The sequence below is a fragment of the Suncus etruscus genome, chromosome 4 (assembly GCF_024139225.1).
Source record: "Suncus etruscus isolate mSunEtr1 chromosome 4, mSunEtr1.pri.cur, whole genome shotgun sequence".
Lineage (NCBI taxonomy): Eukaryota > Metazoa > Chordata > Mammalia > Eulipotyphla > Soricidae > Suncus > Suncus etruscus.
Genome location: NC_064851.1, coordinates 154,922,222 through 155,050,029, shown reverse-complemented (window position 1 = coordinate 155,050,029; position 127,808 = coordinate 154,922,222). Strand labels below are relative to the sequence as shown.

The following is a 127,808-nucleotide window of genomic DNA, read 5'->3' as shown; positions in this document are numbered from 1 at the left end:
TCATGTTCCGTAAAGTGGGCTGCAGCATAATGCTCCTCAAAGCTCAAGCCTGGCCCTGAGTGTATTCCCTGAGCACCAACTATGTACCTGGTGCATCTTTTAGAAGGAATCTAAGTAGTTTTTTTGTTTCTTTCCTTCCTCTTCTCATAATACTTACAAAATGGGGGTTGGAAGAGTGACTTTCAAACAGTGTTAAGAGGATCTGAGACCATTTCTGATGATTCCTGAGCAACCGTTCCAGTGGTTCGACACAAGGATCCAATAATATGTTGCTGCAAAGTCCTGTGGAAGCTGTGTACCATCGAGGTCCCAAAGTCATGATGGCTTTATTATGGGCTCCACACAGCAAAACCCAGCAAGCCAGGGAGGGAATGCCAGGAGTAGAACCAGGGTTGGGCACAGGCAAGCCATGCATGCCAATTCCTAGACTATCTCACTAGCTCTAAAGACATTTCCTATTATCACTGAGGCCACATGGTTACAATTATGTTCACATTTTTTATTGTTGATGTGTAAAGTTCTTGAACCTTCACCAGGATTTTTCACAGGTTTCTTCTAGTATCCCCATCCCCTTGGCAATCTGAGTTATCTGCAATGTCTAAGGGGTTAGCAATAGATATTGTTCCCTTGCCTGGTTTTTTTACATGAGTGAAACCATGAGCATCTTTCTTCCCCCTCTGATGGCACTGCAGGTGTCTCCCGTTGCTCCATCTAAAGACCAAATGTCATTTACAGCAGAGTAAACACTACTTCTGTTCTCATTGATTAAATCATCTGCATTCCTTTAAGTGGGTGCTGATCACATAATCCTCCCAGCTTCAGGGTGCTACCAACCTGACCTGCTTATAAGGAGAACCCTCATTTTGAGATGAGGGGTAATATCGAATTATTGGAATGTTACAGTTAGTCACATCAGAGAACGTGTATTTGGGCCCATGCAGTGCGATTCCAAGCGTGAATATTTGAAGAAGGATTTCAGTAACCCCCCCCCCCCACCCCCTGAAGATTCCAATTCTGGTTAACAGCTGAGGAGCATCTGGTGGGTGAGAGAAAGGGGCTGGGGGAAAGGGAGATCATGAAAATGAATACGGGTACAACAGTATTCTTTCTTTCCAGGTTTGGGAAACTAAGTTCAATGCTGTCACTTATTCTCGAGAGCTGGAGAAATCACGGAAAATTCCTAGTGTCTCCTTGTCCAATAGCACATAGTATTGCCTTGATTTTGACCTCCCAATAGGAGATGAGTTCTGCAAAGCACAGGTCGGTTTTAGAAGGACACGCGCCTTCTTTTAGAAGAGAGATTGCTCCTTTACAAAATGGGAAACACTGAAAGAGGCATCCGGAGAGAGAGAGGGCATAATGGGGACCTGGTGGTCTTTCTGCTTATAAGCATCACCAGGAACTAGAGATGCCCAGGAACAGTTATTGGACCCAGGTGAAGGGCATTTTGGAAGAAAGTAGCCAGCCAATGAGACATAAGCCCAACACCAACAACCAATGGGCACTGAGGATCAACAGCCAATGGGCAATGAGCTCAGCACCCAGAGAGGATTCAAAAAGGCCCCTTCTGGGCTTTAGTTTGCTCCTCTCTCGGGACTCTGTCCTTTTGCTGGAAGGGTGTGGGGAGATTCTTTCTGGGAGAGATTGGGGGCGGGCTTTTATTTTGGAAGGGTTGGGGATACTAGGCTTTCAAGCTCTCTTGTAACTTTCTGGATTTTAGACAGACATAGTGTACCCTGACTCTGGAAAGAAGAACTTGGAGCTGTAAAGTGACTCTGAGCCAGAGATAAGAAAGAGGGTCGCCTGGTTCCATCCTGAAGATGAGAGGGGGAAAAGAACAGGAGGCGAGGGCTGGAGAAAGCTGCTAAGAGTCTTCATCTTCTAAGATTCTTTTCTGCCTCTCCTTTCTGCTCTAGTAAAAGTCCTTTGCCACTGTAAGACCCCCAAATCCTGATTTATAAGGAGGGGCTTCCTATGAAGGTATACCAGCCAAGGCCATGGAAAGGGAATTGGTGAGCAGTAATGACTGGCTGGTCTATCACCCCAGAGGTACCTTTACTTTCCCTAACTTTTTAAATGTGAAGGGCCTCTCCATCCTGAAGATCCAGTACTGCCTCAGCTACCAAACCCTTGGGAGGCTGAGGAATATGCTCAGGGAGAGGTTCAAAGCACTTGAGCTGTTTTCTCTGGCAATTGGTTTCTGGCAGTTGCAAACTCCAGGTTCCTTGTGTGCAAGCATGTCTCATAACCTCACTAAGAGGCACACTCTCAAGCTGGGAAAATATCAGGGACAGGCTGACACCACCACCCCCAGGCCCCTGCCAGATTGTAGTTGTGGGAACTTGCCTGATATATTTGGTTTTTGGCTCATCTGTGCCCGTTTCCGAATTGAGAAGTGGTGTCACATGGGCTAAGAAGTGTGCTGTGTGCTATGAGTAGGTTGCCTCGTGTTTGATTTGGGGTGAGGGGCAGGCCTATAACCTCAGAAAAGGAATCTCCACTGAAAGCAAGAAGGGAGTTTATCTCCCCAGCCCATCTGTGAGCGGAGCTGTCAGTCACGCAACTTCCTCCCACCCCCAATCTCCAAGACAGGCCCCAACTACTCCCTTGGAGGGCTTCTCTATCTCTCTTGAGACTTCCTTCCCATGGGAAGGAGGCATTCCTAGCTCAGCTCCCCTCATGCCTATTCTTCCTGAGCTCAGGATACAGGGCAAACACTTTCCAGAGTCATCCCCTCCTTAGCACTGTGTAGGGGAAGGTAGCACCCCCCCCCCCACAAGCTCAGCTCTCCTCCCTTGACCCCTTCATGTTGCCCCTTCCCTGAGATTCAAGACTCTGAACTACATTTTCTCGGGGAGCAGCTTTTAATGAGCTCCAATATAATCCTCAGGGAAGCGAACCAATAGTACTCTTTCAACCCAGTTTGGGAAGCTAAGTTCAAGGCTATCATTTATTCTAGAGAGCTGGAGAAATCACGGAAAATTCCTGGTGTCTCCTTGTCCAATACCACACAGACTTGATTCTGACCTTCCAGTAGGAGACAAATTCTGCAAAGTCAGGTCAGGTTTAGGACATATGCCTTCTTTTAGAAGACAGATTGCTCCTTTACAAAATGGGAAACACTGAAAAGAGGCATCTGGAGAGAGCAGGCATAATGGGGACCTGATGGTCTTTCTGTTTATAAGCAGCACCTGGAATTAGGTAAAGGGCGTTTTGGAAGAAAGCAGCAGATGAGAGCCCTACGCCAACAACCAATGTGCAACGAGCTCAGCACCCAAAGAGGATTCGAAAAGGCCCTTTCTAGGCTTTAGTTTGCTCCTCTCTTGGGTCTCTGTCCTTTTGCAGAAGGGTGTGGGGAGATCCCTTCTGGAAGAGATTGGGGGGAGGGGGCTTTCATGTTTGATGTCCAAACAACAGCACCTGAATGCAAGGAGTTTCACATAATTTCTCTAGGACTAATTCGGGTATCCACATGAAAAAAGGAAACAGCAGCACAGGCATGAGGAAGCCACCCAGCACCTTTCCAGTGCTTGGTCCTAACAATAGGGTACCCAAGTGAGTTACTGAGCCGCCCCTGCCTGTCCCCCTTCCCAAATGCTATACCTTGCACCACCTCTGTCACCTCTACTGCAAAGTAGCTGTAAGCGAGCACCCTGGGGAATGTGGACCCCAGCTTGGCCCCCTCTTAGGCACCTAAGTAGATCAGTGGGGGTGAGGAAATGGCCCCTGCATGAGGACATGACCTCAAGGGTACCCAAGAGTCAGCATCAACAGGCAAACTCCACATGCTCAGTCCCTGTTATCTGAGGCAGAGTTAAAGATACTGGTTCTGCAGATTAGTGAGATTCAGCTCAGAAGGGTTTTCAGTTTTACCTCACCACACTATTAGAGAACAGCTGTTTTCTAACCACATCTTAATAAACCTGCAACTCCCTGCTCTACAGCAATGAATATAGCCAACGTGATGCGTAGGGAGTTAAAACAGCTTTAATTCCCTCACTCAGGGTTAGAATACAGCACTAAAAAAAGCCACCCTCTACTCCCATCCCATAAAAGAAAACCAAACCAAAAAAAAAAAAAAAAAGCCATGACAATCTCATCTTGGCCTGCACGTTAGGATCTAGAAAGAAAGTGTGTAAAGCGAAGTCTCTTATCCTGGGAGGAGCCTGGAATCAGACTTGGACCACTGCGCTGTTCTCTCCATGGGCTTTTCCCCAATCACTGAACCCTTATTCTTGGGCTCAAACCCAGGCTATTTGGGGTTCACAAAGATAGAAGTTGCTCCTTGCTCAAAATTAAGCAGAAACACACTAGAGTTGGGAGAGGGCCAAGGCTGCAAGGCTGTAGCCTCAGAAGTAAAGATGCAGTAGCTAAATGTTTCTCTCCCAGGATTCAGACAGGGATATGGATTCTAGTCAGGTCCTTGGTGGAAAACCTAGGGAATTGGAATTACGTTTTGAGCATGTCTTACCATTTTGGGGGGACATAAAGAGTCAGGAGTCTCTGCTTGGTGTCTCTTGCCTAGCTAGTAAAGTTCAAGTGGCACCATGGTGCTGCTTCCCTTCCCCATTAACAGGGCTCCCAGAATTAGAGGTTGCCTGGGACTAAGGCTTTCTGAGGTGACCCTACTTGACCTGGGCTTCCTTTAAAACCAAATCTTGAACCTGCACATGGCTGTGTGAAGAGAGGGCCACAAGTAGATTAGAATTGTTGTCTTAATATAAATTAATTAGTCCTAGAGTTGATGTGGGATGGTGAGGCCTTTCTGGGCTCAACCCGGCTCCCGCAGCCCCTATGGTCTGGCCAGTCTGAAGGTTGCAGGGTGAGGGCGGAGACATTCACAAAGCAGCCACATAAAGTCCCAGGAGTCAGCAGCTTTAGTTCACAATCCCTACCCTCATGTGCACCTCCTCACATGGCCTCGCATACAAAGCCTTTCTTAGCAGTTACTTCTCTACTCCTACTGGGCTCTCTCGGCCTCTGTCTCCCTTTCAGCTGCTTTTACCAGACTTCCTAGCTGGCTTCCAGGCTGACTAACTCCCTACCCAGAAATGGTTCTTTTTCTAATCATGGAAATCATGAATCAGACTGGGTTGCTGCTGGGCACCTGAGTCATCACTGCTTTTCTAAAACCTCCACTTATGAGGATGCCTGGGCTAGTTACACTAACTAATTTAAAGTGCATTGGCCACTTTGTGTTCTAGGAAGTCTCAGGAATTTAAGTCTGAGAGCTGGAAGGGACAAGCCAGAAGATCCTTAAGATAGCTGCTGGGAATGTATGAGGAAACTGAGGCCCGGTCCTTATTTTTGGAAAAGGCACAGGATGAGCTAAGACTATACTCTGCCTTCACCTTCTCTCCCACTTGACCTGTTTCTACTGATCTTCTGAGAAGGGAGAGATCCCACAAAGGGACAAAGGCATTAATGACTAATTGTCACTGTACTTCCATTAGGGACCACAATGGTACCTGCATGACTTGGGATTTCACCATAGAATTGTCTGGTAATGGAGAAAGATGGAGCTAGCTGGGTCAGCACATGTAAAGCATGGGAGAGGGGGGAGGCGAATCTGTGATTCTCCAAGAGATCAATACATGCTCCCAGATTTTTAGCTAAAATGGCTCTGCAGCTCCTCGGAGATGCATAAGCCAGCTGGTTGAACTCCACTTCAGGCCCTCTGAGTCTTACTGAACCACTGCAGATACCGAAAAAGCAGACTGTACTTCCAGAATGTGATCTTGATGCTGTAGGCCAGTTTCTGAGGAACACTAATGAATGCTACAACTGCAATGCACTTGAAGAAAGTACAATAGTACTTGAAGGAAGGAGCACCCTACTACTACCTCGTAAGCACCAGTAGGGGTCTCCCCCACCTATTGGAGACCTTCCTAGCTGTAGTCCACTGTAGCCAGATGTGTTTGGGAAACTACCATGATCCAAGCAAAAGACCCTGGTTTCTTCAAGTGGGAACTCATATGGATGTCTTTGTACTATATAGCTTTTGAACCAGCAGTGATCTGGGAGCTGGGCTGCTGCTAGAATGGAGATTCTCAAAAGGTATATGAGGCATGAAGGTGGGAAACTATTTGGGGAAGATCCTACAGCCCTGCATATTCTATGGTCCAATTTCTGCTCAACAAGCTCAAGGCCTAGTACACATGATTGGCCGTTGCCAGTCACTAAGCCCAAGTGGGCATCCTTGGATGCCAAGAAACCACAAAAGGCCTTCACTTGACAAGGACTTGGTCCTGGTGGTAGGGAGTGGACATTTTGGAGACTCTCTGCTCGATGCTGGTTTTACACAATGGTTTATTTCTTCCCTCAGTCACCTTCAGGATCTTCTCATCTACAACACAAGCAAAAGGTATGACAATGCATAAAGATTAAATGCTATTCAGTCATCAGAAGGAAGGATAATCTTTCCTCAGAGCCCCCTGGCACTCAGTAAATGCTAAAATCCAAGATGTTTGCTCTTTGGGGTGGCAGAGGTTCAGGTTCTTGTCAAAGGATCACTACAGTAAACAGAGCTCAGTCTAAGGGTGGCTGTCATGAGCATCTTTCCCCCAAAAAAGCCTAAATGCACTTCAAGGAACACCTTGATTCAATGGGATAAGGACAAAAGGACAGTGTGGCTGGCCCGGGTCTTCTGTATGCTTCAGCCACTCCTAATTTCAGTGGGACAAACTAGCGCAACTCCCTGCTGTACCGACCACTGTCACTCCAATGAAACCTTTGGAAGTGGCTTGAACAATGAATTGGCAGGCAGAGATTGTATGTAGCATCCAGGATCTATACTGTTGCTTCCTAGTGGCTGTTGTCTGCTACCAATTGGCACAGATTCAGTCCTGTCTAAAGAATTCCCCAGCTCACAATACTAGGGGAATTTGCTCTTTGTTCTCCTGTTTAAGGAGATAATCCACTGGTCCACAGAGCTGTGTCCTGGGCTGCATGTTCAGAGTTAGCCAGGCAGTTTCTCAGCAGTTGAGTCCCTAATGCTAACCAAAGCTGTCTCTGGAAGTTGAGGCATGAAGGCATCTGGCTACAGACCCCAGGCCTGGTCTCCTGCAGTATTGCCTTCTTGGTCCTCCCCATCAACTCCCTGGCAACATGCAGTTGGGTTTCAAGTTTCTGGGTTTACTATTGCCTTTAGACCCAAACCTATCCAGCTTGTGCCCCTCAACCAACCTCTACCGATCAGTGGCAAAATAGTCATGCTAGGATAGGGGGCATTGTAATGGCTTCTGGGGAGCCATGTTAGAATGCTGTATCGGGGTGCTCACTCTGAAACCATACAAAGATAAGTATGATCTCTGTGTAAGGATGACATGCAAATTTGTGAAGCATTCCATGTTCTGAAGAAAAAATGCTTCATCGGTGCTGGTCAAGCTGACTCGAAAACTTGATTTGCATACTGGCTTCTCTGACTTTAATAACGAGGACAGATTTAGAGAAACTGCAGCTATTGAATTTTTTTTGTCCCCCCATTCACAATACAAACCAGGCAAAGGGTCTGGTTTGAGGTGTATATGGGAAGCATTTACTGCACCTCCTCTTTCTATATAGTCAGTGTAAAGAACACAGCCTGTGATAAGCATTGGGAGGCCTTTTCTCTTTTTTATTTTTGATATTTTTATAAATGTATATATAAAAAAATCCTTCACCAGTGCAATATTCCCATCACCAATATCCCAAGTGTCCTTCCTCCCCACACTGGACTGTACTCTAGACAGGCTTTCTACTTCCCTCATTCAGTCACATTTTGTTATGACAGCACTCAGAGTAATTATTTCTGTGACTGAACTAAACAATCCCTGTGGTGAGCTCATGTCGGGAGCTGGACTCTACAGTCCTTTATTTTGTCTGAGAATCATTACACAAATGTTTTTCATTTTTCTCAAAATGAGAAATGAGTGAAATAAGTCAGAGGAAGAGAGAAACACAGAATGTACTCACTCATCTCTGGGTTTTGAGAAAAATTGCAGCTATTGAATTTTAAATACCGAGTCCTGGAGCTGAGATGGGAATAAGCTCAAAGTTCTTAACTTATTCTGCCTGATACTTCAGACACTTGGTCCCAGCTCTGCTTAGGAAACTAACCTCTGAGCCTAAATTGTTAGAATTTAAATTTGCCTTCAAATCACCCTGGTGGAATCTTTCCCTTTCGTTCCTGGAGCAAAGAAAAAGCTGCTCAGGACAGAAATGCCTAAATTGGGTTATTGCTGCCCCCTCCAGGTTAGAGCGAATATTGCTCCTATTGGTCTTATGCACACAGGCAAGTGTGGGACAGGAAAGCCCAGCCAGCATCCTGACTCCTCTCCTATCCCTGAGACAGATCCTGGATGTGCTGCTTGATCTTCTGCCCTTATGACCTTAGATTTTGAAGATCTGGAGCCTGAAGGTCTCAAATGCCAAAATTTAGAAACCAACTGACAGAGGTGACCTGATAATGATCAGATGTCCACACTTTGTGCATCCAACTAGAACCAACTTTTCCTAAGACTTTCTGCTCCTCTATCTCCCCCACTTGGAAGCAGGGGGAGCAGTCGGAGAGCACCTGAACCCCCCCCACACACACACACACTCATGCCTATTGAACTCCTCAGGAAAAAAAATCCCTGTGGAAATCTGTAGAATGCCCTAGCAGTGCCCTCCATAGTCTGGGGCAAGAGTCTTCCATAGAAGCTCAGGACTGAGGCTCGTGACTTGTCACCCTCGCCTCCTGGGGGACAGCAGACATTTTCCACCTTGTGGGAGCTCAGCCATGGCCCAGTGAAGGACATTGGGGTGGGGACGTACCTATGCTAAATGGTCTGCACCCTCAAATCAAGCATGGGCCTTACCCCATTCCTCCTCTTCCCAGCTCTCACTTTCACTGAAGGGCAGATTTGGGAAGGTGTGTGGATACGCCTACCACCTCCACAGAGTGGACACGGAGCCCCTTTCCTGGGGGCTCATTCCTATTAAGGGGGCCCTGATGTTTACACATTCACTGTGTGGGAATGCAGAGTGGGTTTGGGGGGACCAGGAGATTTGAAACCCCTTTGCTGTTCAGAGAAGACTCCATCCCTACTCTTGCTAAGTCTCACTCCTTGCTAAGTCTCACACATACAGTTCTCAGGTCTCTGGCATGACTGTTTTCTGCTCAGACCCAAGAAGAGCCTCTCAACACGGTTGGTAGTGGTCACCAGAATCCTTGAGGATTAAATTGTGTATCATGGAGGTTCTGGTTGCACTCTTTACATACTCGCACCCCTCAACTTAGCTGGTTTGATAATGGCAGTTCTAAATGGACTGAATAAACTTTTCTAGCCAGCAAAAAGTTCTACTGTTTTGATGGGAACAGATTCAGACCAATCTTCTGTCGAGATGTGAACACAAGCTCTTAAAGTTACTTAAAGCAGTTGGAAGGATACATGACAGTGATAGTGTCTTCAATAGTTTGGGGATATAGCAGGAGTCCACTGTCTCTGTAAACCTTTGTGGATGTGTTCGAGAGTGCGTGCCTCTTAATCTTATTTAAAAAGCCCTTTGCATAGGACAACCAGAGTAAGTCGAGAAGTTGTACAGAAAATACAAAACATTTTCTGTCTTCTGGATGAATGGGAATATGAAAAAAAGTCTTTTAAATCGATTATCAAGGGCCAATCTTTTGGAATGATTACTGGTGAAGAGAGGCCAGTCTGCTGCCTACTCAGAGCATGGATAAATTCACAGCTCTAAGGTCCATTAAAAGTCACCATTTCTCTAATTTCTTTTGAATCACAAATATGACAGAGCTTTAATTGTTCGTTTACTTTTTTTTCAGCACCTCTAACTTATTTGCTTTTAGGGGCCACTGACCTGTACATACTGGATCATTAGATCTCCATTCAATCTTTATTGATACCATATCTTTAATGGTAGTGGTCCCTAGTAAAAATTGAGTCTCTGAATCCGTGGATTTCTGGAGCAGGAGGTGTTGCCCCATTTGTTGGGTCCCGTTTTCACCTTTGTTGATTGAGTATCCGCAAAGAGCTCCCAGAATGAGAAAGATTCCCATCCCTTGTCTCCCTTTGGGGGGAGATCTTGGTAATATTTATCCGCAGCAAATAAGCCACACAGACAAGAGAGTTAAGGAGTAAATGGTTGGGTGAAGAGAGTCCTTTGTCAGCCTGCTGCTAGCTCCAAAACACCTAGACCCAGCCAGCCAACTCTGGCAACCAACGCTGAATGCCTGGCACCCAAGCTATTTATTTGGCTCTCAGCAGCGCCCCCATCTGGAAGGTCAAGGTGGGCAACAAGCAAAGGATAATCTTATGGAAATATTTTCATATACAACAGGAGGAATATGAAATTGTGCACTCCACTGTTAATGCAAGTCCTACCCCCACAAGGTCAAAGGAATTAGGCCCACATGTGTTCTTGATCATGGCCTTCTGTTCCTTAGGGCCTTTGCATACCATGAACCTGGCACTTTGCTCTGAAGGTTTTAAAACTTCACTTACTCCATCCAAAGAATGAGATTTCTTTTTTTTGTTGTTGTTTTTTGTTTTTTGTTTTTGGGCCACACCTGGTGATGCTCAGGGGTTACTCCTGGCTATGCGCTCAGAAGTCGCTCCTGGCTTGGGGGACCATATGGGACGCCGGGGGATTGAACCGCAGTCCGTCCAAGGCTAGCGCAGATAAGGCAGGCACCTTACCTCTAGCGCCACCGCCCGGCCCCAGAATGAGATTTCTTGAAGAAGCCAGTCTTGGGGTCAATCTTTAAGAGATATCACAGTAACTTATGCTCCATCCTACCCTTAATTTCAAGTGTTAGCATAGGATTTTCTTCCCTTAGTTTGGTAATTAGTGCTATTGGGGGATTAGTAGATTCTCCAGGGTTAGTACTGTCAAAAGTGCCTGCCTAAAATGATCCAGAGAAAGGTGCCAGGATTCTGAGTGTTTCCCCTGCAGAATGTCTGGGGATAGGTAAGGCTTCTTTCCCCTGCAAACCTCCATATTCCTGTAGTAGACATCCTTTGCAGATGCGGCAGCTGCTAAGTTGTTGGCTTCCACTGTGGCCTGAATCATGAACTTGGGGTGTGGCAGGTCTTCTCCTTGGAGCCGTTGGTCTCCTGTTTTATGATGTTGGCCAGGTTCGATATGAATGGTATCAGCGTCTGCAACTGAAGTTGCTGGATTCTGAGTGTTTCCTCTCCAGAATGTCTGGTGATAGATAGGTTAGGCTTCTCTCCCCCACAAACCTCCATTGCTGCAGGCGTCCTGCGTAATAAAAATTCTAGAGGGGTGGAGTCCTTCATGAGAAGAAAGTGGGAGCACAAGTGGCCAAACACTCTGAACAAAGAGCCAGGAGGAACCCCTGAGCGCCGCTGGGTGTTGCCCAAAAGAATAGTCACTCTTTGGCAAGGTGGGTGACTCAGACATTAGCCCCTTGTATTTTGCCCTTTCTTTGGCAGTCCTTAAGTGCTCCCAGGGGTGCCTGAAGGCCCTAGGACTCTTGACGCCACATGCAGGGCCACTACCACCACCTTTCCTGTCACCGGTGAATTCATGGCCACTGATGCCCGGCCACCTGGCCGCCTTTGCCGCCACCTCCTTCAGGTCCATGGCCACCACCGGCCAACTTCATTGAGGCCATGGCCACTGCCGCCATCTCCTTTGGCATTGCCTCATCTTCACTTACCCCTTCGGGTTGGTCTTCAATCTCTTCCATCATCTCGTTTACCTCTAGTCATTGTGGTGCAGGCAGAAGTTGAGGTGCTTGGGGAAGACGGCCAGGCCCGCTGCCTCAGCCTGCAGCACTGCCTTCTGCTCAAACACTGCAGCCAAATTTCTGAATATGTGTGACGTTCATTTGCTTCAACATATTAGGTCTTAATCCCCTAGGATTTACTCCCATTTGGGGTAAGGGGGACACATTAGGCAGCTTTGGCATTCTCTAACTACTTGCCTAGCTTGCTCCCTAGTAATGCCAAACATTCTTTTTAAGGCTTAAGCATTTTGATGATTTTCCTCCAGCCTTTGATTTTTGAGTATATTTGTTCTGACTATTCAGGCCTGTTTCTTGTAGGCAGCAGCAAGTTGGATTCATGTTTTGATCCATTTCGCCACTCTGTGTCTCTTAATTGGTCCATTTAGTCCATTGACATTGAGAGAGATGATTGTCATGTGATTTAATGCATATTTATTTATAGGTTTGTTGTGTCTGTTGGTCTATCTTGTCTTAAAGTAGGCCTTTCCGTTTCCCGTGTAAGGTTGGTTTTGCATCTGTGAAGTTTCTGAGCTGTTGCTTATCTGTGAAGCTATGTATCCTTCCTTCAAATCTGAATGTGAGTCGGGCTGGGTGAAGTATTCTAGGTGAAGCCTCCATTGCATCCAGTCTTGTCACAATCTCCCACCACTGTCTTCTGGCCTTGAGAGTTTCTTGTGCCATGTCTTTTGTAAATCTTTTTTTTTTTTTTAAAAAAAAGAACATTTTTGTTAAGATTAAAATTAAATAAAGACTAATACCCAAAGGGGAGAACACATTTAAACTGGAAATCTTCGTCCCATAGAAATGTTATGTCCTCCCCCTTTTGCTCCTCTGGGGGCCCTCGGGCGTCAGCTGTGGCCTTTCCCAAAGAGCTCTTCAGTTAGCCAGGGCAGGGGAAGATCTGGGGTTGTCGGGGCCTGGGGTGTCTGAAGTCGCCGCTAACCCTCCCATCTGTGGCCCTTGACAGTGCTGCCATGACCAGTCTGTTGAGGGAACAGCGGCCTGTTCCTTCTAGGTCTTTGTGGGCTGGGGCAGAGCTGCTGAGGGCACTAGGACTGCCTCCGCTGCTGCCACGGCCATGCCCCCTGCTTCCGGTGCCGCCTTGACCACGCCCCCTGTCACCGAGGCCACGCCCCCATGGCCCTGGACACTGCCATATTTCTTTTTCATAGAATTAAAAACATCTTTATTAAAATTCAATAAAAATAATAAAATTCAAGGAGAACTTCGGAATTATCCTCCTCCCCATTTTGTTCCCGTGGCGGGCTCATCTCCTTGGCATCCCGATGCCTTCTGCGCCCGGGGCTGGGGCAGAGCTGCCACCGTGGCCTCCCTCCCTGCCTCCACAGCCCCTTTTGCCCCTCTGCGGGGCCTCGGGCATTGGCTGCGAAGGCAAAGGCGAACGAGCTCTTTGGTGCTCCTTGGTGCTCCAGGGCAGGGGCACCTGAAGGCGCTGGGATTTCCGCAGCCGCCTGTAAGGCATCATTTTCAGTCTTTTGTTCTAAGTTTATATGAGGCTTCCCCCCCCCACCCGTCCCCAACAAAAAGGTTTCTTCTCAAAAAGAGAAAGGTATAAAATAAAAGAAGGGAGAATCTGCACCCCCCAAAAAGGATCTTGAGTGCGGCTCTCCATCTCCCCATCATGTGTGCAAAACACCTGAATTCAACCTTCCAAGGCACCAAGTGGTGGGTAAAGGACTGAAAACTGCTCAGTCTCCATTCTCTCCTCTAGCTTTCCCCCTCCTAAAGTGCACAAAGCAGAGCCATAAGACACAAGCTCGGGGCTGGGGCCACAAGGAAAAGGAGATTCCAAGAGACGCCCTGAAGCCCGAAGTACGCGGGAGAGGCAGGGTCCTCGAGGAGAGCCGGTTCCGCTCCTCCAGAATGGCCCGAGAGCTGTGCTCCCCTGCCCCAGACCTGTGGCTGTGGCAGACAGCCAGGAATCAATAGGGGGAAGTAGAGTTCCTGATGGGTCCTCTTTTGTAGAGATGCTACTGAGCTTTTTTATCCTCCCTCACTGTGGCCTGGAGTTGCTGATATGAGAAGCGGCCTACTCTAAAATGTAGTAGGCTCCAGAATCAAAGGCACAGCCCAGCTCCCAGTACTGGCCAGAGTAGTGCACGTAGCCCCAGGAGAGCAGCGCGATCAGCAGCAAACCCACCAGGCACTTGAAGAGCTGCGCCAGGAACCTCCAGCCCAAAAGAAGCCCATGATCCCTGAAAGGATGTACGAGGCCAGGATGCCCGAGAAGAGCAGGGCGGGGTTGTGGAAGGCGCTGAAGATGTTCTTGCTGTTGTACTTGCAGAAGCTTTTGTAGACTTCCCTGATCTCCTTCTCCAGCTCCTCCTGGTAAGGAAGGCTGAAACACCCCCCCCCCCCCCCATCTTGGTCTTCTTAAAAGGATCCAGAGCAATCTGCCGGGATTCTGAGTGTTTCCCCTGCAGAATTTTTGGGGATAGGTAAGGCTTCTCTTCCCTGCAAACCTCCATATTCCTGTAGTAGTAGACATCATTGGCAGACATGGCAGCTGCTAAGTTGTTGGCTTCCACTGTGGCCTGAATTATGGACTTGGGGTGCGGCAGGTCTTTTCCTTGGTAAATTTTAATATATGCCTTCAAATACTCTAAAAGGCCCCGGCGGGTGACTTTGGAGCCGTTGATCTCCTTTTCTATGATGTTGGCTGGGTTCAATATGAATAGTCTATTTGAAGTCGCTGGATTCTGAGTGTGTTCCCTCCAGAATGTCTGGTGATAGGTAAGGCTTCTCTCCCCCGCAAACCTCCTTCACTGCTGCAGGCATCCTGAATCTCAGCAATTCTAGTGGGGTGCAGTCCTTTATGAGAAGTGGGAGCAGTAGTGGCTGAACGCTCTGAGCAGAGAGCCAGGAAGAACCTGATCGCAGCCAGGTGTGGCCCAAAAGAAAAAGTCACTCTTTGGCTAGGGGGGTGACTCAGGCATTGGCCCCTTGTGTTCTCTGCCCTTTCTTGGGCGGTCCTTGGTACTCCCAGGGTTCCTGAAGGCCCTAGGACTGCTGACACCACACGCAGGGCCGCCACCTCCTTTCCTGCCGCTGGTGCATTCACGGCCACCTGGCCGCCTCTGCTGCCACCTCCTTCAGGTCCATGGCCACCACTGCCAACTTCATTGAGGCCATGGCCACTGCTGCCGCCACCTCCTTTGGCATCGCCTCGTCTTCACTGACCACCTCGGGTTGGTCTTCAATCTCTTCCATCATCTCGTTTACCTCTCATCATTGTGGTGCAGGCAGAAATCGAGGCACTTGGGGAAGACGGCCAGGCCTGCCGCCTCAGCCTGTAGCGCAGCCTTCTGCTCGCACACCACGGCCAACTTTCTTAATATGTGTGATGTCCATTTGCCACTGTTGTGTATTTGTTGTAAGATTGTTTTTGCCTGTCGCCCCACCTGGATCTTCCAGGTGGGGGTGATTAAGGAAAGAAATAAATAGCTTGTTGGGGAGGCATAAGGGGCTCTTTTGCCAGAACTGACGGCTTGTTCGGTTTGCTTTTTGGAGCTGGCTGCAACTGACAAGACTCTTTGCCGAACCTTTGGTTCCCTAATCTTTTGCATTTGTTGATTATTTACTCCGGATATTATTACCAAGGTCTCCCCCAAAAGGGGGGATGGAAGAATGGGATTTAATTTCTTTCTGGGAGTTATTTTTGGACTCGCAGACCATCAGCAAGGGGTTGACTCCCCTCACAGGTGCGTTCAGGGCCACTGACGCCACGACCACGGCTCCAGTCACCTCGCCGCCTCCACCTTTCTGGGGGCTGCAGGCGCCAGCTCCGCCAACATCCCCTCCGCCAACATGGCCGCCACCACCGTCGCCTGAGTCATGTCTTATTCCTGACGGTTCCTCTCTCTGCTGCGGCCTCCTTTCTCACGGGGAAGGAGCCTCGGGCATCGGCCTGTTCCTTGTAGGTCTTCTGCAGGCCGGGCTGGGGCAGAGCTGCTGAGGAGGCTGGGACTGCCTCCGCTGCTGCCATGCCATGGCCCCTGCCTCTGCGATCATGCCCTTGGCTTCTGGTGCCGCTGCGCCACGCCCACAGCCTCCTCTGAGGCCAAGGCCACGCCCCCTGCCGCCTCTGAGGCCAAGGCCACGCCCCCTGTCTCCACGGCACCCACTGCCTCTTCTGATGCCATGGCCACGCCCCCTGCATCCGGGACCACGTCCCCGTCTCCTCTGATGCCATGGACACCCCTGCCCGTGGCACACCTCCTGCCTCACCTGCCTCCGCAACCACGCCTCCCGTTGGCCATGGACACCGCCATATTTTTTTTTGAGAATTGATAATACCTTTATTAAAATGATTAAAATACAATACAATAAAATTCAAGGAGAACTTCAGAATTATCCTCCTCCCGCTTTTGTTCTCATGGCGGGCTCATCTCCTTGGCATCCTGAGGCCTTTGCGCTGTTGTTGGGGCAGAGCTGCTGAGGGTGCTAGGACTGCTTCCGTGGCCACGCCCCCGCTGCCGCTGAGGCCACGCCCCCACCCTCACGGCCACGCCCCTGTCGCCATTGCCGCCATGGCCACGCCCCTCACCGCGACCACGCCTCCCAGTGGCTCTGAACACTGCCATCGCCTGGGCTGCGAACATGGCCCTGGCCACCGCTGCCATGGATTCGGCCACTGCCGTCCTCGCCACCGGCCACCGTGGCCTCCACCACCGCATTCACCACCTCCTCTTTGATCGCCTGTCCTCCCGTTTTGCTCCTCTGGGGGGCCTCGGGCATTGGCTGCGACCTTTCCCATTGAGCTCTTGGGTTAGCCAGGGCAGGGGAAGATCTGCTGTCAGGGCCCGGGGTGTCTGAAGGCGCTGGGACTTCTGCCGCTGCCCCCTCCCTCGCGACTCTGATACTGATGATAAATTATATTTTTCAATCTTGTTATTATTTTCTTGAGTGAATTCTGCTAAATTGAGGTCTTCCAAAGGAAAATCCACATATGTGTATAATTTTTTAATCTGTTTTACATCAAAAGCAAAACATTTCAAATGAATTATCAATATGGGAATTATTTTCCATAAATGTTTTCTTTGAAAAATCCCTTTTAGTGTTGCAGTTATTACAGTGAATTCTATTATCTCTCAAATCTTCTTTAAAAATTCAACAAGGCATTCCTGTAAAGTACATTTATCTGCAGACTTGACAGCCAGGGACAACTGAACAAATGTTTCATAAACCTCAGACTTTTGGTAACAGGTAAGACACTGTAGTATAGATTTAAGCTGTCCTTGAAAGGTATCATAGATAATATATTTGCAAGCTCTAAATTGTTCATATTTATCATTGTCTATAAAGTGTACAGTTTCATCTGTTATGAAATTTTTAAGCAAATCTTGATGTGGTCCTTCTATAAGAAACATTAATAATTCGTGAGGATCCTGTTGGTTGTGTCCAGCAAATTGGTCATTGAGTAAACTTATTGTTGCTTTGATGCTTTCAGGATTGAAATACTTATAGCATCCATTTCCCATGATTTTGATAAGATGACCAAATTCATCTGCTAATTTACCTTTATGTCCCTTTGGAATTTCTCTGTTAATATCTTATAATGATCTTGATAAAAATACTGAGTCAAATCTGTAATATTATACAAGCATTGCAATATTGAATTCATGTAACATGAGTTACCCAAATTTTGTAATCCAGTGAAAACAGGTTTTTGTTTTTCTATTTGTAGTCCAGACTGTATGGATTTTTCATTTTTATCAGATTCACTGAGAATATAAGGTGTGAAATTTAATCCCTCACTTTCCCAGTCACCTCAGCAGCACCACAACTGTCAATATCTTGAGCACTTTGTACTTGATGGGGGGGGGGGGAATCTATAGTCCCAGCAACCTGACCTTGATCCAGCAATCCATTGTTTATCCTCTTTTATCCAAATCCTCTTTTATCCAAATTGGAATATTTGTTGTTTCTTGTCTCTGATTATCTTCTTTAAAATGTTTTTCCCCTGCTGTGTAGCTCTCTCCCTGAGGTAAATTTAGATAATTTAGTGTAATGAGAGTCAAAGATAACAGCTCCGTTGGCATTAAACCTCTTTTTCTATTCTTTTGCAATTGAGTTTTCAGAGTTCTATGGGCTCTTTCCACAATTGCCTGTCCTTGACAATTGTGGGGAATTCCTGTAAGATGTTTTATCTGCCATTCATTACAAAAAAATTCAAAAATTACAAAAGTTTTCTTACATAAGAGGGTCCATTATCAGTCTTAATAGAATATGGAATACCCATAACAGAAAAACATTGTAAAAGAAAACTGCAAACTGCCTTAGATTTTTGGGAAGACATTGGAATTGCCCAAATAAATCGAGAATATGTATCCACTACCACATGAAGGTATGGTTTTTTGGGAAATAAGTCTGTTTGAGTTACATCCATTTGCCACAATTCGTTAGACTGCAAGCCTCTTGGATTTGCTCCTGCTATATGAGTCTTTTGTGCTAGCGGGGCACATATGTTACATCTTTCTATAATTTCTCTCACTTGCCTCCATGAAATTTGATAATTTACATGTAAACGATGAGCATTTGTGTGTAAGGCTGAATGTTCCTCTACAGGTGATTTAAATATAGGCATTGCCAACAAATCAGTTTTATTTCCTTGAGCCATTGGCCCTGGAAGGCCTGAATGAGCTCTAATATGTGTGATGAAGAGAAGTTCAGTTCTTTTTTGAATAATGTGTTGTAACTTTTTAAAATAAAGTCTGTATAATAGGACTATGAGAATTGAGGGAGGCAGTGGCTATCACCGAGCATAAATTTACAACATATAAAGAATCAGAAACGACATTCATGGCTTCAGATACATTTTCTTTTTTTTTTCCCCCCCACCCTGCCGCCCCCCTCAGATACATTTTCTAATAGACAAATTAACGTTGCTAATTCAACTTTCTGTGCAGAGTTATATTTGGTTTCTGTCGTTATATTCATATTTCCCTCCGGTTATTCTGCCCCGTCCCCCACTTGATCCATCTACATAAAAAAACTTTTCAATTGGGAATAGAACCCCTCACAATTGAAGAGATAACAAACTGAGTCTTTTTCAAAAAGTCCCAGGTCTTTCCTTTTGGATAATGAGAAGAAATCTCTCCTGTAAAATCTGAGAGAGTCCTTTGTAGAGATTCATTAAGAGGCAATATTAACTCAATTTCCTTTTTTGGTATTGGCAATACTATTATATCTGGATCAAAACCTAACAAAGATATTGATCTGAGTCTTGCTTTAATAATCAATTCTGAGATTAGTTGCAGGTAAGATATCACAGACTGAGGCTGTTAGTTTTGTAAATACACCCATTCCAAAGGACCAGCCTGTTGCATTAAAGCCGCAGTAGGTGTTTCTTTTGTAGGAAAAATTAATAAAAATAACTTCTCTCCAGGGATAAATCTTAAGAGAAGTGATTTTTGCAGTCTGTTCAAGAAAATGTCCAATTCATTTTTAGCAGCTTGTGTTAAATTTCTGGGACTATCCAATGCAGAATTACCTTCCAAAGTTTTAAACAGATTAAATAGCTCTGCATTTGAGATTCCTAGTGCTGGGCGGAGCTAATTTACATCACCCAAAAGTTTCTGAAAGTCATTAAGCATTTTAAGGTTCTCTTTTCTTTATGGAAATTTTTTGTGGACGTATTGATGTTCTGTCCAAAATAAAGCCCAAGTATTGATATGGTGGCATGGTCTGTATTTTTTCTAAAGCTATTTTAGTCCTGCCATTTGCAAACAATTAATCCCATAAGCATACAATTTCTGTAAATTTGTTTCATTATTCATTGTAATTAGAATATCTTCGGTGTAATGATAAATTATAGCTAGGGGAAATCTTTCACGAGCAGGGCTCAAAATTTTGTCCACAAAATATTGACACATAGTCGGTGAATTTAGCATGCCCTGAGGGAGAACAGTCCATTGAAAACGCCTGCAAGGGTATTATTAATAGAAGGAACTGAGCATGCAAAACGGTGTTTATCATCTGAGTGAACAGGAATATGATAGAAGCAGTCTTTTAAATCAATTATAATTAGTGGACATTCCTTAAGGATTACTACAGGTGATGGTAAACCTGTCTGTAATTTTCCCATAGGTACCATAGATAAATTCACAGCTCTCAGATCCATTAACAATCTCCATTTAGCAGATTTTTTATGGTAAATATAGGTGAATTCCATTGAGAAAACGAAGGCTCAATATGTCCTAATTTTAGCTGTTCTTCCACTAATTCTGTCAGCACCTTTAATTTATTAGTTTTAAGGGGCCACTAGCCTATCCAAATGGTTCATCAGATTTCCATTTTATTTTTATTGGTGCTGGGGTTTTTCTGGCAGTGGCCCCTACCAAAAATTTTGGGTTTTTAATTCAGGAGAAAGTTCAGGCTCACCTTGAGCTAATGGAATATGGAATTCTGCCTTCCATTGTTTATGCAAATCATGGTCCCACAGGGATGGTGAGAATGGGCCCACATGAGGTCTGATTATAGCCTTTTGGTTTTCTGGGCCATAAAATACCATGGTTCTTGTGCTTAACAAACAAGAATTCAGGCCTCCTATTCCTTTTAATGAACATGGAATTTCTTGCAGAGACCAGTTTTTTGGCCATTCTTTATCAGAAATTACAGTAACCTGAGCACCTGTGTCTATCATGCCATTGAAGAATTGCCCTTCTATACTAAGTTTAATCATTGGATTTTCATCTTTACATTTAGTAATCAGAGCCACTAATGGGTTTTTGGCAGCCCCTGAATCTGTGCTTCCAAAACCTCCAGTTCTTATCTTATCTGAAGTCCCAAATTTAACATAAGGTATTACTACTATTTGGGCAATAGTCTCCCCTTTTTTTGAAAGTCCAAGTAACTGGCACATTGATAACTAGAATAATTTCTTCCTTTGAATCTGAATCAATAACACCTGTACTTACTGATATACCTTTTACATTAAGGGAACTTCTGCCCAGAATCAAACCCATTGTATCTGGGGGGTGGGGGGTGGTCCCACTATGCCTGTGTGTAACATATAAGGGCATTCTCCTGGGTAAATTGTAATGCCCTCTGGGCAAGTTATATCAAGCCCAGCACTGCCCACTGTGGCATGTGTTAATTCATTAATTGAGATTAATCTTCTTGGGCTGGGCTGGGAAGAATTATGGTTTGATGACTTTGCCCCTGATTTGTAAGGGCCTGGGGATTGGCCCTGTAGGTGTTTCCCTGTTTTTTAATTGTAGATCCTGGAGGAACTAAATTTAACAAAAGACAGCAATTCCTTTTAATATGCCCTTGTTTTCCACAATGGTAACAGGCAAATTGTCTCCTAGGGTTTGTATTAAAACCTCTTCCTATGTTATTATTAAGGGGATTTCCAGATCTACAGTCTTTCACCCAGTGATAACCTTTATTGCATTTTGGGCAGAGACCTGGTTTTCGGGCAACTTTTTGTCCCCTTTGGTAAAGAGGTATATTTCCTTTAGTAATTGCAAAGGTTTGCACCTGATCTGAATTTGCTAATGAATGGGGCATATCATAAACATTCCTACATGCATATAAAAATTCATTTAAATCAGCTTTTTTTCTGCAATGGAGCCAATACCAATTTGCAAGCTGAATTAGCATTATGATAAGCCAAACATTTTTCTAGAAATTTCCTCACCTTATCATTTTTAACTTGTATTTTTAAAGCATCTTTGAGTTTAGCCACAAATTCTACATAAGGCTCTTGGGGACCTTGGATGATTCTTAAAAGGTTCCCTCACTGGTACTGTTAGTATCAATTCTTTCCCATGCAGATAATGCAATGTCTTTAATTATTTTTGAGATTTCCTTTGGTAAAGCCGCTTGTGTCTATATATCTGAATATTGATTTTCTCCCATTAATAATTCATATGAGAGTTTAACCCCTGCCACTCAATTTTTGGTTCCATCTGAACTATATAGTTTGGATTTCACACCCTCTCCATATAACATTTCCCATTCAGTTCGCTGTTTAGATGGCAGGCATATTTCAGCAAGTTTTTTAAAGTCATGCAGAGTCCAAATTGATTTTCGACACCATATGCTTAGTACCTCCTGACAATATGGAGAGGTAGCCCCAAATTCTTTACATGCTTTCTTAAACTGTACCACATCCTCCATTTCAAGAGGTTCATAATTTGAAACATATACTATTTGCAATGGAGTTGAGGCCAGATTAGCCAAAGTACCTTGCACAGGACTCCGATGCCTGAGGTGTGGAATACTAGAATGTGGTTCATTGTCTGAGTTGGCACTAACATGTGAGTCCATACTGTGAACAGAATCAGGTCTCCCTTCTGGACTTAGCACTGAAGGCTGATTATCAGTGTCAAGATCTTGATTTGGATTATGAGTATCTAAATTACGTGTCTGGGATGATTTTTTGTTGTTCGTTTTTTGTTTTTGGGCCACACCCGTTTTGATACTCAGGGGTTACTCCTGGCTATGCACTCAGAAATCGCCCCTGGCTTGGGGGGGGGACTGCGTTGATTTTTTTTTACCAGCAAAAATGCCTATACTTTGATGCCAGTGTTAGATTTATCAGCCTGTATCTTAGTCTGAATTTTCATAGGATTAATTTTTTTATTATCCATACTGGTCATCACTTTGCCATTTCCACATTGTCTATTTCCTAACCACCAGCCAATGCCTATGCCTATGATAGTTATATTAGCCAACACAGAAATTTCAGAAATCATGACTAATGGAGACCACTCAAGCAATGCAGATATTGGAGTAGAAATTTTCGATTGAATTTTAAGCAGCAACCATCCAATGACAATGATATTTACTAGTATCAAACCAAGTGGTATATATCCAAGCAGAGTAATGCACTTGAGTAATGCCGAAGTGATGTATCTAATAACAGATGGCATAGTGAGCGTGAGTATCCATAGCAACCAGCCAAGGACCTCCAAAAGTAATTTCCAATCAGACATGTCACTTAGAGTTCCAGAGGGTTCAGATTCACCTGTTCAGGCACCAAATGTGGGGGGACGTCAAACCCCTTGCTGGTGGTGTTAAATTCCTCTGTCCTCCTCTTAGAGGAGACCCCAGCAACAAACCCCCCACAAATAAACCACTCCAATCAGAGAATTTAAGGGACCAAAGGTTCGGCAACAAAAGCTTTCTTTCAGTCTCCAGACCATTCAATTCGTCTCCTACTCCAGCCGAGAGTTCTCAAAAAAAAGCCCTTCTAGCCTCCCCCTCAAGCTTTTTATTCTTTCTTAATCACCCCCACCTGGAAGATCCAGGTGGGGCAACAGGCAAAAATTACACAACATCAAAGGAAAAGGAGTCCACAAAAATTTGGAAAGTGGCTCTTTTTGAAGTCTGCTAATCTGTGATCAAATTCCTTCTCTAGCTTAAAAATAGCATCAACATATTTCTCACCACTGAATGGTATGCCTGCATCCACAAGTTCCTTGCATGCTGGGAAATGGCAAAGGTTTGTCTGACAGAGCTGGGATTTCCATAACACAAGTTTTGTGAAGAATGCTCTCTCGTTGTCATAGGCAGCACTGATAAGCTGCCCCAGGCCTTGTAACATCTTGTTTAGTATGTTCAGCTTATGTGTGATGTCACAACAAAAGCTAAGTCCATGAGCCATTTTGTGATCACTCAACTCAAACAGCATTCCCATCCTTCTCCATGAAGGCTTTCACTTCTCTGGACTCAAAAAATCTTTTCAGGACATTTCCCCTGTTGAGCCAATGTACCTCGGTGAAATAGAGCACATCTCCATATTCTGACTTCATTTCCTCTAAAAAAGCATGGAACCTCCTGTGCTTTAAGCCCCTGGATCTGATTTGGTTGATGCATTCCACAACAACAGACATCACATTGTCACACGGCAGGCATTTACTGCAAAGGGCCTGCTGATGGATAACGTAGTGAAGAGCAATGGCCTTCTCTACACCTCCTCTTCAAGTTTTTTTTTTTGAACAAGTGCCACCAGTCTATTTTTCCTCCCTGTCATCTATGGCGCTCCATCTGTTATTATTCCAACAAACCTCTTCCATGGCAAACCTGCATTCTCAATGGCATCACACAGATGCCGAAATATCTCATTAACGGTGACCTAATCTAGGTCTTTGGTGGGCCAGGCTGGGACAGAGGTGCTGAGGGCACTAGGACTGCCTCCTCTGCCACTGCGGCCATGCTTCCTCATGGCCCTGATACTGCCTTGAGAGACTCTAAAAGGCCCCAGCAGCTGACTTTGGAGCCATCGGTCTCCTTTTCTTTGATGTTGGCTGGGTTCGATATGAATAGTATCAGCGTCTGCAACTGGTCTTAGAAGTCTCTGGACACTGCGTGTTTCCCCTCCAGAAAGTCTGGGGATAGGTAAGGCTTCTCTCCCCTGCAAAACTCCTCTTTATTCCTGTAATAGAAGCTGCCGCGTCTGCCAAGGATGTCTAAGTTGTTGGCTTCCACGGTGGCCTGCAGCACGATTTGGGATGCTGCAGCCTCGTCTGCTGCAGCGGCACGCCCCCACCGCAAGCCCCTGCCTCCGCTGCCTCCACGGCCACGCCCTCTGTTGCCGTGGCCACGCCCCTTGCCTCCTCTGACGCCACGGCCAGGCCCCGTCTCCACTGTATGGGTTTTTGGCAGCCCCTGAATCTGTGCTTCCAAAACCTCCAGTTCTTATCTTATCTGAAGTCCCAAATTTAACATAAGGTATTATTACTACTTGGGCAATCGTCTCCCCTTTTTTGAAAGTCCAAGAAACTGGCACATTGATAACTACAATAATTTCTCCCTTTGAATCTGAATCAATTAAGTTACTGATATACCTTTTACGTTAAGGGAACTTCTGCCCAGAATCAAACCCATTGTATCTGAGGGGTGGGAGGTGGTCCCACTATGCCTGTGTGTAACATATAAGGGCATTCTCCTGGGTAAATTATAATGTCCTCTGGGCAAGTTATATCAAGCCCAGCACTGCCCACTGTGGCATGTGTTAATTCATTAATTGAGATTAATCTTCTTGGGCTGGGCTGGGAAGAATTATGGTTTGATGACTTTGATTTGTAAGGGCCTGGGGATTGGCCCTATAGGCGTTTCCCTGTTTTTTAATTGTAGATCCTGGAGGAACCAAATTTAACAAAAGACAGCAATTTCTTTTAATATGCCCTTGTTTTCCACAATGGTAACAGGCAAACTGGCTTCTCTCCCCTGCAAAACTTCTCCATATTCCTGTAATAGAAGCTGCCGTGTCTGCCAAGGATGTCTAAGTTGTTGGCTTCCACTGTGGCCTGCAGCATGGATTTGGGATGCTGCAGCCTCCTCTGACGCAATGGCACGCCCCTGCCTCCGCTGCCTCCACGGCCAGCCCTCTGTTGCCGTGGCCATGCCCCTTGCCTCCTCTGATGCCACGGCCAGGCCCCGCCTCCACTGTACATCTCTTGCTTCCTCTGACACCAGGGACACCCACTATCTTCACTGCCGCCAAGGCCACGCCCCTGCCTCAGAGGCCACGCCCCACCACGGCACACCCCCTGCCACCGCTACCTTCCACGGCCACGCCCTTTGTTGCCGTGGGCATGCCCCCTGCCGCAGCACACCCTTGCCTCCTCTGACGCCAGGGCCAGGCCCTGCCTCCACTGCACATCCCTTGCCTCCTCTGACACCAGGGAAAGGGACACCCACTGCCTTCACTGCTGCCAAGGCCACGCCCCTGCCTCCGAGGCCACGCCCCTGCCTCCGAGGCCACGCCCCCACCACGGCACACCCACTGCCTCCACTGCTGCCACGGCTACGCCACCCCGTGGCCCTGGACACTGCCATCGCCTGGGCTGCGAACATGGCCCTGGCCACCTCTGCCATGGACTCGGCCACCGCCGTCCTTGCCACCTTCTTTGGAGCTGCAGGTGCACCTTCGCCACCTGCTATTTGGTTTCTGCATCCCTCTGCGGCTGCCTCCATTCTGGGGGGGGGAGCTTAAGGGGAGGAGAGACCCACATTTTCCACCTTTTTTTGTATTATTACAGTGGCATTATTGATAACTCTAGAACAGGGATATGACAGAGATATAGGTATCAAATTATTATGTATGATACACCATATAACATAGCAATTGGGAAACATGCACCAGGATAGCTGAGAATTTCAAAACTCTAAAATACATTTCCCCAGACTTATGCAAACCAATATTAAAAATAGATACAGTACAAAATTTTCTGTTTGCAGTAAGGCATAAAACAAAACAATGATACATAGAGATAAGACACAATTTAAGTAATAAGACAATGACCGATGTCATTGTGCCTAGTCTGGTGCCTAGTCTTCCTTGACCTTCTTTTTCTCCTTGCAAACAAACCTCTCTCCAACTAAACAGGGCTCCTGAAGGAGTGGGAATACCTGTGTGCTGGGAAGTAGCGTGGTCCCTATGGCAAGCACTTGACAGCTCTGTGACCCCTAGAGAAGAGCTCAAAGGATGCTTATTCGCCCAGAGTCCCAAGTTTCAGGACTCAGATTGTTGACCATCCCCAGAAGTGGCATATGGTTCAAGGGGCACAAGACAAAGGATCCTGGGTTCTGCTCCCTCTCTTCTTCCCACAGCTGGAAGGGGCTACAAACTTTTCCCCCACCCTGGGGACTGGAGCTGTGCTCTGTGAGTTCAGTGCATTTCTATGCAGGAGGCTCAAGTTCAATTCCCAGCACCACCTGGTCCCCCAATGAAGCTTCATTCCCCACCCTTTCTCCCTAGGTAACTTGACCTTACCTGCAAGACCCTGCCCATTCCTGGGTGGGGTCTTGGAAAAGGTAGATAAAGCCTTTAACCCAAGGGATTAGGGTTTTTGCCCTTTTGGTCTTTGAGCAGCATGGAGGTCAAAGGGAAGATGGCTGAAAGGAGTTAAGATGCAGGGCTAGCTAAGAATGGCTGTGCTTGAAAGGTTATGATATAGGCCACACACATGTGGTGAATAGGGCATGAATAAAGTTGATGCTTCCTAATGTCTGCCTGTGAGTGAGTTCAATACCCGTCGCTTTCCTGGACCCCAGACCCGCCGGTTGATGAGGAATGAAGCCACGTGGCTGGGGCCTAAGTATAAAGGCCTCCATCCTTCACCATCCAGCACCATCGTTAATTATTTAATGCTACATCTGGCGCTCCAAACTCTGACCTGAAACCTAGACCCAAGAAAACAGCGAATATGGTGAGATTTCTGCTCTTCTGTTTGATTTTGGCTCTTTTCAGATGGAGTCAGCCCTAAGTGTTTGGCCACATGAAGCCATGTTCAAAGATGGCCACGACCCCTTCTAGGGGCAAAAATATCAGTAAAACAGGGGAGCTGAAAACTTGTATCACTCCCATCCAAGAGTCAGGACTGAAACTTTGTTGCTGAAAATTCTTTTTCCAAAAACCTCGGCCTCCTCAGATACTGATGGAGGGCCTTAATTGGAAAAGGTTCAGAAAGAAAAAGCTTCTACAAGCGGACTGATTTTCTGAGAACAACTTTTGGCTTGAATTTGGATTTTGACTTTGAAAATTTTGGACTGGACTTTTAGAACTCTGAACATCCAAAAGCCCCCTGCAAAAAAGCTGTGACCGAGAGAAACCTGCTTCCAAAGTGCCGCCCGGAGGGGAGAAAAGGCAGCTGCAATCAACCAAGGCCTGGGATCCGCCCTCCAAATCAGAAAGGTGAAATAGCACCAGTGGACCGGCGACCACACGGTCAACAGCAGCGCAAGTAAACCATCTGCGGGGCCTGGGACTATGGAAGGAAGCCAGGTGGTGAGATCAGCATGGGACAAAACAACATCTGGACTTATGGTTTTAGGTGTAGGGACTAGCGGGTAGTCATATATTTTACTCATAGTTGGTGATGGGATAAGTTTTAGTTAGTTAGTGGTTTAAAAATTTTTTTTAAAAAAAGGAGTAATAACAGTTTAGCCCATTTAAAGATCTGATTTCTAACCACCTGCATCTTTGTCTTGATTAAGTCATTTTCTTTATAGTTCAAATGTGTTTTGTTGTTTTCCATAGTTAATATTTTCAATTGCAAAATGTTTTACTGTGTGTATTTTAATGTACTTAGCCTGGTTTTAAAATGTATGTTATGCATTTATGCTGTAGTACTTGTGTGTAGGAAAGGTTAATAGGAACAGAAAGTTCCCTCAATATAGTTTAAAAGTATAGGAACGTGAAAGTTCCGGAATAGTGCTTGGTAAAAAAGCATTAAGAAAATATTAAGTTTCAGGTGTATAGTATATTTTGTAGAAATGTTATGTTTTTGAAAAGGGCTGGTATGTTAATTTTCACTTTATTACGTTGTTGCTTGAAACTATTAACCCACCTTTGGCTAAGTTGGAGTCAGGATTACAAAAGGTTATTTTATATTTCAGAGAAGGGAGAGATGAAGCCTCATCCCACACCCTTTCTCCCTAGGTAACTTGACCTTACCTGCAAGACCCCGCCCATTCCTGGGAGGGGTATTGGAAAAGGTAGATAAAGCCGTTGACCCAGGGGATTAGGGTCTTTGCCCTTTTGATCTTTGGCCAGCATGGAGGTCAAATGGAAGATGGCTGAAAGGAGTTAAGATGAAGGGCTAGCTAAGAATGGCTGTGCTTGAAAGGTTATGATATAGGCCACACACATGTGGTGAATAGGGCATGAATAAAGTTGATGCTTCCTGATGCCTGTCTCTGGATGAGTTTGAGTCCACCATTCACCTAAGCCTGGGACTCGCCAGCTGAATGGGGGTTGCGGAGCCACGTAGCCTGTGATGGGAGAGAAAAATCCACCCATTTTCATCCACAACCATCAATAATTATTTAATGCAACACCCCAAATTAAGGACTCTTTTTGCTTGGGGGGCATGGTCTGTTCACAATTCAAGTAGACCCCCAAGACCCAGCTCCTCTTGGCTGGACCGTGTCTATGGAGGCCCTTGTTGCTGCAGTTCGTAGTTGGTTCTGGGAGCTTGGCTGAATAAAGACCCTCCCAGTCCTGCCAGAATTCCTCACCACTCAAACAAGAGCATTCTTGATTTTAAGAACTTGGAGGTAGCCAAGAAGAGTGTACAGGTAGAACACACAGATGAGCCTGGTTTTATCCCCTGAACTACATAGGGCCTCTAAATACCAGGTGTGCCCCCAAACTCTTGCTCATACTCCCAAAATATTTTGAAACAGGAGTGCTTTTAGTGCGTTCTTTGTTTGCAGTTTCTATACCGCACTGTTTCCCATGAGGGTTCTGTGAGCCTAAGTTGCCTGTGAGCTTCCAGATAGGGAGAAAATAGCAGTATCCAGGGCTGTGTGAACCTAAAAGTCTCCACATGGCCTCTACCCTGAACCCTGCATAGGGAGCCCTAAACTTGTGTTCTCCCCTAACAGTTGGAAAGTGAGTGGGTACAAGAGATAGAAACTCTTGCCTGGAGTACAGTCTAATGGCTGTGCTGAATCCCTCTACTATGGTACTAAGTAGATTCCTGATGCTAGAAGTAGTAGTGTCTGTGGGATACAAAAGTGGAAGAGACCAGGAACTAGAAGCTGACACCCTGGTGTCTGTACCCTGGAGTCTACTAGAGACTTCCTCACAAAGCATTGGCTTTCTAGAGGATCCTCTTTCTGGTGGGTAAGTGGACTGCCTGGGGATCAGGCCTGGTGTCAGTGTAGACCATGTACCTATTAGCCTTGTACCTGAATTTCTTCAATTCTCTTGGCCTTAATAAGTGTGTGGCTTCTAAGTCTTGATCAAGCCATTCAACCTTTGGTGTTAAATGAGGATGAAACATTGCTTGAGTTCCAGCAACATAAAGCCCATTATATCAAGCCTGTGAAGGGGGCAGGCTTGGGAATGAGTGGGAATTGGGGACAATGGTGGGACTGTTCTTGAAACATGGAATAGCAGAACCAAATGCATAATGAGCAACTATGTAATCATGGTATTTAACTAAATATAAAAATTTAGTTATGCTCCAAATACAACAGGAAGGCATTTTCTGGTATCTTGTATCTAATTCTAGGAAATGTAGAGAAAAATGCTTCCCCCTACTGATCCTATATCTGAAAGAAACTTACCCATTCCAAAAATGTACATGTGTTGTCTTAATATAAAGAGTCCTAGAGTGGGTAGGGGAATGGTGAGGCCTTTCTGGTCTCGACCCAGCTCCCGCAGCTCCTATGGTTTGGCCAGTCTGAGGGTTGCAGGGTGAGGGCAAGGAGATTCACAAAGCAGCCAGATGAAGTTTCCAGGATCTTTCTTATTGGGGTGGCAGAGGTTCAGGTTCTTGTCAAAGGATCACTACAGTAAACAGAGCTCAGTCTGAGGGTGGCTGTCATGAGCGTCTTTTCCCCAAAAAGAGCCTAAATGCACTTCAAGGAACACCTTGATCCAATGGGATAAGAACAAAAGGACAGTGTGGCTGGCTTGGGCTTCTGTATGCTTCAGCCACTCCTAATTTCAGTGGGACAAACTAGCGCAACTCCCTGCTGTACTGACCACTGTCACTCCAATGAAACCTTTGGAAGTGGCTTGAACAATGAATTGGCAGGCAGAGATTGTATGTAGCATCCAAGATCTATACTATTGCTTCCTAGTGACTGTTGTTTGCTACCAATTGGCACAGATTCAGTCCTGTCTGAAGTACTCCCCAGCTCACAATACTAGGGGAATTTCCTCTCTTTCAAGGAGATAATCCACTGGTCCCCACAAAGCTATGTCCTGGGCTGGATGGTCAGAGTTAGCCAGACAGTTTCTCAGCAGTTGAGTTCCTAATGCTAACCAAGGCTGTCTCTGGAAGTTGAGGCATGAAGGCATCTGGCTACAGACCCCAGGCCTGGTTTCCTGCAGTGTTGCCTTCTTGGTCCTTTATTACTTCTGCCCCACTTCCCATCAACTCCCTGGCAACATGCAGTTGGGTTTCAAGTTTCTGGACTTACTATATCCTCTAGACCCAAACCTATCCAGCTTGTGCCCCTCGACCAACCTCTACCGATCAGTGGCAAACTAGTCATGCTAGGATAGGGGCATTGTCATGGCTTTTGAGGAGTCACGTTAGAATGCTGTATCAGGGTGCTCACTTTGGCAGCACATACATTAAAATTAGAACCATATAGAGAAGATAAGTATGGTCCCTGTGTAAGGATGACATGCAATTTTTTTTTCTTTGTTTTGGGCCACACCCGGTGGCGCTCAGGGTTTACTCCTGGCTATCTGCTCAGAAATAGCTCCTGGCAGGCACGGGGGACCATATGGGACACCGGGATTCGAACCAACCACCTTTGGTCCTGGATCTTCTGCTTGCAAGGCAAACACCGCTGTGCTATCTCTCCAGCTCTTACATGCAAATTCTTGAAGCATTCCATGTTCTGAAGAAAAAATGCTGCATTGGTGCCGGTCAAGTTGAATTTAGACCTTGATTTGCATACTGGCTTCCCTGACCTTAATAACGAGGACAGATTCAGAGAAACTCTGCAATTATTGAATTTTAAATACAGAGTCCTGGAGCTGAGGAGACAATAAGCTCAAAGTTCTTGACTTACAACTGTTCTGCCTGATACTTCAGAACTTGGTCCCAGCTCTGCTTAGGAAACTAACCTCTGAGCCTAAATTGTTAGAATTTAAATTTGCCTTCAAATCACCCTGGTGGAATCTTTCCCTTTTGTTCCTGGAGCAAAGAAAATGCTGCTCAGGGATGAAAATGCCTAAATTGGGTTATTTCTGCCCCCTCCAGGTTAGAGCGAATATTGCTCCTATTGGTCTTAGGCACACAGGCAAGTGTGGGACAGGAAAGCCCAGCCAGCATCCTGACTCCTCTCCTATCCCTGAGACAGATCCTGGAAGTGCTGCTTGATCTTCTGCCCTTATGATCTTAGATTTTGAAGATCTGGAGCCTGAAGGTCTCAAATGCCAAAATTTAGAAACCAACTGACAGAGGTGACCTGATAATGATCAGATGTCCAGACTTTGTGCACCCAACTAGAACCTCCTTTTCCTAAGACTTTCTGCTCCTCTATCTCCCCCACTTGGAAGCAGGGGGAGCAGTCAGAGAGCACCTGAACCACCCCCCCACTCATGCCTATTGAACTCCTCAGGAAAAAATTCCTGTGGAAATCTGTAGAATGCCCTAGCAGTGCCCTCCATAGTCTGGGGCAAGAGTCTTCCATAGAAGCTCAGGACTGAGGCTCGTGACTTGTCACCCTCGCCTCCTGGGGGGCAGCAGACATTTTCCACCTTGTGTGAGCTCAGCCATGGCCCAGTGAAGGGCATTGGGGTGGGGACGTTCATGTGAAATGAACTTCTCATTCTCTTTTGAACCTATGCTAAATGGTCTGCACCCTCAACTCAAGCATGGGCCTTACCCCATTCCTCCTCTTCCCAGCTCTCATTTCCACTGAAGGGCAGATTTGGGAAGGTGTGTGGATATGCCTACCACCTCCACAGAGTGGACACGGAGCCCCTTTCCTGGGGGCCTATTCCTATTAAGGGGGCCCTGATGTTTACACATTCACTGTGTGGGGAGGGAGAGTGGGTTTGGGGGGACCAGGAGATTTGAAACCCCTTTACTGTTCAGAAAAGACCCCATCCCCACTTCTACTTTTTGCTAAGTCCCACACATACATTTCTCAGGTCTCTGGCATGACTGTTTTCTGCTCAGACCCAAGAAGAGCCTCTCAACACGGTTGGTAGTGGTCACCAGAATCCTTGAGGATGAAATTGTGTATCATGGAGCTTCTGGTTGGATTCTTTACATGCTCACACCCCTCAACTTAGCTGGCTTGATAATGGCAGTTCTAAGTGGACTGAATAAACTTTTCTAGCCAGCCAAAAGTTTTATTGCTTTGATGGGAACAGATTCAGGCCAATCTTCTGTCGAGATGTGAACACAAGCTCTTAAAGTTACTTAAAGCAGTTGGAAGGATACATGGCAGTGATAGTGTCTTCAATAGTTTGGGGGCATAGCAGGAGTCCACTGTCTCTGTAAACCTTTGTGGATGTGTTTGACAGTGCGTGCCTCTTAATCTTATTTAAAAATCCCCTTGCATAGACAACCAGAGTAAGCTGAGAAGTTGTACAGAAAATACAAAACATTTTCTGTCTTCTGGATGAATGGAAATATGGCAAAAAGTCTTAAATCGATTATCAAGGGCCAATCTTTGGGGATGAATACTAGTGAAGAGAGGCCAGTCTGCTGCTTATTCATAGAGAACATGGATAAATTCACAGCTCTAATGTCCATTAAAAGTCACCATTTTTCTGATTTCTTTTGAATCACAAATATGACATAGCTTTAATTGTTCTTTTACTAATTTTTCAGCACCTATAACTTATTTGCCTTTAGGGGCCACTGACCTGTCCATACTGGGTCATTAGATCTCCATTCAATCTTTATTGATACCATATTTTTAATGGTAGTGGTCCCTAGTAAAAATTGAGTCTCTGAATCCGTGGATTTCTGGAGCAGGAGGTGTTGCCCCATTTGTTGGGTCCCGTTTTCACCTTTGTTGATTGAGTATCTGCAAAGAGCTCCCAGAATGAGAAAGATTCCCATCCCTTGTCTCCCTTTGGGGGGAGATCTTGGTAATATTTTTCCGCAGCAAATAATCCACACAGACAAGAGAGTTAAGGAGTAAATGGTTGGGCGAAGAGAGTCCTTTGTCAGCCTGCTGCTAGCTCCAAAACACCTAGACCCAGCCAGCCAACTCTGGCAACCAACGCTGAATGCCTGGCACCCAAGCTATTTATTTGGCTCTCAGCGGCGCCCCCACCTGGAAGGTCAAGGTGGGACAACAGGCAAAGGATAATCTTATGGAAATATTTTCATATACAACAGGAGAAATATGAAATTGTGCACTCCACTGTTAATGCAAGTCCTACCCCCACAAGGTCAAAGGAATTAGGCCCACATGTGTTCTTGATTATAGCCTTCTGTTCCTTAGGGCCTTTGCATACCATGAACCTGGCACTTTGCTCTGAAGGTTTTAAAACTTCACTTACTCCATCCAAAGAATGAGATTTCTTGAAGAAGCCAGTCTTGGGGTCAATCTTTAAGAGATATCACAGTAACTTATGCTCTATCCTACCCTTAATTTCAAGTGTTAGCATAGGATTTTCTTCCCTTAGTTTGGTAATTAGTGCTATTGGGGGATTAGTAGATTCTCCAGGGTTAGTACTGTCAAAAGTGCCTGCCTAAAAAGATCCAGAGAAAGCTGCCGAAATTCTGAGTGTTTCCCCTGCAGAATGTTTGGGGATAGGTAAGGCTTCTTTTTCCTGCAAACCTCCATATTCCTGTAGTAGACATCCTTTGTAGATGCGGCAGCTGCTAAGTTGTTGGCTTCCACTGTAGCCTGAATCATGGACTTGGGGTGCAGCAGGTCTTCTCCTTGGAGCCGTTGGTCTCCTGTTCTATGATGTTGGCCAGGTTCGATATGAATGGTATCAGCATCTGCAACTAAAGTTGCTGGATTCTGAGTGTTTCCCCTCCAGAATGTCTGGTGATAGGTTAGGCTTCTCTCCCTGGCAAATCTCCTCCATTGCTGCAGGCGTCCTGTGTAATAAAAATTCTAGTGGAGTAGAGTCCTTCATGAGAAGAAAGTGGGAGCACAAGTGGTCGAACACTCTGAACGAAGAGCCAGGACGAACCCCTGAGTGCCGCAGCGTGTGGCCCACAAGAATAGTCACTCTTTGGCAAGGTGGGTGACTCAGGCATTGGCCCCTTGTTTTTTGCCCTTTCTTTGGCGGTCCTTAAGTGCTCCCAGGGGTGCCTGAAGGCGCTAGAACTCTTGATGCCACATGCAGGGCCACTACAACCACCTTTCCTGCCACCGGTGCATTCATGGCCACTGATGCCTGGCCACCTGGCCGCCTTTGCCGCCACCTCCTTCAGGTCCATGGCCACCACCAGCCAACTTCATTGAGGCAATGGCCACTGCCGCCATCTCCTTTGGCATTGCCTCATCTTCACTTATCCCTTCGGGTTGGTCTTCAATCTCTTCCATCATCTCGTTTACCTCTCGTCATTGTGGTGCAGGCAGAAGTCAAGGTGCTTGGGGAAGACGGCCAGGCCCGCCACCTCAGCCTGCAGCATGGCCTTCTGCTCAAACACTGTGGCCAAATTTCTGAATATGTATGACGTTCATTTGCTTCAACATATTAGGTCTTAATCCCCTAGGATTTACTCCCATTTGGGGTAAGAGGGACATATTAGGGCAGCTTTGGCATTCTCTAACTACTTGCCTAGCTTGCTCCCTAGTAATGCCAAACATTCTTTTTAAGGCTTAAGCATTTTGATAATTTTCCTCCAGCTTTGATTTTTGAGTATATTTGTTCTGACTATTCAGGCCTGTTTCTTGTAGGCAGCATCAGGTTGGATTAATGTTTTGATCCATTTCGCCACTCTGTGTCTCTTAATTGGTCCATTTAATCCATTGACATTGAGAGAGATGATTGTCATGTGATTTAATGCATATTTATAGGTTTGTTGTGTCTGTTGGTCTATCTTGTCTTAAAGTAGGCCTTTCAGTTTCCCGTGTAAGGTTGGTTTTGCATCTGTAAAGTTCCTGAGCTGTTGCTTATCTGTGAAGCTATGTATCCTTCCTTCAAATCTGAATGTGAGTCGGGCTGGGTGAAGTATTCTAGGTGAAGCCTCCATTGCATTCAGTCTTGTCACAATCTCCCACCACTGTCTTCTGGCCTTGAGAGTTTCTTGTGACATGTCTGTTGTAAATCTTTTTTTTTTTTCTTCAAAATAAAGAACATTTTTATTAAAATTAAAATTAAGTAAAGACTAAAACCCAAAGGGAGAACACATTTAAACTGGAAATCTTTTTCCCATAGAAATGTTATGTCCTCCTCCTTTTGCTCCTCTGGGGGGTCTTGGGCGTTGGCTGTGGCCTTTCCCAAAGAGCTCTTCGGTAAGCTGGGGCAGAGAAAAATCTGCTGCTCTCTGGGCTTGGGGTGTCTGAAGGCGCTGAGACTTCAGCCGCTGCTGCCATCGCCCCTCCCATCTGCGGCCCTAGACAGTGCCGCTGTGACCACGGCTCCAGTCAACACCACTTCCTCTGAAAAGGAATAAAAAAACCTCCTGCCAGGTTTCACTCAGGTTCTAACTAGGAAAGGGACACCATTTTGTATGGACCACATGTTCATGAGCTTGCTAGCAAAAAGGAAGTCCTGCCTTTAGCACTACCTCACCAATAATTCGTATTATCATAGCGGAAGTCCCGCCTTTACCCCTACCTCACCAATGATTTGCGTTATTGTAGCAGAAGTCCCGCCTTTAGCACTATCTCACCAATGATTCGTGTTACCATAGCGGAAGTCCAGCCCTCAAGGAAGTGGCGTCACTCCTTCCTTCCCCTCCCACTTCCCATCTTATATAAGGAGGGACCAATGGGACCACGAGGTCTTTTTGCCTCTGCTCCGTTGGGAGTAAGCTTGAGGCCCTGGTATACCAGAATAAACAAATTCACCTGAGCATTTGCCTGAGTCGTTGTCCCTTCAATTCTCTGCTCACAGCCCCAGCCCTGGCCCTCCCTGATGCTAGCAGGCCCTTTACCTTATATCTAGAAGAGAAGGGGGGAATGTCAAGGAGAGTGCTGACACAGACTCTAGGTTCGTGAAAAAAGCCAGTTGCCTACCTATCAAGGAAACTAGACTCAGTGGCCAGCGGGTGGCCTAAATGTTTGAGGGCAATAGCTGCAGCTGCACTGCTGGTAAAGGATGCAGATAAAATTTTCTTGGGACAGAAGCTGACTATAATAGCCCCTTATGCTCTGGAAAGTATAATTCGGCAGCCCCCCGACCATTGGCTCGCAAATGCCCATATCACCCACTATCAGAGTATCCTTCTAGACAAAGGCAGAATAACCATCGGCCTACCTGTGATTCTCAACCCGGCCACCCTACTCCCTGAAGAGTCAGAGACATCAGTGTTGCATAACTGCCAGGATTTGCTGGCCTAAGAGAGTGGGCTACAGGAGGGACCTTCAGGACCAAGCATTAAAGAACCCTGATGTCATATGGTACACAGATGGAAGTTGTTTTCTCCAAGATGGAGAGAGACGAGCTGGGGCTGCATTGGTGAGTGATCATGACGTTATCTGGTCCCAACGCCTGAAAGAGGGAACCTCTGCTCAGCGAGCTGAGTTGATAGCCTTTACCAGAGCACTAGAAATGGCAGCAGGAAAAAGGGCAACCATCTACACAGATAGCAGATATGCCTTCAGAACTGCCCATGTCCATGGTGCTATCAACCAAAGGAGGGGACTCCTGACATCTGCAGGAAAAGAAATTAAACACAAAGAAGAGATACTGCGTCTTTTATCTGCTCTTCTCCTACCCAAAGAACTGGCGATAGTTCACTGTCCAGGTCATCAAATGGGAAAGGAGACCATCGCGTCCAGAAACCGAAGAGCTGATGAAGCGGCGAAGGCAGCGGCATCCCGCACAAAGGAGATCCCTGTGCTTATTGTTACTGAACCTGACAACCTCCTGCCAGTGTCAACTGTAGACTCCTTTCTGAAGAAGAACCAGAGGTAAATCAGTATCTTCAAACTCTTCACCAACTCACCCACCTAGAGGCCAGAAAAATGATAGAGTTAATTAAGTAATGGCCTCGGGTACCAAAACCAGAGAGTCTAAAGGAAATGGCCGAAAAAATTGTAAGGTCCTGCCAACCCTGTCAACTGGTATATGCCTATCCTACTAAGATGGGGACCAGAAAGAGACTGAGAGGGGAGAGACGAGGCCAACATTGGGAGATTGATTTCACTGAGATCAAACCTGCCAAATATGAACTAAAGTATTTGTTAGTCTTTGTAGATATATTTTCAGGATGGGTGGAAGCCTACCAACGCAAGAAGGAAACAGCCCAGGTGGTGGCTAAGAAGAAATTAGATGACATATTCCCCAGGTTTGGACTTCCTCAGGTAATTGGGTCAGACAACGGACCGGCTTTTATGGCCCAGGTAAGTCAGGGGTTAGCCAAGACCCTGGGCATAAATTGAAAATTGCACTGTTCATATCGCCCGCAGAGCTCAGGGCAGGTAGAAAGGATGAATAGATCTATTAAGGAGACTTTAACCAAATTATTTCTAGAGACTGGCATTGGGGACTAGACTACCCTCCTACCTTCTGCCCTCTTCAGGGCTAGGAATACTCCCTTGCCTTCTTTGTGTAAACTGACTCCCTTTGAAGTATTGTATGGTGCTTCCCCCCCTCTGGTGTGAATGCTTTCTGAGCCTTATGATGTTCTCTCTCCCCCTTACACTCCCTTAGCAGCTTGGCTGAGCCACCATCGCTGGCCTACAAGGCCAAGTCTGGAAGGAACTCAGACAGGCGTATGAACCCGAAGAACTGATGGTGCCACACCCCTTCAAGCCGGGAGACCAGGTCCTGGTGAGGCGGCACCACTTGCAGACACTGGAGCCTAGGTGGAAGGGACCTTATGTCGTCCTTCTGATCACCCCTACTGCTGTTAAGGTGGACGGCATTGCTTCCTGGGTTCACGCCTCCCATCTAAAACCTGTCCCTGCTGACCTCAACCATAATGAATGGAAAATGGAGCGCACTGAGAATCCCCTCAAGATTCGGGTCCAGCGAACACACTCTAGCCCTGATACGCCCACTGACTCTGACAATGCTCCTCCTGGCACTGGCTGAAGGAGGACTCGATCAGTCCATAAACCCAGATGAACTGGTAAAAAAAACTATTTGGAAACCCCTGTGACTGCATGGGAGGCTATCAACTCAACAGTAGGCTCCTGTACACTCGAGCAGTAGAGTGTGGAACTAGAATTTCTTACCTCCAGTCCCCTACTTCTTCCCATGTGAGGGGGAATGGGTGTGTAGGGCAAAACCTCAACCTTTGCCTCCCTCTTCGGGGCAGAAATGCCCTGCTGGATGTGTGGAGCTTACTCAAGTTCACTCCCGGTGCTATAGGGAGTATCGAGAGTGTACCAAAAATAACCAGGCATATCTGGTGGCCAAACTCACCGAAACTTACAAGGGGAGCATAGGAGGGGAATGGACAGTTAGTAGCTATAAGTCTCCCTATGGAGCCGCAAGTTGCTTGGCCGAAGTGGGAGACTTGGTCGCTGGCCCCTAAAGGCGCCCATTCACATCTCGGATGGCGGAGGGCCAACAGACCAGGAAAGAGAGAAGGCCATAGACTGGGTTACAAAGGAGGTGGAGACCCTAATGCCTAAGTGGCCCCGGCACCCCTCCCTTCAGCCCCGGATGCCTGCTGAGAAGTTAGATCCAAATACTCATGGCATCCTAGAAGAAACTCACAAACTTCTTAATTTCTCTAACCCTACTTTTAGCTGCTGATTGTTGGCTTTGTATGAAGATGGGGGAAAATTGGTCTCTGGCTGTCCCTGTCAGACTAGGTAATCTAACCTTTGCTTCTTCTAGCTATACTTATGTCAAACCCTTTAAGGTAGTCCCTTTTAGCTTTGAATTGTCTGTTTGCTATTCACATAACAGCACCGAATCTGTAGACCTGGGTCAGGTAGGAGCTTCTCAGTGCTCAGAAGTCCTACCTGCTCCCTCTAGCTCAGAGTGTTTACCTCTGGGACAGGTATGGATATGTGGTGGAAATTTGGCTTACTCTTTTTCCCCAGAACTGGACTGGAATATGCATCCCAGCATTAGTGCTCCCCAACATTGACATCATCCCGGGGACAGAGCCCATCCCTCTGCCTAGCATAGATCTCTTAGGCGGTACCCGGCAGTCTCGACAAGCTGTAGTGTTCCTGCCCCTACTGGTAGGGCTCGGGATAGCAGGTGGACTAGCAACCAGGAGCGCAGGGATAGCCATATCAATAGACAGATATAACAAAATCTCACAAAAATTAATTTCAGATGTGGAGACAGTATATAAATCTATTAATGATGTGCTGGACCAGCTCGACTCCGTGGCTGAAATGGTATTACAAAACAGGTGAGGGTTAGATTTGATCTTGGGAGAGCAAGGAGGGCTTTGCATGGCCTTGCAAGAAAAATGTTGTTTTTTATACTAACAAGTCAGGAATAGTGTAAGACAGAATCAGACACCATCAAGAGGAGCTGGCCCAAAGAAGAAAAGAGCTATTAGACGGTCCCTTATGGTCTTTATGGGGTGGGATTCTCCCCTGTCTAATACCCCTACTGGGGCCCCTTCTGGGCCTTTTACTTCTGGCAGCCATTGGCCCATGCATAATCAATTGCCTCACTACGTTCATACCAGCCCAGGTTGGGGAAGTTAAACTTATGGTATTACGCCAACAATACCAAGAATTAGCTCACACAGATAATTCTGACCAGGAATATCAGGAAATGGAGGCCCCTGGTCACATTGGCTTCTAGAATTAGAAGCCTCACTACAAGAAGTGGGGAGGTGAAAAGGAATAAAAAAAAACCTCATGCCAGGTTTCACTCAGGTTCTAACTAGGAAAGGGACACCATTTTGTAAGGACCACATGTTCACGAGCTTGCTAGTGAAAAGGAAGTCCCGCCTTTAGCACTACCTCACCAATGATTCATGTTACCATAGCGGAAGTCCAGCCCTCAAGGAAGTGACATCACTCCTTCCTTCCCCTCCCAATTCCCATCTTATATAAGGAGGGACCAACGGGACCACAGAGGTCTTTTTGCCTCTGCTCTGTTGGGAGTAAGCTTGAGACCCTGGTATACCAGAATAAATGAATTCACCTGAGCATTTGCCTGAGTCATTGTCCCTTCAATTCTCCATGTCAGAATTTGGAAACCCGAGTCTTACACCTCCACCTTTCTGGGGGCTGCAGGTGCCAGATCCGTCAACATCTTCCGCCAATATGGCCGCCGCCATCACCTGAGCCATGTCCTCTCCTTGACGCTTCCTCTCTGTGCTGTGGCCTCTTTTCTCACGGGGGTGGGGTGGGAGCCTCGGGCATCGGCCACGGCCTGTTCTTTCTAGGTCTTTGTGGGCTGGGGCAGAGCTGCTGAAGGTGCTAGGATTGCCTCCATGGCCGCCTCGGCCATGCCTCCCCGTGGCCCTGGACACTGCCATATTTCTTTTTTTTAGAATTGAAAACATCTTTATTAAAATTAATTAAAATTAAATAAAAATAATAAAGAAGAACTTCTGAATTATCTTCCTCCCTCCCCTTTTTGTTTCCGTGGCGGGCTCATCTCCTTGGCATCCCAAGGCCTTCTGCGCTCAGGGCTGGGGCAAAGCCGCCACCATGGCCTCCCTCCCTGCCTCCACAGCCCCTTTTGCCCCTCTGCAGGGCCTCAGGCATTGGCTGCAAAGGCGAAGGAGAACAAGCCCTTTGGTGCACCAGGGTAGGGGTGCCTGAAGGCGCTGGGACTTCCGCAGCCGCCAGTAATGGCATCATTTTCAGACTTTTGTTCTAAGTTTATATAAAGCTTGTTCTTCCTACACACACACACACACACACACACACACACACACACACACACACACACAAAACAACAGCAGCAGGGCCCCTTGCACAAATTGCTGGCCAACACCGCAGCTTTGGGTTGCTCAGCGCAGCCCCTTGCCGATGGTGGAGAGAATGTTGCTCCAGAGCCCCCTGCAGCCGTGGAGACCCCTGAGACCCTCAGTCCAGCAGAGAAGGCGGAATGGCGCTTCCTCCCCTTGTGGTCCTGCAATGGAGAGAGTGTGGCCAAATTTCTTTTCTTTTCTTTTCTTTTTTTTTTTTTGGTTTTTGGGCCACGCCCGGCAGTGCTCAGGGGTTACTCCTGGCTTTCTGCTCAGAAATAGCTCCTGGCAGGCACGGGGGACCATATGGGACACCAGGATTTGAACCAACCACCTTTGGTCCTGGATCGGCTGCTTGCAAGGCAAACGCCGCTGTGTTATCTCTCCGGGCCCCAAATTTCTTTTTTTAATAATATATTTTTATTTTAAACATAGTGGCTTACATATCATTGACAATAATATTTTAGGTACATATTAACATAAAATCAGGGGAATTCCCATCACCGAATTGTCTTCCCTCCACCTCTGTTCCCCTCCCATAACCTCCTCCCTCATCCCCGGGGCTGCTAGCATGAGTGGTCCTCTCTGTGCCCAGCTTACTACTTAGTGATCCTACACCTGTTTGTTCTTGATACCTCCCTTATTTTCCCCTCTAATTGGGGGGGGGCAGAACTAGATAGTTTAAGTTATGTGGTTTTGTTTGAAGAAAGGAAAAGTAATAAACTGGGTAAAAATAAAAAACGTCGAAAGTGGGTGGAGTCCTTCTAGAGGCTCTCATCCTCAATTTGAGAGACAAAGGGGTAAAAGAAGGTGAAACACCACAACAGTACAAAAAAGAATTGTTAAATAAAATATTCAGTGAGCACTCCAACAATAAAGATAAGCACCACATAAAAGCCATGGTCTTGAGATTAAAAACATGGCAGAGCGCATAAAGGAAGAAGAGAAAAGAAGAAAATAAATAAATAAAAATGGAGACAATAGCTTCAATATCCACACCAAAACAAAGAAATCCACAAAAACTAGATAAATATATAAAATATATATAATAAAATAAAAATGTTTTGTGCTTTTTGCCTTTTTTCCCCCTTCTGCACAGGCACAGTAAATTTTGGAGTCATTCGAAAAGGAATTCCCTTGGCCTAAGAGATACAAGGGCTTCTCCACCCTTGAAGTATATTGTCATTGGATTAACTATAGACTCCTTTCAGGTTCATTTACTCTTCCCTTGGTGCTTTTGTGGTGTATGTCCTTCCTGGGTGATAAAGTCAGACCTCTGTATCTAGAGATTTCAGTATCTGCACAGGTCAAGGAGTGGAACTTATGATGAAGTCTTTCTTTGTGGTTCTAGAAGTTCTGTTCCCTCAGTGTCATTTTAATCCGTCTTCTGTGGTTGGTGATCTTGGTCTTTGTGCTGATCTTAGGATGGAGCCTGGGGAAGCCTCTTTCATTATGTTATTAGAAGACCCATTCAGTTGCTACTGTCTCAGTCAGACCCCTGGAATTAGAGATCATGGTTGTTGTGCAGGTCGTAGATCAAACCCTAGTCTAGGGCTTTTTTTTTAATGGTCCCAGAATACATACTGCCCAGTCCTGGTCCTATCAGCCAGTCATCTGTAGATCACGATCTTGGCTTTTGCACAGACCAAAGGGTAACAAGTCTTCTGATTTTTGTCTTATCGTTAGCTGGTGAGGTAGGATAACCTGCTCTTAGGTCAAGTTGTTCCCAATTTCCTCGTTGTCAGGATATCATATTAGAGCTGTCACTTGTTGGTGTCTGAGCAGTATTAAGGATGTCCCGGATGGGATTTGTTTCCTGTAGCTATTGTGAAGAACTGTGTTGTTTCTACGTCTGGGATCCAGGATTCAAGGCTGGATGGTTACTGTCTAATCACTTGGGGTCTAAGTTGGGTCCACACGACATATTTTCAAGGTGGTAGATGCCCCTGTATTGTAGACAAGTATGAGTTCTTATTCCTAGTAGATAGGAGCTTGTTTTTATAAGTAAGACTTCCCCCTTTTTAAATATGCCTTTGCAGGGAGAAATGGCGTTACATTATTGCCAGTATGTTTGGGGGTGGAGAGAGAAGAAAACAAAAACCGGTCATACCCCCAAAAAAGATAAAAATAGAAATAAAATATATGTGTTCATATATATATATGTATATATATATATAAAGAAAAAAAGATTTAAAAAAATGAACTAAAAAAGTAATTAAAGGAACAAAGTGATGTGAGAGACTACCTTACATTTGGAGCAAAGCAGTTAAAGAGGTAGTGTAATACAGGGCTTATACTTATGATGGAAGTGTAGGTTTCCCTATTGTCTTTTGAGATTTTCTTGTGGTGCCTTTCATCACACACCCTGACCTTCTTGAGATTGGCAAACAATTTGTGGCAGGGTGGTCTTGGGAAGAGTTCTTGCATTGGGGATCCTTTTAGAGCTAAGTCTGGGTTCAAGTAACGTCCATGTTAGGAGGAGTTGGTAAGAAGGGCCACATAGCATGAGTCAGCAGGGGAGTTAGTTGCCTTTCCTTGCCGGGGACGAGGTGTGGGTTGACTGGGTGTCCCTTCGCTTGGGTGCTGGGTACTGGTTCGTTGGGGTAGGAGGCTGAAAAAACTGCAGTTTAAATTTTTGATTAAGGCTAACTCGTTTCAACGCCTACCCGGATGGGGTATATCCTGCGATTTACGAAACAGCTCCGGACTCGCCGACCCGTAGTCGTTCGGAGTGTGGCGGTGGTCTTCGAGCCCAGCATTGGGCGCCAAAATGCGGGGTCCTGAAGCCCCCCAGGGGGGCCCGGCCAGCAGGAATTAGCTGGGAAGACTTCTCAGACAACCGCACTCCTATTTTGCTGGGTAGAAGCACAACCACACTGTAAAAAATCTGAGAGAGGTTAATAATAAAGACCCAAGGCAATGTCTCACTGCTCAAGGGCCTTTATTGAGGTCCAGCACCTCTTTAAATAGGGAAGGTGAAGGAGGCAGGCAAAAGGCAATGTCAATCATTCTTTTGGCATGAAAATTACTTCATTATTCCAAATAAGGCAAGTGGGCAATACTTCTTGCAGTATCCATGGAAACATCTTGTGACCTTCTAGCTGCATTTCTAAACTTGACTATCAGGAGGTGGTGCAAGATGTGCTTGCCTCAGTGATCTTGAACAGACAATGTAGCATATACACAATAATGAATGTCTTGTAAACTCAGGGATATGGTTAAGGGAGTAAGGCCTCTTTTCTGGGAATGGTACTGGGCTGTGTTGCTCTCCTCCGGGCTAAAAGATTAATTATACTTTGCAGCTGCATTTTCCTTTCTCTTTGGCCCAAGAACTTACAGCAAGACTGCATGTAGCCTTTAGGTGAAAGGCTGGATTATGGCAGAAAGAACAGCAAAATGGCCTCAAACAAGTCAGTCCCCAACATCTCCCCCTTTCTCTTCTAATAAAAGAAGGAAAGTCGTGAGCGGGTGGAAGAACCGTGTCTTAGGCTACAAGGTTTGACCAGGTCGGACACGGCCAAAGCCGCATTTAAAAGGTGGCTACAAACGCCGTGGGTGTGCACAGGGATCCGAATTATGCTTTGTAGCCTTTTAGGGCCGTTTCCTAACTGGGACCTTGCTAATCCCGTCGTAGGTATCTCCACAGCCGAGAGCACAAGTACCGGAGCGAGCTCCGTTTGTTAGCTATGCGCTCTATCTCCTGGAAACTTAGTGGCTGGAAAGGCGGCTTGGTGACAATAGCCAAGTTTTCACAGGAGTCACGTTGGGTTAACTGTTGGTAGTGAACTTGAACAGAGGTTTTTGCCGTCTCATCTACCTGGTTTTTAACAAGGGCAGTAAGTTTGCGGAAAGCCCATGGGTCAAAGGAAAGGAGCAGCATGAGGCTAATAAGAGGGCCCAAAATAGTGGACAGTAATGTATGTATCCAAGGGGAAGAGAAAAACCAACCCTGTTACCAACCTTGTTCTTCATCGAAATGTTTTTGGAAGTCTTTTATACCGTCACCAATGTGTTGAACGCTATTCCTAACTAATCCAGGTTTATCTTTGAAAATACAACATTGTTCCTTAAGGGTGCTACCTACAATCCAGACTCCCCTACACAGACTCTCTTACATAAGGGCAAAATATAGAGCACGACGATTTTGAAGAACTATCATAATATGGGTCTGTGAGGGCTAGAGCAGAGGCATTTATAATATTTAAAATAACTTGAGAGGAGAAGGATGGGCTAGAAGGCAGAGTTCGTAGCTTACAACTTGCTTAATAGTGAGTTGATGACGCTGAGGCTGAACTTTCCAGAGAAGAAGTTTAGAGTTATTGGTGTAGATAGGAGATTTAAACGTTGTGATGCTTTTATAAAACGGCGAAACCGGTGAATTGCAGATTTAACAGTGTTCATAGCTGGTGTTGGAGGGCGCTCGGGCAGAGGCATTGACCATTTGCAGGATGAGGTTCAAGGTGGAAACCGGACCAACAGGTTTGATGGTTATTTTAGGCATTAACAAAGCTAAAACATAATAATCATGATAAGCAAGAAACATTTCAGTAACAATATGGGGAGAAAATTTAGTGGAGCAAACAAAATAAGTGGAGTTGGGGGCTTCAATGAAGATGGAAGAGTTGTTAACAATAATGGTTTGATTGCAAATGTGTGATTGTTGAACAGGCGGGCACATATATGGTTCGAGTAAGCAAAGTTCCACGACCGTGACTTGTTTGCCATGGAGGTTGTTGGTGGCAGTGGTGGGCATCCAAGGCAGCTAGGCAGAGTGCTCAATTCAGCATTGTTAAAGGTGGAGTTTGTCAGAAACAGGTTTGCAGGAAAGGCGGCTGGCAGGAGGGGTGACAGGCTTTTTTGAAGTGGATGAAGACAGGACTGTGGAAGGCTGCGGAAATTTTTTGTTAGACTTCAGCATTTAAAAAATTTTTATAATTAACAATCGCCAATTTATCAAAAACTTTTAAACTGAACATAAATGATTTTTGTTAAACTTTTTAGTTATTATTTTAAAGCTAGATGCTATTTTTTAGCTATAAATACATATTCTATAGGCCTGAACTTACACATAGCAGGAAAGTTGGGTGACTGCAAAGTCCAGAAATTCTCCAGGGAAAAGTTATCCCCGATGGCCATTGAGAAATTTGGGGTTTGCCATCCCTCACACTTTCCGCCATGTTCTTAGAAGGACAAAGCTAGCTTAATACATAATTTTTAACACATGATTTTTAGTTGCAAGATGCCAGTTTGTGAACTGACCAGACTGAACCAGGTTGAAAAAATTAATTGAAATTTGAAAAATGGATAAGGCTTTAAAAATTGTATTATTATAAAATGTAGAGATAACAAATAAACAGACAAAACAAAACAACACTAAACACAACATTTTACACTTGTGGCCACTTTCATTCATCACAACAGACACATAAACAGACAAAAGGATTGATTTAAGACTTATTTATAAAAAATTGACAAGCGCTTTTAAATATTTAGCTAGCATGTTTGTGAGAAGAAAAAAAATTTTGTAGAAAAACTTTTTTAGTTTTGAGAAGTACTTAATGTAGATGGAGTGGAACTTTGCTGAAAATAAATTTTAAGGTTTAGATTTAACACAAAACATTTTTAAAACAATTTTAATTTGAAGTTTAAAACATTAAGTAAAATGGTTAATGAGCACTGTAGAAGGAGTATTCACTCTGAAGTATGAAATCATTTGCTGTAAATGAATAGGTTTTATTTAAATTGGTTTTGCAGTAGAACAGTAAGACAGCTGCAATAAAGTGTTAAAATTTTTATGATTAAACACAATAGCATGAACTATGATTATTAAAGGTATAAAAACTGATTTTAAAAATACAAACAACTGTTTTTACTATGAAGACTTTAAGTGAATAATTTGTAAAAAATATTATATACTAAATTAACTAAATGCTTAGATTATTACAAAATATAGTTAAAGACATCTGATGCATTTACACACTTAGAACTTAAGACTAAAATTATATTTAATACTAGTTAATTTGCTTATAAAGTTTAGTTACTTTTATATATTACTTATAAAATTATATATAATATATTTTTCATTAATATTATTTTTTCACTGCGACACAAATATACAGATTTGTATAATGTGCTGATATTTTGAATGCACTTAAAATAATAGTTTTTTTAATGCAGAAATAAAGAACAACCATTGCTGTAGCACAAAGTTAAAACTAAGGGTACTATAAAGTACATATAGGTGTTCACTGTGCATTAAATTAACTATATTGTTTAAAAAGGCTAACCACATTATTTTTCACATAATTTTGTAAATACTTTAAAAATTAAAATAAAACTTTTAATAGAAATATAAGATTTAAATTTAACACTTTTGTGTTCGTTTGGATTTTAAAACACAAAGAAGTTTTTCTTTTACCAATATTTTGTTATCTGTAAAGTGACAGAATTATGACCTTGCTTTAAAATTTTCTGAGAGGCATGAAAAAAAAATTTATTGCCTTTATCTTTCTGTTGCTTTTTAATGTTTTAATAATTACTTTACACTACTTAATGCACTAAACCTAATAACACATATTTGACGAAGTGTAGGGCTGACAAGGTGAAGCAGAGTTTTTCACTGATAACTTGGGGAGGGGCTAGCACAGTTAACAGCAGGAAGGTTAGAGGCAAATTATTTACAGTTAGCAGGGTGTAATGATATATAGGAAAAAAAAAGCAATCTTTTAAGATTAATTACTAATTTATTGGAATTAGAGGGAATGGCAACCGAAGAGGGGAGTCTGGGTTGCAAAAGTACCATGGGGATCATGGTTTTATTAATTGATTTGAGAATATGCAAGAGATGCTACTTTTCAGATTTCTTTTGAATAACAAAGATTGGGTATTTCAAGGTGAATTGGAAGGCTTAAAGTGGGAGTGGCAGGGCTTGAGCTGGCTGTTTTCCAAGGCTGGCAGGAAAGAGGCTGAAGGAGGCTGAGGATTGGTTTGAGCAAAGTAAAGGGTACATTAGGCTCAGAAGTTTTAACAGCAAAGTGTAGATATCGCAAGGTTTTATGGCTTAGCAGATGATACTTTGTAATTATCCTGCTTACTGTGCCCTTAGAATTTTTTGTAGGCACTGCAGCAGTTTCTGTTTTATGGCACTTAGCCTCACTTTCATTAGTTTGTCTCTTTGAGTTCTCAAGAGGGGGGGCCTGGCCGTGAATTCAGTGGGCAGAGGACAGACAACTATAGATTTAGGAGGGGGGGGAACGCCTGAAAGGCAGAAACCTGTGAATTAAGAGAAGCAGCCTGTTTTTGAAGGCTTAAGATTTGTTTAAGATTTTCAATTTGGCCAAGTAGTTTCATTTCTATAGCTTTAAGAGGGGGAGCGGTGAGAGGAGGGAATCTGCCATGGTTAGGGACTGAGCGTTCTCCGCGGTGGAGGCTGCTGAGCAGGCGGGGGAAGACTTTCTCCATTAGGGAGAAAGACAGGAAAGGTAGCGCTGGTTTTTGAGCCAAGAGCATTATCAAGTTTGTTAGAGAGGTGAGAGACCATGGATGTAATTGTGGTGAGTTGGGAACTCAAGTCAGAAAAAGGGGGGGGGGGAAAGGAGAAAGCAGCAACAGTTTGTTGCCGGTGTGGGGGAGCTGCTGGAATGCCAGCTCTGGGGAGCGACTTCCAGGCACAGAGGGCAGCAAGAGCCATGTTGGCAAGCTGGGACCTGGAAAGTGTGTGCTGTACCTTTAAGGTATGAAAAGAGGCGAGGCCAGCTATAAGAGCTTAGAGATTAGGATTCCTGCCTATTTGCAGGGGCTTTGCAATGAAAAAAAAAAAGTTAACTTCCCAAGAGACAAAGAGTTCAGCTTTTAGATTCTAAGCAGGAGAGCGTGTAAGGGGCTTGGGGGCCATAGGAGGTTACGGCTTGAAATGGCTCTTTGAGGCTTTTCCAATTAAAGGCTTTGTATTGTTGCAATTGCTGGCTAAGGAGGGGAGGGTGGTGAGGGGAGTAAAGGTTTTGGTGGAACAGGGACGGAGCTGAAGCTAGGGAAGTGAAGGGCTGTTTAGGATTTTGCACAGAGGGTGCAGCGGCCTCTTCTGTAGGGGTCTGGGTGCATAGAGCAGAAGCATGGACAGAAGTAAGGGAGGGATATAAATGAGAAGCATTAGAGAGATCTTTAAGAGCATTAGTTACTTTGGAGACAAAGGTAGAAGAATCAGTGGTGGAGGGAGGACAAGGGGAAGTATTCTCAGAGGGAGAAGGGAGATGAGAGACAGAATTAGAACGAGAGGGAGTCCTGGAACACTCACGGGAGACTTGTTGTACATGAGATTCAACGGCATGGATGATGTCTTTGGCGGTTCCGGCATTTTTAGTTACAATGATATCTCTTAACAGGCTCCAATATTGGAACATAATTTTTTCCTTCTGTGAATCATCATTATTTACAAAATAATCACTCATTTCATGTCCTACTTTGTCCCAAGTGGACGCAACAATTTCTGGACAGGTAATAATAAACCAATGACATACATTATGAATAAACATAAGAAAATTACAAATATTCTTTTTGGTAACCTCTACATGTCTGGCTTTCAACTCAGACTGAATATCAATAATGAATTTAAGTTCAGTACTCAATGAAACACCCATGGAAGTGAAGCCAACGGGCGAAGCCCCAAGAGCCAATCAGGGGCGGTGATCGGAACGACTGAAAAAACTGCAGTTTAAATTTTTGATTAAGGCTAACTCGTTTCAACGCCTACCCGGATGGGGTATATCCTGCGATTTACGAAACAGCTCCGGACTCGCCGACCCGTAGTCGTTCGGAGTGTGGCGGTGGTCTTCGAGCCCAGCGTTGGGCGCCAAAATGCGGGGTCCTGAAGCCCCCCAGGGGGGCCCGGCCAGCAGGAATTAGCTGGGAAGACTTCTCAGACAACCGCACTCCTATTTTGCTGGGTAGAAGCACAACCACACTGTAAAAAATCTGAGAGAGGTTAATAATAAAGACCCAAGGCAATGTCTCACTGCTCAAGGGCCTTTATTGAGGTCCAGCACCTCTTTAAATAGGGAAGGTGAAGGAGGCAGGCAAAAGGCAATGTCAATCATTCTTTTGGCATGAAAATTACTTCATTATTCCAAATAAGGCAAGTGGGCAATACTTCTTGCAGTATCCATGGAAACATCTTGTGACCTTCTAGCTGCATTTCTAAACTTGACTATCAGGAGGTGGTGCAAGATGTGCTTGCCTCAGTGATCTTGAACAGACAATGTAGCATATACACAATAATGAATGTCTTGTAAACTCAGGGATATGGTTAAGGGAGTAAGGCCTCTTTTCTGGGAATGGTACTGGGCTGTGTTGCTCTCCTCCGGGCTAAAAGATTAATTATACTTTGCAGCTGCATTTTCCTTTCTCTTTGGCCCAAGAACTTACAGCAAGACTGCATGTAGCCTTTAGGTGAAAGGCTGGATTATGGCAGAAAGAACAGCAAAATGGCCTCAAACAAGTCAGTCCCCAACATATATAAAGAAAAAAAGATTTAAAAAAATGAACTAAAAAAGTAATTAAAGGAACAAAGTGATGTGAGAGACTACCTTACATTTGGAGCAAAGCAGTTAAAGAGGTAGTGTAATACAGGGCTTATACTTATGATGGAAGTGTAGGTTTCCCTATTGTCTTTTGAGATTTTCTTGTGGTGCCTTTCATCACACACCCTGACCTTCTTGAGATTGGCAAACAATTTGTGGCAGGGTGGTCTTGGGAAGAGTTCTTGCATTGGGGATCCTTTTAGAGCTAAGTCTGGGTTCAAGTAACGTCCATGTTAGGAGGAGTTGGTAAGAAGGGCCACATAGCATGAGTCAGCAGGGGAGTTAGTTGCCTTTCCTTGCCGGGGACGAGGTGTGGGTTGACTGGGTGTCCCTTCGCTTGGGTGCTGGGTACTGGTTCGTTGGGGTAGGAGGTCAGTCTTGATGCCTAATGGATTAAGAACTGAGGGTGAAAAGTTTTAATAAGGTGGGAAATCTGGATGGGATTGAGGGGTGAAGGGATAGTCTGATTTCCAGAGGGTGGGAAAGAGGAAAGTATATGAAAGGGACAGGAGAGAAGAAAGGAGAAAATAAAAAATAAAATAAAATAATAATAATAATAATAAAAAGTAGTGAGAAGAGAGGAGAAAAGAGCAAGGGAATGCTAGTTTGCTTGGATGTGTTCTAAAAGTAGAGCCTGTAGTATAAGTCTGAAGGTCACAATTGCTGCTTCGGTGGTCTTGGCTGGTCCTAAAAGAAGGTATAACCTAGAGATAAAGGGTATGTTAAAGAGTTTTAGCGGGATATTCTTGTAATGCAAGCTGGGTATGGTATCTCATGTGCCTGTGCCCTGAGATGCCATCTTAGTTTGTCCACCCTTTGTATCCAAGAACGCCTGTGGACAGAAAAGCTGAGAGGTTATTTTAAATATAGTAAGATTAAGGCATTAAAACATATTGTTCTGAGATGTTTCCTTTAGGGTCAGTAATTTCCCATGGTATTCTTTACCTGTGATCCTGTATAATATCCCTAAGGGATTATTGTGGGCATTTGTAATAGAAGGCTGATTACATACCTGTTCTCTCTGTGCTGCTATTTCTGCTGTTGCTGATTTCTTTGTGGTATAATCTGTAGTCAAGAGTTTGTGTTGTTCCTCTTTCATGTGTATTGGGCACTACTCCCCGGTATATGTTGCCTGTTACAGTGCTTGGAGTTTCTACCCTTTTAAACCCTGTTATTTGATTGTTGAGTATTAGCTGTATATAAGGTGTATGTTCTAGGTGTTTCAGAATAGTGCTATCATTCTGTGTTTATCTCTCATCTTCTGGCTTGCTTCGTTTAACATAATATGTTCTAGGTCCATCCAAATTGCTGCAAAGTCTGATTGTATCATTTATGACTGCTGTAGTATTATTTCATTGTGTATAGATACCACATCTTAATGATCCATTCATCTGTTGTTGGCCATCGAGGTTGGTTCCAAGATCTGGCTATTATACTGAGAGCTGAGATAAATAGTGGGGCGCACACATACTTTGGGATCAATGTCCTTCCAACTTCAGGGTAGATACCTAAGAGAGCAATTTCTGGGTCAAATGAGAGCTCAATTCTGAGTTCTTTGAGCACTCTCCAGACTGTTCTACATAGGTGCTGGACTAGGGGACATTCCCACCAGCAGTAGATGAGAGTGTCTATCATACTGCATCCCCGCCAACAGAGATTGTTCCCATTATTTTTGATGTGAGCCATCTTCACTGGTGTGAAGTGGTACCTCATTGTTGTCTTGATTTGGATTTCCCTGATGATGAGTGAAGGTGAGTATGTTTTCATGTGTTTGTTAGCCATCCTTCTGTCTTCCTCAGAGAAGTGTCTATTCATTTCATCTCCCCATTTTTTATGGCTTTATTTGGTTTTGGGAGGGGGTTCAGCTTTCTGAGTACTTTGTATATTCTAGATATCAGCCCTTTATCTGATGTGTTGAGTGCAAAAATTTTTTCCCATTCAGTTAACTGTCTTGTGTTAAATAGGATTTCTTTTGCCATGCAGAAGCTTTTTAGTTTGATGTAGTCCCATTTGTTTATGTTTGATGCTAAAGTTTTTGCCATTGGTGCGCCATCTTTGAAGACCTTTTTGATATATAGGTCTTCGAGTGTTCTGCCTATTTTATTCTCAATAAACTTTATCAATTCGGGTTTGATTTCAAGGTCTTTGATTCATTTTGAGTTGACTTTTGTATAAGGAGTGGGGTATGGGTCAATTTTCAATTTCTTTTTTTAAGTAACAGTGGAAATTTATTAATATACATATAACAAACAGTTAATATGCTTAAAGTCGCATAAAAATAAAGAAGTTGACAAAAAAAAGCCCCACGTATTTTCTTTTTATTTTCTTTTATTTTTATTCTTTTATATATATATATATATATATTTTTATTTAAGCACCTTGATTACATACATGATAGTGTTTGGGTTTCAGTCATGTAAAGAACACCACCCATCACCAATGCAACATTCCCATCACCAATGTCCCAAATCTCCCTCCTCCCCACCCGACCCCCGCCTATATTCTAGACAGGCTTTCCATTTCCCTCATACATTCTCATTATTAGGACAGTTCAAAATGCAGTTATTTCTCTGACTAAACTCATCACTCTTTGCGGTGAGCTTCCTGAGGTGAGCTGGAACTTCCAGCTCTTTTCACTTTTGTGTCTAAAAATTATAATTGCAAGAATATCTTTTATTTTTCTTAAAACCCATAGATGAGTGAGACCATTCTGCATTTTTTCTCTCTCTCTGACTTGTTACACTCAGCACAATAGATTCCGTGTACATCCATGTATAGGAAAATTTCATGACTTCATCTCTCCTGACAGCTGCATAATATTCTATTGTGTATATGTACCACAGTTTCTTTAGTCATTCGTCTGTTGAAAGGCATCTTTGTTGTTTCCAGAGTCTTGCTATGGTAAATAGTGCTGCAATGAATATAGGTGTAAGGAAGGGGTTTTTGTATTGTATTTTTGTGTTCCTAGGGTATATTCCTAGGAGTGGTATTGCTGGATTGTATGGGAGCTCGATTTCCAGTTTTTGGAGGAATCTCCATATTGCTTTCCATAAAGGGTGAACTAGACGGCATTCCCACCAGCAGTGGATAAGAGTTCCTTTCTCACCACATCCCCGCCAAAACTGTTTATTCTCATTCTTTGTGATGTGTGCCATTCTCTGTGGTGTGAGGTGATATCTCATATTTGTTTTTTCTTTGCATTTCCCTGATGATTAGTGATGTGGAGCATTTTTTCATGTGTCTTTTGGCCATTTGTATTTCTTCTTTGTCAAAGTGTCTGTTCATTTCTTCTCCCCATTTTTTGATAGGATTAAATGTTTTTTTCTTGTAAAGTTCTGTCAGTGCCTTGTATATTTTGGAGATTAACCTCTTATCTGATGGGTATTGGGTGAATACTTTCTGCCACTCAGTGGGGGGACTCTTGTATCCTGGGCACTATTTCCTTTGAGGTGCAGAAGCTTCTCAACCTAATATAATCCCATCTGTTAATCTCTGCTTTCACCTGCTTTGACAGTGCAGTTTCCTCCTTGAAGATGCCTGTAGTCTCAATGTCCTGGAGTATTTTGCCTATGTGTTGTTCTATTTATCTTATGGTTTTGTGTCTGATATTGAGGTCTTTAATCCATTTGGATTTTACTTTCGTACATGATGTTAGCTGGGGGTCTAAGTTCAATTTTTTGCAAGTGGCTAGCCAGTTGTGCCAACACCACTTGTTGAAGAGGCTTTCCCTGCTCCATTTAGAATTTCCTGCCCCTTTATCGAAAATTAGGTGATTGTATGTCTGGGGAACATTTTCTGAGTATTCAAGCCTATTCCACTGATCTGAAGTCCTGTCCTTATTCTAGTACCATGCTGTTTTGATAACTATTGCTTTGTAGTAAAGTTTAAATTTGGGGAAAGTAATTCCTCCCATATTCTTTTTCCCAATGACTGCTTTAGCTATTCTAGGGTGTTTATTATTCCAAACGAATTTCAAAAGTGCCTGATCCACTTCTTTGAAGAATGTCATGGGTATCTTTAGAGGGATAGCATTAAATCTGTATAATGCCTTGGGGAGTATTGCCATTTTGATGATGTTAATCCTGCCAATCCATGAGCAGGGTATGTGTTTCCATTTCCGCGTGTCCTCTTATTTCTTGGAGCAGAGTTTTATAGTTTTCTTTGTATAGGTCCTTCACATTTTTAGTCAAGTTGATTCCAAGATACTTCAGTTTGTGTGGCACTATTGTGAATGGGGTTGTTTTCTTAATGTCCATTTCTTCCTTATTACTATTGGTGTATAGAAAGGCCATTGATTTTTGTGTGTTAATTTTGTAGCTGCCACCTTGTTATATGAGTCTATTGTTTCTAGAAGCTTTTTGGTAGAGTCTTTAGGGTTTTCTAAGTAGAGTATCATGTCATCTGAAAACAGTGAGAGCTTGACTTCTTCCTTTCCTATCTGGATTCCCTAGATATCTTTTTCTTGCCTAATCGCTATAGTGAGTACTTCCAGTGCTATGTTGAATAGGAGTGGTGAGAGAGGACAGCCTTGTCTTGTGCCAGAATTTAGAGGGAAGGCTTTTAGTTTTTCTCCGTCGAGGATAATATTTGCCACTGGCTTGTGGTAGATGGCCTTAACTATATTGAGAAAGGTTCCTTCCATTCCCATCTTGCTGAGAGTTTTGATCAAGAATGGGTGTTGGACCTTATCAAATGCTTTCTTTGCATCTATTGATATGATCATGTGTCTTTTATTTTTCTTGTTGTTGATGTTGTGTGTTATGTTGATAGATTTATGGATGTTAAACCATTCTTGCATTCCTGGGATCAAACCTACTTGATCATAGTGCATGATCTTCTTAATGAGACATTGAATCCTATTTGCCAGGATTTTGTTGAGGATGTTTGCATTTGTATTCATCAGTGATATTGGTCTGTAATTGTCTTTTTTTGTAGCATCTCTGTCTGGTTTAGGTATCAAGGTGATGTTGGCTTCATAAAAGCTATTTGGAAGTGTTTATGTTTGTTCAATTTCATGAACGAGTCTTGCCAGGATTGGTAGTAGTTCCTCTTGGAAAGTTTGAAAGAATTCATTAGTGAATCCATTTGGGCCTGGACTTTTGTTTTTGGGCAGACATTTGATTACCGTTTTAATTTCATCAATGGTGATGGGGGTGTTTAGATATGCCACATCCTTTTCATTCAACTGTGGAAGATTATAAGAGTCCAAGATTTTATCCATTTCTTCCAGGTTCTCATTTTTAGTCGCGTAGAGTTTCTCAAAGTAGTTTCTGATTACCCTTTGAATCTCTACCATATCAGTAGTGATCTCTCCTTTTTCATTCCTAATACGAGTTATCAAGTTTCTCTCTCTCTCTTTCTTTGTTAGGTTTGCCAGTGGTCTATCAATCTTGTTTATTTTTTCAAAGAACCAACTTCTGCTCTCCTTGATCTTTTGGTTTGTTTTTTGGGTTTCCACTTCATTGATTTCTGCTCTCAGCTTTGTTATTTCCTTCTGTCTCCCGATTTTTGGGTCCTTTAGTTGAGCACTTTCTAGTTCTATTAGCTGTGTCATTAAGCTACTCAGGTAAGCTCCTTCTTCCTTCCTGATGTGTGCTTGCAAAGCTATAAATTTTCCTCTCAGTACTGCTTTTGCTGTGTCCCATAAGTTCTGATTGTTTGTGTCTTTATTGTCATTTGTTTCCAGGAACCTTTTGATTTCCTCCTTGATTTCATCTCGGACCCACTGGTTATTAAGTATGAGGCTGTTTAACTTCCAAGTGTTAAAGTTTTTCTTCTGAGTCCCTTTGGAATTCACAAATAATTTCACAGCCTTGTGCTCAGCGAAGATAGTCTGCAAAATATCCGCTTAATATTATGGAGGTATGTTTTATGTGCCAGCATGTAGTCTATCCTGGAGAATGTCCTATGTACATTGGAGAAGAATGTGTATCCAGGTTTCTGGGGATGGAGTGTCCTATATATATATCCACTAGGCCTCTTTCTTCCATTTCTCTTTTCAGGTCTAGTATATTCTTGTTGGGTTTCAGTCTGGTTGACCTATTCAGTGTTGACAAAGCCGTGTTGAGGTTCCCCACAATTATTGTGTTGTTATTGATATTTTTCAGATTTGTCAACAGTTGTATTAAATATTTTGCTTGCCCCTCATTCGGTGCATATATGTTTAGGAGAGTTATTTCTTCCTGCTCTACAGACCCCTTGATTAATATAAAATGTCCATCTTTGTCCCTTACAACCTTCCTGAGTATAAAGTTTGCATTATGTGACATTAGTATGGCCACTCCAGCTTTTTTTTTTTCCACTCCAGCTTTTTTATGGGTGTTGTTTGCTTGGATAATTTTTCTTCAGCCTTTTATTTTGAGTCTATGTTTGTTCTGACTATTCAGGTGCATTTCTTGTAGGCAGCAGAAGGTTGGATTGAGTTTTTTGATCCATTTAGCCACTCTGTGTCTCTTAATTGGTGCATTTAGTCCATTGAGTTTGAGAGAAAGAATTGTCCTGGGATTTAATGACATCTTTATTTCAAAATTTGGTGTGTCTTTTGGTTAGTCTTGTCTTAAATTAGGTCTTTCAGTTTTTCTCTTAAGACTGGTTTTGAGTCTGTAAAGTTTCTGAGCTGTTTTTTGTCTGTGAAACCATGTATTCTACCATCAAACCGGAAAGTGAGTTTTGCTGGATACAGAATTCTAGGTGAAGCATTCATTTCATTCAGTCTTGTCACAATATCCCACCACTGCTTTCTGGCATTGAGTGTTTCTGGTGACAGATCTGCTGTAAATCTCAAGGATGCTTGCTTGAAAGTAATTTCCCCTTTTGATCTTGCTGTTTTCAAAATTCTGTCTCAATCTGTGGGATTTGTCATTGTAACTAGGATGTGTCTTGGGGTATTTTTTCTGGGGTCTCTTTTGGTTGGTACTCTTCGAGCATGCAGGATTTGATCACATATATTCTTTAGCTCTGGAAGTTTCTCTTTAATGATGTTCTTGACCGTTGATTCTTCCTGGAAATTTTCTTCCTGGGTCTCTGGGACTCCAATGATTCTTAAGTTGTTTCTGTTGATCTTATCATAGACTTCTATTTTCGTCTGTTCCCATTCTTTGACTCATTTTTCCATTGTTCATTTGCTTTAAGTTTTTTTCCAATCTCTCCTGCTGTATGGAATTGTTATGTATATCATCTTCCACAGCACCAAGTCTATTCTCAGCTTCTGATACCCTGTCCCAGAGCTTATCCATTTTGTCATTCACTTCATTTACTGACTTTTTCAGGCCTGTTAGTTGACATGTTATTTCAGTTTGGAGTTTTGTGATTTCTGTCTTCATATTTTCTTGGTTCTTATTAGTGTTCTGTTCAACTCAATCATGGTTTCTTTGAGTTCGTTGAGCATCTTCCATATTGCTAGTCTAAAGTCCTTATCTGAGAAGTTGATTAGTTGGTTGGTCATTATCTGGTCATCAGAATTGTCATCTTTATTCTCTATGTCTGATGCTGGCCTGCATTGTTTCCATTTTCACGCTTGTATTGTGGGTTTTTCTACGTGTTGTGGTGGTATTCATTGGTCAAATGATGCAGGCAGCACACTCTTCTGGCCCCGTCCTTTCTGGATGGGTCGATTTGCCTCCAAGGAAGGGAAGTCCTCCATGGATGAAGCCTCACAAAGGATCAAATCTTAGGCCCGAGCACACAGCAGAGAAGATAGTCCGGAGAGAAATGCTGGGCTTCAGTGGTCTAGCACAGGTTTTAGTGTGATATTTTCTTCTTGTTGCGATGGTATTCTTTTCTTAGAAAGAGCGCATAGCTGCCTAGCTAATCGGAGCCAAAGTGCTCTGCTGGAGCCTCTTTTAGGCCCACTCCCAAGAGGTTCACACAAGAGGACAGTAGACAGACCCACACAGGCAGCACTCAGAGTTTTTCACACTCGGGCCCCACTGGGCAGGCATAGTTTCGTGGATTTTCCCAGCCTGACGTCACAAACAGGGGACCTGGTTCCTACAAAGCATAGCCGGCTTTCACGTTTTGGAGCAGTTCCTTGGCGTTCCCGCCCTGAAATTGGCCTCTGGGAGAGCGAGTTTTCTGGAGCCTCTTTTCGGCCCACTCCCAAGAGGTTCATGCAAAAGGATAGTAGACAGACACACACAGGCAGCACTCACAATTTTTCACAGTCGGGCCCCACTGGGCAGGTGTAGTTTCATGGATTTTCCCAGCCTGACGTCACAAACAGGGGACCTGGCTTCTGCAAAGCATAGCCGGTTTACACGTTTTGGAGCAGTTCCTTGGTGTTCCCACCCTGAAATTGGCCTCTGGGAGAGCGAGTTTTCTGGAGCCTCTTTTCAGCCCACTCCCAAGAGGTTCACGCAAAAGGATAGTAGACAGACACACACAGGCAGCACTCACAATTTTTCACAGTCAGGCCCCACTGGCCAGGCGTAGTTTCGTGGAATTTCCCAGCCTGACGTCACAAACAGGGTACCTCATTTTTTTATTTTTTTTTTAATTTTTTTTATTTAAAAACTTTTTTACATACATGATTGTGTTTGGGTTTCAGTCATGTAAAGAACACCACCCATCACCAGTGCAACATTCCCATCACCAATGTCCCAAATATCCCTCCTCCCCACCCAATCCCCGCCTGTACTCTAGACAGGCTTTCTATTTCCCTCATACATTCTCATTTTTAGGATAGTTCAAAACGTAGTTATTTCTTTAATGAAACTCATCCCTGTTTGCGATGAGCTTCATGAAGTGAGCTGTAACTTCCAGCTCTTTTCACTTTTGTGCCTGAAAGTTATTAGTTCAAGAATGTCTTTCATTTTTCTTAAAACCCATAGATGAGTGAGACCATACTGCATCTTTCTCTCTCTTTGACTTATTTCACTCAGCATAATAGATTCCATGTACATCCATGTATAGGAAAGTTTCACGACTTCATCTCTCCTGACAGCTGCATAATATTCCATTGTGTATATGTACCACAGTTTCTTTAGTCATTCATCCGTTAAAAGGCATCTTGGTTGTTTTCAGAGTCTTGCTATGGTAAATAGTGCTGCAATAAATATATGTGTAAGGAAGGGATTTTTGTATTGTATTTTTGTGTTCCTAGGGTATATTCCTAGGAGCGATATAGCTGTGTTGTATGGGAGCTCAATTTCCAGTTTTTGGAGGACTCTCCATAATGCTTTCCATAAAGGTTGAACTAGACAGCATTCCCACCAGCAGTGGATAAGAGTTCCTTTCTCTCCACATCCCCGCCAACACTGCTTGTTCTTATTCTGTGATGTGTGCCAATCTCTTTGGTGTGAGGAGGTACCTCATAGTTGTTTTGATTTGCATCTCTCTGATGATTAGTGATGTGGAACATTTTTTCATGTGTCTTTTGGCCATTTGTATTTCTTCTTTGTCAAAGTGGCTGTGCATTTCTTCTCTCCTTTTTTTGATGGGATTAGATGTTTTTTCTTATAAAGTTCTGTCAGTGCCTTGTATATTTTGGAGATTAGCCCCTTATCTGATGGGTGTTGGGTGAATAGTTTCTCCCACTCAGGGGGGCTCTTGTATCCTGGGCGCTATTTCTTTTGAGGTGCAGTAGCTTCTCAATTTAATATATTCCCATCTGTTAATCTCTGCTTTCACTTGTTTGGAGAGTGCAGTTTCCTCCTTGAAGATGCCTGTAGTCTCAATGTCCTGGAGTGTTTTGCCTACATGTTGTTCTATATATCTTATGGTTCTGTGTCTGATATCAAGGTTTTTCATCCATTTGGATTTAACCTTCGTACATGATATTAGCTGGGGATCTAAGTTCAATTTTTTGCAAGTGGCTAGCCAGTTGTGCCAACACCACTTGTTGAAGAGGCTTTCCCTGCTCCATTTAGGATTTCTTGCTCCTTTATTGAAAATTAGGTGATTGTATGTCTGGGAAACATTCTCTGAGTATTCAAGCCTTTTCCACTGATCTGAGGGCCTGTCTTTATTCCAATACCATGCTGTTTTGATGACTATTGCTTTGCAGTAAAGTTTAAAGTTGGGGAAAGTAATTCCTCCCATATTCTTTATCCCAATGATTGCTTTAGCTATTCTAGGGTGTTTATTGTTCCAAATGAATTTCAAAAGTGCCCGATCCATTTCTTTGAAGAATGTAATGGGTATCTTTAGAGGGATTGCATTAAATCTGTACAATGCTTTGGGGGAGTATTGCCATTTTGATGATGTTAATCCTGCCAATCCATGAGCAGGGTATGTGCTTCAATTTTTGCGTGTCCTCTGATTTCTTGGAGCAGAGTTTTATAGTTTTCTTTGTATAGGTCCTTCACATTTTTAGTCAAGTTGATTCTAAAATATTTGAGTTTGTATGACACTAACGAAATAGGGTTGTTTTTTTTTTTTTTTTTGGTTTTGGGGCCACACCCGTTTGATGCTCAGGGGTTACTCCTGGCTATGTGCTCAGAAATCGCCCCTGGCTTGGGGGGACCATATGGGATGCCGGGGGATCAAACCGCGGTCCTTCCTTGGCTAGCGCTTGCAAGGCAGACACCTTTCCTCCAGCGCCACCTACCCGGCCCTGGGTTGTTTTCTTAATGTCCATTTCTTTCCTGTCATTATTGTTGTATAAAAAGGCTATTGATTTCTGTGTGTTAATTTTGTAGCTGCCACATTGCTATATGCATCTATTGTTTCTAGAAGCTTTTTGGTAGAGTCTTTTGGGTTTTCTAAGTAGAGTATGATGTCATCTGCAAACCGCGAGAGCTTGACTTCTTCCTAGCTGAATTCCCTTGATATCTTTTTCTTGGCTAATCGCTATAGCAAGTACTTCCAGTACTATGTTGAATAGGAGTGGTGAGAGGGGACAACCTTGTCTTGTACCAGACTTTAAAGAAACAGCTTTTATTTGTTCTCCATTGAGGATACTATTTGCCATTGGATTGTGGTAGACGGCCATGACTAGTTTGAGAAAGGTTCCTTTTATTCGCATCTTGCTGAGAGTTTTTATCGAGAATGGGTGTTGGACCTTATCAAATGTTTTCTCTCCATCTATTGATATGATCATATGATTTTTATTTTTCTTGTTGTTGATGTTGTGTATTATGTTGATGGATTTACAGATGTTAAACCATCCTTGCATTCCTGAGATGACACCTACTTAATCATAATGAATGATCTTCTTGATGAGGCATTGGATCCCATTTGCCAGGATTTTGTTGAGGATCTTTGCATCTGTGTTCATCAAGGATATATGTCTGTAATTTTCTTTTTTGGATGCATCTCTGTCTGATTTTGGTATCAAGGTTATATTGGCTTCAGAGAAGCTGTTTGGAAATGTTCCCATTTTTTTCAATTTCATGAAAGAGCCTGGCCAGGAGTGGTAGTACTTCCCCTTGAAAGGTTCGAAAGAATTCATTAGTGAATCTATTTGGGATTGGGCTTTTGTTTTTGGGTAGGCATTTGATTACTGTTTTAATTTTCTCAGTAGTGTTGGGGGTGTTTAGATATGCTACCTCTGCCTTGTTCAACTGTGGAAGGTTATGTGTCAAAGAATTTATTCAGTTCTTTCAAGTTCTCATGTTTCGTGGCATAAAGTTTCTCAAAGTAATCTTTCATTACCCTTTGAATATCTGCAATATCTGTAGTGATATACACCTTTTCATTTCTAATACAGGTCATCAAGTTTCTCTCTCTTTGTGAGTTTTGCCAATGGTCTATCAATCTTATTTATTTTTTCAAAGAACCAACTTCTTTCGTTGCTCCTTCAGATTATTTTTTGGGTTTAAACTTCATTAATTTCTGCTCTAAGCTTTGTTATTTCTGTCTCCCTATTTTTGGCTCCTTTTGTTAATCATTTTCTAATTCTATAAGCTGTGTCATTAAGCTATTCAGGTATGCCCCTTCTTCCTTCCTGATGTGTGCTTGCAAAGCTATAAATTTTCCTCTCAGTACTGGTTTTGCTGTGTCCCATAGATTCTGATAGTTTGTGTCTTCATTGTCATTTGTTTCCAGAAAAGTTTTGATTTTCTCTTTGATTTTATCTCAGACCTACTGGCTGTTCAGTAGCAGGCTATTTAATTTCCAGTTGTTAAAGTTGTTCTTCTGTGTCCCTTTATAGTTCACATCTAATTTCAGAGCCTTGTGGTCAGCAAAGGTAGCCTGCAAACTTTCTATCCTCTTGATTTTATGGAGGTATGTTTTATGTGCCAGCATGTGGTCTATCTTGAGAATGACACATGTTTACTGGAGAATAATGTGTATCCAGGTTTCTGAGGATTGAATGTCCTATATATATCTACTAGGCCTCGTTTTTCCATTTCTCTTTTCAGGTCTACTATATTTTTGTTGGATTTCAATCTGGTTGACCTCTCAAGTGTTGACAGGGCCATGTTGATGTCTCCCACAATTATTGTGTTATCACTGATGTCCACTTTCAAATTTGCCAATAATTGTATTAGATATCTTGCTGGTCTCTCATTGGGTGCATATATATTTAGTAGTGCTATTTCTGCCTGTTGCACATATCTCTTGATTAGTACAAAGTGTCCATCTTTGTCCCTTACAACTTTTCTGAGACTAACGTTTGTGTTTTCTGATATTAATATGGCCACCCCAGCTTTTTTAAGGGTGTTGTTGCTTGGATGATTTTCTTCCAGCCTCTGATTTTAAGTCTATGTTTGTTCTGATTATTCAGGTGTGTTTGTAGGCAGCAGAAGTTTTGATTCATCTTTTTGATCCATTTAGCCATTATGTGTCTCTTAACTGGTGCATTTAGTCCATTGACATTGAGGGAGATGATTGTCATGGGATTTAATGCCATCTTTGTTTATAATATTGGTGTGTTTGTTGGTCTGTCTTGTCTTAAAGTAGACCTTTCAGTTTCTCCTTTAAGGCTGGTTTTGCATCTGAGCTGTTGCTTATGAAGCTTGTGAAGCTTGCTTGTGAAGCTATGTATACTTCAAACCTGAGCATGAGTTGGGCTGGGTACAGTATTCTAGGGGAAGCATTCATTTCATTCAGTCTTGTCATATCCCACCACTATCTTCTAGCCTTGAGAGTTTCTTGTGACATGTCTGCTGTAAATCTTAAGGATGCTCCTTTGAGTAATTTCCCTTTTGGATCTTGCCGCTTTCACTATTTTATCCCTATCTGTGGAATTTGTCATTGTGACTAGGATGTGTTTTGGGGTGCTTTTCTTTGGGTCTATTTTAGCTGGTACTCTTCAGGCATGCAGGATTTGGTTGCATGCAGTCATTATCTCTGGGAGTTTCTCTGTAATGATATTCTTGACTATTCATTCTTCCTGGGATTCTCCTCCTGTGTTTCTGGGACTCCAATGACTCTTATGTTTCTGTTGAATTTATCAAACATTTCTATTTTAATCTGTTCAAAATCTTTGACTATATTTTTCATTGCCTGATCATCTGCTTTGAGGTTCTTTTCCAATCTCTTCTGTTGTATAGAGTTATTATGCCTCTCATCTTCCAGCTCACTGTTCATCTTCAGCTGCTGTTACTCTATTGGAGATGCTTTCCATAGAGTTTTTTGTAACCCCTACGTCATTTTTCAGTCCCATTATTTCAGCTTGGAGTTTTCTAATTTCTATATTTGTGGTCTGTTAAGATAGATCTATGATTTCTTTGAGTTTTCTGAATATCCTTCATATTTCTATTCTAAACTCCTTATCTGAGAGGTCAATTAGACAGTTGGCATTTTATGAGTCAACAGAGCTGCCATCCTCATTCTCTATGCATGCTGTTGTCCTGAATTGTTTCCTCATTGCCACACTTAGAGTGTGATTCTTACTCCGTGTTGCGATGGGGTTCGTGTTGCGATGGGGTTTGTGTTGCAGTGGAGTTTTATTACATATATTTTCCCTGTGCTCTTCTTTGATTGACACTGGGATCAGGAAGTAGCTCCAAGTGTCGCTTTTAAAAGAGTCTGCCTCCGTCCAAGGCCAGGTAGGAATTAACCACCATTGATGTGGGCTGGGGCACTCCTACCTGCAGTCCAATGCTAGAGAGATGATTTCCCTGTGGTCTTCTTTCTTTTTATTTCTACTTAATGTTCATATGACTGTTTGGTCGTCTTGGTACCTCCATTATTTCCCCCTCCATTTGTTAGGCAGAGCAAGATGGTTCAAGTTGTGCACTTCTGAGTAGATCTATATACTTTGCTCAAGAAAACCCAGGGTCACAGGAGAAGGGCAACTTTCCTGCCATTGTGTTGTTACTTGGAGGAGAGCTCAAATCCTGGTCCCAGCGGTGGCTCCATCCACCTAATACCAGCCTTCTCCCTCAGGCCACAAACTGAACTCTATTGGTAATCTCTTTGCAGAGGATTACCAGGTACTCACTGCTGCTGCAGTAAATCCTGAAAGCACCCTCCCTTTGACAAGTGCCTATCCTTTTTTTTGGAGGGCTGACTCTGCCCTTCAGGATGTGAACACCAACATCAATGAGTACAAGAAGCGCGAGGAAGTGGGTAAGGACTTGGGCACAAAGGGCAGCAGTAGCCATGTTTCTCATCCCAAACTGCTTCATCAATAAAGGGAACCCAGTGGCTCTTGAATCACAACCTCAGTAGTAATGTGGGCTGTCGGTAGGTTTGGCTCAGTTTTCTGGCCTCAGTTCCCTGAAATTCTTCACTTATTTTATTATTATTTGTTTAGGAGCTACACTTGTTGGTGATCAGGGCTTGCTCCTGACTCTGTGCTCTGAGATCATATGTGGTATTGTGGATTGAACCTCCTGGCAGCGGCCATATGTAATATCAGAGATTGAACCAAGGTCAGCAAAATGTCTTTATCACCATACTATGTCTTCAACCTTTTTCTTAAAATTCTTTTTTTTTTTTTTTTTTTTTTTTTTGGGCCATACCCGGAATTGCTCAAGGGTTATTCCTGGCTGTCTGCTCAGAAATAGCTCCTGGCAGGCACGGGGGACCATCTGGGACACCGGGATTCGAACCAACCACCTTAGGTTCTGGATCGGCTGCTTGCAAGGCAAACACCGCTGTGCTATCTCTCCGGGCCCTTTTCCCTAAAATTCTTTTGGCTTGCTCTTTTCTACTGAGCCAGCCTAGTCTACAGACACCAAGGACTGTAATCTCTCCAGGACCCACACCTGAAAAGTACGGCCGTGGAGCGTAGCTCTTGCCAGGTATAGGGTTAGGGAGGAGCCATACCAGGGCCCTTATCCCTAGCCTGAGGAGTGCTGGGAGGCTTGGCAGGCCCCCAGCCGTCCTTGTCTTTTCCCCCTGACTCCAGGCCTTCCCTGGGTGCCAGCTCAGATGGCCAGAAGTCGGTTCAGGTGAACTCTTAGTGGTCCTCAGGTTCCCCCCTCCTTCCGTCCTCCAGGGGGGAGGTGCATGGGGAGGAGGGCGGGCAGACATTTGGCTTCCGGTTTCCTCTTTGATTCTGGAGACCAGCTCTTGCCAGGTATGGGGTTTGGGGAGGCCCCATACCAGAGCCTTTCTCCCTAGCCTGGGGAGCGCTGGGAGGCTTGGCAGGCCCCAGCCATCCTTCTCTTTTTTCCCTGACTCCAGGCCTTCCCTGGGTGCCAGCTCACATGGTCAGAAGTGGGTTCAGGTGGACTCTTAGTGGTCCTCAGGTTCCCCCCTCCCTCCGTACTCCAGGGGGGAGGTGCATGGGGAGGAGGGCGGGCAGACATCTAGCTTCCGGTTTTGTCCTTGAGTCTGGAGACCAGCTTTTGCCAGGTATAGGGTTTTTCTCCCCTGGACTTCAGTCTTTCCCTGGGCACCGGTCTAGGTGGACTCTATAGGGGTCAACAGGCTTCCCCCTATCTCTCCCTATACTAATGTGAATGTGCTCTGGGAGGAGAGCAGGCTGTTCTAGCACTGGTTTATGTTGGGACAGTCAGTGGAAATTTTTTCTCTTTTTTTTCATATTGGTAGTATTGTGTGCATATATCTATAATATCCATCTTGTATTGGGACCTTGATTCTGCCCTACAAAGCTCATTTCTAATATTTTACTGCCTCAGTCCCAACCCTTACTTCCCCCCATCCTCCCATGTAGGTGCAGGTAATGACATGAAGCTCACCACATAGAGTGATAAGTGCAGTTAGAGAAATAACTACACTGAAAACTATCATAACAATGTGAATGAATGAGGGAAAAAGAAAGCCTGTCTCGAGTACAGGTGTGGGTGGGGTGGGGAGTAGGTAGATCTGGGAAATTGGTGGTGGGAATCCTGCACTGGTGAAGGGGGGTATTCTTTACATGACTGTAATCATACAACTACAATTATATTTGTAATCATGGTGTTTAAATAAAGATAATTAAAAAATTCTTTTTGGTCTACTCTTCACTGTGTGTCAGCTTCTCTTTAACCTGGCCTTCTTTAGAATACGAAATGCAATTCCCATCCTAAGACTCACATTGCACAGCACAACCTCTGGGATGAAACAAGGTCCATGCATCTCCCCTTAGCTGTAACTGACAAATCATAGATTCCCTCTTATGGTACCCATTTGGGTCATACAGTTACCTACTCTGATTGGCTTAGGCTTGGTGCAGCACTTGGCTTTGAACAGATCACTGTGGCCAGGGATTGTGGGAGTATATGGAGTGATTCCAGCCAGTCAGCACTCACTCCTTAGTCTCAAGTGAGGTCAAACTACATAGTTCTGAATGGTGGAAGAGAAGTGGACAGGGGGAAAATCTATGTAATTGTCCAGAGAGGAGATAGAGAACTTGACCCTTCAGGCTAGTAACAGAGAAAGGCTTGGGAGATACAGCAGTGCCCCAAGTAGAGAACTTGATTGCACAGTTGCAACTCTATAATAACAGTACTGTAACTACTGTTAGCTGGCATTTTTTTTGTGATCATCATCCTGTGTAAAGTACCAGTGTTAGTGTCAACTCATGAGCAGGGAAACGAGATCTTCCTTTGTTCTAAGTACAGAGCTGGAAAGGGACAGAACCACTTTTTAAATCCACACCTGGGATCAGGTGACCTGTCAGTAAAAATCTGGCCTGGACTAGCCAACACTGGCAGAGAACCTTAGGCAAATCATCTCAGATGAGAAAACAGTCCTGAGAGGCCATGACAACACACACGCCCTACTCTGCTGGCAGTGTCCTCCTAATGGCCAGGATGTGGATGCATGGGAAGAGGGTCTTAGCAGGCACCTGGCCAGGTTGCGTCAGGACCACTTGCCTTTGAGGTTGGATTGGTCCCAATGTTCTCCCTCTCCTCTGTCCATGTAGCCTCCAAGTACACCAAAGCAGAGCAGATGATGCTGCGAGAACAGCTAACCCACATCAACATGCACACCCTCTTTAAGAAGACTGCTTGGCTGAGCCCTGCTAAAGCAGGAGGCAGAGCTAGTGTCCAGGGTGAGTGTGCTTGGAAGAGGGTCCTGCCAAATATGACATCAACTACCTTAGGGCTATATGGTGCAGTGGTATCCTCCAGATGAGAGGAGAAAGAGGTTGTGGAGGCCCAGGAGTCACATTACTGTACTCTGCACACACTCATCCAGTCTCTGCAAGGCTAAGGTGGGACTTTTTCATTTCTGGGGACCCTTTATACTGGTAATCCCAGATCTAATCTCTGTGCTAGGTACCAGCCTCAAACAGCTATTAGAAATAATGTGTGTGTGTGTGTGTGTGTGTGTGTGTGTGTGTGTGTGTGTGTGTGTGTGTACGTGCAAAGACATAGCTCAGTGATAGGGCATTTGCCTTGCATGCAGCCAATTTAGGATGGATGGTGGTTTGAATCCCGGCATCCCATTTGATCCTCCATGCCTGCTAGGAGCGACTTCTGAGTGCAGAGCCAGGAGTAACCCCTGAGCGCCACCGGGTGTGACCCAAATCCCCCCCAAAAAAGAGAGAGAGAGAGAGTGAGAGGGAGAGCAAGAGAGTGAGTGATGGAGTGAAAGAGTGAAACAGAGGAAGAGAGAGGAAGAAAAAGAAAGAAAAGAAATGAAAAAAGAAAGAGAGAAGGAGCGAGAGGAGTGAGAAACCAGGTTGAGTATCTGTTCTTAGCTAAACATTATTGCTGGTGTGTGTGTGTGTGTGTGTGTGTGTGTGTGTGTGTGTGTGTGTGTGTGTGTGATGGTTGTTTGGTTTTGGACCGCACACATTGGTGCTCAAAGCTTACTTTCTAGCTCTGTGCTTAGGGCTTACTACTGGCAGACTCAGGGATTCGTATGAGATGCCAGAGATTGAACGCAGGTCAGCTGAGTGCAAAGTAATTGTCTTGCCTTCTGTATTCTGACCCTCCCCAAATATTTGATCCACACAATGAAATAAGTATTTTGGGGGGGATGTGGGAAGTTTGGGACCACACCTGGCTATGCTCAGGAGCTCCTTTTGGCTCTGTGCTCAGGAGTAATCTTTGATGCTGCTCAGGAGACCATATGTGGAACTGCAGATTTGAACCTGAGAGGAATGGCCATATGCAAAGCAAACACCTTAATCCTTGTACTATCTAGTTCTGAAGTGGGTATTTTTTTTTTTTTTTTTTTTGGTTTTTGGGCCACACCCGTTTGATGCTCAGGGGTTACTCCTGGCTATGTGCTCAGAAATCGCCCCTGGCTTGGGGGGACCATATGGGACGCCGGGGGATCGAACCGCGGTCCTTCCTTGGCTAGCGCTTGCAAGGCAGACACCTTACCTCCAGCGCCACCTACCCGGCCCCAGAAGTGGGTATTTTTTTATTATTTACATTTTTCAGATAGAAGCCAAACTCTGCAGTGCTGAAGAGGGAATAAGGTGTTGGAGACCAAACAGACCTTACATAATAGGCATGTGCTCTACCACTTGAGCTCTCTTCTTGGCCCCTTACAGTCCAGCCTCAGACCTCTCTGAGCACTTTCCCAAGCTCCTACAACCTAGAAGCATGAGATTAAGAATATTAATGCTCTGGGCCCAGAGAGATAGCACAGCGGTGTTTGCCTTGCAAGCAGCCGATGCAGGACCAAAGGTGGTTGGTTCGAATCCCGGTGTCCCATATGGTCCCCCGTGCCTGCCAGGAGCTATTTCTGAGCAGACAGCCAGGAGTAACCCCTGAGCACCTCCGGGTGTGGCCCAAAAAACAAAACAAAAAAAAAAGAATATTAATGCTCTTGTATCTGATTCTGTGGTCTGCATACAAAAGCCAAAACTGCCTCCAACTTTCAACTGGAGTAACTAGCTTTGATGGGCTGGAGATTGAGAGTCTGTGGAAATAGGGTCCCTTGTGAGGACTGTGGCCCTCATGTAAATATGCTTGGCCCTCAGATGCATAAATTTTCTTTCAGACTGAAGACAAGGAATTTTATGAGTTAGAAGAGGAGTTCCAGTGGGTGTCTGTGTGTATAATTGAGATGAAGAACAATGTGGCTGTTTACCTGGATATTCTGGAGGTAAGCGACCTGCACATACAGTGGACAAATGAAACTGAGTTCTATGATAGAGGCATATGGGCTCTGTCAGTCAGTTGGCAAAGTTAGCTACTGAGCCCTCAAGCTTCCTAATGGGCTAGACCAGAATAAACTGGGGTCAAAACACTGCAAAGGGAGCCTGCAAGACTAATTTCTCCAGTGAGGTATAGAGACTCAGGTACCTAAATGGGGACAGGCCGCTAATGTCACCAGATATAATATGCAAGTATGCAAGGCCTGGTGATGAGGTTTTTTTCATCAAAGATAATACATGATATTTGGAATTTGAACAACTAACTAATTGAATGAATGGATGCTGAAGGGACCTTGGCTATTTAATTCAGGCAGTTGTTGCCTTGTGGCAACATATATGCAGGGGAGCCAGTTCTGATGTTAAGGGAGAACAAATCTGAGAAAATTCACTTTAAATGGTATGTCCATGTGAGCAGTTAATTAAAAATCAACATTTAAATGCTATGCAGACCCAAGAAAATACATTTCTACCAACTGATTAAGCCCACAGGAATACCAGCTTGTATTCCTATCCAGCTAGCAGTCCCTTTCCTTGCCAGCAGCCCCTTCATTCTTGTCACTGGTGCTGACTCACACTTTCCTCTCTGTCCCTTCCATGTGCGTTTTTTTCTCAGTTGAATCTATTCGTGAAAGCCAGCTGGGTCAGGCTATAATGGACTCTTATATAATGGGATTTAGGTGAAGGTATTACAAGTCAGTTAAGGGAGGGAGGTCTAGCCTCTTGTGAGTGACTCATGCTTCATCTGGTCCCTTCCTTGCCCTCCAACTAGAGAGATTGAAGCAATTTAGAGAACCAGATGGGAAGGGAGGAGACTCAGAGCCATGTCATGAAGAATGACAGGGCTTGGAGAGAGTAGGCAGAGGCTCAGAGAGACTCTTCTGGCTTTGCAGGGATGAATACTTAGAAGCATTAAGGCTGTGTTTCCTGGACACAGAATTAAACTTCAGAGAAACTTTTGGCAACAAGTCCCATAATGAGGAAGTGACTCCTTCTTTTACTCTTATTTCTGGGAAAGTCTCATTAACTGGTTTATTTAGAAGAGGCCAAGTGATATCCAGAGGCATGCAGTGATATCCAGTCAGAAGTCAATCCTCTTGGTAGTTATATTAGTTTCTTTCACAATCCTATTTGTGTCAGTCATCACTGACTTTTCCTTCTGGTAGTGTCATAAGATATCTCCTTTCCTTTCTTTTACTTTGTTTTGTTTTGTTTGGGGGCCATATTCAGCAGTGCTGAGTGGCTATTCCTGACTCTATGCTCAGAAGTAACTCCTGGCAGGCTCGAAGGATCATATGGGGTGCTAGGGATTGAACCCAGGTCAGTCACATGCAAGGCAAATGCCCTATCTATTTGCTATCTCTCCAGACCCTCCTTTATTTTCGTGTCATGATGAGAATGGGCCTCCCAAGTCAGTGGCAGTGCCCACCATGTTGTGGTACTCACAAGGGGTTACATATCAAGTTGTGGGGCTTGATTATGCAGCCATGGTGCTGCTGTGAGGATCACTCCCCCTTTGCTGGGAGTGACAGTCCTATAGTTGTGCTAATGCACAGTGTGACAGTGGTGCAGGGCAGCTGGACATTTCTTATAGAGCTGTTAATCACAAACAGCAGAGCTGTTGGGCTGGGTGGTACATGGCTTGAAATAGGAATGGTTCGTTATTTTGCAGAATCAAGTGGTGTGTGGTAGGGGGAGTTGTAGGGGCATGGCAGGAGGATGTCGAAGTTCAGGAAGCACCAGAAATGGCTCTTCTGAGGAAGACCCTTCTAATCCTACAGGTTGTGCAAGGTTAGAATAGTCTACACTCTCCTCCTGTTGGGAATGTGCAGACTGCCACGGCAGCTTCTTCAGACACATGGCTGAAGAGTAGTTGGTGCCAGATGGAAGGCTGTGATAGGCTGTCTCCTGTCTGCATGTTGCAGACTTTCCTCTGCTTCTTGCCACAAGACTTTGCTCTGGACCTATCTGGAAGCACTGTGGTGGAGTACTACAGCCTGGCAAGCAACCTTCAGCTGCAGGCCTTTCCTGAGTTTGTGACTATGGACAGGTGGCAGAACCTGTGATTGTATTCAGAAGTCAGGCTCTTCACAGGCCTTTCATGCCCTGGCTGCCCTGCTAGTCATCAGTGCAGATTTATTATGAATGTATTGCATTAATAAAAGTAGCTCAGCTCACATTGATTAAGCCTTACCCCCAGTCAGGCACTGTGCTAAGCCCTGTACATGTGCCACCTCCTTAATCCTCACAACGTGAAGGTAATTACTACTAATAGCCCCATTGTGCAGATCAGGCTGGAACTTCAGAAAGTGTGGCCTCTCTGGTAATTCTATCGTCAATGGCAAACTAGGTTCTGGCCCAAAACACTAGGCCAAACTGTATAAACTCCTCAAACTCTGTAAGCAGTCATATTAAAATGAGATGCCGTGTACCTCTCCCATGCCAGGAACACTGCTAAGCTCATGACGAGCTTCAGTCCATTGTCTCAATGGGCACATCAAGAACCAGAAAAGCTAAGAGGCTAGAAGTGACAGCATTTGGTTGAGGAAGGACTGACAGCATTGCCTCGATGCTCCTTCGCCCCAAGCCTGCTCTCTAAACACCTCTTTCCTGGCTCCCAGCTCCCCTCTCCCCACAGAAATTGTGGATAGAAGGCTGGTGTGAAGGTCCCTATGCAGCCTGGCTGAAGTCCTAACTGGTCCTCAGAAGCTGATCATGAAGTGTTTGGACAAACTGCTGGACTTTGAATGGATGGAAGAGAAGATATTAGATATTAAATGTGGGTCGTGTGACCTATGATGGGGAGACAGCTTGGCACACATACTAGGTACTCAACTCCGTGCTGGTGGCTGACACTGCAGTGGCTGGGCCTGTGGACATTTGTGGCTCTCCAGAGGGACTTCTAAAAGCAAGTGCTGCAGAAAGCAGAAGACTGCTTGGTCCACCCTGGCACTGGGTTCCTGTGGGCTCCTTTATAAATCATCACACCCTTCTAGCAGCTTCTAGAGACAGCGGGGAAGGTTGGGTTTCCAAAAAAGCCATTTGGTGCTTAGAAGGAACCGCAGAACCTTTCATATCTATTCTCCTGTCATGAATAGAATTGGGCCATGAAAAATGAGGCTAAAACTGGGTGTACAAGCTATATCTAAGCCCTGGAACCCCGAAGAGAAGACTGCTGCTGTAGAAAATTGTCCAACAATGGGGCTGGAGCTATAGCACAGTGCTTGCCTCGCTGGCAGCCAACCTGGGTTCGATCTAGGCATCACATATGGTTCCCTGAGCCTGTCAGGAGTAATTCTTGAGTGCAGAGCCAGGAGCAACCCTGAGCACCACTAGGTGTGCTCCACCTCACCCCCCCAAAAAAGAAAGAAAATTGTCCAACAACAAGCCATGTTCTTCCCTGAAAGTGAAAACAAAGCTTTGGAGCTGGAGATAGAGATAGAGATAGCTCAATGAGCTGAGTGTATGCAGAAAAGAGATCCAGGTTTGCTTCTCAGCATTGCATGATCTCCCAAGCAATGCCAGGAGTGACCTCCAAACACAGATGTAGGAATAACCACTGAGAACCACCAGGTATGGCCCACTAAAGAGGGGGAAAGCATTTTTTGAAGGTCTTTGGGAGAATTTCCACATATAGTTTCAGGTATATAAGTGCTGTAATGTGAGGGAAAATAGCTCAAATAGGCAGAGTTGCCTTCCAATCAAATGATGATCATGATCAAATGATTTAAAGAGGAAAGGACAGAAGGCCTACCAGTCAGTGCAGGGATAGATTGACCCTTTGAAAGCCAAATCAGATACTGCTTGCCAGTTTCCTTGTGAAGTGTGACACATTTCTCTAAATGACCCAAATTCAAAAATGCTAACATAATGAGGGTGGTGTATATGGTTTTATACCTGGGTCTCTAGAAGAAAAAGTGTAGAAGTAAATAGATGCTCAAATTCAACCATCAAAGTTCCCTCACTCAGTTCTCATTTCTTGAGTTTTAGATCATCTTATACTAGCAAACAACAGACTTTTTGCACACGCTAACCTAGGACGGACTGCAGCTTGATTCCTCGGTGTCCTATATGGTCCCCCAAGCCAGGAGCAATTTCTGATCACATAGCCAGGAGTAATGCATGAGTGTCACTAGGTGTGGCCCAAAATGCAAAAAAAAAGTTGGTGACAAATCTCTTCTATGAAATTAGTGTTGAATTTCTCAAACTGATGTTCCTGTTGCTTTTACTGTTTCTGAGAGCTGAGTATTTGTTAGGTACCTATCTATTAAAGACCTGCTTTGCATTATCATGATTAATCCCCATAAGAACCCTACAGAGTAGGTATTATTATTGTTTCTTTTATTATTATTATTATTATTATTATTATTATCATCATCATCATCAATTAGTTTGGGGACACACATAATAGTGTTTGGACACTATGCCTGTCTTTGTAATTATGTCACTCCTAGTAGTGCTAGGGGAACCATGCAGTTCCAGGGATCAAATCTGGGTCTTTTGCATGTAAATCATAAGTTTTAGTCCACTAATTTCTCTCTGGTTCCTAATATTGGAATTTTCAAGATTGAGGTTGATGTAAGAATCAGTACCCAACTGCTATAGTGCTCTCTGTGCCTTGGTATCAGACAAAGCTGGATAGGCTGTGAATTCCAACTTCTGAAAAAGCCTCACAGGAATATTAGTACTCCTCATCCTATGCTTTGTGCTCCTCAGCTTGGCTTCCCTCATCCAGCTGCTGAAAGGAAAATTCATTGAAGATTTGCTCTCCAATCCCCTCATCCCTTTCTATATCTATGCTCCTCTCATCCAATTCTGCTCTTCTGATTATGACCAGCTTCTTTGGGCACAGGCTCCCTCCTGGCTTTGGGGTGCCTTCTCCACTCCTGCCTGTCCTCTCCTACCCTTCACAGCACCTGCATGTAGCAGGTGATTCCAAATAAGTGGCAGCTGTACCAGGCTATGGCACTTCTGATTCCCTTCTCTTCTCAGGCAGGAAAACCCATCTGCCTCCTCTGAGCTCCAGCAACCCTTACCCTGTGCTTATGTTAGCACTTCCAAGAGCCTACTGCTGTGGGCTGATGGCTGAAATGTGTTTTTTTTTTCTTCTTTGAAAATAACCGAAGGAGTTACTTCTTTTAGGTCTTCACAGTATTGAATACAGAATAAAATTTCATACTCTCTTTTTAACTGAATCAACCCTGAGTCATCTGCAAAAGAATAGGAGAGAGAGAGGAAAGGAGGGAGGGAAGGAGGGAAGGAGAGAAGGAGAGAAGGAAGGAAGGCAGGCAGCAAGTAATGAATTTTCCTTGTTTGCCTATGACCCAGGTTCAATCCCAGGCTTCCCATATGATTTGCTGAGTGGTTCCTAAGTGCAGAACCCTGAGATTTACAGAGTGTGGCTTAACTCCCCTATAAATGGAGCCCCAGGCTACAAATCAAGGATCTGGTGAGACATGAGTCTTGAAGCAAACATTGACACAGGAAATAATCCACACAGTGAAAAGGTACAAGAATGGGTTCAGATGTTATCAGACAGTGACTGTCCAACCCAGAACCCCAGATCCCAGACATGAAACTGACACAGGTCCCAGCAACAGCACCAGGAACCAGACTCTGCCCAGGGAAATTCTGAACGCCACCCTGGCACCAACTTGCACCAGTTATATCATGACATCCTGACATGAGGAAACGGCAACAACTTGAGCTAGGAGAGGGCTGCCCTATCTCACTATCTAGCGGTATGATACAATTGGGAGACTTGTCCTCCTTTGCCCTAAGCAAAAACCAAAATTGCTATTTACAGAAGGCTGACCTTGACAAACATGGACTGGACAGAACCTAGCAAGGGACCAATAAGGAAATTCCTAGACTAGGCCTCAGCTTCAGATTCATACAAAAACCAAGATCTCTAATCCCAGAGGTCTGACTTTGATAACTGCAACTGAGCAGAACTGCTGGAACCATGCTGAAAGACTATAGCTTAGGCTCTGACCTAGGATCTCAGCAAAAACCAAGTCCACTAATCACAGAAGATTGATTACAACAATGATGGATGGAACAGAACTCCTAGAACCGTAAAGAAAAACTCTCTTAGCCTTCATCCTATGACCTACACAAATAACAAGATCTCCAGCTACAGAGGCAGGATGTCATCACCCACATTTGAGTGGAAAGTTTTTTGGCGCCATAAAAAGACCCTGGGGTGTGTAAAAGAGTGAGTACAGAGCCTGTAGTTGTTCCCATGGCAGTATGCTACAAGGGCGGAGAAACCCTGTATCTGTTAGGCCAAGGGAATTCCCATTCTAATTTCCCCAATGTTTACTGTACCTATGCAAAAAAAAAAAAAAAGGGCAAAGAAAAGAAGAAACACAACCCCTTTTTAAGCAGTTGCTGGTCTTTTTTGTTTGTTTGGTTGGTTTTTTGGGGGGCCACACCCATTTGATGCTCAGGGATTACTCCTGGCTAAGCACTCAGAAATAGCCCCTGGCTTTGGGGGGACCCTATGGGATGCTGGGGGATGGAACCGCGGTCCTTCCTTGGCTAGTGCTTGCAAGGCAGACACCTTACCTCTAGCACCACTCACTGACCCTGGTCTGTTTGTTTGGTGTTTTTTTTTTTTTCCTCTCTCTCTGTTTTTGCTTTCGTTTTTGTTTTTAATTTTTTGGGTTTTTTTTTTTTTTTGGTTTGTTTCTTCATAGTTTACTCTTTTTTTCTTAATCCTTTTTGTACTTTTTTTTTGTTACTCCCTTATTGATTTTTTGTTTTGTTTTGTTTTTGTCTTGTTTCACTTTATTTTGTTTTGTTACTTTTTTTCTTCTTTTATCTTCTTTCCCCTTTCTTCTTCCAAAGGGATACTTCCAGCACCTCCTCCCATATCCCTTCTTATATTTCCAGTAGAGCCACATTACTGGATTCACCTTGATCAGCATCATAATTGGGGGGAGAAAAATTAATGGTACCAAGACCAGACAGTTGTATGTCCATTTGGTGGAAATTAAAAATGATCAGACTTGCACACAAAATCCAAAGTCAACGGCAACATAAATGATACCCAATCTACATCAAGCTGTACATGGGGAGAACAGTTGCACTAGCATTATGGGGGGTTAGGGGAGAGGGATGAGGGGATGCATGCTGGGAACAGGAGTGGAGGGAAGACAACAATAACATTCATTATTTCTATTTGCCTTGAATATTACTGTGAAAGATTTGTAATTCACTTTGCCCACAATAAAATAAATAAGTAAATAAACTCTCAGCAAAAAAAAAATGGGTTCAGGAAATCCAGCACTCAAGCAAGGAATCTCACCACAAGCCTTCTGCTCCTAAGAAGGAAAGCAGCTTAGTGGAGGAGGACCGAAGAATGAGTCCTTGCCTTCCTGTGACCCCTGCTTTTATTGACAAGAACCAGGCCACACCCCAGGGTGGGAGAGGAATACAAAGTAGGGAATAATCCAATATTACCAGATGAAAGACACCCTAGGGTAGTGTATGAATATTGACTAGGGTGGAACTAGTAATCCAACACCCTCACATGCATACACACATACAAAAAAGGAGAAGGAAGAAGAGGAAGAGGAGGAGGAAGAGGAAGAAGAAAAGGAAGAAGTGGATGAAGAGTAAGAAGAAGAGGAGAAAGGAGGAAGAGAACAAGAGGAGAGGAAGAAAAGATGAAATTAAAAAAATAGATGCCATTTTCTGGTTAATCATTGGGCTATGAACTGTGAGGGCCTGCCAGTGTCTAGTGATGGATCATGAGTCTGTGTCCCTTGGGCCCTTTGCCTGAACCAGTCCTTGGAGACTAGGGAAGGCCTTCAGGAAGTTTTCTATATCCTGGAGAAAACAGGTTCAAAATCAGAGCCAAAAGAATTTAATTTGTTGCTAAGCATAGAGGACAGTTATCTGTTAGTTGTAGGATTATATTGTCCCCCTGGTTGTCCATTGTCTAACAGGACAAGGTTTTGATTGAGACATGAGTTGCAAATGATTGGTTTGCAAATTTTCCCTTTTCTAAATCAGATTCCTTTTATTAAAATTTTTATTAAAATACCTTTTTTTTCATCATTTAAGCACCGTGGATACAAAGTTGATCATGATTGAGTTTTCAGTCACAGAATGTACATCACCCTTCACCAGTGCACATTTTCCACCACCAGTGTCCCCAAGTTTCCTTTCCATGTCCCTCCACCCACCTGCATTTTACTTTTTCTTTCTCTCCATTTTTGACACTGTGGTTTGCACTATTGTTAATGAAAGGGTACCATAATTATTACTTTAAGTAATAATCAACACTGCAAGTGTTGGCAGAGGCTGCTGAATTTTCTGATGGTGGGTGTGTGTATGTGGGGAAGCCCACCCCATTTTAAGAATACTCCAGTATTTTTATCCAAGAGACTTGTCCCACCGGGGAGATTTAGCTGGATGGTTTGGGGCCTTACTTAGTGAAGCAATGGGTTACTCCTGGTTCTGCAGTCACCTAACTCAGTAATCACTCATGGAAGGCTTGGGGAACTATATGAGATGCTGAGGATAAAATCCAGGTGGGCCACGTGGAAGGCTCCCATTAACTGCACAGCACGTTACCTGCTATACTATTTCTTTGGCTCTGCTCATATTTTTTCAGTTCAGTTGTGGAACTTGGTCATTTCTATGGAGAGTGGAGGGTGTAATTGTGGGCAAGTTGAAAACTTTTTTGAGGAAGGAAGTAAAGATTCACGTAGTTGGAAGGCCTATGTTAGCAGCCTCAGGCCCTGCTGTGTTCTGCACAAATACAGTTAGATCTCTAACTTCCACTTCATCTCCTAGCTGCTTCCCTTACTGGCTGGCTTTTGTTCTCAGGCTTTTTATCTGTCTTGTATAAGAAATGGTTCCTAACTGCTCCACGCATAGACTTTTCCATCCCAGGATTCAAAGGAGAGGGATTTTTTTTTGGTTCTCAGCCTTCAGGTGCTCTGCCTAAAGGGAGGTTTCCTATTGGCTTTCCTTGATCCATTCTTCAGCCCTTGGGCTGTAAAATGGATTGTAAAATTACCCCATGCACCTTATCTCCAACCCCAGTTGAATAAGTCTAAAACAGAGCAGCTGCACGAAACTATCCAAACCAGGCTGATGGTGAAAAAATATATAGTTTGGCAATCTTCTTCATATGAAAAGTGAGCTGCCTGCCAGAATTGTGGTTTTTATAGAGTACATAGATTACTCCCAGGTGGGGAAGTAAGAATAGAGTAAAAGCGGATAGCTCAAGCTATCCTGATCTTGTCCCACCCAGGTTTACATATAAGACAATATTTGTTTGGGGGGAAACCAAGTTGTAAACAAACAGATACAAAGAAACCAGGATGATTTTTGTTTTGGATAAAATAAACATATAACCTAACAATGGATAAGCAGAAGGAATGACAGGATGGCTAATGTCCAAGGATAGGCAGGACCCTTGGGTTCACCAAGGGATGCTTTCCTTTGGGGATAGTCCAAATCAGTGGTTAAATGGCCAAGGGATCATTCCCAGGGATATTCTGCCAGACAGGCCAGATAGTTCCATGTTCAGCTCAGTGATGCAGGCTCTCCTGGGCAAGTAGGCCCTGGAAAGCTGTATCCGTAACATCAGCAGGACGGGGACAATTGACCTGACATTACTATGGGGACATGGCCCTCCTTCAAAATAGGTACCTCAAAGGCTACAGCAGCCACTGGCTGGTGGACACCAGAGGTAGATGGACATTGCCCATTTTTCTCCCATTGGGGAAGCATCAGTAGAAGAAGGAGCGCAGATGGGGCCATCCCTGGACCAGTAAGACTGTGCTCACCAGCAAGGAACATGCAACCAGCAAGTGAATATGCAGGCCTGGCGCCTGGCTGGCCCAGTGCAATGCATGCGGTTGAAGATATTCCCCCAAGTGTGGTGCATGTGCTGCATGCAGGTGAGACAGAACTCTGAGACTTGTGGTCAGCAGAGCTGGACAGAGGGGAATTTTAGCATTCCTCTTAATGCTGGGGGGCTTGCGTCCAGCTAGTGGGCAGATGTGAGAGGTTCTAGACAAAACAGTGGATACCTTGTCCTGCTGTACTTCTCAGACCTTTGGTATATACTTAGTCACAGCCCCCCAGTGTAAGAAGCCAAGAGGCAAATGGCATCAAAAACCCAAGGAGCATGGCCCCACAGCATCTTACAACAAAGGGTACATGACCCGCAAGCTATGTGGGACTATTGGGAGAGGTCTACAGTTTCCTTCCTTTGGATAGTTTGTTAGAATTGTCATTTAAGTATATTCTTTGTTTTTGGTTTTTCTGTTGATTTTCTTTTGTGGTTTTTTTTTTTTTTTTTTTTTTTTTTTTATTGAGTGGGAGAGACATACCCCGCTATGCTCATGGCTTACTCCTGGCTCAGGACTGACTCCTGGGAGTCATTGGTGCTGGCCATATCCAGCAAAGTTTAATGCTTTAACCTCTGTACTATCTTTCCAACCTGCTAAGTATCTTAATTTTAGATGACTTTAAAGAGTAGAGTGCATGCTTTTGCATGTGCTACTCTTTGAATGCAATCCCCAGCACACTGTGGGCACCAAGCACTATTGAACCTGAGAAAAACTGCATGCTGGTCCCAAGCACTGAACTTCACTACCTGCACAGCTGGGATGAGTATTACCAGGTGTCCCTGAGTCCTAGACCCTCCAGATATGTATATAGTGTATAAGGTATTTTTATTTATTAAATTGTATAGGGGAAGAATAAGTTTTATAAAGTAAGTTGATGGTGCTAAGGAAATGGTACAGCAGGTAGAATATTATCCTAACATGCATGCAATCCAAATGTGATTTCTGGCACCACATATTCATCTAAACATCACTACGTCAAGTCCTAGAGGTCCCTAAGTACCACCACGGTGACCTGGGTAATTCCAGGCACTATACATCACATTCTTTTTTTGTTATTTTTTGGTTTTTTTTGGGGGGGGGGTTGATGCTCAGGGGTTACTCCTGGCTAAGTGCTCAGAAATAGCCCCTGGCTTGGGGGACCATATGGGACGCTGGGGGATCGAACCACGGTCCTTCCTTGGCTAGCATTTGCAAGGCAGACACCTTACCTCTAGCGCCACCTCTCCGGCCCCAGCATCACATTCTTATGCTCTTGCTTTGTCCAAGAATTTCTGATGGATCTGAAGGCCTCTGAGTACTGATTAGGGGGCCTCCCTACATTAAAAAAAAGTTGATTTTAAAAACTAAGATTAGGGGCTGCAGAGATAGCTTTAGGTAAGGCATTTGCCTTGCATGCAGAAGGATGGTGGTTCAAATCCCGGCATCCCATTTGGTCTCCTGAGCCTGCCGGGGGCTATTCCTGACTGTAGAGCCAAGAGTAGCTCCTGAGTATGAGTATCCTTGGTATGACCCAAAAACCAAAAAAAAGAAAACCCAAAAAAACTAAGATTATAGTATACATTGGGCTAAAATTAGAAAAGAATTTGTGACTCAAGGTAGAAGCAGCTGAATGGGAATCAAGCCAGGACTCTGAGGTCAGGAGTGCTGGGCTGGGATCAAGCTCTGCCACACTTAAAATGGCAGGCTTTCAGAGAAGTTTCATTGCCTTCAACCTTGAATCTTATCTGTGAATTAGAGGTGGCAGAAAATCAAATGGTCCCTAATGACTGGCCAGCTCTGGAAAAGCATGGCTATTCCTAGGGAATAACCAAATACATCCTGAGAAAGAGCTGGGCCACTGACTGGAGAATAAGGGCACTTTCTATTCCTCTTTGCTTACCCTTCCTAGCCTGTCCTGGGTGGGGCAGCAATATGATTTGGGCTGCTCCTAGGCAAAGAGTAGGACAGGGATGTCAGCCCCTGAGAGCAGCTTTTATTCCACTCCCGCAAAAAGTCTTTGAGTGCCAGAGCAATAGCAGTTGAGATGTGCTTCATCTATGAGGAGTGGGTTCTGTCTTCAGGGCATACAGAGACTGGGGAGTAAGGTGATGTAATGAGCTCCCCAAGTGGCCTTTCAGTGCTTGGTAGCTGCACAAGCTGGCCTATCACCTTCATAAATTCCATGAAAAGCAGCAGAGTAATTGGCTGGCACCATGTAATGTTCCATCTATTCCTAGGCTATCAAGGCTACTTGCCTTTTGGGAAGCTGGAGCGGTATCACATTATCCTTAGAGAAGAGAAGTGCATAGGGCAGATGGGGCTTCCTGATGACCTCTGACTCCAGTTCTGACAACCGGTGACCCTTATCACCTTTGAGCCCATCCCTACCATCCCCACAGTGACCCAGGTGAGTCTATAAAAGTGGGAGACCCATCACCTCAGGACTTCCTGGACAGGATTTTGATTTTCCTTTTATCTAGTGAGACATGCACCCTGTTAAGGCCAAGACCATGATTATAACTATATTTGTGTCAAGACTGAAGGAGGAACCCATAAAGAGGAGTCCCCACCACTGCCATATTGACAAGAGAGTGGACCCCTTGTTCACAAGAGTAGGACAAATAGGATCCATCTTCCCATAAAACTACCCATCGATCCATTCATTCATTTATCCATCCTTCCAATGATGCACCCATCCATTCATCTATCCAATGATCTATTCGCCCATCTACTCATCATTTTCCATCCATTCAAACCTCCACTTACCCATTATAATAATACATCATCCAATTATCCACCTATCTATCCAATAATCCATCCAACTATCCACCTACCCATCCATCCATTCATTAATGACCCATCCATCCATTAATGTACTCAGTGATCTGTCCATCCAGCCTTCCACCTATCCATACATTTATCCACCCATTTGTACATTCAACCACCTACCTAGCCATCTATTTAGTCATATGCCCATTCATCCATCCATCCATCTATTCATTTTTTATGAGAACCAGAAGTAGGTTTGGGCCCTTGCCATTCTCTCATTTATAATCTGGTCTGAAGAAAGGACCATTAATTATTTGCCATGTGAATATTTTAACATTAAAATGTGCTAAGTGTCTGAGCCCTGGCAGCTCAGGAAAGGGCTTTCTGAAAGAAAGCTGCTACTCTCAGGTCTAAAGGGTGATCAAAAATTCACTGGATAAAGTGGGAACATTGTGGTTTGAAAGGAAGGTCCGCCCCAGAGTGGAAGAACTAAATCTGTGAAGGCTCAACAGACAGCTTCCAGATTCTCCAGATGGAAGAAGGTCATCTCTGGTGACCCAGAGATCCATGAAAGATGAGCATTAAAAGCAGTGCTATCTATCCATGCAATCACATGACTCTTCTGTGAAGGGAGACATTTCAAAGCATGCTTCTGTCTATGTTAGACTCAGTTGGCCACATGTGGGCCTTTCCTGAGCAGATGTCTCAATGAGGCAGATGAAATTTTTGGGAGACTGACTGGTAGGTGACCACTAGTAGTGTTGAGCAGCGTTAGGGAATGATGAAGATGTTCTGGATTAGACTGTGAAGATGGCTAGTACAACTGTGAACATAGGAAAGGTGGCTGAGTTGTGGCCACTGCAAAGGTATGTATGATGTTAGTTAAATTAATCTCAGCAAGCAAATAACTGGGCAGTCAGTGAAGGGTTGACAGGACAGGAATGAAAGGCTGTTGTGCAGCAGGAATGGCTATGAGGTAGAGATAGCACCTCAATGCCTGTAAGCATCTGCCCATGGAGATCATGCTTACTGGAGCTGGTGACCTGAAAGGGAACCATACCAGTGATCAAGTAATCACAAAGATCTAGGCAAGGTGCACCCTAAACCACCAAAACAAATAAACAAGGAAGTCAGGGATACCTGGGCCAGGGATTGAGGGGAAGAGCTCAAGTGTGGCTGCAGTGATGCTTCTGTGGTCATAACCCCAGAGGGTTGGATGTCTCCACTCTCCAGAAGAAGCCCACAAGGTCCTCAGCAGAAGCTTGGCAAAGACCCTGCTCCTCTGAGCAAAGGAGTGAGTTTGCTGCTGGCACCAGCTTCAGAAATTTGGGGTTATCTTTGTGACTCCACTCCAGGGATCCACTCCAGGGATCTGTGGGGCTCTCAGCTGCCTATTGTTGGGGATCACCTGCTGCTTCCTCCTGGCCCACGGGCTGCTCAGGGCACAGGTGGACCTTTCCAAGGCTCCTCACTGGCTGGTTTCTCAAGCTTGGCCCAATAGGGCAGAAGGAATAGCAATAATAGAAGCACCCTTCCCAACATTTTCTAATGCCTTTCCCCATCAATGCCTATCCATCCCCTCTGGGGAGGGGTGAAAAGCAGGTGCTCTGATCCCTGCTCAATCTATGGCTACTGTGGCCTAGGAGCACTTGGAGTGTAACCAGACAGGCCTGTGTTGCTACCATGTGGCATAGAGTCATTCTCTGCCTTCTCCATTCTCAGTTCCTTATTTGGATAAAGGGGCAGTGTACTACCTTGAAAACTCATGGCTGCCATCCATAGTGACTCAGGATCATAGAGAAGGAAAAGGGTGACAGGCTCTCCAAGCTGAGAGAGGTCCTCCTAACTCTTGGAGCCCTTCCCTGTGTTTCAGGTGATGGCCGCATATCCATTCATTGCCAGAAGCAGCTATGAAGTGAGTCTGCTGGCTGGTCAGCTGGTAACCATCGTGGAGACCCAGGACAAGATGGGAAACCCAGAGTGGACCCTCATGGAAGTGGAGAGACAGCAAGGCTATGTACCCTCCAACTCTTCCTGGCCTAGGGCTGGAGTCTCCCCTTTTTAGTGGCCTTCTCAGAGCTGAGTCACAAGAGCTAGGAGAGGTCAAAGGCTGAAAACAAGAGGAAGAGAAAGTGAGATTGTAAGCACATAGGAGAACAGAGAATGAAGGGCACCAGAGGGCAGGGATACCTGCAGTGGGCCTTCAGGAGGGCTTGTGCTAGAAGGCTCCTGAAAGGATGTTGTGTCCCCATTGTGAGAAAACAGTAGCTTTGAGCCACTATAACTTCTGTCTGTTCTAACCTCTGTACTTTGGGGCATGCCTAAGATTGGGTCTCCCTGCAAAAGGTGCCTATGGGTGCTGTGTGGTTGCCAGTGGGCCCACCCAATTGTTCATATCGGGATACCTATTGGCCACCTTCATCTCTCCCTGCTCAGTCAATGACTCTGAGAGCCTTTGGTAGGGGAGGGAATCCTGGGCTTGTGGAGCAGTGGAGAGTTCCCAGGACCTTCTTGGCTTGGCATGAGAGTGGGTAGGCCGACTCACAGCTCTAGAATGTGTGTAGGCTAGATGGACACAGTTCCTAGGAAAAGAAGACTGCCGGTAGGCAGGTAAGTGTTGCTAGGCACAGGCCATGCACACTGTCATTGCCTCTGCACTAGGGGACAAATGGACTTGTGAGCCCCAGAGAAGTCTGGGAAACAGGTGATGCCAGGGTCCCTGTGGGTGGAGAGGTGAGATAATGGTTGGCTTTCCTGTTTCCAGAACAAGAGGAGCTAGGGGAACTCCTGATACTTCCAGGAGACTGCCAAGAGGCAGCAGAGGACATGGCACCAAGCTGTGGGTGCTTTCACATAGGTCACAGCCTGAGTTTCCCATGCAGACAGACCTGATTACAGGGTTGTGGAGAGTGTGAAGGACTCTGATGTTGTGCCCTTGATAGGAGAACATGCTGGCAGTGGGCTCAGCACAATCCCTGCCTTCAGCTGGCAGATAGGAGAATGGTGCTGATATGCCCAGACCCAGACAGGCAGACACTATAGACAGAGGGATACTATGGACAGACAGGTGCCAGATAGGTAAACACTATGGGCAGCCACTAAGCAGACATTGAAGGTAGGTACTGCAGCACAGTGATAGCAGACAAAGAGCAGACAATGTGGATAGACACTGCAGCAGAAAGTCAGGGCAAACACTGGTCAGACATTGAGAGCAGACACTGCAGCGGACTTCAAGGGCATACACTGCAGCACAGTGAGGGCAGACATTGAGTCAGAGACTGGGCAGACATTGAGGGCAAACACAACAGGCGGACAGAGGCTGCTGATCTTCACACGGCCACTCGGAACGCAGCTCCAGACCTGCTCTGGCAGAAAGTCTCTGGAACTTGGTGAGATCCTGTCATTCCAACCCAGCATCAAGAAACCAAAACCCTCCCAACAGTTCATGTTCAAGGAAGTCCCACCCACTGGGCAGATGGGGGTCTCCATAACTGGCTCGCAACCTCTAATGGTCCTTTGGGGAACGGCAAAATTGCAAGAGTCACAGTATGACCTTGAGTGCAAACCAGCACACTGTGAAATTTAATACAGATGACAGACTCTGGAGCTAGTCCAAGTTGGAGTGGGTATAAAAATAGGTGGCAGTTTATATTTATTTCTAAGAACAGCTTGAGGCCGTGCTTAGTGTTGTTAGCTACTATGTGGCGAACTTTGAGGAAGTATATGTGTGTGTCTTGTCTACAACTTGCCTCCTCTGCGTTATAAATGCTGGAGTCTGACAGACCTGGTACCGACGGCACCTTTCCAGGTTCAGCTGACACGATGCACTTTCCTTCCTCTTCCCTGCTCAGAGGTCTGATATGAGTGAAAAGCTCAGGGGAACAGTTAACAAAGCAGAGCATTTGTGGTTTCTTGCCCTGTGCACTAGAACTTTGCTGCCCAAGACCAGATCCCACCCAGATTCTGGTATAGTTGGTGTTGGGTGAGTGGTGGTGGCTAGGTCTTAGAAATTAGAAAGCTCCCTGGGTCCATCTTGTGGTCAAGGTTGGGGACCTCTGTCCTAACCCTCAAGGATGAAGATGACCCTGGGATCAGAAATGTCCCCAGCTTGTTCCTGCCTGACCTGGATATCAGCTACCATGTTTTCAACAGGCAGCTTTTGAGGTGATTTAAAATAGGGCTCCTTTTTATTTATTTGGCTGATTGGTTGGCTTTGAATTCACACCTGGCAGCACTCAGGTGTTACTCCTGGCTCTCTTCTTTTAGAAATCTGGGATACCAGAGATAGAACCCGAGTCAGCCACATGCAAGGCAAATGTCTTACTTGCTGTGTTATCACTCTGGCCTCTGAAAAATTGGGCTCCCTTTTCTGTCAGATCGTAGAATGTGTATTTATTGTCATTAAAAGGGACCTGAGCACAGCTTGATGCTTGTGTTGGTGTAAAGAAAACATGGGGAAGGTACTTGGAACATAATTTCTCTCATGAAGGAAAGAGAATACACGCAGTAGGGAATGAAACAAGAAGTTGCTCAAGTGTGAGAGATTGCCTAGAGGGCAATTTCCAAGGCCTGCTTCTCTGGGAGATGCCGCACTATGCCTTTTCCCAGTGCACTGGGAAAAGTGCACTGGGAAAAGACCTAAAGCACTTGCTTGGTACTTGTCTGAGAACCAAACTGAGAAGAACCAGTGCCCACCAGGGCTGTTTGCTCTTGCAGTGCAACAAGACACTCTGAACTCAGTGGCTCAACCTCATCTTGAACATGAGGACATTATACCACCAACAATGAATCTTAGGTGATATGCTGAGCTCTAGCTTGTGGCTAAACTACTGGAAATAAAAGACTTTCAAGATGCAACCACATTGGATTTTGTGCGACTCTGCCTTGTTGGATGCCCCAAGGTCCACTTGATTAGTGGACATGCATTTTATATCAGAATGGCACTCCCCTCATTCCTAAGTTCACTGGTGAGTGTTGACTACAACTTTGGGTCTCCACAAGAATTAACTGCTGGCAATACAGCCAGAAAGTAGGCAGATGGGGTCTTATCCTCCCAAAGGAGGAGACAAACACAGCAAGTTTGTTGGGCTCCATTTGTTGGACAACAATGAGAAATTGATTCCCATCCCCTTGTCCCCTTTTGTGGGAGATCTTGGTAATATTTATCCACAGCAAGTAATCCACACAGACAGGAGGGTTAAAGGGTAAAAGGTTGGGCAAAGAGAGTCCTTTGTCAGCCTGTGGCTAGCTCCAAAACACACCTTGAGCCAGCCAGCCAACTCTGGCAAAAGACCCTGAACACCTCGCTCCCAAACAATGTATTCGACTCTTAACAGCACCCCCACCTGGAAGGTCAAGGTGGGACAACAGGCAAAGAATAATCTTATGGAAATGTTTTTATATACAACACAAGTCACTCACCTCTGCTCTGAGTATTAGGAGAGGGGAGAACAAGTGATCTTAGAGCACCAGGAGGTGTCAGACCCTAACTCAGCATTGGCATCCAAGGTAGGCTTCCTGGAAGTAGTCTCCAAGCTGAGATTGGAGGAAGGGTCCAAACATCTAAATTTTAGATGTTTAGCAAACCTCTAAAACATAAGAGTGAGAGATAAGCATGGCCAGGAGCATTAGGTTTCATATAGGGGCATGACACTAAAGGGTTTGAAACAAAAGCATGGCTTTCCCGAATTATTTTAGGATCCATTTTTTGATTGATCAGGAATCTCTCAAGGCACCTTCGTGAGCTTCAAGTAATGGATGTTCATTACTAGAGGACACAGGAACAGGAAATCAGAACATCTCCAGTCATATCCTAGTCACCAGTGCTGGTGTTTCCTGTCCACCTGGAGGCACTTCAGAAAGGCTCATGATGTGCTCACCCTAGGCAGCTCCAGAGCTTGGGAGGTCAGTTTCATGGAGCAGGCAAGGGCTCTGTTGAGTGTTTCGGATCAGGGAAAGCCAGAGAGAGAGGCCTGCGGGACAGATGATGTCTATGCCCATCACATGACCACAGGCAAATAAAAGCAGGTGCACTCCTCTTGGTTCCAGATGTGAAAAGCTCAGTGAGCCCCTGGCCTACTTATTGTCCTCCTGTGGTCCCCACAGTCCCCTGAGGGTCCCCTGCCTGAGCTTCTAATCCAGGTCATGACAAGAATTGAGGAAAATGCTGGCAGCTCCTTCACTAGCTCCTGTGAAATTTTTATTGGAAAATTTTAAGCATAAATTTTTTTCTCTCATATTTAAAGTGGTGCAATCTGTTCCTTCAGGAGTGGGGAAAGTCATGATTGAAACACCCAGGTAGGTAGAGGTAGTGCGGCCTCCAGCAATAGCTAATGCTGTGCTGTCAGAAGGTGTGAACATGACCACCAGGTGGCGCCAGGGTTCCGCAGCACCAGGGAGAGCAGGCAGGAGCCTAGAAAACAAGGCATCAACTCACACACCTGGATGAAGCTCCTTGCACAATCAGGATCACAGCTGCAAGGACGGTGCTGGATGTATGTGGACACTGGGGTCCAAACTCCTGACCAAGCCAAATGCTCTAGGTCCTTTCATTCCTCCAGACTCTTGGAGAGTTTTGTAATACTGCAATGTAAGTTCTTAGCCCCAAAAGAACAGATGCCTACAGTAGAGGCAGGCAGAGGAATTAAAAGGGACAGTTGGGGGCATTAGTGAGGAAAGTGGACACTTTGGTATTAGAACATTGCTTACAAATCTGAATGACTCAATAAAAAATTGTTTTTCGATGGGACCTTTTTGTTTGTTTGTTTTTTGGGTCACACCTGGCAGCCCTCAGGGGTTCGTTCCTCCTGGCTCTACGTTCAGAAATCGCTCCTGGCAGGCTTGGAGGACCATATGGGATGCTGGGATTCGAACCACCATCCTTCTGCATGCAAGGCAAACACCCTACCTCCATGCTATCTCTTCAGCCCCTGGGACATTTTGAAAGCAAATTGTGGGGGGGGGGGGACTTAGCCCAGGATAATTAATATTCTATGACACAGTTCTCATTATTATGAATAATTTAATTTTAACTTTTTTTTGGGGGGTGGCCACATCTGGAGGTGCTCAGATCTTACTCCTAGCTCTGTGCTCATCCTTGTGCATGCAAGGCTGCTGTACTTTCTCTCCAGCTCCTTGTAATGGAGACTTTAGCAACAATGACAGAACACTTAGAACAAAGCTGACAAGACTCACCTTTCTCACTCTCTTGGATGGGGACAAGGCCTAAGACCACTTGTGAATCTTGAGGCTGTTTGGTACCAATATGGAGGTGCCTGTCTGGTATGGGTACAGAGCATTGCCATAGAGGCTGCTCTCATACCTCGGTGACATGGCTGGGACTTTGTCCCCTCTGCTCCTCTAGTCCTGCCAACCTGGGTTAGAGGGAGCAGGCTATATTTCTAGACTCAAACCTGTCTCCAGTGATGGCTCTGGGATTGTCCCCTGGGTCTGCCACATTGAACAGATTGCAATAACTAGGCAACCATGCACCTTGCTGGGGAGCATCTTTGGCCATAGGCTCAGGAATTTTGGTAACCCTGAAAGCAGGGGCAGCCTCTCAAGATGTTACCGGATGGGGCCAGAGCTATTGCTGTAGCACAGCAGTAGAGCATTTGCCTTGCACTCAGTGACCCAGGACAGACCTGGGTTCTAACCCCTGATCCTATATGGTCTCCCGAACCTGCCAGGAGCAATTTCTGAGTGTAGAGCCAGAAGTAACCCCTGAGAACTGCAGGGTGTGCCCCCCCCAAAAAAAACTTAAAAAGATGTTCTAGGAACCCAGCTTCTTTGGGCACCAGCTTCATTGCCAGAGGCACTAATAGCAGATTAGACTTCTCGACTACAGGTGTGGCTCAGTTTCAACTTGTATGTGTGATTCCAAGGAGGTATAGAGAAGCTCGGGGGGTTGGTGGGGGGGAGACAGAGAGATTCAGGAGAGAGAGTTAGAAGAGAAAGGAGATAGGAATTGAAAGAGGAAGAGATAGAGAAGAAGAAGAGACACAGAAAGAGATGAGAGGAAGGAGAGAGGAGAGAACACCGTTAGGAGCTAGGAATAAAAGTGGCTGTGGGTTTGAGACACCTTGAGCCCTCAAGAGTCATGCCTCAGGTAGCCATTGTAGCCATTGGAGAGGTGACCACCTCCAGACACTGGTCACTGCTTGTGAACCTCACTTCACCTGCCTACCTCACTATGGCTGTCCTCATGCCACACTGCAAACCAGTGGGAGGCACTAGCTGGAGGCAGAGCAAGACAAGGGAAATAATCAGTGTGCGGTGGCTCCTGCAGAGCAGCCCCTTCCTTTAAGTCCAGGCCTGGTGCTTCCGGTTGAGTGACTGGAGACTGACATACACAGCTCTGCTGCTCCCCATGTTCCTCTAGCTTCAGGGTGAAGTGACTTTACAGAAGTTAATCTTGAGGTGCTTCTAAATTTTCTTTTTCTATAGAACCTCCATTCAATGTTAAATTCCTGTTCAAACTGTCTCAGACTTATGACTAACTCTTCTCAGTAGTGAGGACACAGAGAAGACCTGGGCATGGACTTGGACATGAAACCAGGGACTAAGGGACCTGTAAGGACCACCTGCCTCTGGGGCCACCCAGTCCTCAGGGAAATGGGAACCATCTGCCTGCCCCCTCCCTCACCCCCAGGGCCCTGGGATGTGTCCACATTGCTGAAAGCAACATGTGGGTTATGACCCGCTCCACTGGTGGCAGTGAGAATTTCTGGAACGACCTGGGCCTGGGTCCCTGAAGCTGTCTCTGCAGGCTCTACTCTGACAGACAAGGAGATTCAAATTCTCAAAATCAAAGCAGAGCTGAGGGAGGAGGCCACATGCCTCCTTCTTGTCATTATGGAGCTAGGAATGAAAGTGCTTGTGGGTTTGGTTGTGCCTAAGGGCTCCTGGTCAGGGACATTGGAAGTAGATCTGGGGCTTCTGGCCAGGGAAGAGGCTTCCTGACTTTAATTTGGGATTGAAGCCCTGGGACATATCAGTCAAGCTTCTGGCCCTGGTGATGGGTAGTTAACTGCTCACTGCAGCTGTGATCTGGTCTTCACAGGGCTAAGGGAGGGAATGCACCAGGCATGGTTAATACAGGGCCTGACACCTAGAAAGTACTTGAGCAGCAAAACAAATCAACAACAGAAAAACAAAACTTAAAATAAAGACAAAAACCTTCATTATCCAGCCAATCCCCAGGCAGCTGGTTCTTTAGGCCTTTCAAGGGACAAGCTGGTATGACAGAATGAGTGCCAGGCCACTCCCCAGGGAGAGGCCAGGGCAGGGTACACAGGTTTAGCTGCCAGAGGTTCGAATCAGGTGAAGAAGTCATGGGTTGGGAGGGACAGAGCTCCCTGGGCAACCTTCCAGAAAGTGTGTGTGTGTGTGTGTGTGTGTGTGTGTGTGTGTGTGTGTGTGTGTGTGTGTGTGTGTGTGTGATTCTCAGAGCCCTAGGGGCTATTTGAGGACAAGCTTCTCCTGGTGACCAGGGAGGACCCAGACAGAGGCAGAGGCAAGGGGTGGGCAGAATGGTCCCCTATTGGAGTTGTGTTCAAGCATGAGGTCCTGAGTACTTGGGAATGAAACTAGAGAGATGGTGAAGGGCAGAATGATGCACCAAGTCCGGGCTGCCATCCAGCTTTTAACACAGGGTCTTCTGATTTTTCTGGGGGCCACATCTGGGGTTCTACAGAGGCTTGGTACTCTTGGTGACCAGTGATGGAACTTTTGCCTTTGCTCAGCCCTCCAGGTGCCTAATTCCAGGAATGACAAATTGATTCCTAGAGACTGAGAGCTTCAGAAAGCTCTTCAGAAAGTGGGAGAAGGTGTGCTGGGATTGAGAGAGGGGTTGTTGTGAAATAGTGGTGGGGATCAGGAGGTCAGACTTGGTAGAACTTCTGGCTTCAAACCCTGACTCTTGGCCTAAGATATGGCCACATGGAACAGATAAATTCAACTCTCAGAAACCTCCTTTTCCTCTGTGTGGATAAACCTGGAAACAGTCATATCTCTAAAGGTTTTGGTTTTTGATGGGGGCCACAGGGTGGCGCTCAGGGGATCATATGGGTCAGCTGCAAGAAAATGCAAGTGCATTCACTGGCCTTCAAAGAATTGTTGGGCTGTGGAAATAAACTGAAGTGGGAAATCTTTGATACTTTTGATCAATAACTGATCCTTGTTTCTGAAGCGCATTTTATTTCCTGTACTACCACCCTGTCCCCAGGCTTTGCAAGTAATGAGCCCAGGCCCGAGTTTCCTTCTCCAGGCTGACATGTCCCGTGCCTTCAACCTTTCCTCTTAATCAATGTGCTCTTGACCCTTCACCAGTATAGATTCTGGAACTTACCTCCACACTGAGTGAGCTCTTTCAAAACTGAAAGCAAGTGTGAGTTCTAAGAGGCCAAAGGTCACTCCCCTGGGAACTAACTGTAACTTCATCCTCAGATACCCTCTGGTGAGCAGAAGCAGCCATCTTGAAGCCCTTTGCCTCTCTGGATGCTCTCCCAGGACTCATGTGTGGCATGTTGCTGCCTGTGAGGAAATGTACCTGCTTTTGTTATTTATTAATTGGTGTGTATGTGTGTGTTTTGGGGGTGGCACTCAGCAGTGCTTGGGGGTTACTCCTAGCTCTATGCTCAGTCATTACTCCTGGCAGGCTCCGGAACCATATGGGACGCCAGGAATTAAACCTAGGTTGGCCAAGTGCAAGGCCAATGCCCTACCTGCTGTGCTATAGCTCAGGCCCCTTAACTGTTATTTTTTTGTTGTTGTTTTTTTTTTTTGTTTTTTTTGTTTTTTGTTTTTGGGTCATACCCAGCGGTGCTCAGGGGTTACTCCTGGCTGTCTGCTCAGAAATAGCTCCTGGCAGGCACGGGGGACCATATGGGACACCGGGATTCGAACCAACCACCTTTGGTCCTGGATCGGCTGCTTGCAAGGCAAACGCCCTGTGCTATCTCTCCGGGCCCCCCTTAACTGTTATTTTAATTTTTTTTTTGCCTCACTATCAGTGCTTGGGTCTTCTCCCTGGCTCTGCACTAAGGAATCACTCCTGGCAGTACTCTGGGGGCCATATGGTGTGTAAAGGATAGAACCTGGGTTGGCCATGTGCAAGTCAAGTGCCCTACCCACTGCACTATTGCACTGGCATCAAGTATTCACTTGCCTTTTTGTTGTTGTTGTTGTTGTTTGTTTGTTTGGGGGTTGCACCCGGCAGTGCTCAGGGGTTACTCCTGGCTCTACACTCAGAAATCACTCCTGGCAGGCTCGGGGGACCACCGTCCTTCTGCATGCAAGGCAAATGCCCTACCTCCGTGCTCTCTCTCCAGTCCCCTCACTTGCTTTTTTTGTTTGGTTTTGGAGCTATACCTGCCAATGTTCAGGAACTACTCCTGGCTTTGTGCTCAGGGATTACTCCTGGCAGCACTCTGGGGACCATTGGGGTTCTGAGGATCTAACCTGGTTGGCTGTGTGGAAGTATCCACTATACACTTTTATATTGCTTTTATAAAATTCACTTGCTTATTTTTATAAAATTTACTTCACTTGCTTTTACAAAATTCAAATATCTATATATTTGTATTTCAGATTCTTTTCATTTACCCTACCCAGCCATAGGTCAGAACGATGATTAGGAAATAAAAATACAAACGCAAAACTAGAAAAATGTTTGCTCCTGGCCACCACCCAGCTAGAGTCCGGGTGGTGGTACTTTTCCCTCCCCTCCAGGAGACTTGCAGACACCAGTCAAATCACTAGGCTCAGGTTGAATTTCTGTAGTTCACACTTTTTCCAAATGTACACTAAGCATGGAGCTTTATAATTATACTAGATATAGAATTAGAGAATTTGACTTTCTTCCTGTTGTTTCCCCAAGTCTGTCCTACGGCTATGATTCTGCAGTATGCTCAGAGCCACTTGTCTGTGACCAGCCCTCCATTGTTTCAACCCAAACGATGAACCTTTGGAACTTAGCTCAGAGTTGAAGGATCTTGAGTCTGATCCCTAGCCCCATGTACCTTCCTGAGCACCCTGGGGTGCTGCAGTGGATCACAATACCAAAATGGGGTGCTGGGAGAGGACTCCAGAAACCCCCAATACCCTATCTCTCCATAAAGTAAGTGAATAAATAGTACATACCTCTCTTGAAATGGAATCAAGCACAAATGCTTTACTCTGGGATCCTATGCGTGTGGCCTGCTCTTTCCCCAAACACTATAGGGGCGGATCATTAAGGCTGCCCACAGACGCTCGTGGACCTTCAGGCAACACACATTGGGTGCTTTTGGGATTGTGCTGGAAACAGAACTGGAATCAACATGTTTAGGGCTTGTGCTTATCCATGTCCCACATCTTGGCCCCCTTTCCATGTATGTTTTTGCTGAGTTATTCTTTCTTGTGGCACAAACCCTCCCAACCCTTTACTCACTGAGCATCCCCCATCTCCACTGTAAATAGGGTCACTCCTGTTGTTTTCTTATCAGTCTTTTTTATTGTCTAAACTCTTCCATTTAGAAAGCAAGTTCTACAAAGCTAGGGATTTTATCTATTTAATTTAATCCTAAATTCAACTATTTGTTACTATATTCCAAAGAGGATATACTTAGACTAAACTATTAGTCATAGGGCTAAGGAAGTGACCCAGAAGTCTATAGCTTAAGCCTGTTATACAGGAGCCCTTGGCCTGTCTCTAGTACTGTTTGGTTCTCTGAGTACTGCTGGGAAACAACCCCTAGGAAACCAAATTATAGCAGCCCCAGAACTCTGCTAGGTGTGGGATCTATTTTAAAAAAGAAAAGTTTTTCCAGGCTGGAGAGATAGCATGGAGGTAAAGCATTTGCCTTGTATGTAGAAGGATGGTGGTTTGAATCCCGGCAGCCCATATGGTTCCCTGAGCCTGCCAGGAGCGATTTCTGAGTGTACAGTCAGGAGTAACCCCTGAGCGCTGCCAAGTGTGACCCAAAAACCAAAAATAAATAAATAAATAAAAATAAAAAAGTTTGGGGCCGGGCGGTGGCGCTGGAGGTAAGGTGCCTGCCTTACCTGCGCTAGCCTAGGAGACGGACCGCGGTTCGATCCCCCGGCGTCCCATATGGTCCCCCAAGCCAGGAGCGACTTCTGAGTGCATATAGCCAGGAGTAACCCCTGAGCGTCACCAGGTGTGGCCCAAAAAAACCAAAAAAAATAAATAAATAAATAAAAAAATAAAAAAAATAAAAAAGTTTTTCATGCCTCTTCTGTTCAAATTTAATTAAGTGCCTGTCTTGTATTTTAACTGGAATTCCACTGGAAATCTGGTGACACCTTACAAAATGAACTTGGCAGGTAAAAGAGAAATAGGAGAGAGAGACCGAAAAGAAAGAGAGAGAAAGGAAGAGAGAGAGAGAGAAGAGAGAGGATTAAAGATCCAGATAGAATCCGAGAGCCTGAGAAGGAAACAGGAACACACATTTCCAGTTATAAAATTAGTAAACCCCTTTCCTTGTGGATTCTGTTCTCGCAAGCATGGTGAACATACCGAAAACTCACTGGACATTTTGTAAGAAATGTGGGAAGCATCAGCCCCACAAAGTCACACAGTCCAAGAAAAGGCAAGGATTCTCTGTATGCTCAGGAAAAGTAGCTTGTTATGATCAGAAACAGAGCATCTATGGAGGGCAGACTAAGCCAATTTTCTGGAAAAAGGCAAAAACTACAAAGAAGATTGTGTTGAGGCTTGAGTGTGTCGAACCCAACTAAAAGATCTAAGAGAATGCTGGCCATTAAGAGATGCAAGCATTTTGAACAGGGGGTAGATAAAAAGAAAAAGGGACAAGTAATTCAATTTTCAACTTCATCTTTTTTTATTTATAATTTTTTATTGTGACCAAAGTGGATTACAAACCTTTCACAGTAATATGTTAGGTACATAGTGGCATTGAACCTGGGGTATTTCCACCACCAGTGTTGTCCTCCCTCCAACCTTGTTCCCAGCATGCATCCCATATTCCCCTCCTTTGCCCCCCCAGGCTACTAGTATAAGTGGTACTCTCTGTGTCTAGCTTGTAGATTTGGTATCAATTCTGTTGTCGTTGGCTTTGGATTTGGTGTTTAATGTCTGATCTTTTTTTTCTTCTTTCTACTCAATGTTCATACAACTGTTTGGTCTTGGTAGCATCCATTTTTCCCCTCAATTTATGAAGCAGAACAAGATGATTCAAGTTATGTAATTCTGTTTGAAGGAAAAGAAAAAAATTAATTAAAACAAACAAACAAACAAAAAACTGGATCCCTAGATCTCAGACATAGAACCAACACAGTTCTCAACAGCTCCAGGAACCAAATTCCCTCTGGGACATTTTTAATACAGCTCTGACACCAACATGTGCCAATGTTGATATGACATCCTGACAACGAGGAAATGGCAACAACTTGATCTAAGAACAGGTTGTCTTATCTCATCACTTAACAATAAGATGAAATCAAAAGACACAGTCATCCTTTGATCTGTGCAAAAACAAGGATTGCTGACAAGCATGACTGGGCAGAACTTATCCTGGGACCAATAAGAAAGACCCTAGCCTAGGCTTTGGCCTACAATCTGTACAACAACCAAGATCTCTAATTCCAGAGTTCTGATTGAAACATCTGCAACTGAGCAGAACTTCTGTAAACATAATGAAAGACTCTATCCTAGGCTTTGTCCTAGGATGGGTGCAAACACCAAGACCACCAATTACAGAAGACTGATTAAAACAATAGTGTTAGAACAGAACTTCTAAAACCATAAAGAAAGACTATATCCTAGGCTCCATCCTATGACCTGTGCAAATACCAACATCTCTAGTTACAGAGGCCTGATTTTATCATCCACGACTGAGTGGAAAGTTTCCAGATACCACAAAAAGACCTAGGAGAGAGTAAAAGAGCATGTATGGAGCCTGTAGTTATTCCCATGACAGTATGCTTCAAGGGCAGAGAAACCCTGTATCAGGCCAAGGGAATTCCCTTTCTAATCTCCCCAATATTTACTGTGCCTATGCATAAAAGGAAGCACAATTTTTTTCTTTTTCTTTTGGGCTTGTGATTATTGTTTGGTTGTTGTCTGTATTGTGGTGGTGTTTTTTGTTTGTTTGTTTGCTGTCATTGTATTTTTGGTTTTGTTTTCTTGTTTGTCTTGTTCTTTTCTTTTTGTCTTTTTTTTTGTCTTTTTGTGATGTTTTTCTTCCTTTTTCCCTTTCTTCTTAAGAGAAGATATTTATATTGATATTTATAACCCTCTAGATGGACCCCTCCTGGGTTTTTTTATTTGTTTGTTTTTAAACTTCATCTTTTATTATGAAGACAAATCATGGGTTAATATTTAAGAAGGGAAATGTAGTATCATGAATAAAGTTCACTTGAGAGGAAAAATAAAATAAAATAAAATGAGTAAACCTCAGGGATAATATATAGTATGAACTTCAGTTGTTTAGTTAGTGATGCTGTAGTGGATATTACTCTAAGAGAGTAGATTTAGGGAGTTTTCTCCCTAAGAAAAACAGACTCTGTTTTTCAATCATGATACATAACAACTAGACTTACTGTGCTTTACCATGTGTGTACATATGGAATCAGTGTGTTTGGCCTCTGAAATAATAATACTGTCATATATCAATTACCCTTCAACTAGAAAACAAGGGACAGAGAGAGAGGACAGGACAGTGGAAGTGTGAGAGACAGAAAGAAGGCAAGAGACAATCCCTGGCATCCCATATGGTCCCCCAGGAGCCAATTTTTGCCAGGAGCAATTTTTGAGCACATAGCCAGGAGTAACCCCTGAGCATCACTGGGTGTGATCCAAAAACAACAACAAAGGAACTGAATCCCACATTCTGCTGCCTGGAAGAAATACATTTGAATAATCAGCAAAAACTATTCAAAGTCAAAGTTTGGGAGACAATTCTTTGAGCAAACAATACCTTCAAAAGGACCAGGGTGGCAGTACCAATATCAGATGACAGCGACTTTTAGGTTGAAAAAGACTAAGAGTCAGTGAAGGTCATTTCTTTGTATGTTTGTTTTTTGTTTGGGGGCCACACCCAGCAGCACTCTGGAGTTACTCCAGGCTCAGTGATAATTAAAAGATATCTCATTACACTCCTAAACATATATGCTCCCAATGAGGGGACAACAATTTTTTTTTAATTTTTGGGCCACCCTCGGTGACCCTCAGAGTTTACTCTTGGCTATGCACTCAGAAATTGCTCCTGGCTCACGGGACTATATGGGACACCAGAGATCAAACCAAGGTCCATCCTGAGTCAGCTGCATGCAAGGCAAATGCCCTACCACTGTGCCATTGCTCCAGCCCCGACAGCAAAATATTTAAAATAATTGCTAATAGGCTTGAAGAAAGACATTGATTAGCAACATAACAGTAAGAGAGGACTTCAACACTGCTGTTACCTCTTAACTGATAAACTAGACTAACGAAGTAAATACACATTCCTCTCCAATGCACCTGGGAAATTCTCCAAGATAGACCACATACTAGGACACAAAACCCACCTTGACAAAGAAGATAGAAATTGTACCAATTCTGTTTTAAGACCAGGATGTACTTCCAAATACCTTCCTCAGTCAGATTCCAGAAGCACAGATCTGAATCCAAGTCTCTTCAGCATTACAGTATAGCTCCCATTATGTCTCTTTCCTTAAATACTATGTTATTTTTGGGTGTTACCTCTTCTTCCCTTCCCTTTCACCTCTTCCCCAGATATTCCTTAAGCCCCAGTGACAGATCACTTTCTCCAGGAAGTTTATCTGGCGTGGTTTAGGTTCTTTCAATGTGTGCTTCTTCTGGGGCTTTCTCTCTGTTTTAATAGTGACCCCTTGAGGACAGGAGTAGTTTATCTGGCCACACTTTGCCCCCAATTTCCGATGATGGTAATATGGTAGATATTCAGCAAAAAAAACTGATGAATGAATGAGGGTTCCCTATGAACATTATATTTATTTATTTATTTTGATTTTTGGTTTGGGAGACACACCTGGTAGTGCTCAGGGGTTACTCCTGGTTCTGAGCTTAGAAATTACTCCTGGCAGACTAGGGAATCACATGGAATGCTGAGAATTGAGCCTAGTGCAAGGCAGATGGCTTACCTGCTGTGTTATCACTCCAGCCCCAAGGACATTATGTTTACTTTTTTTTTTTATTGGGACCATTGTGCGTTACAAGTCTTTCATAATTGTATTTCAGGCGGATAGTGACAGCAAATTAGGGCCATTCCCATCACCAGTGTTGACTTCCTGTCACCAAAGTCCCCAGCATGCATGCTGTACCCCCACCTTAGCTTCCTGGTTTACCAGTGTAACAGGTCCATTTTATGTTTAGATTGTTGTAGTTCAGGTCTCTTGATTTTATGTTCTATTTTATTGTCATTGACTGTGGCTTAGGGTTTTTCTTTTCTTTTTTTTTAGTTTTTGGGTCACACCCGGCAGTGCTCAGGGGTTACTCCTGGCTATCTGCTCAGAAATAGCTCCTGGCAGTCATGGGAGACCATATGGGGTGCCGGGATTTGAACCAACCACCTTAGGTCCTGGATCGGCCGCTTGCAAGGCAAACACCGCTGTGCTATCTCTCTGGCCCCAGCTTAGGTATTTAATTCTGACCTTTTTGGGGTTTTTTTTTCCACCCAATGCATCTGAGACCACTTGACCCTGGGCCCCATCCACTTTTTTTTCTTTTATCAATTTATGGAAAAATGTAGAAATATGAGGTAAAACAAGGTATTTCATGACCTTAGGTGGTTTTATGGATAAAAAAGGCAGAAATTTCCTATCAAGAAATATAAATAAAAAAACTTTAAAGAGTGATGGGGAGATTTTTGTTAGTTTGTTTTTGTTTTGTTTCTGCGGGCTCAAAATGTTGGGGAAATTAGAGGAAAATACCTGGGCCTAAATAAACAAGGTGTCTTTATCTATGAAGCATACTGTCATAAGACAAATTACAGGCTCTGGGCATATTAAGTATTTAACACCAAGGCCTTTCTTTCTTCATGGTCCAAGGAAGAATTCTACTCAATTGTGAAAAATGGAATCAGGCTTCAGTAATTGGTTTTTGCACATATCTTTTGTCGAAGCCAGGGTGTCATGGAATGTCTTCTGATTTCATTTCACCAATAGGTAGTGAGACAGGGAAACCTGCCCTTAAAGTTCCTTGTCATCAGGAACCTACCCTGGAGCAAGTTGGTGCTAGGGCATCATTAAGACCTCCTCCGGGGAGGAGTTTGATTCTTGGTGCTAGTGCAGAAAACTGTGCTGGTTCCGAAGATGAGATACAAGGTTTGGAGTTGGATGATTGATGTCTGATCAACTGAAGTCTAAGTCAAGTCCCTATGACAAATGTTCAGGATGAAAGGCATCCCTGCATGATAAAATTTATAGGTTCTTATCCCTACAAGATAAGAATTTTTTTCTATATGTAAGATTTTCCTATTTTAGTGTACCTATGCAAAGAGGAATAATGCCATATAATACTACTAGTGAATTTGTTATATAAAAAAAACCAAGCTAAACAGTCTCTATGACCTGGTTTTAACCTGAGCTCATATACCAAGCAAGACTTTTCTACTAGTTTTCTACAAAACAGATTCAAAAAAGGGATGGGGGAAGCTACCTCTGCATATGGAAAAAACTCTAAGAATTATAACTATTAAGGAAATGCATCTACAAAAACATGCAAAGGAAATATAGATATCCTCTTTAAGACTTTTGAGATCATCATGGTGTTTAAAAAAATAGAGTTACTTTTGAGATCATCTGGTGGGAGTTGGGGATAAAATCCAGAAAACAGTTTCATCCCATGGCATGGTATTATGGAGTCTGTGATAAGATTTCAGGTGTCAGGGATCAGGTAGTGTCCTTGAGCTGAGGGTCTCTCTGAAGCCAAATCTGTAGCAAGCAACAGTCCACAGTGAGGGGAAATGGAACAAAAAGGGCCTCATTGGATGAGTGGTGACTCATTGAATGAGTCAGGAGAAAAGGCAGGCTAGGAGGCCATCCTTTCACTTTAGGAGCTGGCTGGAAGCTTGTTGGGACAGGGGGAAGGTCTCGGATCCTGAGCAGTTAAGAAATGAGGTTGGAGTCAGAGTGGTGCTGCAAGCCGTAGGACATTTGCCTTGCATGCACTAACCTAGGATGGACTGCAGTTCAGCGTCCCATATGATTCCCCAAGTCAGGAGCGATTTGTAGGGCTGTAGACGGGGGCGGGGGGGTTGTATGTGGGGGGTAAGGTTACATATAAAGAGACTATACAAAAGACTATACACAACACAGGCAGGCATTATGTACAAAATAGTTTAGTCAGACAGAGGTGTCCACTACATACACACTCACGCACCCACCCACATAGACAAACATTGGGGCTTTATTCATAGGTAGCAGTTGAAGAACTAACCCTTATGGAATGGGTCAGAGCACTTAAAAAATATAAGGCTGTTTCCAGAGTCTTGCTATAGTAAATAGTGCTGCAATGAATATAGGTATAAGGAAGGGCTTTTTATACTGTTTTGTTTGTTTGTTTGTTTGTTTTGTTTTTGTTCCTAGGGTATATTCCTAGGAGTGGTATAGCTGGATTGTATTGGGAGCTCAATTTCCAGTTTTTGGAGAAATCTCCATATTGCTTTCCAGAAATGTTGGACTAGATGGCATTCCCACCAGTAGTGAATAAGAGTTCCTTTCTCTCCACATCCCCGCCAACACTGCTTGTTCTCATTTTTTTGTGATTTGTGCCAATCTCTGTGGTGTGAAATGATACCTCATAGTTGTTTTGATTTGCATCTGCCTGATGATTAGTGATGTGGAGCATTTTTTTATGTACCTTTTGGCCATTTGTATTCTTCTTTATCAAATTGTCTGTCCATTTCTTCTCCTCATTTCTTGATGGGATTAGGTGTTTTTTTCTTGTAAAGTTCTGTCAGTGCCTTGTATATTTTAGATATTAGCCCCTTATCTGATGGCTATTGGGTGAATAGTTTCTCCCACTCAGTGGGTGGCTCTTGTATCCTGGGCACTATGTCCTTTGAGGTGCAGAAGCTTTTCGGCTTAATATATTCCCATCTGTTAATCTCTGCTTTTACTTGTTTGGAGAGTACCGTTTCCTCCTTGAAGATGCCTTTAATCTCAATGTCAAGGAGTGTTTTACCTATGTGTTGTTCTATATACCTTATGGTATCAGGTCTGATAACAAGGTCTTTAATCCATTTGGATTTTACCTTTGTACATGATGTTAACTGGGGGCCTAATTTCAATTTTTGTAAGTGGCTAGCCAGTTGTGCCAAGACCACTTGTTGAAGAGGTTTTCTTTGCTCCATTTAGGATTTATTGCTCCTTTATCAAAAATTAGATGATTGTATCTCTGGGGAACATCCTCTGAGTATTCAAGCCTATCCCACTGATCTGATGGTCTTTCTTTATTCCAATACCATGCTGTTTTGATAACTATTCCTTTGTAATACAGTTTAAAGTTGGGGAAATTTATGCCTCTCATATTCTTTTTCCCAATGATTGCTTTAGCTATTCAAGGTTGTTTATTGTTCCAAATGAATTTCAAAAGTGCCTGATCCACTTCTTTGAAGAATGTCATGGGTATCTTTAGAGGAATCACATTAAATCTGTACAATGCTTTGGAAAGTATTGTCATTTTGATTATGTTAATCCTGCCAATCCATGAGCAGGGTATATGTTTCCATTTAAGTGTGTCCTCTCTTATTTCTTGAAGTAGAGTTTTATAGTTTGCTTTTTATAGGTCTTTCACATCTTTAGTCAAGTAGACTCCAAGATATTTGAGTTTGTGTGGTGCTAATGTAAATGGGGTTGTTTCCTTAATGTCCATTTCTTCCCTTTTATTATTGGTGTATAAAAAAGCCATGATTTTTGTCTGTTAATTTTGTAGCCTGCCACCTTGCTATATGAGTCTATTGTTTCTAGAAGCTTTTTGGTAGATTCTTTAGGGTTTTCTAAGTAGAGTATCATGTCATCTGCAAACAGCAAGATGCCCCTCAACAGATGAATGGCTAAAGAAACTATGGTACATATACACAATGGAATATTATGCAGCCATCAGAAGAGATGAAGTCAATAAATTTTCCTATACATGGATGTACATGGAATCTATTATGCTGGGTGAAATAAGTCAGAGAAAGTGAAAGATGCAGAATGGTCTCACTCATCGATGGGTTTTAAGAAAAATGAAATAAATTTTTGCAATAAATTTTAAAGACAAGAGAGGAGGGCTGGAAGTTCCAGCTCACCTCATGAAGCTTACCACAAAGAGTGATGAGCTTAGTTAGAGAAATAACTACATTTAGAACTATCCTAACAATGAGAATGTATGAGGGAAATAGAAAGCTGTGCAGAGTACAGGCAGGGGTGCAGGGTGGGAGAATTGGGATATTGGTAATGGGAATGCTACACTGGTGATGGAGGGTGTTCTTTACATGACAGAAACCCAACCACAATCATGTTTGTAATCAAGGTGTTTAAATAAAATATTAAAAATTGAGGCTGGCACATGAGGAGGGGGTGGTTTTCCAGTTCTAAGTAATTCATTGATAGTGAAATAAACTTTACTAGATAAAAACTTTTGGGTTTATATTGTTTATGAAGCATTCTTAGAACAATCATATTTTTATGACTATAGTACTAAGCAATATAGTAGTGAGTACTATAAGGGAATGTCTCGAGCAGCCAGGTTCCTTTCCTGGAAGCAAATTAACAATGTGGGCATTATGATATAATAGTAAACTAGTTTAGATTGAAATAAATTGAAAAATTATATTCAATGAACAGGGCCTGTAACAAAAGTTTATGATGTGCAGTTGCCTATTTCAATGTCCTCTGTATATAAGAATTAGATCATAGTAGCAGGTGTAATCAAAAGGAAGATGGAAAAATTAGGGTATTTTGTCAAGGCATTGCTATGTTGAGCACTATATTTAGAGTCTAATATGATATTGCACTAAAATATGAAACTTGGGTGACCAACCTACATCTCCAGGAAGCCCTGTAGACAAAGAAGTTAAACAGTTATTATATACATAATAGACATAAAACACTAAAACATTCTGACAGTGAACACACTACTGTGAGTTTCTGGCATCCAAATGCAATCTGTATCTGTTTCTGTGGATAAAAGGATTAGCATTATTCTAGATCTCTAGAAGGAACAGTTGATTGAATACCTACCTGTTCATTCTAAATAGCTGTATCCATTACTGCAGATTTCTTTGAAATATAAAAGAGAATAAAGGCTTTTGTGTTTCTCCTCTTCCACTAATTTTTTAATTTGTATTTTTTAAATAATAACTTTATTTAAGCACATGATTACAAACATGTTTGTATTTGGGTTTCAGTCATAAAAAGAACAACCCCCCTTCACCCTTGCAACATTCCCACCACCAATGCCTCCATCTTCCTCCTCCCCCACTCCCTGCCTGTATTTGAGACAAACATTCTACTTCTCTCACTCATTAACATTGTCATATTAGTTGTTAGTGTAGTTATTTCTCTAAATGCAGTCACCACTTATTGTGGTGAGCTTCATATTGTCAGCCAGTCCTTCCAGCCCTCATCTCTATTGTCTCTGGGTATTATTACATAATGTACTTTATTTTTCTTAAAACTCATAGATGAGTAAGACTATTCTGTGTCTGTCGCTCTCCCTCTGACTTATTTCATTCAGCATAATAGTTTCCATGTCTATCCATGTATAGGAAACTTTCATGATTTCATCTCTCCTGACAGCTGCATAATTTTCATTATGTTCCATCATATTATATCCCATTATATTATACTCCACTCATCTTTTGTTGGGCATCTCAGTTGACTCCATGTCTTAGCTATTGTAGTGAGTTCTGCAATGAATAGTAGTGTGCATACATACTTTTGGACAAATGTTTTTCTGTCTTGGGGTGGATACCCAAGAGAAGTAGTTTTAGGTTATATGGTAGCTCAATTTTGAGTTTACTGAGAGTTCTTTATGCTTTTTTCCATAGGGGTTGGCAACATTCCCACCAGCAGTGGATGAGAGTTCCTTCTCACTACATTTCCACCAACAGGGATTGTTCCCATTATTTTTGATATGTGCCATCCTAGCTGGTATAAGATGATATCTCATTGTTGTCTTGATTTGGATTTCCCTAATGATAAATGATGATGCAGAAGTTTTCATGTGTCTGTTGGCCATCTGTTGTTCTTCCTCAGAGAAGTATCTGTTCATTTTCTGTCTCCATTTTTTTAGTCTTTGTGGGGCTAAACTTTGTGTGCACTTTGAATATCCCAGATATCAAACATTTATCTATTGTGTTGAGTGCAAGTATTTTTCCCAATCAGTTAGCTCTCTTCTAGTTTTAGCCTATATTTTTTTTTGCCATACAGAAACTTCTTTGTTTGATATTTTTATTTATTTAGGTTTGATGCCATAGCTCTTGCCATTAGTATCCCATAATCAAAGACTTTTTTTAGATATAAGTTTTGGAATGTTCTGCTTATATTTTCTTCAATGAACTTTATGGCTTTGGGTTGATCTCAGTGCCTTTATTCTATTTTGAATTAATTTTTGTGTAAGGTGTGTGATATGAAGCAATCTTCAATTTATTATACATGGTTACCCAATTGTTCCAACACCATTTATTGAAGAGACTGTTTTTGTTCCATATCATTCTTGGCTCTTTTGTCAAAGATTGTCACTGACTCATTGGTATCAAACTCTGCCTTTGTTCCAATACCATGCTGTTTTGATCACTATGGCTTTGGAGTAGAGCTTCAAGTTGGGTAAAGAAATGCCTCCCAGTTTCTTGTTTTTTAATATGGATTTAGTTGTCCTTTATCTTTTATGGTTCCACACAAACTTTATAATTGATTGTTTTGTCTGTGAAAAATGATGGCTGAAATTGAATAGGGATTGTATTTTATCTATATAGTATTTAGGTAAGATAGTAATTTTTTCTTTTCTTATATATTTATTTAAGCACCATGACTACAAACATGTTTGTAGTTGGCCTAGAGTCATAGAAAGAACATTCCCCTTTACCAGTGCAAATTCCCACTACCAAAGCCCCCCTTATTCATCTTCCCCCACCTCTTGCCTGTATTTGAGACAGGCATTCTACTTCTCTCACTCATCAACATTGTCATGGTAGTTGTTAGTGTAGGCATTTCTCTAATTGCATTCACCACTCTTTGTGATGAGCTTCGTATCATGAGTCTGTCCTTCTGGCCCTCATCTTTATTGTCTCTGGGCATTATTACAATAATGTCTTCTATTTTTCTTTTTTCCCATTTATTCCAGGATCTTATGTTTCGTGGCAGAGTTTCTCAAAGTAGTCCCTGATTCCCTTTGGGTTTCTGTATTATCTGTAGTGATCTTCCCCTTTTCATTTCTAATCTGGTTTATTAGGTTTCTCTCTCTCCCTTCCTTTGTGAGTTTTGCTAGTGGTTTATCAATCTCATTAATTTTTTCTAAGAACCAATTTTTGCTGTCGTTGATCTTTTAGACTTGTTTTTGGGGTTTTCAGTTCATTAATTTCTGTTTTAAGCTTTGTTATTTCCTTCTGCTTACTTATTTTGGGTTCATTATGTTGATTGTTTTCTAATTTTATATGCTGTGTCATTAGCTATTTATGTAGGCCCCTTCTTCCTTCCTGATGTGTGCTTGCAACTTTGATTTTGAGTTTGTGTTTGTTCTAACTATTCAGATGTGCAGATAGCAGAATGTAAAATTCAACTTCTTTTTTTTTTTTTTTTTGGTTTTTGGGCCACACCCGTTTGACACTGGCTATGCGCTCAGAAATCACCCCTGGCTTGGGGGACCATATGGGACGCCAGGGGATCGAACCGCTGTCCGTCCTATGCTAGCACTTGCAAGGCAGACACCTTACCTCTAGCGCCACCTACCCGGCCCCAGATTCAACTTCTTGATCCATTTTGCCACTCTGTGTCTCTTAACTGGTGCATTTGGCCCATTGACATTGATAGATAATTGTCATGGAATTTAGAGCCATCTTTATGTAGAAGTTTGGAGTGTCTTTAGGCCTGTCTTGTCTTAGACTTTTCAACTTATCTTTTAAGGCTGGCTTTGAGTCTGTCAAGTTTCTGAGCTGTTGTTTATCTATGAAACTGTGTATATTTTCTTCAAACCTGAAAGTGAGTCTGGCTGGGTGCAATATTCTAGGTGAAGTATTTATTTCATTGAGTTTTATCACTATATCTCACTCTATCTTCTGACCTTGAGGGTTTCTTTTGACAGGTCTGCTGTAAATCTTAAAGATGCTCCTTTAAATGTAATTTCTCTTTTTTGATCTTGTTGCTTTCATTATTTTATCCCTGTCTGTGAGATTCATCATTGTGACTAAGATGTGTCTGGGGCTGCTGTTCTCCAGGTCTCTTTTAACTGATATTCTCCGAGCATGCAGGATTTGGTTGCATGCAGTGTTTAGCTCTGGGAGTTTCTTTGTAATGATGTCCTTGAATAATGATTTTTCCCGAGAATTTTCTCCCTGGGTCTCTGGGATTCCAATGATTCTTATGTTGTTTCTGTTGAGTTTATTAAAGACTTCGATTTTCATCTGTTCACATTCTTTGAGGATATTTTTTTCATTGTCTGATCATTTGCTTTAAGATTCTTTTCCAATCTCTTCTGCTGTATAAAGTTGTTCTGCATTTCATCTTCCAGTTCACTGCTTCTGTCCCTAGCTGCTGTTACTCTGTTGGAGAGGCTTTCCATTGAGGTTTTTATTTCATTTACAGAGTTTTTCAGTCCTGTTATTTCAGTTTGGAGTTTTCTGATTTCTCTCTTTGTGGTCTGTTCAGCTCAATCTATGCTTTCTTTGAGTTCTCTGAACACCCTCCACATTTTTACTCTAAAGTCTATCTGAGGGGCTAAGTGGTTGGTACTTTTTGGGTCATCAGAGCTACCATCTTCATTCTATATGCATGGTGTTGTTTCCCCATTGCCACACTTGTAGTGTGTTTTTTACTACATGTTGTGGTCCTGAAGAGATTATGTTCACTGTCATCTTCTTGGGCTGCCTCACACAGGAAAGCAGGTAGGGAGTAAGTCAGCAGCCTTTTATCAAATCAGGGATTTCTAAATCTAAACACTATGGATCCTATATTTCTTCTTAATTAACACAGGGTGTAAAACAGAAAACCTTTTCTTTATTTTTCCCCTTTCACTATTAAGTTCTCTTTTTTATTTCAGGTACTCTTCCTGGTGCTTAAAGAATTCAAATGAGGGGCAAGAGAAATAGCATGGAGGTAGGGTACTTGCCTTGCATGTAGAAGGTCGGCAGTTCGAATCCTGGCATGCCATATGGTCCCACGAGCCTGCCAGGAGCAATTTCTGAGTGTAGAGTCAGGAGTAACCCCTGAGCACTGCCGGGTGTGACACAAAAACAAAAAAAAAAGGATTCAAATCAGCAAAACAAAAGTCTTCTAGCACCCTCTAGTTCCCTAGCTCCGAAGTCTGGCATTTTACTCAGTCAGGTCTCCATGTAGTGCTTTCCTATGGATAGCACAACTCTGGTAGCCAAGCAGGGTCTGGACTTGGGTCCAGCAGCTGTAGGCTGGAGAACACTCCTGGTTGCAGCAGACAATGACAAGGAAGCCCCCAGGTGCTCTCAGGCCCCTGCAGTTGCATCAGATAGTAATTTTAATGATATTGATTCTTCTAACCCATGAGCATGAAAAGTTCTTCTAGTTCCTTAGGTCCTCTTCAATTTCTTTCTGATGTGTTTCGAAGGTTTTGTGGTATAGGTTTCTCATCTCTCTTATTAGGTTGATTTCTAGGTATTTGATAGTTTTAGACACTATTTTAAATTTTATCTCTTTCTCCTCTGATTCATAATTTGTATAAAGAAATGCCACTGTCTTTTGTGTATTGACTTTATAGCCAGCTACTTTGATGTACTGGTTTATTGTTTCTAGGAGCTTTTCTGTGAATTCTTTAGAGTTTTTAATGTATTTAATCATATCACCTGCAAATAGGGATAGTTTGACTTCCTCTTTTCCTATTTGAATTCCTCTGATTTTCTTCTCTTGTCTGATTGCTAATGCTAGGACTTCTAATACTATGTTGAATAAGAGTGGAGAAAATGGGTAGCCTTGCCTAGTGCCTGGTCTTAGTGGAAATGGTTTCAGTTTTTCACCTTTAAGGATAATGTTGGCTGTGAGCTTCTTACAGATGGCTGTTACTATCTTGAGGAAGGTTCCTTCCACCCCTACTTTGTTGAGGGTTTTCATCATGAATGAATGTTGGATTTTGTCAAATGCCTTTTCTGCATTGATCGATATTATCATGTGGTTTTTGTCCTTTTTGTTGATGTGGTGCATGATGTTGATTGATTTGCATATGTTGAAACATTCTTGCATCCCTGGGATGATGCAAGGCATGATCCCTAGTCATGACGTATAATCTTTTTTGATGTGGTGTTGGATTCAGTTTGCTAAGATTTTGTTAAGAATTTTTGCATCTGTGTTTATTAGTGAGATTAGTCTGTAGTTTTCTTTCTTGGTGGTGTCTTTGTCAGCTTTGGGAATGAGCATGATATTAACTTCATAAAAGAAATTAGGAAGGATTTCCATCTTTTTGATGTTTTGGAAGAGTCTAAGTATCTATGGTAGTAACTCTTCTCTGAATGTTTGAAAGAATTCACCTGTAAACCCATCTGGACTTTTATTCTTAGAGAGTTTCTTATTTACTGTTTCAATTTCCTTAATTGTGATTGGCTTGGTTAGGCTTTCTACATCCTCCTTACTAAGTATGGGAGAGATGATATTTTTCCAGGAACCTATCCATTTCTTCCAGGCTATCTAACTTAATTGAATACATTTAACAGTTGTTAAATAATAAGTTATTATTATTAACAGTTGTTCATAATAAGCCTTCATGATGTCTTGGATTTCTCGAGATTCTGTTGTAATCTCTCCCCTCTCATTTCTGATCCGATTTATTTGAGTGTTCTTCATTTTTGTTTTCTTATAAGTCTTGCTAGCGGTTTGTCTATCTTATTGATTCTTTCCAAGCACCAGCTCCTGGTCTCATTAATTCTTTGTATTGTTTCTTTGTTTCTATATTGTTGATTTCTGCTCTGGTTTTTATTATTTCTTTCCTTCTGCTTGTGTTGGTGTTCTATTTTAATATAAAGAGACAGTCCACGTGTGTTGGTAGGGGAATGGTGAGGCCTTTCTCAGCTCGGCCCAGCTCCTGCAGTCCCTATGGTCTGGTGGGTCTGAAGGTTTCAGGGTGACTGTGGAGAAATATATAAAGCAGTCAGTTGATGTTCCAGGAGTGAGCCAGCTTTTTTATTTCTTCTGGTTTTTGGGTTACAACCAGTGGCGCTTAGGGGTTACTCCTGGCTCTGTGTTCAGAAATTACTCCTGGCAGGGGACCATATGGGATGATGAGATTCGAACAACCATCTATTCTATATCGGTTGCATGCAAGGCAATGCCCTACCACTGTGCTATCTCTCTGGCCCAGTCAGCCAGCTTTATTTCACAGTCCTAACCACCACATGCACTTCCTCACATGGCTTCTATGCTAAGCCTTTTCCAAGCAGCCATGTCTCTACTCCTTCTAGGGCTCTCTCAGCCACTGTCTCACCTCCAGTTGCACTCCAGACTGCTTGCTGACTGACTCCCTTTGCTGACTCTAACTCTCTCCCCGCAGGCAGACTCTTCTACCCAGCCATTTCAGATGTGGGTGGTTCTGATCATTCAGGTGGGATAAACAAGAAGTTGGGGAGGGCATACCCACATTGGGGTTCCTTTGCTGTGACATTATGTTTTCTTACACTAAGCAACCGGCTCTTATACATAGCTGTTGAAAATATGATAGGTTGGGGCAGGAGGGATAGCATGGAGGTAAGGCATTTGCCTTGCATGCAGAAGGATGGTGGTTTGAATCCCGGCATCCCATACATATGCTCCCCTGAGCCTGCCAGGAGCGATTTCTGAGATAGAGTGAGGAGTAACCCCTGAGTGCTGCTGGGTATGACCCCCCCAAAAAAAGAAAATATGATAGATAATAAATAAATAAATAAATAAATAAATAAATAAATAAATAAATAAATAAATTTGCTCTCATCCCACTCTATACCCCCGACTTACCTCTCAGATTGCAGGCCATCAGAGGCTGGATGCTTTTACATTGGGTTCCTTGCTTAAAGACTATGGGATTTGGAATGAAAACAAACTAACTACTACTCCTTCAGCAAGCAGTGTTTTAGGCCCTGTAGCCTTTCTCACTGGGGAAGGGAGGGGAGATAGGCTCAGCCCAGTTTCAAGATGGCATCACTTGGCACTGAGCTGACTAATAAAGTGTGAAATTGACTTCATCCTCCACTATCTCCTAGTGTGGGTGTCCCAGTAGCATCTTCTGTTGCTCCTGGTGAGGGTGTCACCACCACCCTCTATTACCACAGAAAGGGGAGTTACTCCACCCATGCAGCCCCAGTGCCTAGGGCTCTACAGATCTCACCCAGCTGTTTGACTTTCAGTCAGGTTTTTCAGGGCAGCAGCCTTCCATGTGGCATGCGTCAGGCCCTAAGTCACACACAACCCATGCACCCCTCCTGGCCCTGCTTACTTCTGGAAGACTAACTTCTATTTTCCTGCTCGGTTCTGCTTTGATCCAGGGGCTGAGACCCAAAGCAAAGTAAAATCAGGAGCTTGGGGTGACAGGGGCAACTTAGAGGATAACAGGAAGTGCCCAAGCCCTTCCATCCATAGGGTTATTTCCTGATGCATTTTGTTTATTGGCTTCTAGTGAATATTACTTAGAAGATAAGGGATTACATGGTCACTGATAGTCAATGACCAAGCCACCAGCCATTCTAAAACCAGTGACCCACTAACCATTCTCTCATAAGCCTGTGCCTTTAAACAATCAGGTAACTTGGTAAGAAATATAGAGTCTGTGGGTGGGAACAATAGTACAGTAAGCAGGGCTTTTGCCTTGCACACTATGAACTAGGGTTTGATCCCTGGTCCCCTGAGCCCTGACAGGAGTTATTCCTGAGTGCAGAGCCAGGAATAAACCCAGAAAACCTGAGTATGTAATAAAAAAAACAAACAAACAAGCAAACAAAAACAAAAAAAGAAATGTAGACTCTTTACACAATGAGAAGATTGAATGAAAAAGATCGTATATGTGAAGAAGATTGGAAATAACCAAAGCTGAAGGTGTTGAGATGAAAAAGAGTTTTGAGAGTGTTGTGTGGTTCAGCCTCTATGAAAAAAATAGTAATTTCTCAACAAAGTAATGAAGTGTTCCTGTAACCTAGTGCAGCAATTCCTCAAGAAAGTAAGAATGATTCCATATACCCCATGCTACTATTTTTTGCTACCTATTCCTAAGAGCACAAAAACATAAATTCAAAAAGATATATGTACACCTGTGTTCACTGAAGCACTTTGTACAATAGCCAGAATGTGGACACAACTCAGAGTGTTCAGTGGCAAGGGAATGTATATAAACACAGTACCAAGAACATAGGAAATCTTGCAGCTTGCTGCAACTTGACTCAAACTGGATGACATCATGTTAAGTGAAATAAGCTACAGAGAGAACAGATCTTATTTGCATATGACATATAGAGAAACATAACAGAAGAACAGATAATGCAGAATAAGAAGAAACTCTTGGCCTTCAATTGCAGGACTGAAGTTACCAAACAGTGGCAGGGGTTGGAATGATAAGAGAGAAAGAGGTGGACTACAAAGATATGAGAACAGTAGTGGAGGGTCTCAGGCACATTGTTGGTGGTGGTGAAGTGCAATTTTTGTACATCAACACCTAATTATTAACATTATCTAACTACGTTACTTAACTAAACTAAGAAAGGAGAGACAGACAGACAGACAGACAGACAGACAGACAGACAGACAGACAGACAGACAGACAGACAGAGAAGTGAAGTCTGGGCCTAGGAAATGTGTGAAAGTGCTGGAGTTCAGGCTTGGTAATTGGGGGTCTCTACCTCCGACACTACGTAGTTTTGTGGGTATGATTGAAAGTAACCCCCAAACACTGAGAAGAGAGGGGCTCCCAAATTAAAGAAAAGGAATATGGAGTCTGATCTTTGGTGTTTACTTGCTCAGTACTCATTCTTGTGTCCCTAAAGACTACTCCTGCCCTTACACACCCTTTGGCTGATTTGGCTGGTTTCATCTGCTTCCGATCCATTAACACAAGGTCATAGTGAGGCTAGAGCAGCAGTTTCAGGAGCCTGGCAGAGATGTTTGGGAAGAGACATGCTGCTCTCTCAGAGGCCCAGAGCTGGTCACTCTCACCTTGGAATTGCCGGCAAAGGATGAAACCCACAGAGACAGCCATGACAAAGGACATGAAAGAGACAGCCACACTCATGACATGCATTGAGTGCCTGGATTCAACAGTGCCTGATGTTTACTCCCCAGGACTCCTCATCAAGATGAGCTAAGAAATTGCTCTTTTTCACCTTTGGTTTTCAGCCCATTTAAATTGTATTCTTGCTTCTTGCACCTAAGAGTCCTGACTAATCCACAGACCCCATTTCAGATAGAATAATACCTGAGCTTCATGGACAGTTCGGAATCTGGATGTTTCATAAACAGTCTTAAGGGCTTGTAGAGGTAGCACATCGGTAGGGCATTTGCCTTCCTCATGGCTGACCTGGGACAGAACCGGGTTCAATTCCCAGCATCCCATATGGTCCCTCAAGCCTGCCAGGAGTGATTTCTGAGCTCAGAGCGAGGAGTAATCCCTGAGCGCCGCTGGGTGTGGCCCCAAAACCAAATTAAAAAAAAAAAGCCGTCTGAGGAAAATTCTGATTGTCACTCTTTTTATATAATTGGGATACTGGTCCATGATGTGTATAGCGTTGATCCTTCCAAGACTAGGAAGATGGCACGTGTAGTTGCACAAATGCCTATCATGTGTGAGGCCCTGAGATCAATCCCTGGCACTATCTAATCCTCTAGAACACTGCTGTGTGTGGCCCCATTGACTATCACCTAAACTGATCCCCAGCCTGACACCAGAGCCAAAAGGACACTACTGCCTCTTACTCCCAAAACCCCTAAATTTTTGTTTCTTAGGGACACACCTGGCAGTGTTCAGGGGTTACTTGTGTTCTATACTCAGAAATTACTCCTGGCTGGCTTGGGGGACCATGTGGGATACTAGGGATAAAACCCAGATTAGCCATATGCAAGGAAAAGGCCCTTTATGCTGTGCTATCAGTTCTACTCTTGCACCTCTACTTTTAGAAAGTACTCCCTTTATAAGCAGAATTTTTATTTCTCTGTTTTAGGGTTTTCAGAATGCCCAAGGGTCCCATGGTGATTCTTTGCCTACCTGGTCAGTAGCTCAGTGTAAGTCTATGATGAAAGGCTTTGTGGTGCTAGGTTTGGCTGACTCAATGGTAGGACTAAGGGTCTCCAGGGCTGAGTATAATAATGCCCGGGAAACATGTAATGCTGAAAAGCAAACCAGGATCAGGCACATGGTAGGCCAGAGCCCTATTGTCTCTGGCCTTGAATGGACCCTTGAATTGCACATCAAAACCCAGTACAGTCTTAACAATAACTTGATGTGGGAAAAGTTAGTCTTCCCATTTTATAGACAAATACACTGAGACCTAGGGATAAGAAATAAGATGTTCAGGGGACAGAATGATAGCACAGTGGTATGGCATTAGCCTTGTACACTGTCAACCTAGGATCAATTCCCAGCATCCTATAGTCCCCAAGATTGGCAGGAGCGATTTCTGAGCAAAGAGTCAGGAGTAACCTCTGTAACCCCTGAGTGTGACACCCCGGGTATCACCCCGGGTATGGCAAAACACACACACACACACACACACACACACACACACACACACACACACACACATAAACACAAATAAATTTAAAAAAAAATGTTCAAAGGCCACAGGTAGTAAGGAATGGCTCCTGGCAAGTGATGGATCTAGCAAGTGATAAATTTACTGAGTGATGGACCTAGGATGGTCTCTGACGCCCATCTTTTTTTCCCCCATTCAGCCTTCCTAGAAGGGTTATGCAGCCTTGCTTAGACGCTCACAGGTTTAGAGAGGATTGAAAACGGCCTCTCCTCAGAGACTATCAGAGAGCAAAGCCTATCTGAGTCACTTCACATGCTCTGGCTACAGTAAAAGAAGACGCCAGTATGACTGACCTTCCCTAAACTGAAGGGAAGTTAGTCACAACCAAGGCAAGATGACTCCAGTGTGCTTAAATTCAATGACGCACACCATCAGCAAAAGCTGGGGTTCTTTCCCTGCTTTTCTACCCTCTCCAGGGGTCACCTGGCCCGTACTCTTCCTGCTGCAATCTAGCAGAGGCACTTGCAGGCCTGATACCCTACAGGGGCAGATGGTCTGTGTTTTCTTGCATGTTTCTGTTTGTTAAAGAAAATGGTTGCCTCATGCACCTAGTCTATCATTGGTCAGAATCTCATCACAAGTTTGTACTAAGTTCAGTCACTGGTAAGAAAACTAGGAGCTTGGTGGTGGACTTGGACCAATCAGGATTCACCCTGGGTAAAGCCTGAGGAGTCCAGGTCTTCGCAAAAGGAAGAATGAGACCATGTATTGAAGCGCGTCGCCACTCTCCTTCCCTTCTGGACCCAGGACCTCTTTTCATTAGTCCTTATCCTTAGCAGAAAAACCAACATTTGGAGTACAAAATCCAGGACATCAGGGATGTGGCTTAGAGTCAGAGCACCTGCCCAGCAGGAGTGTAAACTGTGAGTTTGATGCCAGTGACAACTCATATTTGTGTGACCTCAGACACAGCACAAGCAAAGGATGCAAAGCCGGGAACACAGCAAGCAGATGTATGCGGACCTCTGCATAGCAACAGCAAAGGAAAAAGACAAAGAGATTAAATATTTATTTATTTTGTTTGTTTGGAGGTCACACCCAGCAGTGCTCAGGGATTACTCCTTACTCTGTATTCAGGACTCACTTCTGGCAGGTATTGGGGGACCATATGTGGGCCCAGAGATCTAAATTTAAGTCAGATTCAGGCAAGAAAAGTGGCCTAACTTCTGTACTATCTCTCCAGCCCTGGAGATTAAAATTTCAAAGACTCAACGACACCTTGTCTTTTCTTCCAGTTCTCTTCCATGGTCAGAAAAGTGTCCAATAAATTAAACTTTTCATCCCACTACTAAAAGAACTACTTTTCCTGCCTTCTCATGGCCTCTGTCTCTCAGCCTCAGGTTCTAGGTTCCCTGGGCTACTGTGAGGACTGAGACGGTGGGGTTGCTATTGTTCACCCATTCTTCCTGCTTCTAAATTATGGATCACACATGGTTCTGACCCTTTGCCTAAGTCTCATGGTGTAAGTATCACTGTGCCATTTTATCCTTCAAGAGTCAATTCCTAAGAAGAGGGACTCTATTTTCTTGATTGTGGGGAAGAACAACTGGTGATGCTCAGGAACCATTCTTTGCCAGGGGTTGAACCTAGGGTTTCTAGGGGAAAGGTGATTTGAGAATGAAGCCCACACAGAGCTTCTGAGAAAACCTGGAGCTCAGGGTCCAAACAGGCTTAGTGTTTGCCAGACAACCCCATACATGTCAGCCATGTGAGTCAATAAACGTTCCTTTCTTGGCCAATCTGAGTTGGCATTCTGCCCTTGTAATGATACTAAAAAATAATAATGAATATAGAATGTACTTTTTGAAAAGCTGAACCATGTTCTTATTTGGCTGCGTGCTGGATGTAGAGAGAGGAGTAATGGGAGATATGATTGGGAAACTAGGCTGCAGATCCATGGCAAAGACCCTTGGAGACTCTTGGCTGGGTCACACAGGCTCAGAGGCCACAAGGGACCTGAGGAGTTCCTGGAGCCAGATAATTTCAGGAGTGGCCAAACTGTCTCAACTTTGCCCTGTAGTATCAGATTAGTGCTGATAGCTGTCGAGAAAGAGGGTTCTCAACTCCTGCAGGAGGCCCCCACAAGCACCCTTCCATTTCAGGAACAGTGTGTCAAGATTTTTTGGGGTTTTTTGTTCGTTTTGTTTGTTTGTTTTGTTTTATTTTATGAAGTCAAAGATGCAAAGAAAGAGGACAAGGTGAAGTTACAGTGGGAAGACAATCACCCATAAACAGAATTCTCAGAAGAAACCCCCTTCCTAACACTTTAATTTTGAACTTTCAGCCAAAAAACATTAAGAAAAATAAAACAAAACACATGATCAATTACTTTGTCCCTCAAGTCTCCAGATTGTAGTACATTATAACATTTCTTAGCAGTACACAAAGCAATCTAAAGCCACAAAATTTATGGAACTCCTTTAACATTGAAGGCATAGTATTTTTTTTACAGTTCCATGCACATACATGCAAAAAAAAGTTTGTGTCAAGTTGTTTTTTGTTTGTTTGTTTTGTTTGGGGTCACACCAGGAGTTACTTCTAGCTCTATGCTCAGAAATAACTCCTGGCAGGCTCAGGGGACCATATGGGATGCCAGAATTCAAACCACCAACCTTCCGATTACAAGGCAAACGCCTTACCTCCATGCTATCTCTCTGGCCTCTTAAGTGTCAAGTTTTAAGTAATAAAATTGTTCTTTTTTTTTTTAAATGAAGAGCTAGTGACATCTATCAAGTGCTCCCTGGGATTAGGATGGCAGGAGTAGGGAGAAACCCAGAGCAACTGATAAGCAGACCTGGGAAATGTATCTATGAGGACACTAAATGTGTCACATCCCTCTAAAATGGTCCAACTAGGACACTTGCAGGCCCAGGCAGAGGCAAGAGCCCCTCTTTGTGCTCCACCAGTACTGCTCTAGCCATGAGAGGGGACTGCCATGCTTTAGGGGTGTTGGCGGTGGCTTAGAAGCTATTAAGTGAAACAAAAGTGATAATATTAACTCTGTGGTATCCATGATCATGTCAAAAAAAAAATTTGTACTAATGCAGCCTGATTTCGCTCTATGGTGACTATAAGCTATTTGCACTCATGTCATATGTGCTGCTACTGTGTCTTGTATCTTCGACTATGTAAAGGTTTCCAAGCTCTCTCTTTACTGTGGAGACTCTACTTCCACTTTTACTTCCTAGTCAAGAATTTTTTTTGTTTTGTTTTTCTGGGTCACACCCAGTGGTGCTCAGGGGTTACTCCTGGCTCTGCACTCAAAAATTGCTCCTAGCGGGCTCAGGGGACCATAAGGGATGCCAGGAATCGACTGGGATTACTGCATACAAGGCAAATGCCTACCGTTGTACTATCTATCCAGCCTCCACTATTTAAGACTTAATAAGCCCAAATCTTGTCCTTGTGGAGTGGTCCAGGACAAGCCACCTCTTAGTTCTTTTTCAATAGTAGCAGAAAACCCAAACACTCAAACTCTAAGCCCAGAACTACTGACCTCACTATGTAGTGACTGGCCCCAATGATGGTGTCTTTACTCAGTGCCATGATCACCCCACTCTGTCCTTCCCCTGTGATTCTCTTTCATGGGCACCCCTTGTGCCTTCCTCATCTCATCACAGGCATCTGCACTTTGAGACTTAAACAATCGCCAACCAAACTTATTTAAAACAGTAACAAAAACAAACCAGCCTTGATTCTGAATTTACTTACAACCAGATAAAAACCTAACTCCGGTGGTAGATATGGTGCTGAAATGATGTATACAGAAATCGAATTGTATCCAATTCAATCCAGAATCATTGAATTGTTAATCACAGTACCTCAATAAAAATGAGCTAGAGGGATGAGGGGGGAGAAGAAAGAAAGAAAGAAAGAAAGAAAGAAAGAAAGAAAGAAAGAAAGAAAGAAAGAAAGAAAGAAAGAAAGAAAGAAAGAAAGAAAGAAAGAAAGAAAGAAAGAAAGAAAGAAAGAAAGAAAGAAAGAAAGAAAGAAAGAAAGAAAGAAAGAAAGAAAGAAAGAAAGAAAGAAAGAAAGAAAGAAAGAAAGAGAGAGAGAGAGAGAGAAAGAAAGAAAGAAAGAGAGAGAAAGAGAGAAAGAAAGAGAGAAAGAAAGAAAGAAAGAAAGAAAGAAAGAAAGAAAGAAAGAAAGAAAGAAAGAAAGAAAGAAAGAAAGAAAGAAAGAAAGAAAGAAAGAAAGAAAGAAAGAAAGAAAGAAAGAAAGAAAGAAAGAAGAAGGAAGGAAGGAAGGAAGGAAGGAAGAAGAAGGAAGAAGGAAGGAAGGAAGGAAGGAAGGAAGGAAGGAAGGAAGGAAGGAAGGAAGGAAGGAAGGAAGGAAGGAAGGAAGGAAGGAAGGAAGGAAGGAAGGAAGGAAGGAAGGAAGGGGCTAGAAAAGAAAAGGACTGGAGTGGGTACAGTGGGTAGGGTGTTTGCTTTGCAAGTGGCCAGTCTGGGTTTAATCCTTGACATCCCATATGGTCCTCTGAGCCCCACTAGGAGTGATTCCTGGCTGCAGTGATTCCTGGGTGCAGAGCCAGGAGTAATCTCTGAGCAGGTGTGAGCCAAATTCATGACTGAATCTGACCTATTCAGTGCTTTGGGGATCATATGCATGCTGAGATTTGGGTTGTTGTCATGGCCACAACCACATGCAAACGACTACAATCTCTCTGGCCCTCAAATACTCTTCAAATTTATAATAAAATATCTTGTTTATTTGTATAATACTCATAGTATGTAGACATTGGTCCTGGTACTTTATATATGTCGCCTCATTTAATCTTCAAAAAAAATTCAGAATAACAGAAGACATTGAGGCCCTTTCTTTTTTTTTTTTTTTTTTTTAAGTAAGAATTCATTTAAAGGACAAAATTGATTAACCTAATAAGGTAAACTAATATAACATAATATAGTGACATAACATAACATATAATATAATTAATATAATAATAATACATGTAAGTCAAAGAAAGTTTCTGATTAAAAACACAATTTTTTTTTCCATAATGGCTTACATATCTTTCACTGTAGTATTTTGGGTACATATTCACATTAAATCAGGGGAATACCCATCACCTAATATGTCCTCTTCTCAATCAAAAATCAAATATACTGAAAATAGGCAGAGTCCTGTCTAGAGGCTTCCAACCTCAGTTTGAGAGAGGATGTGAAAAAAGTAATTAAAATACCACAACAATACACACACACACACAAAAAAAAATATCGAATTAAATAACCGATAAGCACCACAACAATAAAGACAGGCACCACACAATAATCTCGGTTCTGAAATCAAATCATACTCAAGTGCAAAAAAGAAAGAGAAAGACAAAACAAAATAAAATAAAATAATATTGGAGACATCAACCGTAATCTCCACACCAAAATAAAGACGTCAAAAAAATAGATCATTTATTCTCCTCTTGCTGCTTTCGTGGTATGTGGAAGACTTCTACTTTATCTTGGATGGTAAAATCAGACCTGTTTCTAGAGATCTTGGTGGCTGTGCAGATCAGGGAATGGAGTTTATGGAGTCTTTCTTTGTGGTTCTAGCAGTTATGCTTCTTCAATGTCCTATTTTTGTTTTTTATGTATTCTAGGTGTTTCAGAATAGTGCTACCATTCTGTGTTTTTCTTTTGTCTTCTGACTTACTTCGTTTAACATAACATGATCTAGGTCCATCCACGTTGCTGCAAAGTCTGTGATTGTATCATTTCTAACTGCCATGTAATATTCCATTGTATATATGTACCACATCTTAATGATCCATTCATCTGTTGTTGGACATCGAGGTTGGTTCCAAGATTTGGCTATTATACTGAGTGCTGCAATAAATAGTGGGGTGCATATGTATTTTGGAATGAATGTCCTTCCATCTTGGGGATATATGCCTAGGAGAGCAATTGCTGGGTCAAATGGCAGCTCAATTCTGAGTTCTTTGAGCACTCTCCAGACTTTTCTCCATAGATGTTGGACCAAGGGGCATTCCCACCAGCAATGAATGAGAGTTCCTTTCATACCACATCCTCTCCAACAAAGGTTGTTCCCATTATTTTTGATGTGAGCCAACCTCACTGGTGTGAGGTGGTATCTCATTGTTGTCTTGATTTGGATCTCCCTGATGATGAGTGAAGGTGAGCATGTTTTCATGTGTTTGTTTGAGGCCCTTTCTTAAGAGACCTCCCCAAAGTCACAACATTATTGACACAACAGACATTTGAATATTCACAGCTTATACCTTAAAATCTGTGCCAAGGACAGACAAACTTTCTGGAAAGAGCTATATAGTATTTTAGCTGTCAAGTTCTACACACATGGAGTTCCACACCATAAACTACCTTTTCTCTGAATTCCCCTCCTCACAGCTGGCCACTTCGAAATATAAAATGCATTCTCGACAGGCAGGTTGACAGCCAGACTTGGTCTGCTGGAGTTTGCTGACTCCAGCTCTGTGCTGTGCTATTTTTCAGCCCATTCTTTGGGACTTATCTCCATTCTCCAGACAAAGAAATGGAAGTTAGAAGAGGTCAGTAGCTTGCCCCAAGGTTATGCAGTGAGGAAGTGAGGGAGTTAGGATTTGTGTTCATGTATACTTTTAGCTCTAGAGGCTGAAGAAGCAGGAGAGTTGTCAGGGGCTGGTGGAGTGGGGTGGGGTCCCTCTACCACCACATTAGTCTTTTTAGCCTTTTAATCAACCAAATACTGGTGAATCCACTTCTGTCCTCACTCTGCTTCTGAGGCCCTGTTTTTCCTTGGTTCCTGCGATTTTCAAGAAGCTGACATGTTCTGGAGTGATAGTACAGCAGTTAGGAGTTTGCCTTCCTCGTGGCCGACCTGGGTTCAAGCCTTGGCATCCTATATGGTTCCCTGAGCCTGACAGGAGTGATTTCTGAGTACAAAGCCAGGAGAGACCCCCCAAGCACTGCTGGTTGTTAGCTAGAAAAACAAAAGAACAAAAAAGCTGAAATGCTCTGGCATCTAAACCTGGAGACCCAGCAAGTTCCAAATACTGTCTTGCCAACCACAGCCATTAGAGGAGGGCAGACCTGGTGTACAAGGACCTATGCCACCACTTTCGATAACACATATGAGCTGGGTTGGCCATAGATAGCAGTGAGGGTGGGGCAGAGACAGAGAAAGTCAGAGAGGCCCAGAGAAACCCAGAGAGGAGAAGGTTCAGCACATTCACATTTTCATGGATAGTGTACAAGTAATCTGTTTTTCTGAACCAGGACTCAATTTCCCAATTCCTCAGTTCCACAGGCATATAATAGCCAATAACGTGGCAGAAAATATCTCTCTCCCAGTTACTTGTTGCTAATAAATACTGATTTATTGTGGTTTGTTTGTTTGTTTTTTAGGTTTCTACAATCTAAGTTCATCATAGCCCTGGGGAGGATAAGCCAAGGTGCCAAGGTCGAGGAACATTGGGGGAGGGGGCCTCTGAGAGCTTTTTAAGCTACTTGCTTAGGATCACACATAAGTTATTGCTAAACAGAGATCAAGGCACAGGAGACTGACTCCCAGAGCAAGGTGAAACCACTATGGCAGGAACAAAGGGGATGCTGAAGCTCAAAGTTTCTCCTTTCCTTTTATGAACTACAAATTCCCACTCTGCTTTCTGTTTCAGTGTCAGGAGTAAAATCCAGTCTCCCAGGTTTAGGGCAAGTACTCTGTTGCTTAACTATACCCTCGGTCTCTAAATGTTTCTCTGAGAAGGAATGAGGGTTCAGATGAACTTAAGAGGTCAGCGAACAGTAAGTACTTGGTAGCCTCATGGTCAAACATGACAGGAGACAGTGAGACAGAACAAGAGAGGGAATGGGTAATGAGTCATAGCTTCATACCCAAAAGGAGCAGGGTAGATGAGTTTTTATGCAGAAAACACATGTAGCTCAAAACATGGGTTTGCCTAGTAAAACAGAATGATTTGAATTCCCATTCTGTATTTTTTTTTCTTTTTGGGTCACACCCGGCGGTGCTCAGGGGTTACTCCTGGCTGTCTGCTCAGAAATAGCTCCTGGCAGGCACGGGGGACCATATGGGACACCAGGATTCGAACCAACCACCTTTGGTCCTGGATCAGCTGCTTGCAAGGCAAACGCCGCTGTGCTATCTCTCCGGGCCCCACCATTCTGTATTTTCTAAAGAATGCCTCTTTTCCTAATTTGGGGTCCTCTTCATTGGGTAACTCTTATGATGGTTATTTAGTTCAAATGAGGAGCACTAGTTCCCACCTCCAAGAGAACCTCCTAGAAGCTTGAGCATTAGGTGTTATGCAATTTCTTGTCACACGAAAAACTGTTGCAAAGGGGCAGCTTGGTTTTCCAGAGGTGAAGGGGGCATTCCTAGGGACCAGAAACACTGCCACTGCCAACCAATACCAGCTGGACATCACTTAACAAGGAGGATGCAGAGATGCCTTTTGAGAAATGTGTCATTAGCTGCTTTTGTTGTTACACATATATCTTATAAGCCTGGATGGCCATTGCCAGTTACACATCCAGGTTGTGTATATGGACCCCAGCACCTGCTGTCCCTATCCTAAAAATATTGATCAGGCACATTTTGGTTGATTCTGTTGGATTTTCCCTGGGAATGGGAGTAGGTCTCTCACACAGACAGCTATGAACACTCCATGGCATGTGGGACTGGACAACCAATATTCTAGCTTCTCAATTAACATGTGTATTCTACACAACTGCCTTGTTACTGGGATCCCAGCACTGTATGAGGTGTGAGGGGCTGGGCTCACCCCAGGCTGTGTAGCCTCACACTCTTGCATAGACCTTTTATGGTGTGGGACTGCATGGCATCCACTCCCCTCCTGAAGCTGCTGGTATCATCAAGGGAGACCACCTCTCCTCATGGCCTAGGAGCCAGAAGTATTTCATGCCCATTTGCTGGCCTGGCGGACTTCAGTGGGAGCCAGTAAAGTAAGAGCCATCCTTGATGCCCAGGGAAAGTCTGTGGGGAGCTAGGATCTAAAATGCTGTTTTAGGACTAAGACTGGGTGAAGACAAGAAGATGACTTCATTCCCCTATGATAGAGGCAGTTGTAGGCTCCCTGAGGATATTGCCCACCTGACTCTGTTCAAGGCAGTGGCTGCTTTTCATTGTGCCAGACATTTTGTTTGGTTTTGGCCATACATGTCGACACTCAAAGGTTATTCTTGGTTTAAAGAGGAATTCCTTTAATGAGGAATTAATCCTGGTGGTTCTCCGAGACCATATGGTATGCCAAGTTTGAATCTGGGTCAGCTGCATGCAAGAAATGCCTTACCCACTGTACTACCAATTTGGTCCCTTGGCATGCCTGATTCTTGACCCTAATAGAGCCCTTAATCCTAGCTGATCCAAACCTATCTGCCAGTCTTTGAGTAACCACACGAGCACTTCCACCAGCCTTCCAGGGACCCCTTCTTTATAGTTTATGCCAAAAAACTGAAATAATCCAGTAATGGGAAACTTCATGCCTCCTCTCCTCCAAGATTTGATTTGTTCCTCAAGAGGATAAAGAGGCTACTCCCACCCCCAGATACCTTACTTGCTCTAAATCTGCATGGAATAAGCCAAAACTAAAGAATGTGCCCTAAGACTTTAGACTCTAAAGGGGTCTCAAACTCGCGGCCCGTGGGCCACAAACGGCCCTCCGTACAACATTTGTGGCCCTGCCCTAGAGGAATCTTTTTTTTGTTTTGTTTTGTTTTAGTTGTTTGGGTCACACCCCCCAATGTTCAAGGCTTACTACTGACTTTGCACTCAAGGATCACCCCGACTTTGCCTCCTGTGGCCCGAAGGTAAATTGAGTTTGAGACCCTGCGAGTGAGCAAAGGGTGTTGAGGATGATGGGTGGGTTTACATCCCCTTTCAGTTCATATTTGTTTACTGAATAAGAGTAGAAATGCATGTCCACATACCTGATTTAAAAGTAGAAAAAAACAGCACTTACATGTGTAGGTATTCAATTGCCTTTAAAGAAACAGAAGCATTGAGAATAAGAGAGTTAGAACCGGAGGTATGGTGTTTGCCTTGTACGTGGCCAACCCAGGTTCAATTCGGCATCCCATACGGTCCCCAAGCCTGCCAAGAGTAATTTCTGAGTGCAGAGCTAGAAGTATCCCCTGTGAGCCCCAAGGTGTGCCCTCCCCACAAAAAAGATTAAGGGAGTTGAGGAGAAAGATCTTGACCCTGCCTCAAGGGGTGACATTGAACAGGAGCCTGGACATTTCAGCACCACCCCATGGGCATTATCACACTGAACTTGGGTGTATTTATTGACAGAACCAAGGGCAGATATCCCACTGACCTCTGTCTGCATGACTCACGACAAGCCCTTACCTTGCAAGGAAGGGGCTGAATGACCTCCAAGGGATCTGCAGCTCCACTCTGGGAAAATGACTAATTGCCTGACAGAAAACAGTCTGTACCTGCTCAAGGTGAGCTGCTGCTTTTGTCTGCATGTGGGAAGAAGCCCACCTGGAACTGGTTTAAGCAAAAATGGGATTGGGTCAGCTTTACTCACTGTAAAGTAAGGCCCAACTTCACAACTGATTGGATTCAGGTCAGAGAGTGCCATTGACTTTGGCTCCTCAGTTTCTTCTGTTTTCCTTTGGCTGCTCCCTCCTCAGGGAGGTTATTGTAGTGATGAGGAACAAGTCCTGGGTACCCAAGAAACAAGGTAAGTACTCTGCCACTGAACTACATTCCCAACTATGTGAGTTTTATTGTGAAAGGCAAGATGGGCATCAATAGTACCATCTCACTTCTTGCCAACTTAGCACCTCTTCTCCAGGGCTTCAGTCAAAATCCCATAGCTGATTCTCATTGGACCTCACCTAGTGACAAGCTCCTCATTGATCCAATCAACCACCAGAGTTAGGATATAGCTTTTTTTTTTTTTTTTTTTTTTTTGGCCAGATGTGCTCATGATCCTACTCCTGACATTAGGAGGCCTTCTGGCCTAAAGGGAGCATAAAGAGATCCCCTAAAGGCAGATGAAGCACTGTCATTAGACAGAAAATACTCTTGGAAGGAAATCCCTGCACAGTTCCATTCATATTCATCTAGATCAGTCACTACCCAAATCTGTTCCCCCAGAGGGTGGCGTCACATCATGCAGAGACTTGTTAGAGATGCCAATCTAAGGGCACTGCCTGATAACTAAGCAGAAGGAGCTCAGCTCTACTGTTGGGTCAGATGTATGATGCCAGGAAACCAACCATGGAAATCAGCAAAATTGTAAACCTTCCTCCTATTAGAATCAGTGTGAGTGTCTCAGAGTCCCCTGAACCTCACTTTCAATCAATGCCAGCAGAATAAAGAAGAGAACAGGGTTCACTCCTGGTCCTATTTGACATGTTTCAAATTATTGTAAGGGTGACTGTGCTAAGGACTCCTGAATAGTGTGGTCCTCTTGCTACTATGACTTGTAAGGTGGCAACTCCAGCTGGGACAGAGGCAGCAACACAGGAGTCATTGATCTCCTGACACAGGGATATCATTCAGTGAGAATTTCCCAACCTGTAACAGTCTTTCCTCCTTCTTGCTGAGTCACTCAAGAGGAGCAAGTCTGAAAGGAAAACTTAATTTTATACTCTAATAGAACAAAAATATGTTCTAAGACCTACAAAATTCTATAGCATGACATGGTTCACTGAATTATTTCAATATCAGACAATGAGTGTAGCTCTTTCCAATCTGCCAGAGCATGCCAGGAGGTGGGGGCACTAACAGGCCTGTCATGCCATGTGATCCATGATATTCACTACCAAAGAAAGTACAGAGGGTCAAAGGTTAAAGGAAACTTGGGAGAATAGGGTGGGATTTTAAACTAGAATCTTTCACAAGCAGCCTCTGCTGTCTTCTGAGGAAGGTCACGGCCTCCCAAAAGAGCAGAGGACCTGGCAAAGCCCCTAGTTCCACATACTGGGAGGGGAAAGCACTGGTCTAAACTTGGAACCTGGCTAAATACAAAGCTGCTCCTCTCAGCAGCACTGTGACCGTGCTGTGATCAGATTCCTGCCATTATTGGGTGCTCAGTGTACTGAACTCTACAATAGGATAGCTTGAATGGATCTGAAGGAGTCTTTCAGTTCTGTTTAGAGGTTTAAGATCAGAAAGTTTCCAC

General features: G+C 43.8%; 3 non-coding genes and 4 pseudogenes across 3 annotated transcripts; 4 read left to right on the top strand and 3 right to left on the bottom strand.

Moving 5' to 3' along the window:
- Positions 1 to 7,252: 7,252 nt before the first annotated feature.
- LOC126007657 (U6 spliceosomal RNA) lies at positions 7,253 to 7,355 on the top strand. The gene has a single exon (XR_007495161.1). It is a non-coding gene; the product is annotated as a U6 spliceosomal RNA (small nuclear RNA).
- Positions 7,356 to 7,471: 116 nt separating this feature from the next.
- Positions 7,472 to 7,604, bottom strand: LOC126007814 (small nucleolar RNA SNORA51). Its single transcript, XR_007495296.1, has one exon. It is a non-coding gene; the product is annotated as a small nucleolar RNA SNORA51 (small nucleolar RNA).
- A 5,793-nt stretch (positions 7,605 to 13,397) lies between these two features.
- On the bottom strand, positions 13,398 to 14,968 carry LOC126007286 (atlastin-3-like; annotated as a pseudogene).
- A 15,811-nt stretch (positions 14,969 to 30,779) lies between these two features.
- LOC126007566 (uncharacterized) lies at positions 30,780 to 30,880 on the top strand (annotated as a pseudogene).
- Positions 30,881 to 40,912: 10,032 nt separating this feature from the next.
- On the top strand, positions 40,913 to 84,837 carry LOC126007285 (rho guanine nucleotide exchange factor 37-like; annotated as a pseudogene).
- LOC126007751 (small nucleolar RNA SNORA22) lies at positions 47,302 to 47,431 on the bottom strand. The gene has a single exon (XR_007495239.1). It is a non-coding gene; the product is annotated as a small nucleolar RNA SNORA22 (small nucleolar RNA).
- Positions 84,838 to 96,266: 11,429 nt separating the features above from the next.
- Positions 96,267 to 96,597, top strand: LOC126007283 (60S ribosomal protein L36a-like; annotated as a pseudogene).
- The last annotated feature ends 31,211 nt before the right edge of the window (positions 96,598 to 127,808 follow it).